This window comes from Myotis myotis, unplaced genomic scaffold, assembly GCF_014108235.1.
Source record: "Myotis myotis isolate mMyoMyo1 unplaced genomic scaffold, mMyoMyo1.p scaffold_m19_p_5, whole genome shotgun sequence".
NCBI lineage: Eukaryota > Metazoa > Chordata > Mammalia > Chiroptera > Vespertilionidae > Myotis > Myotis myotis.
The window spans coordinates 26,586,313-26,730,491 of NW_023416357.1; the positions used below are offsets into that span (position 1 = coordinate 26,586,313).

The 144,179-nt window shown below is 42.0% G+C and overlaps 1 protein-coding gene across 12 annotated transcripts; it reads right to left on the reverse strand.

Moving 5' to 3' along the window:
- Positions 1-57,306: 57,306 nt before the first annotated feature.
- ICE1 (interactor of little elongation complex ELL subunit 1) lies at positions 57,307-115,033 on the reverse strand. Of its 12 annotated transcripts, XM_036308010.1 has the most exons (20): positions 114,704-115,031; positions 103,656-103,714; positions 103,063-103,097; positions 100,306-100,324; positions 99,441-99,552; positions 97,243-97,319; positions 96,280-96,317; positions 94,107-94,189; positions 93,867-93,906; positions 93,724-93,780; positions 84,127-84,213; positions 81,364-81,755; positions 74,274-79,007; positions 72,962-73,130; positions 70,996-71,156; positions 67,891-68,081; positions 65,223-65,329; positions 63,425-63,523; positions 62,063-62,288; positions 57,307-61,545 (listed from the first exon to the last, which is right to left on the reverse strand). In XM_036308010.1, exons 1-19 carry the CDS (start codon positions 114,782-114,784, stop codon positions 62,107-62,109), a joined length of 6,723 nt encoding a protein of 2,240 aa, XP_036163903.1. In that variant the 5' UTR covers positions 114,785-115,031; the 3' UTR covers positions 57,307-61,545; positions 62,063-62,106. The 12 variants fall into 12 exon arrangements, with proteins under 12 accessions (XP_036163903.1, XP_036163902.1, XP_036163905.1 ...); XM_036308009.1 differs by having other exon boundaries at positions 57,307-62,288; XM_036308012.1 differs by lacking the exon at positions 84,127-84,213 and having other exon boundaries at positions 57,307-62,288.
- Between the last annotated feature and the right edge of the window lie 29,146 nt (positions 115,034-144,179).

The following is a 144,179-nucleotide window of genomic DNA, read 5'->3' on the forward strand; positions in this document are numbered from 1 at the left end:
GCCCAGGAGGGAGCATGTGACACAGGAGAAAGGTGGTTTACAGATACTGGGAGAGTTTGGAAACTGAGGACAGTGGCTTAATCACAATCCAATCATTGGCTACTACTCAGCATCTATACATACCCTTCTTCCTTTGTGTGAACTTGGGTACACAAATAACTATATTGTCACCTAACAAAACAGAATTATCCATCACACATACCACACACATACACACACAGGTGCTTTGATGGGGTGTCAGTCAATTTTAGTGGACAGAAGTCAGGGACTATGAATTCCCTCCCATGCACCCTGGGAACTCTGTGTGCACCTCTAGTGTGGACTTTAACGCGGTATTTGTTTTGTCTCCCACAGACCTGCCTCCTGAGAAGCCCAAGGGGCCCTGGGGCAGGGTCTGCTGCTATCTCTGCCCCAGTGTCTTGTCCTGGCTCTGGCCAGCTGTTCCATGTGGCAGATCTCCTTCAGGTGGCATCACCAGCCACCCCAGGCACACCTTCCTTTTACAACAAAGCCAATAAAAAGGATGCAGGGCTGAAACCGGTTTGACTCAGTGGATAGAGCAACGGCCTGTGGACTGAAGGGTCCCAGGTTCGATTCCGGTCAAGGGCATGTACCTGGATTTCGGGCACATTCCCAGTAGGAGATGTGCAGGAGGCAGCTGATCGATGTTCCTCTCTCATCGATGTTTCTAACTCTCTATCTCTCTCCCTTCCTCTCTGTAAAAAAATCAATAAAATATATTAAAAAAAATAAGGATGCAGGGCCCAGCCAATGTGGCTCAGCTGGTTGAGCGTTGTTCCATGCACCAGGAGGTCACCAGTTCCATTCCTGGTCAGGGCACATGCCTGGGTTGTGGTCTCAATCCCCAGTGGTGGGCATGTAGGAGGCAGCTGATTGATGTTTCTCTTTCATTGATATTTCTATCTCTCTCTCCCTCTCCCTCTCCCTTCCTCTCTCTGAAATCAATAAAAACTATATATATATATATATATATATCTATCTATATATATATATACATATATATATAGATAGATATAGATATAGATATAGATATAGATATAGATATAGATATAGATATAGATATAGATATAGATATAGATATAGATATAGATATAGATATAGATAAAGGAAGGGGTTTAGGCAGCACAGGGCTCGGGACTGCAATAACTAGAAAAAACAAAGTTTCTAAGATTGTATGCTTAGTGCTCAGAGAGCTGATTTGGTGGAAGTGTCCAGAATCTTTGAGATCTGCACATTAGTCTTTTTGACAGCTGGGAAAGTGCCCTTATCAAGCCCTGCTTCTTCTTTGCTTTTCTGCCTCACCACGGAGGTAGGGCAGATCTCTGTTAGCAAGTGCCCCTAGGCCTAGATGAAAATGTGAGGCAAGGCCACACTCTGGTGTCAGGTTCCACACTCCAGAGCCCTGCCTGCTGTTCCGGCTGCCTGGCTTTTTACTTCCTCTGGCTGCTCCCTGCCCTTGTGCCATGATCTATTCAGCTCCTCTAATCTCCCTGGTGCTGAGGCTGACAGATGCCTGATGAGGCCTCAGAGTCAAAATGAAAATAAAATACATCATCGCCATCCCTGAAAAGATGCAAACCCAAGGCCCAGCTTCACCAGCATCTTTAGCCGCGGTCAGACTGGATGATACAGGGGCTCACACCCCACACCCTCCTCCTCCACAGTGTGTGTGTGTGTGTGTGTGTGTGTGTGTGTGTGTGTGTGTGTGTGTGTTGGTGCATCTGGCACCTCAGGAAAGCCTGATAGGAGGTCCCTGATCTTTGTCATGGGTGCACTAAGCGATGATTCTTGGGGCACTAGTCTGCACCGCAGCACCAGGCCCATCAACAGTCCCTGAGGGTGCCCCATGGAATGTGTGGCTGAGACTCATGCATTTCCTTTCAGAAAATGCCGACTTTCCACATCCTCCAGGGCCAGGAGTGTATAATATTTCCACGCTCTCTGGCTACTTAGGAGAGGACAACAGAAGAGGGGAAAACCCTGCACAAAATGTATTCCCACAGCCCAGGAGAACTGGCAATTGTCTTGAAATAGAAAACACTGGAATGCTCAGTTTTCATTGTCATCACACAGATTTATATGTGTAAGATCCAGAATTAAATTTCCCCGTAATCAGAAAACATTATTCAAAAAGACCACTGGGCCCCTAGGTGGCCCTATGGAGCCATTTGCATATCTGTTAAACACAGCAGCAAAGAGCAAAACAGAATGAAAAAGTTCAATGAAAAATTATTTCTGTTTTTCAAGAATGTTGGATAAATATGTAACATGCACAAAATATCTGCCAGTATTGACCACCCACCATGCCCCTGAGGAGCAAGGTGACATCACAGCCCACAGAAAAATAAAAAATACAAAGCTGCTGGAGAAGTATCAACCATTTTAATGAGATGATGCCTGAAGGTGCCAATTTAACACAAGCAGTTGCAGAAGGTGAAGTTACTTTTCACACTGAGTAGCTTGACTTTAAATCATGTGGCTGTTTTCTAAATTAATTTTGCCCATTTTCAATTTCTAGTGTTCTTATAGACAAAAAGTGAAGTCTCTATTTATAGGTGGGGTTCCTAACAGAAAATCTTTGCAAATAGTTAAATGATGCAGGTTTATATCAATATTTTCAAATCTTAAAATGGAAACCAGATCATTACAATAATTGTTAAATATTTTCTGCAATTCAGAAGTCAAAGAAAAGCTTTTGGAAGTTCATTTTGATGAAGGTAAAAATTATTGTTCATATTCTTGTATATACATTAAAATTCAACACTGACCCTCAATTTATTTATTTTGTGCAATGATTTAAATTTTGAGGGAGTAAAACATCATGATGAAAGCAAACTTGTATTGAAATAATGATCTGTGAATCAGGAAGAGGGATCGCATAAGACACCAAATCTCCTGACACCTTTATCTTTTTTTAATATATATATATATTATTGATTTTTTACAGAGAGGAAGGGAGAGGAATAGAGAGTTAGAAACATCGATGAGAGAGAAACATCGATCAGCTGCCTCCTGCACAGCCCCTACTGGGGATGTGCCGGCAACCAAGGTACATGCCCTTGACCGGAATCGAACCTGGGACCCTTCAGTCCGCAGGCCGATGCTCTATCCACTGAGCCAAACCAGTCAGGGCCTGACACCTTTATCTTACTGGTAGATCCCCACCTCCAGAACTGTGAGAAGTAAATGTCTACTGTTTATAAGCCCCCCAGTCTATGGTATTCTGTTATAGCAGCCCAAATGAACTAAGACAAAGCATATTAATTTTCTATTATTCCTGCAATAAATTAGCACAAATTTAGTGACTTATCACAGATTTATTATCTTACAGTTCTGAGGGTCAGAAGTCTGAGATGGGTCTCCATGAGTGAATAATCAAATTGTCAGAACTTAAGTCAGAGTTATGTTCCTTCCTGGAGGTTCTAGGGGAGATTGCATTTTCTTGCTTTAAGAAGCCACCTGCATTTCTTGGCTCCCAGCCCCATTTTCTGTCTTCAAAGCCAGTGATGACCAATAGAATCTTCCTCACATGACACGGCTCCAAGGCTGACCCTTCTTCCTGCATCACCAACACTTAAGGATCTTTGTGATAAACACTGGGCCCAGGGTAATCCAAGATAATCTCTCTTGTTAAGGTCAGCTAATTAGCAACCTTAATTCTAGCTGCACTTTAACTCCCCTTTGCCAAGTAACATAACATATTCACAAATTCCACAGATTAGGACATGAACATCTTTGGGGGCCATTCTTCTGCCCACCATATGGACATAGAAGTCAAATAAGGGATAGCACTGTGAGAGTGTTGACTGGGAGGGACATGGGCTGTGGGGGTGGTAGAAAAAATATTCTAAATCTTCATCTGTGGGAGTGTTTATACAGGCATGTTAATTTTAAAGAATCACCAAGGTCAAACTGTACATATAAGATTTACACACTCTATATCTGACATATGTCTATAAACAGTTTTCAAAAAAAGAGATATGTGCCTTTGAAGCACTGCAGTCATAAATCCCAGTGACCTGGAAAAAGACTGAATGTTTTGAGGTCCACTGAACAAAATTGGAAAATTCTAAATCCAAGTATTCAGTAATATAAGGCAAGAAAACCTCAGCTTTTGAAATTTTTTTAAATGCAAATTTAAATGATCAAAAACAAAACTAGCAGAAAAAAAGGACAATGAAATTTAGTCCCAAAGAGGAATTAAGCAACTCAACAAATTAAAACATGAGCATTTATATGGTGTTCAAAATATAATTTTGAAGTTTTATGGGGGCCGGCTGGTTTGCCCTGAAGGGGGTCCTGAATCAGGGTGGGGGTTCCCTTAAGGAATGGAGCAGCCTGGGTGAGGGGCCTGTGGTGGTTTGCAGGCCGGCCAAGTCTCCATGGGGTGAGGGTCCCCACTGGGGGGGCATGGCCAGCCTGGGTGAGGGACTGAGGGCTGTTTTCAAGCTGGCCACAGCCCCTTCAGGGTGAGGGTCCCCACTGGGGTTCCTGGCCAGCCTGGGTGAGGGGCTGAGGGCTGTTTGCAGGCTGGCCATGGCCCCGGGCAACCCAAGCTCCCAGACCCTCCTTGAACAGAGGCCACAGCAGCTGGAAGCAGGTATCTGGGATTTATTTATCTTCCATAATTGAAACTTTGTAGCCTTGAGTGGAGCCCACAGCCAGCCAGGGCAGGTGGGAAGCTTGGCTTCCTCCATCACCAGGGCAACCCAAGCCTGTTCACTCCAGCTCCATGGCTGCTGCCATCTTGGTTGGGTTTATTTGCATACTCGCTCCTGATTGGCTTGTAGGCATGGCTTGTGAGTGTAGCAGAGGTATGGTCAATTTGCATGTTTCTCTTTTATTATATAAAATTACTCATTTATTTCAGTCCTTTGTATTCAGCATGTCTCTATCAAAATAAACCTACCTTTCTATGAAAATAGAAACTCTTGTTTTCTCACCACCCACATAAACTTAAACCTTGTTTATTTGGCCTGTGTTATCCTTTGAGTTTGACATGCCTGACCTACAGGAAAGAATGGGCTAGGGGAGAAACTGGGATGTGATGCTATCTCTTGGTGGAAATCAAAAAATAACTTGCATTGAGTCCTGAGGTTGAGAACAACCTTTAGAGTTGCCCAAAATTGAGACATCCCTTTGCCCTGGAATCCAGGTCACCACAGAATGGGTGTGACCTTGGGCAGGGCAGCTCTCCCTGGGAGATGCCATTTAGTAGCACATGCAGCACCTTCCATTCCAGAAGGTGGCTCCAGGCACTGTCACAGCATCCACCACAGTCATGCAGGGCTGACCGTGCACAGGTTATGTGCCCAGCACAAGACACAGTTCTGGTGACAGAGAAGTTTGTTTTTCTCATCCACATACAGGCATCTCTAAGTAACTAGTGGCAGCCCTATTTCCATTTACAAAGAAGATAGCAGAAGCAACTGACTGCACTGTCCACCCAGGTGCAGTCAAGCTTCTTCCCTCCTTGAGCCTCTTTGGTGGGACTAACAGAACCTCGGCTTTGTATGTATTCTGATGGGCTGAGAAAGAGCTTCAGGTAGCATGGTCCAGAATCTAGTTCCCCCCAAAAAAGATGGAAAGTCTTCAGCTTGCTTGTGTCTCTCTAAGCTCTGCCTTCCTCCACTCTGGGTACTTTACAGAGATTGTGGGTGAAATGCACAAGACATCCACCTCCCTGATAGACAGTGGCTAAGAGCCAAGGCAGGCCTGCAAATTAGCATGGGCCACAGTTCCTGGTCATAACAACTTCTGCTTTTCCACCATTCACCTGCCTCTTGCACAATAACAGTGTCCGGCTGGCTATAATACAGTTCCATCATGTTATAATCACATTTAAAGCCAGCAATTTACCAAAGTGCCATTTAACAAAATGCTGTGCACACAAAAATGAAGAAATGATGAATTATCGTCACAAAGGAAAACCATCAAATCTCCAGAATAGCCTGTGCTGTAAAAGCTGCTCTCTACCGCATATGCTTCATCTGCTGATTCATTCTCCTTTCAAAACCTGTTCTTTCAGAACATTTTTGTGTAAAAGAAAAGAAAGCCCAATTTTCCAAAGCAAATATGGTAATTTGGTAAATATTGTTTTCCAAAACTCAGCACTATAAATCCCATTTATCGATCACAAGCAATCAAAACCTTTCACATTTTTGAGAGTTATGCTTCCAACCCTAAAACTCTGTCTAGCTTTTACTTACAGATCATTTCTTTTTAAGCCAAAGTTGCCAATCATCATGGATTATTTGGATCAGAATTTAAGGAAGAGTTTTACATCAGAAAGAGCAGCCAGGAAAGCATTCGGTAGGCTGCAAGCTACTTTAATATGAGGTATTGGTGTTACTCTCTTGTTAGCAGGAATAACGATGGTGAGGCCACCACCAAAAAGGTGGAAGGGGAGATAAGAAAGTCTACAAGCATGGCACAGCACCTTTCACATCCATTGCACTCTATAATGTTCACTTATGTCCATTTAAGTTCATTGAAATAAAGTGAATAGGTTTAACACTCGAGGTTCCCATACAAGATGCCCTGACCCAGCCAGGGGAGAGGATAGAACCCTGGGATGTCCTCCCCTGCCCATGGGGCTCTCCAGCTCCCAGGAACTAGAATTGTAGGTCTGAGGCTCCTGATTTAAAGTGAAAAGAATCCCCCACTCCTGTACACAAAACAAGTCTGACTGTTGCTTTGCTAGCCCCAGATGAAGACAGTGCTATAGCCCTGGGGAGTGACCTGTGAAACTGGCAGAATTCATGGCATAAGGATTCAAAGTTGCAAGACCTCACCACACACGAGGTACTTTCCCTTCCACCATGGACAGCTCCTGCTTGACCCTGGACCAGTGGTTCTCAACCTTCCTAATGCCGCAACCCTTTAATACAGTTCCTCATGTTGTGGTGACCCCCAACCATAAAATTATTTTCGTTGCTACCTCATAACTGTAATTTTGCTACTGTTATGAATCATGAAGTAAATATCTGACATGCAGGATGTATTTTCATTGTTACAAATTGAACATAATTAAAGCATAGTGATTAATCACAAAAACAATATGTTTTTTCCGATATGTGTTTTCCGATGGTCTTAGGCGACCCCTGTGAAAGGGTCGTTCGACCCCCAAAGGGGTCATGACCCACAGGTTGAGAACCGCTGCCCTGGACCCTGATCAAACTCTGCTGAAGCTCAGATGTAAAGATTCCCCCACCCACCTCCTTTGTCAATGCTAAAGAACATACTTGATAAAAGGCACCCACCAACTCTTAGCAATAATAAATCTCAATAACTCTTTTTTAATTGAATTTATTGGGAAAGCCTAATATGGAAATTGTTCCCTCAGGAGTTCAACCAGGAGACCGGGAGTTCTATTGCTCGCTATGATGTGTGCTGACCACCAGGGAGTGGCGCGGAATGAAGGAAGGCCCCGGCCAGCAGCCGGAAGGCCCCAATCGGCCCTGGTCACTGGCCAGGACTAGGAACCCTACCTGTGCACGAATTTTGTGCACCAGGCCTCCAGTTGGTTAATAAAATTATATAGGTTTCAAGTGTGCAATTCTATAACACATCATCTATATATTGTGTGTTCATCACCCAAATTCAAGTCTCTTTCTGCCACCATTTATCCTCCCTTTACCCTCTTTAACTCCCCCTCCTGCCTTTCCCTCTGGTAATTACCATACTATTGTCTCTGTCTATACAGTTTACTTCTGTGTTGTTTTAATCCCTCCATCCTTTTCACCCAGCCCTCTGACAGCTGTCAGTCTGTTCTCTGTATCAATGAGTCTGTTTCTATTTTATTTAGTTATTTATTTTGTTTATTAAATTCCACATATAAGTGAAACCATATGGTAGTTGTCTTTCTCTGACTGGCTTATTTCACTAGCATAATACTCTTCAGGTCCATCCATGCTGTCTTGAAAAGTAAGAGTTTGTTATTTTTATGGCCCAGTATTTTTTCATTGTGTAAATGTATCACATCTTTTTACTCACTCATCTACTAATAAACACATGGGCTGCTTCAAAATTTTGGCTATTGTAAATAATGCTGCAATAAACATAATGCCTAACCCTTCTTTCTCCTTTGTTATAAAACCTATAGATGTACTTCCTCTTCCACCATGGACAGCTCCCATCTTTCTCGTTTATTTCTTCTCCCTAAATTTGCTTGGCATAGCTTCCATGGACCCCCTTCTTATACAAGCTCGCTTTGGGCTAAAGGGAGATTCTTAGTCCAGTGAGAACACTGTGCCTTACAATTCTGCTCAAACTCCATCGGTCAGCCTATGATGATATACAACGCACAGGAAAAACTAAAGAATGGCAGTCTTATCACTGGTTCACTCACTAAGATAAATCCAATACAATTACATTTCAATTAAGATCCCCTTTGGAATATGCTATAATAGGTTTGTGTATATGTATAATAAATTTCATACATATACCTACATATATGTAGAAATATACACAGTGATTGTCTAAATCCCATTCAAATAAATAAGCAAACCAGAGGTGACTGCTCTCACAGAGGCCCTGAACCATTATCCAGTCCACTGACTTTCCTTATCAAAGCTGTTCCATGCCCTGAGAGTCAGCTTTGGGACATTATGCATAAGCAGTGGTTCACTCTCAGCCAGGAATTTAAGTTGCTGTGCAGATTCTCTGAGGTGAATCCTTGAGAAATGTCCAAGAGGTGTTATAAGAAGAGATGTTGGTTCCTCATGACATCTGGGCCTTGGAAACCCCACATGGGTCCTGGAGGTCCTGAGGGAGCTGCCTGCCCAGGGAGCACAGGGAACCAGGTGCCCTTTCTGCACCTGCCACAGCCCAGCCTGTGGCTACTTTCAGAGCCAGCCGGTGCACCCACATCCACATGTGGAGGATGTTGAGAGAGACCATGCCTCAGGCCACCAGTCTTTGGATGTCCCACCAGTCAGGGCTGTGCCAGACGTCCGGGAGCATGGCAGACATGTCCACTGTGGTGCTCCAGCGGGAAAGGACTTGAGTCAAACATGAGGCCATGGGACCCAGAAATAAGCTCCCATTTGTTTTAAATGAGGACCACAGATAGGATGCCTTGCCTTCACCCTTCAGGCTAAAGGCAAATGTTTACTTTATTTCTACAAAACACTATACTTCAATCTTGTGATGTATAGGCTTGGCTAGATCACTAATCTCATCTCACCCTGAAATACCACAAACCTGTGCAGCGGCACATACACACTGCCAGGGAGGCCTCTTCAAGCCTCTGGGACTGGTGCCTTTTGGGAATGACTGCTGATCTGATGGTGCTCTCATGGGGCGACAGGAAGTTCCTCTCTCCCTCGAAGGCAGGACATCTGCTGCGAAGGTCTCAGGCTCACTGAACCCCAGGAGTGGGGATGTGCTGGAATGCTAGCCCTCAGGGGCACAGCATCCACAAAACGTCTGCCCTCACTTTTTCTGCTTGTGTCCAAAGCAGCACAAGGACACTTAGGGTTGTAAACTTCATAAAACACCTGGCTTCCATGTGCCACACAGGATGCAAAGTCAAAAATATTCATATAGCTGCAGTACTCTGTGGGCGGGAGTTGTGGGGAGGAAAGGACTGCCTCTGAAGAATAGAGGCTCCCAGAAGGTTGTGTGTGATTCCCGCAGGGTGGTTTCCCAAAATGTAACCAGACATATAACATCATGCCCATAAGACTGTATGCATTCAGTCACATATAAATGCAACTCATTGTTTAAGGTTCCATTGTCATTATCTATCATTGGAGGCTGCTTAAACTAATACAAAGAAAGCCTGGAAGCTCCTTTTGCACACTGTAGGAATAGAAATGGTGATGTTAGGAGGTGTTTCTAACAGTGCAGTTCCATACTGAAGAGTCAGAGACTCGTGGAGGTAGGTGATGAAACGTGCCTTTGCTTTTCATTTAGTTCAGGGTTAGCTGGGATGGAGACTGACAGATCTCAGCTGTAAAGCCCCCAATAAGCAAGGGTCAGCTACACTCAGCTTTCAGACAACCTACCAGCACCTCTTTCTCAAGGAAAAAAAAAATGCGCCTTAGAAAAGAATGCACATTTCAAGGACCACCAAACACATTGCCACGCCAGCTGCCACGGTGAGTCACACGGATGCCTGGGGCACAGTCATTAACCTTCCTGGGTCTGAGAGATGAGCCAAGATGCTGACGGCAGCTGTAAAGAAGGAGTCTTATGATTTCGGTAATGGACCCAGTTAAATGTCAAGGGAGACATTTGGCAACATCATGAAAAGATCTGTGAGGAGAATCACTGGTAGCTGAGAGCATTGAGCATAGCATGGATTAATAGCTGCTGGCGATGAATCCCACACATTCCTTTTGAACTCAGTATCACTGATGCCCACAAGAGTTGCTGGCTGGAAGCAAAGGCAAAGAAAGACATTCCTGGTTCATTTCTTAACATGTCCTTCTCCCTTGTTTAAAATACTTGCTGTGTGGGCTCTGACTTTTATTTCATAGTGAGTTCTCAAACACACACACACACACACACACACACACACACACACACACACACACACAAAGACTACACAAAACAACAGTCTTTTAATTAGTGAATTCTTACAGAATGACATGTATGCATGACTGCAGGTATGAATGATCACAAGTTGAATTGTAAGAAATGGAAGAAGAGACCAATTGTTAGTAACAGGAAGCTTCGTTCCAAAAATAAAACTGGCTACAAATAATCTCTCTCCTTGTTTCTGATTTTAAACATAAATTTAGCTCTTATTACAAAATAGCATATGTGGATGGTGTATATACAGATGATTAAATGGAAAACAGTGAAGATGAGCTGTAGCTAAACTCAGGGATGCTCAGTGTTATAATATCATCTTTCTAATGTTTGTTCCAGTAATTATTTTTGCAAACATTCAACTGTATTTTACCTACTGTTTGGTAAAGTTTATTACTTAATATGAAACAAACATGTTTTTAATATTAAGTAGTCTTGTAAAAGAAAATAACTGAAATTGTCCAATAAAACATATTCAGCATCTTATGGACAGATGCTGCAGCCTACAAAAGGGCTACAAAAATAGTATCTGGAACAATGTGTGTCTTTGCCCCCCCCAACTCCTAGCACAAAGCAAAATGCCTTGCACTTGGTAGCAGTCCAATAAATACAACATTACATGTATCAATGAATGAATCACTGAATAATAACTATTTAAATAATAAAAACTTCTAATGGTTTGAGCTTCATTTGCCAGCTCATTTCACGAACAATATATGTGATAAGGTGGGGGACAGACCAGATGGCTCAGACAGCAGAAAATGTGTCCTGAAAACCAGTGTCATTTTTTCACTCTTCAGTAGATCATTTTCAAACAGCCAGTGAGAGTGTTTGGGGAGTTTGTTGGCTAGTGTGGTTTGTTCTTGTGGTTTTTTTCTTGAGTTCCAGCGATGGGCAGTGCCTGGAAGACAGATGCTGCATTCAACCAAGGCTAGTGGTGTGCTGTCTCCAGTGGGATTGGTGCCACTTAGAAAAAGTATCGTAGGCAAATGTGAGGATTGATTTGGTCAAGACAACTGTGTCCTCAAATGCACTTTTGGTTTCCTAAAGGCCTGGAAGCTGAAACTTGGTGTGCACCCTGACCACAGAAGGTCTGGGTGCCCAGACTGAGGATGCCCTCTTCTGTTCCAGGGCATCGAACTGGTTGCTGCCTCCCTCACTTACTGGGACCTTTGGGCAGAGAAGCTACTGTTCTAATTTCTCAACAAGAGAAAGGTTCAGCAAGTAGGAATTTTTTTATCAACAAGGTTGCTTTATCCCATCTAGATTATTCATTACAGTGTTAATGATCTAGATATGATGAAACAAAATGTAAGCTTTAAACTTAAAGTAAAATATAATTCTCCTCATGCAGACATTCCTCAAAAGAGTAGACATATTCCCAATGACTGTGTTATTAGCAAACACTACTGGACCCTAATTATTTTCACAGTAACTTGTGGAACACAAGTGAAAATGTCACTGTTGCCTCTTCCTTCAGGAATCCAACACTGAAGACAGTTTAATTGGCTATTACATTCCTGAAATAAGATGTAAAATGTATAAATAATTATAATCCTCAAAGTATATGCAAGCACTTTAAACGAATTGCCACAATTAGAAGGTCCTGTTCCCAGTGAAGTCACACTGGAGCCCCAGACATTCCCAGCTGCAGCCCATGGTGCCAGAGTGAGGCATCCTGGATAGCTATGTCCAGATGGCTCAGCCCTGATTCCACTGTCTTGTGCACAGTAGGAAAACAGAATTGTTCATTCCCAGACTCCAAGTCCAAATAATTCCTATTGTTTTCAAATCTCTTTTTTGTTAATAATAGGACAGACTGTAAAACCCACTGGATGAGATTGAGGGACTAGTAGATGTACATGTGGAGCCTTGGCCGATGACCTTTGGCTTTCCCTTTGATAGTGACAGAAAACACAGGGGCTCTAACAAGTCTCAGCATCGCTCCAGCCCATCCAGGGGAAGGGCCTTGGAGGATGAATGGGCATCTGGAACTTTTGTGTTTTCTCACCTTTCATTCCTCCCACCCTCAACTAACCTGTTACCAGGTGAGTATTCAATGTTGTTCCAGGAGAATGTGGGAGTTAGAGAAATTAGGTCCTAGGTAAAATTACTCTTAGTTACATAGGGCAATGTGTGTGTGACCCACAAAAGGAAATGAGCCTCTTCATCACTGCCATGCTGCCTCCAACCCCACAGTTACTCCCCACCCCAGCTCATTAAGTGGTTCTTTTCTGCACCTTTGCTCCTTTAGCCTATCATGTACAAAGTTGAGGGAAAGCAAGCATCAGGCTGTGCATCCTCCTGCCCTCCACTGACTTCCCACTCATTCAGAATCAAATTCACATCCACATGCCCCTCAGGAAGTGCCATGGATTCTGCTCAGTAACACTTCCTGGCCTCACTGCTCCCCCTTCGACCACACTCCAAAACTGGCATCAGGTAAAGTTATCACATCTTTGCCTTACCAACTATAAAGCTATGAAATTAACTTAATCTCTCCCAGCTTCCAGAACTATAAAATAAGCTCACTGCATCTGTCCAGCAAGGTTACCAAAACAAAAAAAACAAACAAAAAAAAAGCAGGTAGCACAATAACTAGCCACGTGGCACATTCTCAAAGCAGAGCTTGTAATCAACTTCATTTGCTGAGCTTATCATTCCATTCTAGTTCACATCCCATTCACAGCCTGGAGCAGAGCATCTGGGCTCTATCACATGGGCCCTCCCCCAGCTACAGCTAATTGGACCTAGTCAGCTACCAATCATATTGTGTTCCTTGAGAATTTTAATTAAGCAAACACAGCAACTGAGAGAGTTAGAATGTGGATTGTATTTGTAAAGATCCACCACAACATTCCCAATGGTAAAATCCAGGATTTTATTAATTCAATACAATTCAAATAATCTCCCTATTCTTCAGATAGTTTAAATGGGTTCCTGTTTGCTACAGCTAACCATTGCCAGGTTGAGCTAACACTCAAGGACATCAGTTTCCTCCCTGTCCCTATTTAATAAGAAAGCCACAGGGGAAGAGTGGTGGCATTTCATCTTGTCATGGTCTAACAGTGAGTTGGAATGGATCTGGGCATGGGACCAAACTCTTCTGACCTATAAACCAGACCTTTTGGTGTAGCTAATAGTTGTGTTTAGATAACGAGAAATTTCATTCAACAGACTATTAATTACTTTACTCAGCATGAGTATTGAGAAATTGTTTCATCTTATAAGAATAAATGAATATAAGAAATTTTAGAACTGATCTTATAACTATTAATCATGCCTTTAAATATTCAACTATACATAGTGAAATTCATCCATATTTTAATCTCAAATTTTATTATTTTTTTAGTCTTCAATGAACCAAAAGATTGGTTCATACTCAACATTTGGGGGGAAAATCATTAAATAGGTAATGAATAACAATAATGCCAAAAAACAAATAACAGTAATAAGAACTAACATTATTGAGATCTTATTGTGTGGCACTTTATAGGTTGGGCACAGAGATTAATTTGCACAACTCACACAGCCATTAGTGATGAAGGTGAAATCTGAACCCACACAAACCAAGTATACTAAGTACCATGGTGCCTCAGCCAGGTCCTCTTTACCAGGTTGGTACCCACCTACCAACTGCCATGAATGTTGGCTACTAAGAGCCTCTCACCTAGGAAGTTAAGTCCTCCTATCCCTTGGTCGATAGCCAATGGCTTACTGATAAGAGATACAAAAGACTGTCCCTGCTTCAAAGGGCTAACAACTTGATTGTGTAATTTAGGTCCCACAGCTTCCCTGCCCCAATCTTCACATTTCCCTGAGACCACACCCTGCTCAGCTCTCTCTTTTCCTGTTCTAAATTTCTTTCTCTTTTATAGTTTTTTTACTGAGGAACACTGCCTCTGTGATCATGTGCATTTAATCTCTGTCTCAGACTCTGCTTCTTGGGAGCCTGACCTAAGTTAGTGCCTTGTCCTCAAAGGTAGAATTGTTGCACCTGGAAAGCAAGGGAGAGAAGTAATGTGTACCACCCACCATCACTCCCAACGACCCACTTGGGAGAACTGTATTGCCCATCTCAGCAATTGTTGGCTCAGTCTTAACTTGGAGTCTAGAGGTCATTTCAGGGAGAGGTGGTGACGCTAACAGGACGCAGGATGAGATCTTCTAAATGTGAAGGAAAGGCTATTGCCTGATCACCTGGGTTCCAAATAAGAAAGCATCTACCTTACCCCCAGGGGTAATTTAGCTTGGGCACCATGATCAATACACAAGGTGTTTCTTGGTGTCCCATACACAGTTTAAAAAGTATACATATGTAATACCTTAACGAATAAAGAAATTAAAGATAAAAAATTTGATTTACTAAGAAAAATAAAACGAATTAATTGCTAAATAAAAAAAAGTGACAGGTTAATATAATGAATGGCCTAGTAAGGGTTTGGTCACTAGAGTCTCAGACCCAAAGGGTTGGGTTACCTATCTTAAAAATATCCAGGCAGTTCACCTAAATATCCCAAAGCACTAGTTAACAGGGAGAAAAATTCAGGGCTGGTGGTAGAGGAGTAAACATTTTCAGTGATGGCCTCAGGGACCTCTGTGAAAGTGGTGGGGTTAATTTGCCTTTTTATAAGTTTCTCCAAACTTGTGACCACAGAACCGTGAATGGAGTGACCTTAATGTGGGAAACAAGTGGATTTGAGCATTCCATGGAGTAGTTTGCCGTAAGCAATGTGTGTCACACTCAGATCCCCTTTACCAGGCTGGCACCCGACCCCCCCAGCTGTTGTGTGTGTCAACTGGTAGCTCACAACTACCCTCTTCCCTGGAGAATTGTCCTCTGCTGACTAAAACTGCTTCCTCTGGGAAGTTACACAAGCCCCTTCCAGGGGGGTGGCCCATAATGAATGAGTGATTGATAGACTCAAAAAGTGCAACTCAGCAGTTAGTCTACACTCTAGAGCACCCTTCTGGGATCAGATCACAGCTTGACTTTGATCTCCCTCTTTCCTATCCTGTTTCACTCCCTCCCTTCCAGATTTTCCTACAGAGCTGTCCTCAATAAATCATGAACAAATCCCTGTTTTGAACTCTGCTTTTAAGAAACCCACCTAAGCCACTGGGTGTTAGATTAATCCATGCTTAGTTATCATCATTCCCACAAGAAAAAAAAAAGTAACTTTATATGTTGCAGTTGTTTTTTACAACTCATCTCAAGTTTTTCTGGGCCTAATTCAATTATGAAATATAGCCATGTATGGTACACAAGAGTAAAAGATGTAATGATGTTCTGGGCAACTGAGATGTCAAAATTAAAGTTACCAGCATGATAAAATTGCTTTACCCCCAAAAATCAATATCCGCCTGCACAGAGTACTGAGTCATTATCAATAAATGGCTTCCTAATTACCCAAGAGCCCAAATGGATTGTTTTAATTCATTCATGTTGTCATTTGCTAAAATTCTGTCCTATTTGAGGCATAGGATGATCTTTGGTGCATCTTCTCAAAAGAAAAGTGACTCTTATTTTGAATGAACAAAATTATTTTCTTCATGGTCTCCAGAAACTTGTAATCAAAATTTGAAGAGAAAAAAAAAATTCATTCTATTTTTAAAATAATGTTCCTGTTGTCAACCATAATTATGACAACTTGTCAATTATGTACTTTTTCTCGTGATTTAGACATATGGAAATCTTTGCAGAAAGTCTCCAGTTAATCAGGACATGTGTGTGTTTGTATATGTGTATATAAGTTTTCAAATTATGCAAATCAAAGGTCAGAAGGTTGCATTGGGGTATCCAGGAAATTATCAATGAAATGCAACAATAAATGACAACACAGAGATTTAATATAAGAGAGGAGCTCTTTACAGGGACTCTCTAAGCCCCACCCCTACACCTTAGCAGTTATGAATGTCCTTCAGGTGTTTCTTATTTTTGACTGTATTATAAAGTGGTAAAATGTTTAATGTATAATTCAGTATTGTTGACAATAGGTACAATGCTATATAACAGATATCTAGAATTTACTCATCCTGCTTAGCTGAAATTTTATGACCATTGGTTAGTAACTTCTCAAAGGAATAGGGATGCTTCCCTGATCTTTTAGTTTTCTAAATCCTGAACAGTTTGTAGATGACAGGAATTATCTAATGCCTGAATGTTTGGTAAAATTGCCAGTAAAATTATCTGTCCCTGGTGCATGTTTATATGTACTTTTGAGAATTAATCCAGGGCTTGTATAGATTATTATTTATTTCTTGTATCAATTTTGGTAAATTGTTTTTCAAAAATTATCAATGGCATTAAATTTTCTCTTGAAAATTTACCTTATAATTTTTTTGTTTTGTGCTATCTTTACTTGTATTTCAAGTTTTACTTTCAATATTTTTTTATGTCTGTCTTGTCTTGATTGATTTGGCCAAGATTAGAGTTCAAACATTCTTTGCAAAGCAGCAGCATTCTATGGGCCTCCCTGAAACTGAATTAGAGGTCAGCTGCCTGCTGCCACAGAAGCCAAACACTGGTGAAAAAGGAAACAGGTTTATTCAAGTGTTGGTCACCTGAGAGATGGGGACTCTTGTCACAAAGCCCATCTTAGCATTTCAGTGCAGGCAAGAGTTTTTATAGGGAGGGAGAAAGAAAGCAGAACAAACAGATCAGGAGGAAGGGTTGTGGATGTGCAGGAAGTGTCCTTGCTGGTCTCAGTATGGATCTTTAATGCCAGCATCCTGGAACTGTTTAGTTCCAGCCAAATCCCTGTAGTTGGGAGATCTGCATCAACCGAAGTTGTGCCAAGGCCATTTCTTGTACAAGCAGGAACTAGAACTGCTGATGCCTGCAATATGCTTGTAAGGAAACTGTCAGTATGTGAGCTCCTTTTATCAGTTTGTTAGTACATTTTATTCTAATTCCATTTCATGGTTAGTCAGAGTGGTATAACCTTTTTAATCCCTGTTACATACTTTCTCTAAGGATCAGCATTTATATGTTTCACTAATTTCTTGTTTTTCTTTCATTATTTCTTCCATTCAGTTTGTTTCACTGTTTTTATTCTCTAATTTGAATTTCAAACTTAGCTCATTCATTTTCTATGTCTCTTCTTTTATGATATATGAATTTGAGACAATCAAGTTTCCTATAGGAATTTCTTATGCTGTACCTGAAATTTTTTCATATGTAGCATTTCCATTACAATTTGGTTCCAAATTCTTGAGTTTCATTAAGATTCCTCTTCTGACCAATGAGCTATGCAAAAAAATGATTTAAATAGTTATTTCTAATGCATAGTTATTTTTATATGAGCGGTATTTATTGATTTTGGATTTTTATGTTAATCAGAGAATTAGAGAATGTGTTTTCTATAATATCAAAAAGGTTTTTATATTCTGAAAATGACAGAGTTATTGATCATCACAGCATCAATCTTTAAACACCTTGAAAAATGCAGAGCAATGTCAGAGTTGTCTAAAAGATCAATGGAACTTTGATAGAACAAGTCACATCAGATGGCCCTTAGAGCTATAACAGGACAAAAACAGGGGACGTTAGTCATCATTGAGCACACTAGGAGGATGTCAGATTATACACAAACCATTTTAAAGAGTTATTATTAATGCAGTCCTTTTAGTTAAAGACCAGCTGAGATATTCTAGAATGAAATACTCATTATAATGTGACTCCCACGAAGATAACATTTATCTCAAAATTTAAAAATTTTAGATTCTGTCCAGTGTACAAAATATTCACCAGTTAATTCAGGAAGCACCCTGTTGACCACAGAACCATGCAGTGTGTGAATTGGGCTGTGGATTTTCTGAGCTTCCTGAGCCCTTAGGTCATTATCATGCATTGTCATACAGTGCGCTGCTGTGAACCTGTGGACAGACAAGCCGCTCCTGAGAGGGGGGCACATGCCCAGCTGGGACAGTCTATAATAAAGTGAGGAGGAATCTATACCATTGATCATTTCAGGCCAGTGTAGGGCTGTCTGCGAAAACAGGGCCTATCCTCCCGGAAACTTTGGGGTATTCCTCTCCCATTTTTAGCACAGGTAAGATGCCTCACGGAAGAGAAAAACATTCCCAGATTCTTCCCCAAAACAAATCCAAGAGATATAGTTGACATTACCATAGGGAAGAAAATGAGACCTGAACATGAGTGAGAGGCAAAACCATCTAATCCTTGGAAGGAAAGAGTCAGGCTCAGGTTTACAATGAATGGTGAAGACATTTTTACTCCACAGGCCCAGGCATTCCGGTTAGTCTCCTGGGCACAGCAGCATGCCTCCCTCGCAGAGTCCCTCCTGTGTACCTGGGACCCTCAGCCAGCTATCAAACACTTCCTCTCTATTGTTTATTAAATAGTGGTTCCAAAATGGGATAAAGTTAAAAATTGTAAAATTTGGTTGCACAGGGTAAGTTGTGTCTGGGAAGAAACACTCTCCTAGAAATACCTATATTTTAATTTTTAAATTTAAATTTAATATAAGGGGCTGCCTAAGAGTGCCCAGTGCACTTTCATCTCTGTGCATCAGACCTGGACTTAGTGGAAGCTGGTCTGGTATGAGGAGGACGGACACTGGGTCTGTGCATTTCACCAGCAGGGTCCAATAAAGGAGGACCAGGACGAAAGTGATGCTATCCCTTCTTGATAGCAGATATCTGATGTCATTACAGCCACATTCATCTCTGAAAAGCCCCAGGGACCAGGGAATGATCTGCCCCAGCTACAAGCACACCAGGGACTGCAATCCAGCCTCCTTTCCAGGTCTTCCTGTGGAATTCTACTTTCCTTGGAAGTTTTTTTTTCCTTATTGTGAATGTGTCAGACTCTGTCTTATATGTACAAATCTCAAGACAACTAATGGGATCCATTGCAGTTCAATCAATACCTGACTCATTGTTTGTCCATTGTTTAGAGGGAGGCAGGCAGCTTATATTTTCTACTGGATGATAGCCAGAGCAGTGAGACAGTGTGTTTTAATTTCCCTTCACTCTGAGTTTCCTAGGAGACCGGTCAGATAATGAAGGACTCATTCTGTCAAGCATGTGCCCCCGCACCTGTCTGGCTCGGTTTACTATAAATCACCACTCACACATTGCTCTCGGTCTATGTTTGTTGCAAATGTGTCCTCCATGGTGCCGCTTTGACTACCATGCTCTCTGGACAACTTGGGCTTCCAGCAGTGGCTCTGGCAGAACAGCCACACTGTTCTCCAAATTAAAGAAATGGAGCCAAAAACAAAAGGGTGGGATGAGAGCTGTGATGAAGACTTTGAGTTCCAGGTAGTCATTTTTTTTTTCTATTCACTATCAAAGCAATGACAAACACCACTAATTGCTATTAACTCTCCCATGCCAATCCCAGCCATAGACTACAAAGCTTCTCATCTGAAATGTGTCAGCAAGGATGGGTGTCAGCTTTGCTCAGCAGGAACTGGCAAATGTCTCTGGTGCCAGCTTGACACAACAGATAAATCACCTCCCAAAGGGAGTGAATACTTTGATAGGCTGCCTGGGCCAGGAGATCAAGCTGCCTCTAAACTATCTTCACACCTGAACACCTGTTCTGAGTTCCAAACACCCAGGGCCCCTTTGGAACTGACCCACAGTCCCTTTAAGCACACTTTCCCCAATGCATGTCACTATGCATGACCTCCATGTGCTTCTTTTTTTTTTTCACATTTAGACTTTTCATGTGCTTCTTAAAACTACCACGGGATGCTCAGGCACAAACACCAGACTATATCTCTGTTGTCAGAACGAGGTTATTTGAATAAGTTAGCTTCCCCACTCACGCTACTCATGAGGGTTATCAACAACTACCCAAGCAAAGAGCTTCTTCTCTGATTTTTAGTTCAATTATTCTAGCCATTGTTTAGCACTTCACTTTACTTAAAATAGTCTTTGATTACCAACAATTCTTCCAGAACAGGATATAGTACATTAAAGACATGATTGATCTTTTTTAAAAAATATATTGTTATTGATTTTTTTAGAGAGAGAAGAAAGGAGAGGGAGAGAGAGAAAGAGAAACATGGATGTGAGAGCAGAACATTCATTGGCTGCCTCCTGTACTTCCCCTCCTTCCCCTGGGGATCAAGCCCACATGAAGGGCATGTGCCCTGACTGGGAATTGTACCAGCAACCTTTTGGTACATGGGACGATGCCCTACCAACTGATCCACATTAACCAGGGCAAGATATGATTTATCTTTGAATAGGCACTAGATATCTTTGTTCTGGCAGTCATAGATGCAGGCCAACCTGACGTGAATATAGATTCTTGGATTGGGATTGAAAACCAAACAGATAATGGAATGTTTCTCTTTGTCCTTCTCTTTCCCCAAACTGTGCATTTTTTATGCCCTTCCCTTTCAACCACTTTTTTTGTATTAAATCATCCCTTTTTCCATTTCTACTTAATAATATATTAATAAAAGAATCAAATTCTTAAAAAAGGATGGAAGGAAGGAAGGAAGGAAGGAAGGAAGGAAGGAAGGAAGGAAGGAAGGAAGGAAGGAAAAAGATCATGAGGATTAACCTTCCCACTTGAAGGGTTGAATGTTTAAGATCCCTGAAGGATGGCCAAACCAGTGACCACTTATCTACATGTGGTCTCTCCCAACTGTCCCACTTCTGATCTCATCTTTTTTCCTCCAGTGTCTAATGACCCTTCGTGGTTCTCACCCCCCCTTGGTCCTTGGACACTAGCCTTCCAGTCCTTTCATTCTTCTTGTGAAAATCACTCTCCTGAGCTTTGTTGCTGTCCTTGGCCTGTCACCTGCACAGCTACTGGTAGGATGGAGCCAACGTGCAGCTCTGCCCCTGCCAGAGCCTGATCCTCTCTTTGCCTGGGAACTAGTAATGTTTTCAATCATTGGCATCTCAGAGTTCAGGCTGGAGACCCCTCAGGATACGTCAAAAGAAGTGACCTTGGTTGAAGACCTTCAAGCACCCGTGGTTCTCCAGGTTTCCTCCTGCCTCCCACCCCTATCCCAAGTCACAAGCCACAGGCCCCACTCTCCTGGTCAGCCTAAATGGAAAGCATCTGCCATTCATATGATGAAAACAGAGAACTTCTAGTTTTTTTAGTGTGTGTTGGCTCTGGGATATTGCAGCATGATAAAGAAGGTCACGGTAGGATTTTAGATATTGATTTTTATTTTCTTGCATCTTGAGGTAACTACTGCCAAGAATGATTAGAAATAATAAGGTTAACCCTAACCGGTTTGGCTAAGTGGATAGAGCATCGGCCTGCGGACTGAAGGGTCCCAGGTTCGATTCTGGTCAAGGGCACCAGAAAATAAAAGAAATAATAAGGTTAAACAACCACATAGTAGATATTTTTAATTTATATGTTTAAAAACTCCACTGGATAGTGACAATGAGACAGTGAGTGACCGGTGAAAGAGCAACAAGAACACATTTCTTTGATGTTAAATGGACTTTTCTTTGATGATAGATGGACTTTTCTCTATGGGTTATCTTATTTATCCCCACACCACTAGCAAGATAAGGGTACTAGAATTATTCCAAAATGGCAGGTAAGGAAACAGAAACCTTGAGAGTTTAAGTAATTTTCCCAGGCTGACATGGCCAGGAAGGGACAGAACTGAGACTGAGCCTTCCAAAATCTGGGCTTTGGACAACTGTGCTCTCCCATCTGTCTAGGAGCATGCGGGGACAGCTGGACAGAAGTCTGTGTGTCCAAATTGTCACCCAGCTGGCATTGCTCAGCTCCACCTGCCAGCCAGGGCAGTTACCAGAAAGAAGTATGCAACAATGGAGACCATGAGACAAGTGAAGGGCAGAGTCCACGGGGAGAAAAGTCAGCTAAGTTCACAAGACCTGTTTATCTCCCCACCATGTAAATATTTGCTTATTTACAGTCTTACCAACCAAAATACCCATTCTCCTTCACTTAGCAAAATGAGGCCTTTGTGGTTAAAGACACCCTGATTACACTTAGCTGACCCTGTCTTGCAGGCTGCTGAAAGCAGACTTCACACAGATGGCTTGGCCGGTCTGCCTTCAGCATGGCTCTGTACTTAGCACCAAAAGTCTGAGAGGCAGCCAATGGTGATGACACACCGCCTGGACAGCCCCTGGTTGGTCCTTAAATCCCAGCCATCTGCATGCTCCTCATACATCCAAAAGCACCCTGGAGTAAGCAAGGTGTTGGGACATGGTGGCCTACATCCTATCTTTCCCACATTGTGTCTTCAGAGACAAGGTGAAATATGTGATACTGGATAATGTCACTTCTTACAGAAGGTGTTGCTTCTTAGCATGTGGCTGGCAAGAACAACACAAGGAATTTTAGAGGACACAGTAAGCTTCCCACAGACACTGTCTGGATCTTTGCACAGTAATTACATTAGAAGGATATAAGAAGTACACAATGAAAACATAATAAATGTAGGCACAGCTTGGTGACCTATTTATCCCTTGTGGTGGCAATGCAATAAATTGGGAAATTTCTATCTGGATAGTAGGAGTAAGCTCTGTCCTTGTTAGGAAACCTCAAGTTTTTGGATGTTTGAAACCAAGAATGCCTCTAGATATCCAGTAGGAGATGAAGCGAAAAGTCAGCAGAGCCCAGAGTGTAGTATTTCACTTGCTCACTGCTGGCCCTCTCCTCTATTTTTGCATAAATGGTTTCTGTGATTTGACCATCATAACTTGTCATGGAGGCTACCTTCAGTTCCTCCTCTCTCTTATCTGGATAACTTAGATCAAGTAGAGAACTGTTGCTAATCACCTCATATGTGAACAAGACCCCAAAAAGCCATATTTATATGGGGTTTTGTTTTTTTTCTACAATCTATCCACTAATTTCAGCAAACCAGATGCACCACTTCCTAGGGGAGATCATGTGGGAAGCTCATGACTGTGGTACAGACAATGAGCTCTTTACACAAAACTTCACTGTGCTGGCCACCTCCACACTTTCACTCCTAGAGTTCCAGCTCTCCTAATTGCCCCCAAATCTACTCAACCTTTTGGGGTGTGAATATGCACCAATATTATGTAATCAATCATTAAAATGTACTTGGTCCCAGTTCTGTTGAAGGGAAGATAATCATGTATTTTGCTCTCCATTCTGGTATTTATGTCATTTTAGCTTTCTCATACACAAGAGTGTTATGAGAGTATTACTATAAAGTACCAAAAGAAGACGAACTATCAATGCATTGCAGCTTCCCCCACTGCCCATGTGCTTATGACTCTAGATCGTATCTGACCAGTTTTCACAGATACAAGCACTTTGTACTTTAGATAAACCACAGAGTCTGCGAAGCCTACAGAAATCTAAACTGCTGCAAAAGCCTTGGGAGGCTTCCCAGATTCAGGAAAGGAGAGTGTTGTCTCTGGAGACAGATATGCTCAACATTCAGAGAAGGAGAAAGATTAAGTCTGAATATATACACTTGTTAATTTTTAACTGAAACTAAGTTCTTAAAAGTTGTTATTTGCTCTTGCAGGATTCCTGTTTTCTCAAAACACACACACACAAACACACACACACACACACACACGTCACATCTACACCTCACAACATCTTCAAAGTCCAGTTATAAAGCATTATCCAAGTACAGCACAGATGGAAAAAATATCTCTGAGAACTTCATCAGAGTTCAATTTTTCCCAATGGGTAATGGAGTGCAACTAATCTTCTTAGGAAATTAGTAGAATATAGGAATATTCCTATAGCTACTTTTATAAAAGTTTATAACTTGGATATCTCATTCAGAGTCACAAAGCTCAACCTTAGGGAAGAAACAGCCACCATAACCACAACAAAAGGCATTCTAATACCCATAAAAAGTCATCATTTGCAGACTAGAGTAGCACCAAGGACAGCTCCTCACCTCTATTCTCTCTCCTCAGTAGGGCACCATCTGACTTCCCATCTTCTCATTCATCAGGATTGCACTGAGAAGGTCTCTACAGCTCTCAGTCTCTCCTTTGACCAACCCAGAAGTCTGTCTTCAGTATTCACTTCTCAACTTTAACATGGCAACTTCTCAACTCTACCATGGCAACTTCTCAACTTTAACTTGGCAACACACTGCCCCTTGCAATTCTCTCCCACTGGTTCCCCTTTACTATACTGCTATCATGGATTTCTTAGCTTCTGCCCTCCTTTACTCTTCTATCTTAGTTCTCATTCTTTCAAGTAGTTTCTGCCTTCGAGTAAAACTTTAGATCTGAATATCCTGCCTCGAAGTCTCTTCTAATCATTAGTCCCTAGGCCCAACTTTATACTATTCATCTGCACTGATGTTGTTCAATCATGTCTAACTCAATAGGCTGAATGTTGAACTTAGCATTTCCCCAATTAATTTACCTCCTTCTATTTTCCACTATTTTCAGACTCCTAATTGAAAGAGTTTTCTTAATAACTTCCTCTCTTTTACCAGTTTATTTTTGAAGCTCTTCTTTTAAAGTCTCTTCAGTCTGCATTTTGTTTCTATTTGCACTGCCAAAGTCATTACTTATTCATGGATTTTTGCAATTATATCCTAACTGTCTCTATTCTTTTTCCTCTCCAGTTCACTTTTTTATATTATTGCAAAACTAATCACCATGAAACCCTGCTTTGAACAAGTCGTCTTCTGCTGACAACTATAAATGGCTGCTCATTGCCTAGTTGATAATGTGAAACTCTTTAGCCTGAATTCACATGATATTATCTATGACTTTTCAAACTGTAATATTTTTTTTTATTTCCACATTTAATATAGTGCCTACTGTGGGTCAGATATAGGTCTACATACTGGCCACTTACTATATCATTGAGTTATCACAACAACCTACCAAGTTTGATGCCAATGTTCCATAATGCAGATGAGGGGAATGAGACATAGCAAAGTAAGGAACTTGGGGCAGTCTCATATCTCAGATTCCACAACTTTAGTTTTAACTACAATACATGTCATTATCCATGTCATCAATAGTTTTGTCCTCATGACTAAACATATAGCTCATGTACGTGGTTGAACAAGAGTTCAGTGAATTGAATATATTCAGATTAGCTGAAAATTTTTACTCCAGTTCATATCATCTTTGCAACAATGCTCAAAGCAATAGCGTCCCTAAGCTCATTAAATCACAATGTCAAAATTTACTCCTTTTAAATGCTAATTAAGTTTCCTCAAGTTCCTCACTTCCTATCATTAAAGGTAACTATGTGGTAACAGAAAATAATGAGAACTTCAGTTTTATATTTCCTTTGTTAAATTGGGTACCAGCCAAGGGACAACCCCAGTTTTGGTCTCAATCAACACTAACCATTTTCAGATAATGTAAGAATCAGAGATGGAAACTAGCCTCAGAATTCCAACACAGGAGGCAAAGGTCATTGATGGAATGCTGACTCTCAGATTATTTTCTAAGTTTTTTCTTATTTTAAATGCTAAGAGAGGCATAGTAGAAAGATAAAAGTGGACTCCACATCTTAAGCAAACATACTTTTTCAGAATAGAATACTTATCATTAAGCTGTTCATTGTACTTTTACATTTCTCTGTAATTCAGTGTCTGCTCTTTGGAAGCTATAGATACTTAACTACCTAATGATCTAAGTACAATGTTGACCCAATCATTGCTCTCAATGCTACCCACCAAGGAAATCCTTGAGTGACATGATGACTTGCTTCAATAATGTAAACATGTGTTAGTCACAGACTCTACTCTCAAGTAACTTAACATCTATGCAGACCAGAGACTCTCCCTGACACCAGGGAGATGTTGGCCAGTAATATGAGAGACATCTTGACACTTCCAAGAACATGGCACGGAAGATAACATGAGACATGGTTGGGAAGATCAAAGAGTAGCTTCTGGAAATGCCTTTTTAGGCACGTTAATTAAAAGAAGGATTTAGACATGCAGGTGGAATGGAAGAAGATTGTAGGCAGAAAGAGTGAATCAGATCTCATAAATGGGAACTTATATGGAATGTACAGAATAGCAAACTATTTAATTTGGCCAGAGCAGAAAGGTGAGTAGGAGAGGAGAGGGCAAGGTATCTAGCACCAGAGGCCAAAGTATCTGGAATTTAATAGTCAATATTGCAAAGTGGAGCCTTTTAATCACAAACTAACATGATCAGAAATCTGAGAGAGCTAGGCAGGGGGGCTTATCCCTGATTGATCACCCAACAGATGGCGACCAGTGGCTGGCAGGCCCTATTCGTCCTATCAGGACCAGGCCTTGGGCTGGGATGGGGAAGTGGGTGGCGGCGACCAACCTCCCATGGAGCCAGGGCAGGGGTCTGCGACCTCTCACCAGCTACCTGGGGGCAGGGGTGACAGGGACAGAGGTGCAATGAGAATGTGGGGTGTCTGCCAACCTCACTCTCACTCCTCCTGCTACCCTCCCCTGGGATACCAGGGCTCACGCATTGGGGAAACCCCCATGCTCAGGTGCCGGGCACCTGAGAGGAGCCCACCCCACATCCATGCAGCCTTTTCCGGGTGAGCTGGGCAGCAGCCACTGGGATGCAAGGGCCAGTTGGGCTCCCAGTGGGTTCATGCAGAAGCCAGTCTGTGAGGCCAGCCAGGAGAGAGCATGCTGCCCACCCGGCTTCCAGGCAGTGCCGCTGGGCAGCCCAGAGGCCCATGCCAAGCCCTGGTCCACGGGGTCAGGCCATGGTCACTGCATCTCTGTGTGGGGACTCTGGGGCTGTGACTCAGGCAGAGGGGGAATGGGAGACCAAGAGGCCCAGATGCTTCCCAGAGCCCAGAGGTCAGCTGGGACCTGCCCTTCCACACCAGATACTCACACTTTGATCACCAGCCAGGCCTAGGGACTGCACCTGTGCATGAATTTTGTGCACTGAGCCTCTAGTATATACATAAAGATAAAACAATAAAATGTTAGCAGTTCTCTTTATATACATAATACATATACATATAACATATAGATAGATAGATAGATAGATAGATAGATAGATAGATAGATAGATAGATATAGATAAATCTATAATTATAAAAGCATAATATGTTAATTAGACCAGATGTCCTTCTGGACGAAGCCAGGGCTGTGAGGGAAGCCCGGGTCCTGGGTGCCAGAGGGAAGCCAGTGCTGGCAGCTGGAGGAAGGAAGGCCTACTCTTGCATGAATTTGCCTCTAGTAAGTCTATATAATTTACATTTTGTAGTATGTATTCTAGTATATGCACACACACTTTTGTCTGAAAATAGAATCCTATTTTATTACTAAATTACACATTCATTCCACTTAAACTGTGACCATTTTTGCATTCAGCATCACCTTAGTAATTTAATCTTCTATCACTGTGCCAACCTCCATCTAACCAATAGCATCCACAGCAATAATAACAGCTAACAGTGGTGAAGTTATTGTTCTCAGCCCTTCACACACATCATGTCATGTAAAGCTCAAAGCAACACTATGAAGTTGCAAATGGGGAAGCTAAGGCACAGAGTGGCAAGTTGTCCAATGTTACACAGATAATATCTGTTAGGACCATTGTGATACTGCGGTATAACATTTGACCTTCATCTCCAGTTCCTGGCACTGAGCTCCTAGACCCCTTGTCATTTCAGGAACATCTTTTGCGCCAATAAGGTGACTCTTGGAGGACTCCTAGATAGTTTCAGGATAAGGGCTGGTCACCAGAAGCACCAAAATTTGATTGGAAGCTTGGAACTTTCAGCCCCACTCAGGGAGAGGAGAGGGGCTGCAGGTTGAGTTAATAATTGATCATGCCTACATGATAAAACCTCTATTTAAAAATCCCTACATGACTGGATTCAAGGAGCTTCTGGGTTGATGAATGCATCTCATGCTGGGAGAGTGGTGCACCCAACCCTACAGAGACAGAGCTTCTGTGCTCAGACCCTTGTGGAACTCATCAATGCTCCTCCTCATCTGGCTGTTTATTTGTATCCTCAATTATATTCTTTACTAGAGGCCCAGTGCACGAATTTGTGAACAAGTGGGGTCCAACTGACTGGCCCCGATGGGAGCCCATCAGGTTGGGCTGGCATGGGGAAGGGGCTGCGGGAGGTTGGCTGGCCAGCTCTACCCCTGATCAGGGTGTTGGGGGCCAATCAGGGCCAGGCAGGGAGGTGGGGGCGGGGGCAATTGGGGCCTGGATCAGGCTGGTTGGCTGCCACAGCGCACATCATAGTCACCGGGCATTCCAGGATTCTGGTGGTTCCACTGTTCTGGTTGCTGGGCTTTTATATATATAAATAATAAGTTGATAAATGAAAGTAGTGTTTCCCTGAGTTCTGTGAGATTTTATAACACACTCTCAAACCTGAGAACAGGATGGGGAAACCTTGATTTATAGCAAGTCAGTCAGAATACAGGTGACAAACTGGGACCTATGATTGGTGCCTGAAGTGGGGGCAGTCTTGTGGGACTGAGTCCTTAACCTGTGAGGTCTGTGTTAACTCTGAGGATGCCGGGAGCCAGTCCATGCTTGCTGTTTCAAGGGACCTGGCATATATGGCATACTGTTCTTAATATGTTTGCTCACCTTCTTGGCACTATGTGTTTTAACCAAGGTCTCTGAGAAAGGTTGTTTCCCCAGGTAGGGATTTTCCCCTGAAGTTAGGGAGGGAATAAAATCCCTTAACTAAGCGCCAGGCGGGTAATTAATCACTTTAACTACGAACAATCATGCTTAAGCTACATAATCTTTACTCCCTGGAATGGAGATAAGAAACGCCCTAACCTTTGTAATAGAGATTGATAGGATTGAATCAACTGGTATAAATACAGATGTAATAAGACAGCAAGACACAGAACTTAGAATACAGAACTTAGAATACGGAACCAAGAGAGACGGGACCTAGGCACAGAACCTACACAGAACGTTCTCTAGAGACAGAAGAACTTCGCTGGAGAGAACATGGCAAAAGATCCTGGACAGAAACTGGCCTCAGAACCTAGAGACAGAACCTAGCGAGAGAACATGGCAAAAGATCCTGGACTGAACCTGACTACAGAAATTGGCAAGAGAACCTGACTAGAACCTGGTGACTGAACCTGGCTGGATAACCTGGACAGAACCTGGCTGGAGAACCTAGCGAGGGAACATGGCTACAGAACCTGGCTGGAGGACCTGGAGAACCTAGGAAGAGAACATGGACACATATCCTGGCTGGAGATCCTAAGCAGAACTTCGCTGGAGATCCAGACCAGAACTTGGCTGGAGATCCTGGCTAGAGATCCTGGCTAGACTGCTGATCAGCTGAACGCTGTCTCCGTGTCGTTCCTTCTTCGCCGACTCCGTCCTCACCTATGGGGAACCCCTGGACCTGCTGGGGCAGGACCCCGGCATGAGGAGTTAGTGTTATAATTGAATTAAATTGTAGGTTGGTATCCACAGAAAACTGGAATAATTGCTTGGTGTGGAAAACCTACATATTTGATAGGTTTTCCTACCAAAAATCAAAAAATCATAGCTGTCTCCAATTTTTTTTTTTACTAAAAATGATATAATAAATATCTCTATGGCCAAATATTCATGCATATCTGTGATTGCTGCTCTAGGTTAAAATTTTTATAAGGGCAATTGCTGAGCTTAAGTATATGTTTATGTTAAAGGCTTTTGGTGTTCACTTTCCTAAATTATGCTCCATCCTGTTTTTTAATTTTGTGGGCTGGTGGGAGATGCTGTTATTTCTGCATTTACTAATCCTATTGTGCACCACAGTAACTCCTCCTCAGATAAACAGGAGCTTTCTCCCAGAGACACATGGTTACTTCTCTGCTGGCATTGCATTTATTGGGGTGGCCCTAGCTGACTTCAACATTGTCGCTGATAAGCAAACAGCTCAGGGTGCTTTAATAGAGCTGGGGCACCGTGCCCTCTGAATCCTGAAACTGGCTCTCCACCAAAATGGTGTGCAAATGCACCCGTTTGGAAGCTCCGCTGGCTTGTTGAAAGGACTCACCATCAAGGTCTATCAATGGCTTTATTTGAAAAGAGCCCCTTGCCCCAGCGTGGCTGCAGATGACATATATGAAACCAGATCAATACATGAATGGACAATAAGTCTGTTTTCATTCAAGCTCTGACATGGAGGCACCTTTTCAATTTATGATCCTACTCAGCAACTCTTTTCCTTCATTTCTCATTTACTAGAAGCTTCCAAGTATAATGTGCACAGTGTTGAATTAAATCAATATCTACATTAACATTCTTTCAAAGGCAACAGCCATCAGCCAATAGTCTCACTTCCTGTGACCTTGTTCTACCTGCAGGCTTTGTGTGCGCTTAGCACAATCCTTGTGAGCCCCCCACCAGCACTGGGAAAGTGTCATCTCCCAGATAATACCCAGGTTAATTAACCTTTAGGTGAAAATGCCGGGACACCTGTGACACTCACTTCCTTCTTGCTCATTACGTTCAGCCCGGAAAGCAGCAAGGATCTGCAATAAATGCATTAATTAGGAAAATGATTAAATGCAGTTGTCTTTATTACCTGGGCAGTTAATCTTCTCTGCAAGATGTCTGAAAAGTCATCTCATCAGGGGGCAGTGGCAGCTGCTCAAAGCCCTGGGACCCTCACTCTCTTATTAGAAGATAAACCCAAGCTTCCACAAAGTAATCACCACCAAATAAGGCAGAGGCCCAAAGGGAGTATGGCCACCTCTCTTCTTCATGCCACCCTGCCCAGGGAATCTTATAAAAAGGCATGGACACCTGGGCCTTTGCCACCTTCAGAAAGTACATACCCCACCACCCATATGTGGGGATGCTGTATGACTGCCTAGTAGCTTGTGATGTTTAGATGAAAAAGTTCTATGTGTGATTGAGTGGAAATTAATAAGAATATTCAAGAATTTCAAGAAGGAGCAACATTTCCAAAGAGAAATAAAAAAGTGGTTCATTGACATATCCCTTTATCAAGGAGATGTGATCAAAGCTAAACAGCACTCTGCACCATGTTTCTCACCCTGGACAGGTGCGTGGGAAGCTCATCTATCTGTTCAACCAGGGACATTCACTGGGCTTGAGTGGCTGGAGCACTCACTCCCTCTTCTGTGCTATGGATGATCCTAATGAGACCCTAGGGTGCTCTTCCTCTTTTATTCCCCTTCACACTCCGACTCAGGGATCATCCAGCCTCTGGACTTCCTTTCCACCTCCATGGGCATTATTCACCTCTTACCTACCTCCCAGTGACCTTCCTACAAATCACACCATTATACTCTTCCCAATATCACGTTCATGACCACGTCCTCAGTACCCCCAGAAGGTTGCTTACCACAGTGTTATAGAATCTGATTTAGAAACATATAGTAACTTCTGTAAAGATTTAAGGAAAGAAAACCAGCTGCCCTACAAATTTAATGTGAGGTAATATTAACTAAATGTGTAAGGCTCTCGGGCTGTGACCTGATATAGGACAGAGAAGGGATAAGAGGCAGGAAGCCGCAGCTGTGCTCAGCAAAGGGGCAGGATGCTTCTCAGGAGAGCATGAGCTTCAGTTCAAGGCCAGCAAACATCCTTACAAACCAAACCTCCATCCCCTCTGTGTCCTCTGTCCCACTCCCCAAAGGGCCACTGACTTTCTGACCCCTCATTCTGTTTTCTGTATGCCTTACTGCAAAACGTAACCAAATCTCATAAAAGGTGAAGAAGTCCTAGCATCAGAGATTTTGACATTTTCCACTTTCTAAAGAAAAAATCAAATTATTAGAATTATTACCAAAAGTGATTGAAAACTCCTTTTCCCCAGTCATCTCTAAACATTTGTCATGGGCAGAACCCTCACAGGGTCTGGCTCCTGCCTGCTGTCTCCAATGTATCCCCTATACCCAGGGCTTCTATCCCATGGTGCAGGGTCCAGGCTGAAAAATTATAGCTACAAGTTTTACAAGGAACACTTTAATAAAAGTCCAGCTTATTAAGGCTGGTCTCTCCTTTAATTGATCTGAATAAAAAAGGTACTGACTCACTTAACTATTGTCAGAGGAATTTGCTACTCTACTTGGAGAACAACTTCAAGGTCCCAGAATCCATCATTCAGCTCCTCAAAAACTGAAGTCCAGCTGTGGAGCTGCAGCTGGATGCCAGGCCAGACCTCGAAGCCAGTCTTCTCTTTCTGGTCAGCAGCCCTTTGTGGATGGGACTCTCAGGACCATATCCCTGTGTCCTCTATAAATTCTGTGCTGAGAAAGCCAGTTGGGGCTGAAGCAGCATGAGACTGAGCTTATGTGGAGTGGGGAGTGAGAGGAGGGGGCGAGGAGGTGAGGAAAAAGAGCTGGCAAAGCACCTCTCAGCAGGGAGATGCCCCCAGATGGTCCTAGGCAGCCATCACCCCTCGAGCTGCCCTGCATGGGGGGACTGCTCCCTGCTGGTTCCCTTGCAGCTGCCCAACCATGGCTCAGAGCCATCAACAGGACTTGCTTTTGCACTTGACCTTCACTTTCTTGGTCCTTAAATCTCACTGATCAGACATCCTCTTAGGAAATTTCCACCCTATGACTCACTAGAGTGGGAACGTCCCAGGCACTACCTCACATGGCACTAGGTCAATGAAAGTGCTTTTTTTAAGTGTTAATTTTGAATGCATAGAATGTTCCAAGTGTAGCCTTTGAGTGATGGTGTTGATTCCAGAGGCACTGGAATGGAGCCCCGGCTGAGCCATTGGGCTGTTGTGCCCTAAGCTGGGAGGGAGAGGGGAAACCATTCGGCCCCACTCCAGGTCAGTGTTGTCACCCCTCTCTGCCATCTGGACCCAGGCAGTGCTGCACCACCCCCTGCCGTCTCGGGACCTTGGCTGGATGAGCAACCTGGGCTGTGAAGCATGAAGATGTGCTCCCGTTATCACCCATCTGAGCCAATGTCACCGTGATGCTGTGTGACGCCCCCACATTGGTGCCGCACCATCTGTGCATGTCACCCTCTCTGCGTCTTGCTCCTTAGACTTTAGGGGCATCAGTTTGCAGCAGACTCACCCAAAGCAAGCAGTCCTGCCTCCTGGTATCCGCACCAATGTATTTTGACATCCTAATGACTCTTAACTATGCGTAACCATTTCCAGGAAAGACACCCCACACTTTATAATCACTGGCGGAAACCACCAATTTCGAGAGCTCGCCCCTGGAAAAGGGGCACAAATGAGCTGTAAATTTAATTTGCTGTCACATCTGCCGCAGTTACCGCGGGGCCTCCTGGGCTGGCGACTGCCCGGGACTCATATGTTCTAACGCGTCCTTTTTGTTGTGACTGTTTTGAATTATAATATGCGCTTCCACAGAAACGAATCACCGTTCAAAATTCTGGCCACGGAAGCAATTTTTTCTAGTTAGCTGAACTGAACCACACCACATTCGCGCAAAATGCAGAGGTTCAGAACAAATCGGTTACAAGAGCAGTCACTGTCTGCCGCTGTCAGGTCACGTTCTCTCGTGGGGAGGGCTGGTGGAGCTCTGGGATTCTGACAGGCGTGGCACTGCCGAAATGTTACAGAAAGAGGCTGTCACAGCCCAAGGTGCATGTCGGTTCCAGGGACCCAGGCAATGAACTACTGTCCCCTCCCCGCCACCACCAGCCGCCCCCTTGCCCGCCCCCCTCCCCCCATCTTTGCCAGCACTTGTTGTTTGTTGATTTTTTTATGGTAGCCATTCTAACCAGTGTGAGGTGATATCTCATTGTGGTTTTAATTTGCATTTCTCTAATGATTAGGGACTTGGAGCATTTTTTCATATCTCTTGGCCATTTGTATGTCCTCTTTGGAGAAATGTCCAACCAACTGAGCCACACCAGCCTGGGCTCTCCTTTTTAGTTTTAAATTTAATTGCAAATTGGAAAGTGTAATTCTCCCTTTTCCTTTTTTGAGTAAGAGATTTAAAAGTCCAACCTTCTTGAAAAAGCCTGAAACCCCTGCTCCTGATGTGATGGTCCAGCAAGAGGCTGTGAGTGTCTTGTGTCTGTTGAGTCCACTGAGCACAACTGAAATGATGGTGACACCCTGTGTCCCAACCAAGCAATGCCATCTCTCAGTGACTGCCTTTACAATAGAGACAATGTATTAGTAGGTAATGGTTGGAACTATCCAGCATAAAGTTACTAGTCTCAACTGAATTATGCTGGTAAACAAAGCCCTCTCCAGGCCACTGGGCAGGAATGACACAACAGAGAGAAAGAATGCCTCATTTGATGCAGAAGATAGCCATCCCTCTCTGTACCACTGAGAAAAAACAATTCTGAAAATTCCTCCACTGTGGCTGATGCATCATCAAAATCGTATGGGCTGTGAAGTTTCACTGAGATGGAAACTGCTTCCTTTGCCAATGAACTCAGAGTAATGACTGCTGAACTGCATGAGGAGGAAAAGGAAAGCAGGGTTGGGGGAAGCTGCAAAATGTGAAAGACAAAATCTCCGCAGTCTAAATGTCTCTGAATCTTAAATTAACTGAAGTCAGGCTGAGCAGGAAGACTAGAATTCTGGCATGTTGGCTACCACTTCCCAGCCCCGGGCATGCACAGACATCACCAATTGATAAGTAGACACCTTGCTGAGTCAGAAGCCACTGCCACCATTCTGAAGGTACACATGAGACAAATCCAAGTGGCCATGTCTAAGCTAGACACTGCCCTCTCCATATCTTATCCCTTTCCCAAAAAGAAACATATGAGAGTTAGAGAGAAAAGGATGAGGCAAGACTGGATACCTACTCTATTTTTTTTGGCATGAGTTCCCCACTGGGAATGGAGGTGAGGATGGGCTCAGTAGGTATGTCTACAGAAAAGTTTTCCATCCAGAAGGAGGACTATACATTTGAGTCAAGTGGTCACTTTTGCTTGAGAGTCATTGGTTCTAGCTCAGCTGTCAGGACCAGGGACATTTCAGAGGCAGAGGTTCTGGAATTTACATTTACTTCCATGCCCTTTAAAAATGTTACACAAAACAAATAAGAAATTTGAACTAAGTAGAAATGTAAAAGAAGCTAGGAGCAAATAGGATAAAGAAAACATTCTAGACAGAGTGGTCGAAAGAGCAGTGCATGATGAAACGAGGTAAGTAGAAATAAATATAGACACAACCTTCCATTTACACTTTCACATCACAAAACACTTTGAAAATTATCAACATTATCTCCTAACTATACCTCAGGGACAGAAAGCAGCAGCACTCCTTTTCAGGTGAAGCAATGAGGAAAGGCCCATCCAGTGGTCTAAGCAAGGTCACAGAGCTCATTAGTGGCCAAAGATCATACTTAACCAGTTCTCCCAACTCCTGTTGGCTCTTCAGCTAGTGACAAAAAGACAAAAGCACAAGGAAGACACTACAGTTGAAGTAGAACAGAAGGGGTTAGTGGAATGACTTGGAACAGAATCAACGTTTAAACGTCATAGAAGAAAACAAATTAGAAAGAATCTCTCTCTGAATGGAGGAAGCGAAAGCAATGTTGAGACAGAATAGGGCTTGATTCTGTAAATTAATGACACAGCTCTCTCAGGCTCTGTGGATGTTGGGGAAAATGACTCTGGTGAAAGGAAACAGTTTAGAATGAGTTGGTTGAAAGCATTGAAGCCAAAAGTGAAAAGGAGGTCAGTGAATATGGCAGGTGGTGGATAAACTCACAAATGGAACTCTTTTTATATATATATATATATATATATATATATATATATATATATATATATATTATTGATTTTTTACAGAGAGGAAGGGAGAGAGATAGAGAGTTAGAAACATCGATGAGAGAGAAACATCGATCAGCTGCCTCCTGCACACCCCCCACTGGGGATGTGCCTGCAACCCAGGTACATGCCCTTGACCGGAATCGAACCTGGGACCCTTCAGTCCGCAGGCCGACGCTCTATCCACTGAGCCAAACCGGTTTCGGCAGAAATGGAACTCTTGAAGTCACCATGGGAAACCACCAGGGGAAAAGCCAAGGCAGAGGTGACTTGCATACTAGGACTGATGAACACTTCCTAGTATTCTGGGTTAAAAGAGTCTGCTGGTATGCCTTATTTACCAGTTTGACATTTACCTTCCAAGGGTGTCTTGAGAAAAGAACATGAAAGTTGACCCAAAGATTTCCACATAGAACTATCTGATTGGTGATGACCTGCTACTTCTAGTATCTTTACTTTAGCGGTTTGCATTCAGAAAACATGGGGATTTGTTTTTCTTGGCGAAATCTCAGGAGTAGCTGTTAGTAGCCATTAGTCCCTGTGACCTCACTCACTATTCTCTTCAAAGAGGGCAGAAACCAGAAACAGATTTAAAATGAAAGCTCTTCTAATGAGCAGTGACAGACGTGCAATTTGGGAGTAATGAGCCCTGAGTCTGTAATCAGCTGCTCCGTTAAAAAGTGTCCCCAGATAAGGCAGCCCTCTGAACCTAAATAAACATACTTCCCATCTGGCATGGCTTCTCCTCTCCAGATAACTCTCCTCCACCTGTAAATTCTTGGTGCTTTCATCTGCCCCCTCCTGCCCACCAAGAACCAGACTTAGCCATCTTGAAAATAATGAGTCTACTGAATTTATTTAATCTGACCCAGTGGTTCTCAAGCAAGAGAATATTCTGCCTCCCCAACAACATTTGGCAATATCTGGATACATTCTTTACTCTCATGACTGTAGAGGGGCTGAGTGGTGCTATTAGCATCTGGTGGACAGAGGCCAGGGATGCAGCTCACAGCCCTACAGAGCACAAGATGGCCCCTAGGACAAGAGTCCAGACCAAAATGTCAATAGAGCAGAAGTCAAGAAACCATGACTATTTGAAAGCCATGAATACATCAGAGCTGTCCTTCTGCCCCCCTGAACACAGGAATTAGTTCACATGCAAATCCTGGGTCTGTCTTCTTTCTCACAAACACAGGATTCTAATATCCACGTGTCCAAACAGGGAGATGAGCGGGTCACACCCTGTCGTCGCCTTCATCTCAGGCTGAAGCATCATCTTCAAGTCTAAGATAAGTCAGGCCATAGTTACACAGCAATGTGGGATTGGGTTAGTTCCAGAATGCATGAATACCTTGGAGAGAGACTTGCAAAGAGGTTAACTTCAGCTGAATCTCACATGTCCAAAGCCTGCATACTTACCTGTGTCATTTGCTGCACAACTTTGTAGAAGTCAGTTACCACTGGATGCCTTACCTTGCCCTGATCATCAAAAAGGGATACTAAGAAAATAAAGACCATTCTTTAATACTAGACAAGAGGCCACAAGAAGTGGAGTCTAATGGGAGCCTAGAAGACGATGTGTAATTTTTAAAATCTGTGATAAAAAGAAGAAAGAAATAGGACTTTTAAAAAACAGGCATATCACAATAGCCAAAAGGTGGAGACAACCCAAATATTCATCAACTAATGGAAGAATAAACAAAACGTAGTATATTCATATACTCTGTCCACAAAAAAGAATGAAGTACTGAAAGATGCTGCAACATAGATGAACCTTGAAAATTTTATACTAAGTGAAAGAAAACAGACACAAGGCCATATATAATGTAATTTTTCTTATAAGAATTGTCCACAATATAAAAATCAATTGGGACAGAAATAGCTCAGTAATTGCCAGGACTGGATGGGTGGGGAATATAGAGTGACAGCTAACATGTATAGGATTTTCTTTTGGGGCAATGAGATGTTCTGGAACTAGATAGAGGTAATGGTTTTACAACAATTGTGAATGTACCAAAAGTCACTGAAATGTATACTTAAGCTGTTAAAGTGGTGGACTTTATTTTATATGAATTTTATATCAATGGCAAATAAACATGTTTTGGGAAACTTTACTTGACACAATCTGATTAGATGAGTTCTATTGAATGGGAGGCAAGTTAAGTATGAAAAACCATTCAGGGTCTATTGACTTATGAAGAATAAAGCCAAACGAACAGCAAACATTATCAATATGCCAGGTGTTTGTGGATGGTAAATTAAATAGCTCATTCACCTTGGCATTGCATTGCACAGTTCTGGGACAAGATAAATGAATACATATCATTGAACATAAGTCATTCCCTGGCCATTAGCCAGGCATATTGTTCTGTTGTTATCATTCTTAATCCCAGCCCCCCCCCCCCCCCATGCAGTTCATTTCATTGTGACTTAGAGAGATTTGAGTGTAATCATGGTCAATGCCAGCTTTTGGGACAAGTGGCCACCTAACCATCAGAACTTTAAGACCTTCCACCCCAAGCATATCTCTACTACTAGCATCAATGGGCCCCAAACCCTGGAGTAAAGCCCTGTATCTAGATGGGCCTAGGGAGATGTCACCCGTTATGTCTGCAAGACACTTAGCAAGTGAACAACCTACGGGACCAGTGACCAGCAGCTGAGTTACCTAAACCACAGTCTGCTTCTTACAAATGCTGAGCAAGCCAGGGAGCCCTGAGGTCTTGCACAAACAGAAGACAAGAAGGCAAAGACACAGCCATTCCAAAAAGGGGGTGGTTTTAAACAAAAGAAGGTAAAGATGGGCTAGGAGAGATTTCTAAATAGAAGTGGTAGAACTCTGAAGATCAAATTCTTCGGTACTACCTGTCTGCAAGCCCCACCTTGATCTCAGACTTCATCATCCTATGGAAGGACTTGACCTTTGCCTGCATGCTTTATCATCTCTCCTTCTTTTCTGATGGTGCCAGAAAGGGCATATTTCAGGCTTCCAGAATGTTCCAGCTGCTTGTGAATTCATAGTGTCAGAGTCACTGCAGAGACATGGAACCTGTTCTGACCAAAACATACTTTGCCAAAGAGGACAGGCTTATCCAGACAGTCATATTTTTGGACACTTTCTCCTGTTTATTGCTATAACTCAAAACTCTAGGATGCAGCGATAAATGAGAAACAGCCCCGTAGGCTTAATCCTCCACTTTGCTTCTGTCTCTCAGAGTCAGTAATTCTAAGCTGGCTGGCAAAATAGGTATGCCATGTTTCTAACAGTCCTGTCACATGTTAGACATGGCCATAAGCATTCTCAATGTTTTGTTTTTACTACTTTATTTCTGATGTTATTATTCAACAGTCTTCAAAGCCTACAGATAGTTTCTTCTATGCAGGAGCTGACACATACAGCTCCCCCACCAACCCCCACCAACTCCCACAAATCATGCAAAGAACCAGATCCATAGAGTGGCAAAGAGGAAGCACAGAAAAGCCAAGTGTACCCAGTCTCCAGCCTACTTAAAACTTAACATGCATACCTTATGCTAGTTGTTCCCCATTCACTCTCCCAACACAGGTCCCTGTAACTGTTTCAACAGGCTCCCTGGTAGGCTGGCTTTCCTTTGGGTTCAGCCAATGAGGGGCACCAGAAGGAGACTGGAGGGAAGGCAGAGGGAGAGGTTAGGCTGTCTCTTCTCCATTTCCTAAAATGACTGGGGTCCCTTCTTCACAGTCCCCAGTCCATCTTAGCTCCGATAAAACTGATTCCTGACACTTGCTAAAGACAGTAAGGCTGACTTTACTCAGGGACTACCTATAAGGACTACCACAGTGGGGTTTTTAATGGGGAAAAGCTAGGCTTACTTCTGAGTACGCGAAGGAAAAGTGAAAATCTATAGCCCAGGAGGAATTCTGGCTGATCTAACCTAACAGGATTCTTGCTGAAGACAGGGCAGGGTGATCAGAAACCTAGTCATATATCCAGGGTGAATAGGTATGAAGGATGGGTGATTCTGACTAAACCAACTTAGCAGAATTTTTGCTAAAATTAGGTGATGTGAAGATGGACATGGAAGTCCAAATGTCAGGGTTCAGGGAAGAGAGTCCCAACTAGAGTTTGGTTGAGGAGAGACACTCTGTTGCCTGGGCCCTCTTGGTCTACAATAAGTCTTCTTCCTTTGTCGTTTCCTTTAAACTTGCACTTCTGAAAACATAACTTTCTTTAAGGTCTCCTGAACTATCTGTGTTTGATTTTAGTTTCTGCTTGGATCCAGACTGACACAGTCCTGGAGTCCATTTCTGTGCTGTGTGCATCACCAAAGCATTGTTAGCATCCAACATTATTTACTGTTTTATTTCTGATGTGACCATTCCACAGAAATTGCCTGAAGATCTTCTAACAACAGACAGATCCCTGCATCAAAATGGAGGCATTTGAGAGGTGGGTGTTCCCCCATGATTTACAATATGCTTTCAAAGTCTCTCAAACGAGTGCCTTGTGAATAGAAAAGATTTATCACTGTCATTCCTGCTACTGGAAACAAGCCTGCACCTCACATCAGAGAATTCCAGCTATAGAGAGCAAAGTCAGACAAAATTGAACTCTACAGACAGCTGGAAAGGTCATTCCTCCTCAGCATCAGCAACGGGCACATTCATTCTCTGATGAAAGCTGATTGCCTTGAAAGGCAATTTCTCTGATGTGCACAGCAGTACACACACGTGCATTCTGAGCCCCCTTTTGTCACTGAGAACAATGAAAACACATGAGCTCAATGGATGAAGCGATCCATCTTGTTCTACTGAAAAGAACCCTCGGGAGACACAGGTTAGTTAGATCAGAGCTGGATAAACTAACATTAGATGCTTGCTGTTTTTGTTCACACTCAAAGAGTAAAATAACATCTTTCTTCTTTTAATCTCTTCCTTCATTGACTCCAAAGACCTACAAGAGTTAAACTCAAGTAACTTTTTATTATGGTTGTTCAAAAGCCACCTTTTGGGGGTGCTTGGAACATGCATTTCATAGTCCAATAGCTTGGCGGTGGCCCTGCTCCTCCTTCTCCACCCAACTTTGAAGTGTACTTCTTTAAAACAGGAATTGACAAGGATCAAATGCTTTATCCTGGCTGCCTGGTCATCCCAGGGCCTCCTCCATCCCTGTCAGTCATGTCCCCTTGGGTTGTCTGTCTCATTTTGCTGCAGTTTTTATAACTCAAAGTCAGGCATCTCCTGCTCCTTGATGACAGCTGCAGTGATTGCAAGAATGAGGAGGCACTCAGCCTGCTACAATGCCCAGTGAGAGAATTCAGCCTGGAGAATTCCTGCTGAAAATAACATGATGATGCTTGGAACCCTTCTAAGGTCACTGCATGTTCTTGAAGTAGAATGCAAGGCTGAGGATGCCACCACTAAAGGAAAAAACATCTTTTGTTTAGTGGAAGACAAGTGAATAAGAGACTCATGTTCTCACCTGTAGGCACAGTGGTGGTTTGGCAAGACATATGTCTTTATCCATATGCTGGAGTTTATTCAGTGTTCAAATATACATAATGAATATTCATACAGTAATGAGATGAAAGCACACCAGCTAAGGCCCACCATCCTCATAGACAAGGTGATAGCTCTGGGTCCACAAGTGATAGCCCATGAACAAAATATATTCCATCTCCTGTTTTTGTAAATAAAGTTTTATTGGAACACAGCACTCATATGTGCTCATATATTGTTTGTGGCTGCTTTCCCACTGCAATCGTGGTGGTGAGTCTTATAAAAGAGACTGTATGGCCTGCAAAGTCTAAACTTATGGACTTTCTGGCCCTAAAGAGAATAAGTTTGACAAACCTGGTGATAGATGATAAAGGATAGCAGACCAGTCTTTTCCTACCATGCCTAAAATCCAGTGAAAGCTTTGTCCAGTTCAGGAAACAGTAAAATCATGATCAGAAACTATATTCCTGTCTCAATCCACATTCACCAGTAACTCCGAAAGAGCCCATTTCACTCTGATGACATAAAGCAATGTGATACTCTTAATGAAGGCTGGTGTATTAACCCATTTTTATCTTCTCTTACCTTCCTCTAAACCAGTGGTTCTCAACCTTGGGTGCACATTAGAATCACCTGGGAATCTTTTTGAAATCCTGATTTCTGGGCCTCATCCTCCAGAAATTCTGTTTTTTGTTATGGGGTGGGGCCACAACATTAGTAACAAAGAAACAGAATTTCCGGAAGATGAGGCCCAGAAATCAGGATTTTAAAAAGATTCTCGGGTGATTCTAATGTGCAGCCAAGGTTGAGAACCACTGCTCTAAACTGTTTTGTCTTCTGTTCCGCCCCCTATACCTGATGGAGTCATATGACATTCATGTGAAGTTATCCTGACTTCAATACAACACATGTGAGATGGCCCTTCCAAGAGCCCATATCATAGATTTTCCAAAAGAATTGTCCCAAACAATATGAGTAAGATTCTGTTTCAGAGAGTTTCCAGGTCAACCAAAGTAGGCTAATAATAGTAACTGTTTAAATTAGATTAAACTAGAGGTTAGCACCTGAAACATAGTAAGCTCTATACTTCATAGGCCCCACCATCATCATTGTCATTATCACCATCATCAATACCATCATTTTCTCATCACCACAATCATTACCATCAACACCATCATAACTATGACCATCATCAGCACCATCAACACCACCATTATCATCACCATTATTGTCATTGTCATAATTATCATCAAGACCATCATCACCATCAACATTATCATCACAGTTATCACCATTATTGTTATTCTCAACATCATCATCAACATCATCATCATCATCATCACCTTCACCACCACCAACATCATTTTGGTAGATTGCTTCTGCCTTCTTTTTTTCTTTTTTTTCCAATCTCCCACATTCCTGAGTATTCCACCTGAAGCCTCTGGAATTAAATGTGCTTAACCATGCCCATCACAGAGGCAGTGGTAGTGTGTCCTCCCTCTCAAATCATATGAAGATGGCAGGGATGCATGTCAACTGTCAACAATACACTGCATGAGCCAGGCACATGGCAGACAAGCCTGAACACATGGCTCTGAGCTCAATGGACACAGAGCAGGAGGACCCCAGTCATAGGAGGCAATATGACCAGATGACTGAGATTAAAGATGTTAAGAAATTGACTGCCTGTGAACTTGAAAGTGCAACTAACTGGCGGCCTGCAGGAAACCTTTTTGAGACCCTTTGCCTTGATGTTCTGAATGAAGCTCATTGTGATGCAGGCCTGTTGCATTTATTTATAGTGATGAGATGAGACGCAGGTGAGTTATTTGGCAGCAGGGAATGCTGCTGTTTTTAATCAAAGCAAATAAAAAGGCATTCTCTTTATTGAAAAGATGTATTCTCAAGGCCTTTTACAGACTATAGATGTGTGCACCTTAAGCTTACAGTCCTTTGAAAAGAGAACACACTTGAAAAGCAATCTACATGTTCCTAATTTCATAATAGAATACTTAAATAGTTCTGTCTTTCGGAATCAGAAAAGAAAAGACGGGGGAAGAATAAGCCTGCTGTGACACACAAGCCCCTGGAGGTGATGATGCCAGGAGAATACTGAGTTCAAGGCCACCAAGCCTTAGGCTACTAAGGGGCAATTTTGATTTTACAGTATAAACATGAGAAGTCAAGACAATGACTAAAACAGTAGGACACAAAAGGATGAATAGAAAAGCAGAACCCATGTGTCTGAGGAAGTTATAACTAGATTTATTGCTGTCAGAAAAGACTTCACACCCACAAATAAAGGTGAGTTGGATGCCACCTGCTATCACCCACACAACAATGGATAGTACCATCTAGGCAAGTGGATAATGATGCTTTAAAAACATTCAACAACACATCAACCTCTATAATTGCTGTCAAGGAGAATCCTGAAAAGATAAATGCCCAGAAAATAACCCCATTCCTGGCTGACGCATACCGAGTCAGGGAGAGAGTTGATCTGTTGGGTGTTGTTGCTGAGGAAAAAGATTTGAGTCCTTAAATATTCAGGTTTCATGATTTATGTATAGAAAACATATATTTCTGTGAATTTCTGACATGATTCTTCACTCAACTAGATTAGAAGAAAATAGTGGGTGTCCCAAAAATGTATACACACACTTTGAATAATTATTAAGTCAGTGTTTATGAAAATACCAGAGGCCCATTGCAGGAAGATTTCTACAAGAATAGGGCTTCACTCCCATCTCTGCTGCGCCTACCTCGCCCGTCTCTGCCTCTCCTACCCCACCCTTCTCTGCCACTTCTCTACTGCCCGTCTCTGCTACCTCAGCTCCGTTGCTTGGCTTCCTTCTATGGTGTCTTCAGTCTTTGCTCCCAGCTGGTATATGCAAATTAGCCTCCATCTTTGTTGGCGGTTAATTTGCATATCTCTCTTATTGGCCAATGGTGGGCGTAGCAAAGGTATGGTCAATTTGCATCTTTGTCTATTATTAGATAGGCTATTTTATTTCCAAAAGTGAGCTACCAGCTGTTAAAGTGTGTATACATTTTTGAGACACCCTGTATATAATCATATTTCCAAGTTACTCTTTTTTTAAAAAAATATATATTTTATTGATTTTTTACAGAGAGAAAGAGAGAAGGATAGAGAGTTAGAAACATCGATGAGAGAGAAACATCGATCAGCTGCCTTCTGCACACTCCCCACTGGGGATGTGCCCACAACCAAGGTACATGCCCTTGACCAGAATCGAACCTGGGACCCTTGAGTCTGCAGGCCGACACTCTATCCACTGAGCCAAACCAGTCAGGGCTCCAAGTTACTCTTAATTTTTTTTAAAACTGGTTTATGCTAGTGCAGATGTAACTTTATCTTCCCATTGGTTGTTTTACAGTTCTCAGGAGACTCTTACCACCAAAATACATTACTACTTTAAGGAGGTCTTAATTACAAAAGAAGAATAAGTTAGTCAAGCAGGATGAGCAGTGTGAGGGGCCCTGGGACTTGGGTCTGAGCTGGAGAAGATAAGCACTTATAAGTCTGTACTGGGTTGGAGAATGATTCCCCAAAACTCAAGTCTCCCCTGAAACTCATGACATAATTTTAGTTAAAAAAAAGGGGGGGGGTCTTTTCAGATGTAACTAGTTAAGATGACATCCTTTTGGATTAGGTGAGGTTCTAACCCAATGCCTGGTGTCCTAATAAAAAGAGAAAACAGCGACACACAGGGAAGGAGACTGAGTGAAGACAGAGAAAGGAATGGAGCAATGTGTTTATAAGCCATGGACACCAAGGATTGATGGCCAACACCAGAAGCTGAAAGAGACAGAAAGAACCCCCCCCTGGAGCCTTCTGAGGGAGCATGGCCCTGCAGACACCTTGACTTCAGACTTCCGGTCTCCAGAGCTGTGAGAGAATACATGTCTGTAGTTTTAAACCACCAAGTTTGTAGTACTTTGTTACAGCAGCTCTAATAAATGAGTTATAGGTCCCTTAGCCGTTGGGAGAATGAAAGCCACAAGCCCATCCCCTTTCCCGGAATTTGTGACCACTGAGCATTCACATGCCCTTTGACATCTGTGAAGGGAAGAAATTATTGGAGTAGATGAAACTATGCTTCTCCTAAGTGACCCTGCTAACACATGGAGCTCTGACAGACACTGTTTCCTCCCACCACAGGCCACCTGAGTTCTGTCAGTCATCCGCATGTGATGGCTGCCTTTATTCTTGATCAGACTCATGGAAAACTACTTCGGTTTGATCATCTAACCTGCATTTTTTAATGGTCCTTGCTGGGCCTCAGTTTCTTGGTATATAAAATAAAGAGCCAGGACCATGTTACATTTAGGGACTTCGTGGCTCTATTAGTCGTTTGACTATAAAATTTTCATCAAGACTAAAGCCGGCTTTGTTTCAAATGGGGACAAACAAATGCAAACCATGTGCAGAAGTCATGAGGCCAACTACAATGCCGGGCACAGTGGGGAGGAGGGACAGACATTGGGCCTTCGTCCCCACCCCAGGATTGGTCTCTCCTGTGGAGACCATGGTTCCCACAGCACAGCACAGCAAGCGGCTTCCATCCCAGCCACTGGACTCATCAGTCCTGGTTAGTGCCTGGGGCTGTGAGCACCCACAGCATAGCTTTGGGAATCAGGACCCATGCTCAACATTGCCAAGGATTGTTTCCTTTCTCAACCTGTAAACTTGACCATTAGAGTCCCAGTTCCCCCCTGACTTGGTACTATGCATTACATATATCTTTCAAGTAACCTCCTTAATTTCATAAAGCTTTATAATTTTTTGCTGCCTCCTTTTGTGTCACAAAGGGCCTAAAGAGTTAATTTTTTTATGAAACTAGGAAATCTTTCTCTGGCTTCATCACATTATGTTCTTAGAAATTGCCCACCTCTCATTAAAGCATGCCAGATTGGGGCAGGATAAGAGGTTTTGAGATGTACAGCCTAACCTCAAACTTAATCATCTGTTTTCAGGGTGGAAAAAGAAAAATTTAATTAAGAAAGCAAATGACAGGTCAAAGAAATATAATCAAGCAAGCCAGTCGAACAAAGTCTCACTTACTAACCATTTCCTCCGGAGACACGGCCTGGAGAAGGAGAGTTCGCCCTGAGTTTGAGTTGTAGCCTTTCTCATCATCTATCAGTGCCCATCCCTAACCCTTGGCCTGGCCACTCCTGGGTCCCTCTCCAGCAGGCTTCGTGCAAGAGCTGGGTGTGGAGGAGGATAAGGAGGTGAAGAACAGTTGCTCATTGTACAAAGTGAAGACCTGGCTAGGGAGCTGCCTCTATATGAATAAACAGACACGTGCTCACAGGTGTGTGTGGCCTGGACAGGAAAGAAGGCTGCTACCTCTGTACTTAATGAGTATGATAGCTCACTTAGAGAACATACTCTCTAAAACAAATTTATCTCATGTGCCAAATTTAATCACTTGACACTGTGTTGAGAAAGATTCTGAGGCTGAATCAAAGTCAACAACAACAAAGGGTACCAGTCTAAAAAGTGGTACTGGTTATAGGTTTGAGGTGGGGAGAGCAACAGCTCAGGTGTTTTTTAGTTACCTACCACTGGTCTCATTAATCTGTGTGCAATGACAATTGTTCCATAATTGTGATGGTATGACAGGGTACATGGTTATTTTTTTCTCTTCTTCCTAAAACAACCGGGTAGGTAAGACAATTTAATGGATTGGCTCTGCTCCCGTGTTTTTTATTTTTCCTGGAAAAGTCAGACAGATATAGACATACCAGGTCTATAATGTTTGCATGTCCATTTCCTAAAATCTTTCCAGGACTGTAAATAATGAGCATTCAATAATTAACTAATTCATCTCTGGGCTCATGGTGGGGATTTTAATTTTTGCTTATAAATCTTCAAAGGTTAACAAAAAGTTTTCTACAACGAATCATAGGAACCAAGAATGTGACTTAACTCCTTCAACCTTTAGATAGAAATGTTTTCACACCATCCAACATGAACTACTGTCCTTATTCTATAGCTCTCCCATAAACTCCATGAGACCCTCTGTGCATTACACCTTTGGCATTAAAGCTCCTTTGTGTTGTGAGCTCTTCTCTTGAGGCTGAACGCAGGTGCCTGGGCAGAGGGAGAGAGACTACTTGCTTTATCAGCTTCTAAAGTTTCTGATCTGATCTACAGATACTCTGAACAGTGGCATTCCTCCATCCACTTACACCTTGTATACCTTGGTGCTTAACATTCTTGTAAGAAAAAAAATTAAATGGTATCCCTTGTCTACTATGGTATTTTAAAAAAGTATCACAATGTCTTTGCCACTCCTGCCTTCAAGGTACTGCATCTGTGTCACCTCTCTTTCAGTCAGGTAGGCTGTGACTGCGTCAGCCAATCCATGTGGCGAATATGACACTATGTGACTTCTGGAGCAAGGTCTCAAGTCATGGGCTTTCGTGTGGTCTCTTGGAGAGTCTGCTCTTGGAACCTCCTTCTCAGAACCCAGTCCATGTGTGAGAAACCCAAGCCACATGGCAAGGCCATGTGTGGGCTCTCTGCTCAACCGTCCCAGCAGAGCCCAGCCTTCAAGCCATCCAACCCCATGAGCCAGATGTGAATGAGGAAGATTCCAGATGGTTCCAGTCTCCAGCCTCAGGTCATGCCAGCCAATCCAGTGTTTCCAAGTAAGAACTCAGACCTCCCTTTTGAGCCCCAGACAATTTCATGACCCCTAGGATTTGTGACATAGCAAAATGATTGCTGATTTACACAATTATGCTTGGGGTGGTTTGCTGTGCAGCACTCAATAACCAGAACACCAGTGTGACTTTTGGCTACTTACTCAAACTTGTCCAGAGTCCCACCTCTCAACTTCTTTCTACCCTGACAGCACATTCTCCGTCGGTCCTTAAGTATCTTTTCCATCTCACTGCTCATCCAATATTATATTGGATATTTTTCTCACAATACTATTTTGGTGTATTTATCTCTATTTTTAAAGGATGTCAGGTAAAGGAACAATACAAAGCTCAATCTGTGAATAGTAAAACCTTTTACTATTATGGGACATTTTGACTCTTTTCCATTTGGGGCAATTATGGATGATGCTATCCTAAATATCTTTGGGTGTGATTTTATGCTTGAGTTTGGGATTCATTTTATAGAATAGATTTTCAGAAGTTTAATTACTAGGTTAAAGAGAATTAATGACAAGGCTCTGGAGGCATATTGTCAAATTTATTTTCAAAGAATTATAACCATTTAGAGCAGGGGTCCTCAAACTACGGCCCGCGGGCCACATGCAGCCCGCCGAAAACATTTATCCGGCCCGCCGGGTGTTTTTGCCGCCGCTGTGTGCATAGGAATTTGTTCATAGTTTTTTTTAAACTATAGTCCGGCCCTCCAACGGTCTGAGGGAGAGTGAACTGGCCCCCTGTTTAAAAAGTTTGAGGACCCCTGATTTAGAGTGACACCAATAATATATGAGCATATCTGTATCACTGTACCCTCTCCAGCTAAATTGCATTTTACAATTAAGAGAAATCTAATTTGAAGCATAAAATTCATAGCTTTATTTATCTCGCAAACATATGTAGATGTGGAATGATAACAAAGACAGCTAGAATAATAGGCACATTACAGCTCGGGATAAAAAAACAGGTCAAGTCTGACTTAGAAGAAGAGAGGGAAGCAAAAAGAATGATTGTCAAGTCAGAGAGAGAGAGGTAAGTAGTGATGTGGAGTAATATACTGGAAGGGAAACTCAGAGGCCATGGCAAGGTCAGGGTACATAGGAGGGAGTGAACCAAAAACAGAGAAAAACTCCCAGCAGCTGTGTAGATAGCTGTGCTGAGCAGAACTCTGAGGCTTGGCCAAGCTCACTGAGGGCCGAGTATCGTGAGTTTTAGATGGGGTTTTCAGGAGAGCAGTGAGTGAGAATTAGAATAATGTATTACAGAGACCCAGCCAAGAGTCGTTAAGAGAATAAGAAAAAAACATCTTGATCAGTGGTGTCACCAGGATCCAATTACCACTTTGGTTATCATTCCATAGTTTCCTCAGAGGGTAGCTATAGGTTAGGACACAGGCTTTATAGAAATAGCAGGTAAGAAAAAAATTTACAAAAACATATTTGAAATGAGAGTATATTTGGCCAAATAGATTCAAATATTCTTGCCCTTACTTTCCAAAACAACTAACAATTCATCTTCTTCCAGGTAAATGTAGCTCCTAGAACTAAGACATTTATGAGAATACTTAAAGCATCAATCCAAAGAGTGCTCCTTGAAATCCCACTGCTTAATGGCCGGCATGCTGTGCTGACCTACTTTTTCCCCAGCTACTGAGGCTTTGCCTTTAAAACATCTGGTCTCTGGGAGCTTGTTTGTGGCAGTAGCACATTATGTAAATAAATATCTGCTTAAAGATGCATCCCACGATTGCAACTGATATCATCAGCTGCCCAGTTTTCCGAGAACAATATGAGAAAACCCGCCAATTAAGTCGTCTAAACAAGAAGAGAACAACTGACGGAATCACCAGTGTGGTTGGCTGTCTGCTCTGGACTGGCAGCGAGGACCCATGCAATTCTGCACACGTTACAGATGCTGCTGGACCTGCAGAAACTCTGTCTTCTCCCCAACCTTGTTCAAGTGCTTGGCACTTGCATCTCATATGCAGACAGATTAAAACTCTATGTTCTGCTTGAACAGAAAATGGGCAAAATAAATAGTCTAGTTTGTAGTATAAGTGATATTTATATATGAGCTGTAGGTTGTTCATCACCAAAAATCACTTAAATTTGTACACTGACCTACAACATGCATGGTGATTTCCTGTGTAGTATCCCACTTCATTATCACAATTCTGAAAAAAAAGCTATTATCTCCATTTTTCAAAAGCTCTAGTCCCAGGTAAGTGTAACTGCTTGCCAACAGGTAGGCAGCCAATGCTGAAGAGAGAAGTTATATAACTGCCACATGATGTGAGGACAACTGCAAAGAGGGGTGGGCCTTCGGCCATGTGGAGAAGCTTAGAACTTGCCCAAGAGACTGAGGGGAAGGAACTCCCTGGATATGGAATATCATGAACAAATTCAGGGGATTAAGAGCATGTAGACAGGAAGCATGCCCATCAGGGCTTGCACAGTGCAGGTGGGCGAGGGTGGATGTGGGACGGGGAGGAGACAAGACTGAAGAAACAGGAGCAAATGATGATGGTGGTCTTCCCATGGGCCCTGCCAAAGGGTCAACCCACTGTGACAGGCAAAATTAAGGCCAGTGAACTGTAGAGACAGTGAAATTAATACACTAATGATCAGCAGAGAAAACTGACCCAAGGCTAGGGTGATACTGAAGGCTCCAAGATGAGAGGTGAGGAAGTGGGATAGGCTTTCTAGCCCCACCTGAACTCTCCATCTATGTGTCTTTGAAAAGGAAGAAAAGAGAAGAGACAAAGGGGGTGGCAAGGACAGGAGCACATGAAACTGTCTGGAGGACAGTAGGATGGGGTCCATCATGGTCTGCAGCACGATCATTTAAACTCCTTATGAGGAATCCAGGAATCAACAAGCAGCTCCTACTGCGTTTTTCCTCCTCAAGACTGCCTTTACCTTTCTTCTGCTCTGGAGCCTGTGGCCTCTCTTATTTCAGATACGATAGTCTTTTTTTTTTTCAATTAAAGTTTACCTTCAATATTGTTTTATATAATTTTCGGCATAGTGTACGGCATGGTGGTTAGACAATCATATACTTTACAAAGTGGTGCCCTGGGTATTTCAAATACCCACCTGAAACTGATACCATTACCATTAATCTAGTTATTAACAACAGGAAAGGAACAAAGGGGGAAGGCCAAATATTATAAGCATGTCATTTAGCAGCTTCACCAGGAAGCTAAAGCTTTACACTCTCCAGGGAGTCACCTGCCTCTCCCCTGCAGATTGTTGGAAGAAGGGCCTGGACAGGGAGGAGAATGGATGTATGCCCAGTAAAGTTGGGGTGACATGGGGAAGGTGCTTGCTGTCAGTCACACCTGGGAACAGGTCATTGAACAGAATGGGCGTGGCCACTGCAAGGGCGTGAAATTTGGGATATTTAATCCCCTGAACACAGGAGTTAGTTCTTTTGGCGTGTTGTGCTTGACTCCTAGCTTGAGGGCTCTCTCACTCCTGCTTCCTGGCATTCGTCCACATGGCCCACAACCATTTGGACCCCCCACATATAATGAACTAATGAACTGCAACTAGCCTGATGCTGAACTGGACCCCACGGCAACATGGAATGGAAACTCTGGACACTGGCTCTGCTTTTTGCTTTATTGAAACCCCAGCTACACGTCTTCTATGACTGGAATGGGACTTTGGAAATCCAGGGTTATAATTTCATGCAAATAAAAATCACTCATCCTCTGGTGCGAGTCTCAGAAAATTCTTTTTCTCGAGATATCGTAAGGACTCCACCCCCAGTACCCAGTGGAAAAGAGTATACCCCAATTTTACCGATAACAGAGCCATATGTAGTTATTTCAACATTATTGACCATATTCCCTGTGCTGTTGTTTAGTGGATGTAATTGTCTTAACTATGTGCCAGTGACAGCCCCGTATCATCATCAGATACACTGAGGGTCGCAGGCTGTAGCTGGTGCAGTGCACCCATGTGAGAGCAAGGATGGTGTGACTTTCAGAGGCAGAGGCACTGAAAGGAGCTTCTGAGCTGGGAAGGCAAAGCAAAGGGCCTAATAACTCCTGAGGGACGGGGAGGTGCGAGTGGCCATGAAAATGAGTGGGACCACATGCATGCATTGTGCCAATTGATGGTCATTGGCACCAATAGGAATCCCCAATTTGGGGCACTGCAAGAAAGGAAACTTTATTCAGTACAAAATAGCCCATTGTGAAACAGCATGGCTGAGGTAGCCCTGGGACCAGGCGCCTCTCTGACTAGACAGCTCTGCTCTGCCTTGTGCTGGCCTGCTTTGCTCTTGCTCCAGCAAGACATGGTGTTTCAGCTCCAGCTGGAAAATGCAGTCTTCAGTGGAAAGGGAAAATGTGCTCTTAGAGCCAGAGGGGAGCTGACTTATGTAGACAGAAGTCCCGCCCCTGATCCCTGTTTGCTCTGTTCTCATTCAAGTGAGAACTCCAATTTCTGAGAGAAGCAGTCCAAAAAACACTGTCCTGATAGGTCAGAATAAAGCAGGTCTGATTGGTCAGTGAAGAAGCTGAGGAGGTATAGCTGTGCAGCTTTGATTGGATGGGGAAAAGCCTCCATTCTATTGGTTGAAATAGGATTCCAGGAATGTTATAAGGGCTGGCTCAGATAGCAGAAACAGTGCAGGCAGGCATTTCAGTGAAAAGGTAGTTCAGTGAAGGCTTCTCCCTGAAGAGCAGTTTGCATGAGAGAGCCCTGTGCCCAAATGGCTGCTAGGCTCTGTTTTAAAATTTTGAACCCAGTTAACCACCAAGGGCCCTTCTTAGTAGGTATCTTCTTTCTCAGGTTCCACAGGTGTGACCATGAAGGTGTGGTCCAGACGGGGTGGACAAAATCTCCATACCCCTTCACTCTGGGGGGGGGGGGGGGTTCCAGTCATAATAGAGCTATTAATCTCATAATGACTGTGAGAACCTGACCTTCACCCACCTGTGGAGTTCACACTAGAAGAATAAGAAATTGCCCTCAACAGGTATTGGCACGTTGTTATTAAAATGCCCACAGACCATGAGATGTAGAGATTGCAGTTTAACAATTTTTCAGCTGATTACCATTTTTCATCAAGGAAATAATGAACAGGTCTATCATGAAGAATTATATGATGAGCAATACAGCACCTGTTTCAGGGAATCTGAAATCAGAAATATAAATGCTCCTTTCCCAAAATATGCCAGCCGGAAGACTCCCTCATCAATCACTTCAGGAGTGTTTTTCTCCAAATAAATGACCTTTCACATGGGGCCACCTGCCTCCTCTGAATCAGGATGCTGTTCTGGTGCAGAGGCAAATATGTTGATGTGTTAGTCTGGGTTCTCCAAATTGGGGATTCCTATTGGTGTCAGAGACACAGACCAATAGGACATATATTAGCCAGGGATGTTTGCTTCTGTGTCTTTGAAGAACTCTAATATGATGGGTGGATGAATAGATATAGATACCAATATAGATATAAATATAGGTATCTTGATATAGGCATAGTATGGGTATAGATATAGATACAGCTTAGGTATAGCGATAGAGATAGAAATAGAGATATAGGAAAGAGAGAATACAGGGTATTGTCTGTATTTTCTACAGAAAAAGGTTTTTGGCCCCACCAAAGTTTCTCAGCTGACTCTTAGAAAAATGTTACTTGTAGTATTAGTGTCTTGCTTCATCATTGCTACATAAGACAAAAGACAAGTCCCAGGATGCAAAGAGCCACACAAAGTCATGAAAGAATACAGATGTTCCCCACTTAACCTTCCTCTGAGAGACATGTGTTTAGTCCTGTGTTTGCCACAATAATTCCAGGTAAGTTGCACTGTCATGTTAAAAGGGAAGGAAGAAGTTCTGTGCTGGAAGTCTGTTCCCATGCCCTCTGGAAGCACTACCACCTCTAGCTGACACACCTTCTACTTCCGTGAAAGTTTGCTCTTTAAAACATACGCCAGGAGCACACTTGGCAAAGAGGGCATTGGGGTAATCTGAAATACACCTTGATGTCCTTTACTGTGTTTCCTCTCCTAAAATTGTGTTTCTGTGTATGGGTGTGGAATGACGGGTGTGGGTGGTTTAGGGCTCATGACCAAGGCGCAGGTGCCCCCTACTGGGAAGGTAGGTAAGGTGACTTTAGGCCTCATCTTGGAGTGGCAGAGCTAGGAAACTGACAGCATTTCTGGATGCATTAATTTTCCATTGAAAACACTTGCGTGGGGTTAAAAAAACAAAACAAACAAACAACAATGACACATTTGGATTCAAACATAAGGGTTTGTGAAATCTGACTGAAAAGGATGCCAGGGAAAGGATCAATACAAAGCTCAATCTGTGAATAAAAGCAAACTATTCATGAGATTTTTTTTCTTGAGTTCATTATAAAATGGAGATATATAGCTAAAGACAGCCATTTTTAAAAGCAAGATGAACTGACAGTTTCTGGAACTGTATTTATCTTACTTTAGTTTTTCTAATGCCTGTGTTTCTATATATAAATTAGTCAAGCATTTAAAAATGGCATCCAAATCCAGAAAACTTAAATCTTCATGCAAACAGTCTTTATAAACTGAAGGATGCATTAAAAACATTATTTTGGATGATGGCCAAGATGATTGGAGTTAAATTCCATTCTCTTTTAAAAATACAAACTAGGAAAGGTCAAGAGTGAATGCCTTGCCAATTCTATTTTCTGCTCCACTGCCGATTGAACAAACAGATTTTCAATATGCAAAGGCCAGCCCTCAGTGGCAGGAAATCAGAGAGGGGTGGTGTGAGCATCCTGCATAAACTGCATGCGTCATGCTTCTCCACCTTCCACGAAGGCGGCGCTCCGGTACAGCGTGTGCTCCCTGCTTCCTAAACAAGTCACTGTGAAATTGGCATCCTGAAGGCTGACCTGAAACAAGGGCTCATGACCTTTTTATAACGCACTTCATTATAAAGTGAGGACCAGGGTTGTGCTTGTTTATCTCCAGCATTTCTCCCTCAGCTGAGCCCACATCTCGGGAAGAGATCTGACCCTAGAGCTCCTGCCACAATGGATCCCAACTCTGCTTTTCTAGATGTTTCCACATTAACAAGACTCTGGAGGAAGTAAACACCCTACAAATGGCAGGTTCTCCTCCACCTCAAAACCTCTTTCCTCTTCCCTCAATGTCCCCAGGGTGAAGTAAAAGCAGAAGCTTGAGTCAAACCTTGCCAGGCACAGAATTTTCTTTTCTTTTTTTTTCTTAGAAAGGGAGGCTGGCGTGGGGCAGGAGGGTTGGGGCGGGGGGAGGGGGCGGCGGAGGGAAAGAGAAAGAAAGGATATGAGAGAGAGATGTGCCCTGACTAGGAATTGAATGCCTGATCTTCCGGTGCAAGAACGATGCTCTAACCTACTGAGCCACACTGGCCAGGGGCCAGCTGCTGAATTCTTAATGGGAGCTTCCCGAAATGGCAGTGGGGCTTGGACCATATACTTGGTAGGTACAGGGCTGTCCTAAATGTCCTCCTCACCTTCCCCTTGACCTTCCTTGTGCCCAGGTCAGCTGCAGGAGCTGAAAGGGGGCTCCACTAAACAAAAGAAACTGCAGTAGGCTAAGTGCCTTTTTGTGAAAATTCCATCCTTTCTCCAGAAATATTTTTCCCCAAAAAGGTGAAGCATCAAAAAATATATAGGGATACCAGTCAGGAAGCCTCACTCCCCACAGAAACGCAGAGTATTTACCAATAGTCTTCCTATGAAGAAAGTTTCTGGAGGTTAGATTTGGTTTGTCCAAATGTTTGCAAACCCGACTGTTGTTTTCTATTAAAACAAAGTGAGTTCTTGATCATCTCTCATCTCCTAGTGGTTGATGAGCAGACCAAGGTGGGGCTTCCATACTGCATGGGAAAGGTGCCCTGGGGGAGGGCTCTTGAGGTTGTGGTCTTATCTTTTTTTGTCCATTGCTTTGCTAACATCCAGTCCCCTTTCACTGGTCCACACAATCAAGGTCACCTTACCAGTAAGTGTAGTGCAAAACAAAGCAGTGCAGATGAATGGAAGGTGACTCAGTCACCTCGTAACACAAGGTTACCTCATCATAAACCACATGTACTGCCTCTAAATTCCAACTGAAACACTACTAGGTGCATTTCTCTTAAACAGCTGTCACAAAACTTTAAATGTGATTATTCTTCAAAAATCAGAATAGTTGCTTCATTTGAGGTTTTCCTGCATTTGTATTAGGGTTGGTTTTAAGAATCTGATATTGGCTTGGACTTCAGGGAATCATAAAACAGGCCTGAGTTAGGAGTTCGGTACATGAGTCCCCATTGGATGAAAGTTGGGTAGAGAAAGTGGCCTCAGACCCATAACATGCTACCTGCTGGCCAGCCCTTCACTCCAGAATGTACACCCCATCAGTGGGTGACAGAACCCTGCTGGGCAGGCACACAGCACTCCTGACTCCAGGTCAAGCACCTCTCTCCTCCCTCCCTCCCTCCCTCCTTCCATCATACAGAATCCAGAATCCTGGGACCAGAGCAAAGAGACAGCCCTCCATAGCAGACTAGCTCTCTAGGCTTTTGAGGGGAACTCACTTTGAAAGGCTAAATATGATTCACTTCATATAACCTGAAGTCCTCCCTTCACCATGGCTCCCACCCTAGGGAACAACTTCCAAGCGGAAATGCAGGCACGTAGGACCTGATTTCCACACTGGCAGGGGGAGCAGACTAGGGAGATGAGCACAAGACTCCTCCTGTGTTATTAATCTTGGGGATTATTAGAAGAAATGGGTGAAGAGCAGGTGAGGTCCTGACATTCTGTTACATCAGTACAGTTGAGAGTGGCCATTCCCTCCCTCACCCCCCACAGGATGCCGCGGGCCTGGGATCTCTGGGGGGAAGCTGCTGCCAACAGCTGGAGACAGAGCTGTCCCCGGAGAGAGGGACGAGAGGGAGACGGACATTCCAGTGTGTGACCTGTTTTAATATTTAATTTACTACTTGCATACAACACATGAATAACATGAAAAGATTAATAAAATACATTGGATTATAATTTATACTATTCAAATGAATATGTAATAATACAAATTTACATATAAAAACATGACAATCACAAGAGGCAGTTACTCTGGGTACCAAGGTGTGCTGGGTTCAGGGTGGGCATTTCAACATCCCACTGTTCTCTTAAGTTTGTCAGTTGTACACTCATGATTTAGGGTGAGATTATTTCAGAGCAGCAATTAATAACTATTTGTTAAGAAAAAATATCCTTAAAGACCACCCACACAAAAAATTTAAAACAAAAGGGACCAGGCTCAGTTCAAGATAGAGGAAGGCAGATACCAAGCTATCCTCCACTTGCTCCCAAATTTCCACTGAAATGAACCAAGAAGGGGGACAATTGGGGAGCTTATGTAGGAAGTGGCTGGGAAAGCAGAGCCCAGAGCAGAGGGCAGATGCCAGGCTGAACAGGATGGCAGCAGCTCTTAGGTTCCCCAACTGCTGGGGGGACTCCATACACCGAACTCCCACTTTGGCATTCGTGGGTCTGGGGTGAGGCTATGTCCTTTGAGAACCGCTGGTCTGGGGGCCCACCAGCCAGGTCTCCTCGTCCTGTCCCCATGCACAGAGCCCCTCAGAGGATGCTGGACAGTACCACCCTCTCTGCAGGAGAATCAGAGTTCCACCTGGCCCCAAGGTAAACCCTGGCATGCAAGGGACAGGGAGGCAGGAGAGGCCCAAGCAACGCCTGCCAAGATGCTAACACTGCTCACAAAACCCCAAAGTCCGTAAAAGCAAGCAAATGCTTTCATTTTCATAAAACTGAATTGTAGCATTTCTCAGTGGCGCGTCACCCACAGTTGTCTTTGCTTACATAGAACCATGAAACTGTGCTGAACTGACTGGGATATGACTGGTCTTTAATTCTTAAAAACAAGCACGTCTTAAACATCTCTTCAGGGGCTGGAAAAAGAACTTCCCCTTTGTTTCACAATCAAAACGGACAACAGTGAATTTCCCTAAGCAAGTGTCAGGCGAGTGGAAGAGGAGTGCTTAATTTAATGGTTGTCTTACCTTCAAAACTCCCCCAATTTCTAGAACACTCATCATTGAGCCCTTTCTTGCATCTGTAGTCTTAGGTAAGTTGAACTCACATTTATAAGCTCTAGTCACACTAGACTCTTTACAATGTGGTTCTACATGAGAATGTGTTGGAAATGTTATTTGAAATAAACTGATGTTCAATGTGGACAGGATTTCCTAACTAATTGCTTTTATACCTGACTGATCAGGAGAGTGCTCACATAACCTTCCACCCATTATTACTCACCCACCTGCCACTGCTTCGTTTTGTTTTTAGTCAAAACATTTTGCTTTAGAATCAAAAAATATCCAGGAAAGGATCTGACCGAATAGGCAAAGTTTTTGCCTCTCTTTTTTTTTTGGGGGGGGGGGGGGGGCAGGGGGAGATTGTCTCTCAAATGACATTATCCTTTGTAGTTTCTCTCATTTACTTCTGGAGATAATGGCCCTAGGTGGTAGCACTAACTTCATTCAACACCCACAGTGTGAATTGAAATGTCTCCCTGACAGCAAGGCTCTGTGTAAACTGCACCTAACTAAGCTTGTCCCAGGAAGGCATCCAGTGTTCTGGCCAGCCTAGTTCACGGGAGAGTCTGCAGTGCCCTCTAATGGCCACAGTGCAGCTCTTTCTATCCCTAAGTACAGATCCTGTTCCATGTTCTCTTAACAAAGTAAGCCACTTGACCAAGTTGTCTCAGGGTGGAAAATCACAGCCTGAAGTATCATCTACAGGCCGACTGTGTGCTTGGAATGAAGTCGAGCCATCCCTAGGAATGTGCTTCGTGAAGTTGTCCATAAAGACCACTGGCCACTGGTTATCGCTCTCCCTGTCACTGCCTCACTGGAACAGCTCCTCAGGCTCCTGGGCTGTTACTGCTCCGCTGGCCCGAGAGCCACTGCAGGGCAGCACGCCAGCCTGTGGTGCCCAGAACCTGTGTGCTTTCTGGTGCACAGACTCCTATGCTAGCCTAAAGCCCCACCCAACTCCAGGTTCAAATGTTTATTCACTTTTTAATTTTTTTCAAATAATAAAACCCTACAACAACGTTCTGTCTGAATACCAGAAATTAAATTTATTAACAGCTTAAACTGCTTCACCCTCTGAGGGTGACACAGCACCACAGGCAAGTTCAGGCCTATTTATCATCAGGTCACAACACAGAGCAGATACTGACAAACTCTTAGTTGGTGAAGAACGGCAACAGCAGAAAGTGTCAGGTATTACTTATTCTCCACCAACTAAAAACACATAAAATTGCTGAGGTTAAAAAAAAAAAATGTTTTGAACATTTTTAACAAATTCATCCATTAGGCAAATATTCAAAAAAATAAAAAATGTGTGTGCAGACCTGCTCTTCTCTTCCTGACCTCCCCTTTTACTTTGCATCACTCTAAGCCAACTGCTAAGTGGTAAATGCTGAGGTCACAGCACCCACAGGATGCAAAACCCAACCATCACCTGGTTGGCTCCCACCACCTGACCCTGCAGCTTCAAGCACAAATGGCCAATGCCTGCATTCTTAGATCTGGCAAGGAAACAACCAAGGTACTACTACATCACCACCTCCTGCCCTCTGGGGTTTCCTCCTCTGTCCTCTGGGAAGTTTTCTCCCTTGGTGCACGCTACACACACACACACACAAACACACATACACACACACGGCTTTAAATAGCCTTCACACATTTATCAACTTCCTAACTTCTGCCTGATCTTGTCTGAACTCCATGCCTGCCTGTAAAGGCCCCTGCCCCTTCCACTTGGATGTCTTAAGAGCCCCATGTCCCAAACCAGCATCCAGGATTTGTGATTCCTACCCCTAGGAGCCCAACTCAGTAACCTGAAATCTTGATTCTTACCTGTCCTTACCCCAGTTCAGGAACTTAGCATTGATTTGACCTCCAGAAGACATCTGGTAATCTCTGCCCTACCTCCTGAAGGTCCCTCTGCTTCACCTATTGCCCTTCTCACACCCTTTTACCACAGAACAGCCTGTGAACTGTAATCTCAGGTGACATCTCTGCACAAGCCCAGGGCTGCGTAGGTCCCAGGGACTGGCAGTTACCTGTATAACCGGACAAATGACACTTGTCCCTTAAACAGTGTCTGGCTCAATCAGCCTTTCTGCACACAAAAGGCTCTTTCCCTCGCAGAGCAACACTCACCTGTCCAGGAGATACACTCGTCCCCTACTTTCAAGGCTGGCTGGCTCCCTTCTCTCAGGTCCTGACTCAAGTATTACCTCCTCAGAGGGACCCTCCTTGACCAGCACCTAGGAAGAGCAGATTCTACCCTGCTATTCTATTACAAACCTCCATGTTTTTTTTTCACCAAACTCACCAAAATTTTCAACTGTTGACTTACTAGGGTGACTGCTTAGGGTTTTTCTCTACCACCAGATCACAGGTCTTTGAAAACTTGTTTCTCACTGCCTGTTCACCAGGACCTCCCAGCGAGGAACCGGCAGAGAGCACATGCTCAATAAATACTGGCAGAAAAGTGAACACACCAAACAACAGCTTCCAAAGGGCTACACAGAGTTGTTCATAAATCTGTTTTCTGTTATTATTACTTAAAAAACACAAAGGAGTAAAACACTTATCAAATGTAATTTGTAAAGGGCAGCAACTGTAATTAAACATATCTAGTCGGGAGGCCAATCAACACTTAGGCATCTGTTCTCTGCTAGCACTGAGTATTGTGGAGAACTCACAGCAAAATGCTGGTGCAGCAGCACGTGTCTATGCAGAAGCGGGATCTCCTTCGGAATGGCCATCGTCTTCACTGATCAGAACAATAATGTACATGGCTTACTTTTATTTTTATTATAAAAAAACACATACAAGAGATTTAAGAAATGATGGATATAAGACAAATCAGAACCACGGTGAGTTATTAAACCCATTTTCTCTGTACAAATACTAAAATTCCGAAAGCGGAACATCATCGAATGTGACACACATTATCGCACTGTCCCTATGTACACAGCGAATGGCTCTGGGTGCCTCTGAATCCGTATGTACACGTCTTGACACAGACCCTGCAGTGGACTCGACTTCTCAGTCTCCTTTCCTGGCAGATAGTTAAATAGCTGAAGGGACTTTAGTTTCGGAACGCCTGTGAAGAAAACGCATAAAGGTGAGTTTCGGAGGCTCCCCGTGTTTTCCTCGGATCAGATGCACACTATCCAACGAGAAAAACTTCTCTAGCCCGTTTTCATCTAAGACAGTGGAGAGTTTTCTAGTTCTTTTTTAGCCAACTTAGTTTCTCCTAGTCATTCATTTGAACGCAAAGGCCAGAATTAACTCAGGAACCAAATCAATGTTTTCATATTAAATTCATTATAAAATGCCAGTCAATTTTAAAAAGCGACTAAAAGGGCACTTTCTGCAGCAAAAAGGGCTAAGTTCAAGTTTTTGTTGTTTGACCAAGACACAATAATATAATCCATTTGTCATGTAGTCACAACAGACGTAAGTGATTTAAGTACGTGGTTTAGGGAAACACGGCTGTGTCACTGTGTATTTCTTCTGTCTCCTTGCCACAGCGAGGACAGCCTCTTCGCATTTTCTCTCTTGCGTCTTTTTTGTGAAACCTCAGTTTGTATTCTGAAAGCCGATTAACCTGTTCATACTCAAGATAGGTGAAGGCACTTCTCCAGGAGCAGTGCAGCGGGGCTTAGCCGAATTCCTGCGCACACAATGCACTGACTTCCTCCAGGGAGCGGACCACTGCAGACGGAACACTGTGAGAGGTCTCCTTGCGCCAGGCTTCCAGGATCTTGGATATTTCTGCTGGATTGCTGGGACTCAAGTCACAAAGGGCATATACAGCTGCTAGCTGTATACCCCATGGTATATCTGAAAAGAATTTTCACATCCATCATCACATAAAAACATGTCCGTTATTCAAATTTTTTATGGTGTAACCTACTGAATATTATTCAGAACACTTTCTACCACAATAAAAACTAAATATAAAACAAGATCCACAATAAAAGAATTAATTTAAGACTTGTCTACAAGTGGGAAAAATGAAAAACGCAGCACAGCTCTGAACAGGGTTCCGGTGCTGGCTGTGTGCCGACAGGGGCTAGCCTGTTCCCGGAGGCATGGGCAGTAGAGCTTCCGCCTTCTCATGTCAGCATTAGCTAAGCTTCCCAAAGTAGTTCTGGAAGCATAACACTCCCATGTTTACAAAATGTGGATCCCAGAGCATTCATCAAACAAATGACTCCATTAAATATCCACTGAAGTGTTTATAAGGGGACTTTGGAAATGAAAATCATAATGAAATGAGAAAAAATGAAAAACTATCTCTTGTACCATACTTTCACATACTATATTACAGTAGATGATTATAGCATATAATTATAGATTATAGCTGGGTTACATATTATAGATTATAATTCTCATTTACCATAAGTTCATTTATGAATTATTTAATTAAAATGTATTAAATTTTAGTTAAGGTCTACTTACTGAAATACTTTATTTTAAAAATTTAGGAGTTATTTAATTAAAATTTATTATTAACTATATATTTCAGATTCCTTTTAGTGAGGTGATGTCCAACAGGGCAAAACTGCTATTATTTAAAATAAAAATATAACAAAACCCACACATATAAATGTTAATGCTGAAAAAAAAACAGTACTGCAGCTTTAAAATTACTTCCCCCCTAATCTACAAGGCAATTAGAGCAGCACAGAGTGGGGCTCATAATAACGACTAAAAAAAAAAGTCTAAGAGTAAAACAAATACAGAGATTTAAAACACAATTTTAATAAGCAAATAGGTGTGGCACTAAGTAAAGAGCTGAGGCTCTGGTTCATAGTCAATGCTGAACTTGTAGCTAGACTACACTTTTTAAATTATCCTTATCTCCTCTCCTCATCAATCAGGCCTGAGAGGAGCAGAGCATGATGCCCAGACCCAGTGAGCACAAAGCATGGGTTAGTACAAGAAATGCAAGCGCTTCATAAACAGAAGGGTACCTTCATCCTGGGCATGCTGTATGAACATACCGATGACCGAACTAATGTTTTTCACAGCAGAAGGAAACCCTTCTTTCAAACCCAATTGGCCTAAACGACCTGGGGGAAAAAAATAAAACAAAATATAATCTTTGGTTAAATGTTGATTAACTTTTCATAAGAATTTAAAATTTGTTTTCTTTCATAAAATATTATGTACATTAATTTTAGTGATCCTGAAGTTAAAATGGGTACTTATTCTTAAGTGAAAACAAGTTAAACAGGCAAGGATCAAAAATCAGTAAAGCACAATTTGTCTTTCAGGAGTGAGCAAAATGCTTGGTCATTTTTTATTTACATATACAGATAATATACAATGTTTTGCTTTTTCAGTTAAGTTATAATAAATAAGGGAAATTTAGGAGAATGAGTGGTTTCAGTAGGTTCAATGTGAAATGGCTAACTTCTGTTATGTTAAAAGACCAACTCTAAGACTGTGATCCCATCAAACACACACTCAGGTATAACCCTTTGCTGCTATAAAGTAGCTGTGTAACAGGACTCTCATCGCCATGTGAAACAGCAGCTCTCAAGTGTGGTTTTCAGACGCCCTGGAGTCTTCAAGGTCAAAACTATTTTCACAACAATGCTATGAAGGTTATGTGCCTTCCTATCAGAGCTGAGACACAGACTGACAGTGGAAAAGCAATGGCTGGTCAAGGACCCTCAGCCCCAATCAAGGCAGTGGTGTCATGCTACATGGAGGTCACTCTTCATCACCAGAAGCTTGCAGTCAAAAAAAGCCAATGTGCCTTACGAATGTCCTTCAAGAAGCAGTCACAGTCATTCCTATTACATCTAGTCCCCTGGTACACAACCTGTGATGGACGGGAAGTGCCCCTGAAACACTCCCCCTGTACACTAGGCACACTGCTTATCTCCAGAAAAGCACCTGTGCAGATGTTTCATTTGGGAGGGAAACAGGTCTTTTTTATATGAAACACCGAATTTTCACTGAAAAACCGACAAACTACAGCTATTCAAACTGAGGAAGACATTTTCTTAAAAATGAATAAAGTGAGCCTGTCATTGCAAGGAAATTTATTATTGTTCATAATTTTAGAAAAACTTCCACCAGCCATCCTGAGCTGGGGGGTCATTTCTGATAGTTCTGCAGAGCCTAGAGAGCAGCTTGTCAGAGATGAGGCAAAGAGGAAAAAGAATAGGTAAATTTTAAAAATAAAGATCTGTGATTTGAGGGAGGAGTAAAACCAAATGTCCACTGAGGTCTTTCCTTAGGTCTGATATTAAAGAGTCTACATCTCATTTAAACAATGATTTTAATTTCTGTATATTCAGATTGGAGTAAAACAACACAAAACTAGTTCGCAATTATGGAAGTACATAAAATGATCCTTATTGGGCAAGTATGAAAAAAATAGGGGTGTAAAAAACAGGAGATAGTCTTATTTTAGGAACCAAAAGAGACTATAGTATAATTTATAGTAATTTATGTATCCTGGTGTATATATATGTAAGTATGTATATGTATATAGATTAATATTAGTATCTGAGAAGCAAGAATTCAATTATAAATAAAATGTACTCACATTAACCTTAATCTCTGACAAAGATGGATAAAAACACTAATATATAAAGAAAGAGTGAGTAAAGAGATTGAATTAAGTGCAAAAGTATCTACTCTAAAAGCTACAAAATTAGTTATTATGATGAAGTTTCAGTGAACATATATTATTATACACTTATTACCTCACCATGAATATGGTCAAGAAAAAATTTAATCCGAGAGACAACTCACCGATCAGCCTTAGTATCGATGCTATAATAATGTCAGGAATATATGCAATGTTAGCATGTCCTTTTCTGTATTTTATCCACTTATCCATTACAGGCCACAGCTCCTTACTATAAAGTAATAACAATACACATATGTATGAGAGTATGCATTATCTTAAAAATGGTCTGTAAGAACCCAGCCAGTGATGCTATGTGGTTGAGCATCAACCCATGAACCAGGAGGTCACAGTTTGATTCCTGATCCCCAGTAGGTGGCAAAGAGGAGGCAACCGATCAATGACATTTCTCTCTCATGTTTCTATCTCTCTATCCCTCTCCCTTCCTCTCTGAAATCAATAAAAAAATATATATATATTTTTTTAAAAATGATCTGTAAAAGGTAGATAATTGGTGAACAAGAGGAACTACTGAAGATGTTACTTTTTAGGTTAAAATGAGGACACTAGAAGCTCACAAACTATCCCACTATCAGGATAAATGTGCACACACTGGCTTAAAAGAGGTTATAAACACCCATTTTACATCTTTATTCTCTGTTTTAACCCTTTTTACAAGATTTTGCATAGAGAAGCTGAACAATGTTCCCAAGTCACAGAACAAGAAGGGAGAAACTGGATTTTCACTTAAACCTTCCAGACGTGTTAACACAGCTCCTGTGTTTCAAATGTCAATAGTTTCTATGGGAAGAGATAGGTTAATAGGCTGTTTTGTAAAAAGAACTAAAACAATGGAAATTAAAAAAAAAAAAAAACACTAGCTGAATTTAGGAAAATTTCTAATCTCAGAAAACAGTGCCAATTCCTCTCTTTCTCTTTTCAAAAAAATGTGTTTACATCTTACATAGCATTTATAGTACTAGGAAAGCTAAATGCAGACACCAAAAGGGAAATGTAAACCAAAAGCATCCCAAATAACACATTCTTAGATAATTATTACTCTTCTAATTTTGGGCTTTCTTTCCACGCACTTCTACATGTGCATGTAAGTTAAAAACAGGGGGAAGTGACTACAGTGCTTAGGAATCAGGGTCTGAAGTCACTCAGGCAGAGATCCTGATATTCAACACTGTGTCTTCACCACTTGCGGGAGGACCTTGAACAAATACCTGTTTGGCATCATCCCTGGTGGTATCCTTTGTCAAGTCACTGGGGGACAGAGGAGCCACCTGCCTTCTGGGCTTTCATTCCCATGAAGTCAGGAAGATGAGGCCCAGGTAGGTACTCACACATCATTACACAGAAATAAGGCACTGGATAGACTTCTGTCATTTTCTTAATAAGACTATGAAATACTTCCATGTCAATGTATAAAAATCCATTTATAGCTACTACAGCTACTTTAATATGGCTGTATCTCATTAAATAATTTAATTCCCCACTGCTGACATTTAAATATATAATCTTTCCCTTGGTTAAGGAGGAAAAAAAAATGAGTGAGAGAACAAATTTCCAAAGAATAAATTCCTCCAGTATCTCAAGGATATGGACTATTAATCCTTTGGTGAATCCATTTCAATGTCATAAACTCCTTCAAATCAGCCTTTCTCAGTCAGGGTTCCAAGAAAATTAAGAATTATTACATAACAGAAATTTGACTATTCTTCTCCATTCTTCCAAAGATGGTATATAGCGAGTGCCAGAATTCTAGATGCACAAGAAAAGGTAATTCCTTACTTATTTCTCTCCTGAAACCCCAGGTGAGATGAACTGCTAACCTGGAATTTTGAATATTTCTGTTCCATGTGGGGTTCTCCAGAGTATTTGTGTATTAAAATAATGGTCACTATGTTCCATTCTACAAATATTTGTTGAGCATATCCCTTACATGGGCACCATCCTACATGCTGGAGCGTGCCAGTGAACCAAAGGGTCTCTGCCATGTGTCATTTCTCCTTGGGAGAGACAGGAATAACAGACTATAATGAAAAGTAGTGACAGGTACTTGCACAAAAAAATAAGCAAGGAGATATGATAGTGATACAAGTACTTTAAGGGTAGTTTTATTAACTCTTACCCAAATCAAAACGTCACTTGTAAATGCTGCAGCCACCTTAAATAGTAAAAATTATTCAAACCATAATTCAGCAATCATTCAACAGATTAGCTTATTAACAGTAGTCGGCAAACTGCAGCTCGGCAAACCGCGGCTCGCGAGCCACATGCGGCTCTTTGGCCCCTTGAGTGTGGCTCTTCCACAAAATACCAAGTGCGGGCGCGCACCTACAGTGCGATTGAAACTTTGTGGCCCATGCGCAGAAGTCGGTATTTTGTGGAAGAGCCGGAAATTGAGGCCTAAATGGAAAAAGCTGGAATAAAGTTTAGTCAAATAAGTATTTTAGAATGAAGCACACAGGCTATTAATATCATGGCATTATATACTAATAAATAGAGTAAGCAGTATTGCTATAGAAAAAAATTAGAAAACCAGTCAGCAATGTAATAAAATAATAACTGTGTATTCCAGCTAACACAAAGAGTTTAAAAAGAGGGAAGGAACCTCTAGAGCCTTCCTTCATTCCGTGCCGCCCCTGGTGGTCAGTGCACGTCATAGCGAGCGATCGAACTCCTGGTCTCCCGGTCTAACTCTCGAGTGGAAACTGTGCATATTAGCCTTTTACATATATATAAGAATTACTCAATTTTATTGTAAGTTACAAAAGAGCCCTGTACCTTATAATGTTATCATGTGTCCAAATCCATTTCTGATGGCAACAGAGCAGATCAATGGCAAATATGTATTCCCAAGTGTTATCACTTAGGTCTTCACCAAATTTTTCACTGGACTGAAATTCTGTTTTTGGACATAACTGTATGGTCAAAAGCAGCTTAGAAACCATGAAGCCAACATCTGCAGGAGCATTCTAGCAAACAAAAACATAAAATTTAGAGTTCAAGTAAAACAACACATCTTATAAGTAGCCTAAAAGAGTAAAACAAGTGTCAATTAACCATTTAGTTTTAAAAGACATCTTCTGAAAGTTGTATTTTGAATAAGGAACTAGGTTTATCTCAGTTATGGCACATGTCCTAAAATAATGCTAGAATGGTAGTTGGTAGGCCAGATAAAAAGCTCTAAGCAGGATGCAGAATCCAGACAGGTAGAAAAGAGACTAGATGCAATCCAGACCGTAATGCAAATTTTCATTAACTCTAATCAGAGATTTAAAGTTATTATAATAAAAGCATTTAAGCTTTAAATACTATAAATTCTGTCATTTTTCTGACTCTAGTTTCCTTCTTCCAGAAATTCACAAAATTGAATCAGATAGTACTAGCCACTATTTCACACCTGTGCATGGTTTTTAATATTTATCCAAGTTTTTGCATGCATTGGTAGTCTAAATGCTCCTTTTTGTTGCTGAGTGGTAATCCGTTATCTATTATCTAGGTATAGCACAGTTTATCCATGCACCCTATAGCTTTAGACTATAGTTAACTAGAGGCCTGGTGCACCAAATTCATGCACTTCGGGGGGGGGGGGGGGGAGTCCCTCAGCCTGGCCTGCGCTCTCTCGCAGTCTGGGAGCCCTTGGGGATGTCTGACTACCAGCTTAGGCCCGCTTCCCGCTGGGAGTCGGACATCCTTAATGCTGCTGTGGAGGTGTGAGAGGCTCCTGCCACCGCCGCTGTGCTCACCAGCCATGAGCCTGGCTTCTGGCTGAACGGCGCTCCCCCTGGGGAGCATTGAGCATCTGCCCCCCGGAGGTCAGTGCATGTCATAGTGATTGGTCGACTGTCTGCCCCGTGGTGGTCAGTGCACATCATAGCAACTGGTCAATCGGTCGACTATCTGCCCCCTGGTAGTCAGTGCACATCATAGCAAGTGGTTGAGTGGTCTTAGCATATCATTAGCATACTACACTTTGATTGGTTGAACGGATGACCAGACACTTAGCATATTAGGCTTTCATTACATAGGATGATGCTATGGGCATCTGTACACAAGTGTTTGTGTAGACATAAATTTGACTTCTCTTGGGTAAATACCATAGCGGATTTATAATTGTTTTCTTGAGTAATTTTTTTTTACTAGGGTTTATTATGAAAAATGAACAGAGCACTTTCAATCTTTTATTTCTGAAAAAGTCTGGGATTATCTGGCTCTATAAAGATAAGGCAAAGTACAAGTGGAACCTACACATGATTTTTGTATAGTACATTCTTAATCATCTTCTCAACCTCTTTTATGATCATTGAAAACAACAGGTTTAATCAAGTGTTCCACTCCTAAAACCAATTTTGGTCAGTTTTATTTTGCTAAGAAATCATTCTAGTTTTCCAAATCTGTTGCTCTCGATTGTAAGTGGTAGTCTTCTTGGTCATTATCCTATAAATGTAGATACATCTTTATCCTCAGCCAAATTCTTGGATATTTTTGGCTTTTCTCTTTTTTTCATTAATCTGAACTGAGTTATCAGTCTTATTTGTATTTTTAAAGACAATGCTTTCCTTTTATGTGTTTTTTGTTTTCTACTTGATTACTTGTATTACCTTAAACTATATTTTTTCTAGATTCTGTCACAGACTTAATTTTTAAGATGATAACCAGCCAACTTTATTTATTTGCTTAATAATAAAGACATTTAAACTGCTTTAATGAATACAGGTTTTCCAAAACCAGAGAACTTTGTTATGAAAAATTTCCTTTTCAATGACATTTGAAAGACAGTGAATTTACTGTTGAGTTTCTATTTGTTCCCAATTTGTCCAGGGCTGTTTAAATTTCCAAGTCGCTTTTATGGAATTTTTCTGAAATCTTTGAATTAATTATGTCCAATTTTATTGATTACCAGAGAATTGTGTATGTAGAATCTTTACTTTTTAAATATTAAAGTTTTCATGTGGCCCAAATCATGACTAGTTTTAAAAATGCCACATTTACAAAATATGAAAAAATGCAAATTCTTCATTCAAGTTTACCTTTTATATTATTGAATTTCACTATGTCTCTACTGATTTTTGTCTATCAGATCTGTTGAAATCTGTAAGAGAATTTGGAAGTCTTGTACTTTAATAGTATTTTCCCCACAAGTATTCCTCATATTTTATAGCTTTGACTTTATATTTGTATTTAATCTGATACAGGGTAAATACATTTACTAAAATTCTATCTTCTTTATAAATAATGTCTTTTCTTATCAAATCATCTCATCTGGCTTCATCCCAAATGGCCAAAGGAGAAGGCTCCTTTACACAAGTGGAGGTTGACACAGGAGCCAAGTGGCCCTATAGGCAGCCTGGGAGAGTGGCCTTTTTCTTTGCTCTTTTTAAGAAAATAGAATCTAATAAATATTAATATCAAAAACTACTAAAACACCAACCTAGATACTATATTATAAAGAAAATAATAAAGTAATAGAAATTCCATCAACTAGAAAAAAATATAGAATATAAGATTCAGAAAAATCTTAACAGGAAAAAGTTGAGATAATTTTTTCATCTTTCTTAGTACATACTGTAGAAATAAATTATTTATAGCTCTCCTTGGAGCCCTTACACATATGCATAATCTCATCAGTCATAAATTAGTGCACAAAATAAACTGTTAAATTAACACAATACACAGGTCTACAATTCTTCCCAAAGGGTCACATACATACTTAATGAACAACATTAAAAAAAAAAAAAAAAGCTTAGGCTAAAATGACATTTTAAAGGATCTAAGGCACAGAATATATTATCTCTAAAAGGACTATCAGCTAATAGAAAACCAAACAACAACATTTATGTGAGATCTACAAAGTATGATATTACAAGAAGTAAAAATAAACCTCACCTTTTCCCAGTTGAGATAAGCTCTTAAACAGTTCAGAACCTCTCCTTTAGCACGTTGCCTGGCAACTAGCTGCATTGCCTTATTAATCACTGATTGAGAGATAAATATATCATGCCACATATTTGCAATGAACAAAGTCAATTTTTCTGACTCTGGAAAATCTGTAAAAAATAAAATAAGATAATAAACCTTATGACTGATCAAATGAATAAATAACTAAGAGTAAATGTTAGTAATTTCACTTGAACCTTGCAAGGCCTCATACCCACTGGGGCCCAGCCTCAGTTATTTAAAAATCTGCTTCTCTCTTCTTTTTCCCCCATCCCCTTGGCAAACTTTCTTTAAATTTGAAATATAATACATGGATATATATACCACTGTTGAAAAGAGAAATAAACTCTAAAACATGAAGACAAGGCAATCACCCTTTCTCCAGCCTGCCCCAGTCCCAGAGCCCTTCTAATTGGCTAGTGTCATTTCAGGCTATTTTTTGTATGCATTTACAAGAGAACACCCCTGTAGAACACAAAAAGCAACTGGTGTTGAAAATATTTATTTTTAAATTATGGATGATAATCCTTTGTTGTAAATAACTTTTTCCACACTGTGGCTTGTCCTTTGTTCAATTAACTTAAGTGAGGTACTGCTAAAATATAATAATATACACTCTTTTAAAGCAGACAGTTAGATGAATTTTGATAAATGAATACATCCATGTAACCTTCACCAGTCAATATATAGAACATTGCCATCATGCCAAATTCCCAGGGTTTGAGCCTTTCCAATGAATCACTTCACCTCAAAACCAGACAACACAGATCTGCTTGCTGTCACTTTAAATGTTTGCCTAATTTACATGGAGCACATGTACCCTTTCTGTCTGACTTCCTCTCAGTATAATGTTTCTGGGATTCATCCACCCTGTTTTATGCATCAGTAGCCCACTCCTTTTTTCAGGGGGAGTAGTATGCCACTGCTCATAATCATGCTTGCTTTTCATCACCTACTGACGGACATCTGTTTCCAGTTATGGGATATTATAAGTGAAGGCACTGTGAATATCTGTGTACTGGTTCATGCAAAGATATGTCTCTATTTCTGTTGGGTAAGTACCTAAGAGTGACGTTTCTAGGTCATATGATAAACTAATGATTTAATTTTATAAGAAACTATCAAAAGTGTTTTGCAATTTGGTTGCAGCCAGTTCAACATGAAGATTTTTATTCTGTTTGATGTGAAGCCACATCTTTTTGATTCTCTGTTCTACTTGTGAACAGCCTCATTCACAATTCTAGAAGTGATGGATACATTCAATTATCCTGATTTGTAAGCCCAGAAACATTATGGTAATAAAAAATTATAAGTCTTTGCAATTTAGATAAGACTTTCTAATATATTACATTGCATTTGTATATCATTTTACTATTTAAAAATGTCTCCACTGATGATATGATATAATGAAGAATGACTCCTAATCTGATCATCAGTAGAGATTGAAGAAATAGTAGTAAAGGGAAAAGAGAATCAAAGGACAGTCCTCCTTTCCTCTTCTCTGATATTCTTCATGAGCTTATGAATCCATCTCATATTCCTGTCCTTTCCAGCTGATGACACAGTAATGTACTTTACCATTGACTTTAAATCATTCCCTTATCTTGTGTCAACTAGATCTGATTCTAAAGTAGCTGCACAAGGAATGAAACAAATACACAGTAATGAGAGACCCTGTATTCTATATAAGTGAAATGCTGATTTAAGTAAGTTCAAGTCACAGGAATTCTCCTACTGAAAACCAGGGATAGACAGGTATACCTAAGGCTCTACATGCCCTCTGGTAAATGTATAAATCATTACACAATTTTTAAAAAATACACAGCAGTTGCTCAGCTAAAAATATAGAACCAAATATAATGAGGTAAACACACAATGTATTTTCAATACAAAAAAAGCCGTCATGTGAACATACCTTCCTTAAGTAAGCTGTAGCAGAACAAGCGAGCTCTTTCCAAGTCTCCAAGTTGCCGACAAATACCCACATACACTCTACAGAGTGCATGAATGTAATTGTGCTCCAGAGATATCTTCTGAAGTTTTAGTTCTGAGAGAATAGAGTGAAGCAAGCACTCCGCTAAATGCTGAGGTGGAGAAAAAAAAAAAATTAAAAGGCAATGTACGATATTTATCTTTAGCCTATGAAAGAAAAGCTAAGTTGCAAAATTTAGCAACTACTGGAAAAATAACACACAGGCACTATCAGAAGGTAGAAGAGGGTATTAAACCAGTAACGACCTGCTTAGCAGGTAAGCCAAGGGCTCTGGGGGATGGATAAGTTCACACCTGTCAGCTGCCTGTGGTCAGCAGTGCTACAGGTGCTAGAAGCAAATCTGAGCACACCTGGCTGCCTGTTGTCACTCCCACCAATTATAGTGTCTTGGTGTTTGCTACAATTTGTGTGTGTGCATGTATTAAGCCCAATCTATCCTATTCCCTTCTTGTTTTCTCAACTCCACTGCACTCTACACATTTATCCTGTTCAGATCTTTAAATATGAAGTAACATTTTCTTGCTCAGTAAGAAAAGCATTAAGTAATTTGACATAGCTATTTGAAAATAAGCATCTTTTCAAAATTATTTAGTGTTCTGTATGCTTTCTGGAAGTAAACAATCTAAGAAAAATATTTATACCATTATGAATCGGAGACTGTGCAGATAACCAATAACGTATGAGTGCATGGTACTGGAAGTCATCCACACAAGGTGTCAATATGGGTATTTAGAAAATATAAGCCTGTGACAGTCCTAATAAACTGTAGATGTGCACAACCCTCATCTTGAAACTGAATACCTGCTGTCTGACTTGCGACATACACTGAGAAGAGGAAACCAAACCCATAGGCTGTCTTTCTGAAAGACTATCAAACTCTCAAATGTGTACATAATACTATTTACAGAAAAAAAGGGCTCTATTATGTGATAAGCATTTGATGCTTTCAAGCAAATAATTTCGAGCCTGTAAACATGTCAGATTCTATGGGACACATGCAATTTTAGTTCTGACAGAATACTTTAAAATTTTAAGTTATTTGATGAACACAAATGACCAAATCTCTAGTGTCTTATCTCAAATGCATAAAATGGTGGCTAGATATACAGTATAGGCCTGTTTGTATGGATAACTGTTCATTTCTGAACTAAAAGCTCTGTTGGGGTCATCTGCCATCTTGACAGCCTGTCCCTGATGAGCAACTCCTAAACTCTCAGATACAGCTGCCACCTACCTTCTTTGTTGTGCTGAAATCATAAACAACTTCTTTCTCTTGATCTCTCATTACAGGCTTTTTGGAGATATTCCCCACATATACATGACTCCGAATGACAGGCAACAGGTCAAAAGAGGACTCTGCAATCTTCTTCAGAGCATCAGCTATGGCTTTATCATGGGACTCCACAGTTTCTTTGGGGTTCAGCGGCAACTGTGAAACCATACTGGCAGCTGGAACAGAACTTGATTCCTCATCTGTCGCTGTGACTTCAACTTGAGGGAGGTTCCTGCGGGGGTGTTTGACTCCTTCTGGAGTGGGGCTCAAGGTTTCTGGTTCCGGGGACCCGCTATCCAGGCGCAGTCTTTTAGCACTCCTCGGTGTACATGATGACAATGTCCTTTTCCCACCTGAATTTTGTTGGGGCCCCAAATCTCTTGATTTATCCTGGTTACAGTCACCACCAGAGCTGCCCCCTGCTTTGACAAAGGCGGTTGACATGGAAGTGATTGCTTTGAAGCCTGTTATAGCACTGACCGGCCCTGGTAAATTCTGACGGTCACCAGGTGGCCCTCGCGTGAGCTGAATATTCCCTTTGAGGATGTTGAGAGTGCGGGCCCTGGCAGATAACTCTGGATACATGGTGTCAAGAATTTTAACAGAATTTTCCTGCGGACCAGTCACAGCAGTGTGGGTTGACGCACAGGGGGGCAGTCTGCCAGGCACAGGAAGAGCATGCTTTGGGGTGGTAGCACAAAACTGCAAAGGAGATGATAATATCCTCTCCCCAGCAGGTACAGCAGATGGAGACATAGATGTGCATGAAGGGGAGGCATGCGCTGGATCTTCCAGCAAAGGAGACATCATGGGTGGCACTGGGATCTCACATGATGGAGAAAGCTGGACAACAGGAGAGGTGGGTGAGGAGGGACTGGAACTTGATATCAGAGGAGAGACTGGGTGTGAAGTCCTTGGAGGCGTGGCAATCAAAGGAGCAAGCAGGGGTGGCAAAGGGGGCCCCACCTCCTGCCGTATTTTACTCAGAGTGTCAGCAGAACAATCTGTAGGGGTAGAGGTGTCAGCATTGGCCAGAATGGTTTGAGTTTGAGGTCTCTGGGTTTTTGTGTTACCTCTGTCCCCTGAAGATGACTGAGAAACGTCACCTGGATTAGTTTCAACTCTGCCTGGTGCTGAAGTCTTTACCAGTTTGTTTGACTGGTCTTTGTTTGAAATCTTTGATCGATTCTTGTTTTTGTCAATTGGCTCCAGTTTTGAGTTATAATATGTGTGATCCGATGCAACAATCTGAGACTCAAAATCATAAATTTCAGAACTAATCCTTACACTAGGTTTCACAGGTCTGTTCCGTAAACGACTTTTATCAAAGTTAGAACTCTGACCACTGCTGGAAATATCCTCTTGGGTGCATGGAAGATTACTCTCACAGGGGGGCTCCTGAAATGGAGAGCCAGGGTGGCTGGTCTCAGGGGATTTCTCCGCAGAAATAACAGAAATGAAGCCAGCTCCCGGCTCTTCTTCATCTGGGGAAGCAGGGATGTCTCCAGGGGTGTCACAGAGGATAACCTGGTCCACATTTGGCATGAGTGGTACCCCACTTATGATGGTCCAGTTGTCCCCCTTTTCAATGACTAGATTTTGGTCCTTATTTATAACTTTGGAAGTTACTGTAGATATCTGACACTGAAATGTCCTTTCTGCCTCCTCACAACCAGCACTGTGCTCAGCTGTCTGCCCGTCTCCTGAATAACAACTCTGGGTTGGGGGCTCTGCTAGTTGTGGCAGGACTTCATCCCCACTGTCCATCAGTCTGGTCACAACTGAGTTATCCTCAGGTCTGTCTTGAGTGTTTTCAATAGATTCCCCATTAGTGGGAGAACTGCCCTTAGCATCCAAACCAGCTGCTGACGGGGATGGATCTGAAGGGTGCAACAAGGAGCTACTTGTTTGCTGAGGTGAGACTTGTTCTTTTATGGGTTCGGTTGTTAGGCTGTCATGTATACTGAAGAGCAGTAAATTACTAGCATCTTTTCCATCTGAGTCCTCACAGTTGGACTGAAGTTCCTGCCCAATCTTGGTGAGCACCTCAGACAACGTTTCCAAAGAACACTGAGTGAGCTGACTCGCGTCCTTTAAAGGACAATCATCTTCCTCTGATTCAATCCACTCTTCACAGGTTTTGAGTGTTTCTTCTTCACAGACTTGCTTTCTGTACTTTTCTCCTGATATTTCATTTTGCTTTAACTCTTTGTTCATTTCTTCATTTAGAGTTTCTTTGCTAGAATATTCAGGAACAGAGTCCCCTGAACTATAATCTTTCAACTGACAACTTTCAAGAAACATAACAACTTCTGACGTAGAAAGTCTATCTATCTCAGAGAGAGTACTGATGTTGAAGTCCTGTAGCGCTGAGGTCAGACAGCCCACCTCTGTGGAAGGCCTTGTCTCGGCAGCACCAGCATCCGCAGTTCCTACATCTCTGGAGGCCTCGGCAGCATCCTGTTGCTGTTTACCCATCACGGCTTCAGGCTCATTTTCACCCTCACTGCAGCTAGGGGCCTCACTCTCCTCCACCTCAGTATCACCACCCGCAACCTCCCGAATGCCTGTGTAACAGTATAGAGGACCAGAAAGGCTACTTTGGGGAACACCAGGTGTTTCTTCATCTTTTCTGCCAATCGCTGGTAAAAAGGCAGTAGTATCTGTAGGGCCCAGACCTTCAGGAGCACAGCCAGGAGTTGGTGATGGCTGCTCCAGAGGCTCCTCCAGGCTTTGCTCTACACTAGGAGAGTCCTTTGAAATGGCCAGGGCTTCACCACCAGATGTGACTGGGTCTCCAGAGGATATTTCTTTAATAGGAAAATCTTCTGACGCTGCCATTTCTGTGGCTGGAGGAAGTTTATCTGCACCCAACCCAGATGAGTCCAAATCTGTGGCATTTTGACATGGACACTGCTCCTGCAGCTCTGCCTGCACGGAGGGTTCCATCATGTTTTGGTTTGAGACTGTGATGTTTTCAGAAAAGAAAGATAACTTACTATTTTTGGAACAATGAGAATTTTCTACTGGTAAAGAACCACCTGAAGAATCAAAATCTAGTTTTCTACAAGAGGTGGAACCTTCTGGTGAAGTCTCTTTTGTAGCAGCCACCTCCTTGATGTTCTGGGCCACCTCCTTGATATTCTGGGTTGTCTCCTCTTTTTCTGCACATCTTGCTATAGATGACACATTATCAACATTTTCTGTTGCTGAGGCAGGCTCATTCCTATGTAGTCTCAAAGGTTCCAATCTAGCACCCTGCATCATTTCAGGCCTGGTTTGCTTGGTTATAACTGACACTTGGTTAGGCAACAATGATGTTGACTCTCTATTTTCTATGGATGGCATTGCCTTTGGTAACTGATTGTTGGTCTCTTGTTGATGTTCTGATTTAGCTATCAGCATTTCTTCACCACCTCTCCTTAACAGATTACTATGGTGCCAAGAAGTGCTTTTAACAAAACCACTCTTGATCAAGCCAGACTGAGCCTCTACCAATGCTGTGAAATCTGACTGACTTGTGAGCTCAGCTCCTGGACCTTGGCTTTCACACTGTCCACCTTTCACGGCTTTCATGAATACTGACTGAGGAAGGGCACACACTTTGGTCATATCTTTCACAACTTTTGTACATTCTACCCCACTGCTACTCTGATCATGAAAATCAGATGCTCCCAATTCAGGGTTCAGAGCATGCAAGTTATCCTCTGGGTCGTTTGCTCCTGAAGAACATTCTGATGGCTCAGACTGCAGACCTGACATGTTTGAAGTTCTAGCTAACTTCTGTTCTGAATGACGTGCTTCAGTAGGGATTACTTCAGAAGGAACATGAGTATCATGACCACCCTTCAACCCAGAGGAAAACTGGGGATTACTGTGGACAGATAATGCTCCCGAGGTAGAAGAGGAAGAAAATTTGGCTTCAACATCAAGCTCTGCTGCATCTATTACATCATCTGCATCTTCTTCAGGTTCAGATGATTCTCCTAAAGCAAACCCTGGCATGTCTTCTCTTTCCTTTTCCAATTCTCTAGAGAGTCCCTGAAGATGATCAGAAACTGATATACAATCTGCTTCACAAGTGGTTTCATTAGTTGGTGTCCACTTAGTAAAGTTTGATTTGGATGATCCAATCATTCTGGATAATGGGGTTTTTCCTTCAGATCTCATGAGTTCACTTAATGGTCTCTTGGCAATGGGAGAATAACACATGTCTGCCTTCCCAAGGGCTGCTTCCTTCCCTTGAGCTATGCCACCAGAGAACTTCTCAACACTCTCAATTCCGGTGGGTTTACAAAGTGTTCCCTCAGCTTGCATCAACATATCTATTTCCCTAACCTCTCCTGGTCTTTTTGCCTCACCTAAAATGTCTCTTTTTCTACTTCTAATGAACTGAGATGACACTGCCCAGTGTTTTTCACGAGCTACGGAGAATGTGGTTGAAGGTTCTCTCAGTGATGCTGTAAATGCCTCAAACCCAACAGTCGTCACTTCATTTACTTTCAATGTGTTTGGAGCTTGGGTGGCTTCATGTGATTTGAGTTTTTCCTCACATGTACCACTTCCTTTATTTTTTCTGGATGAGCCAAAACAATCTTGTGCCTCAGGTGTATCATCTTCTGAAATATACTCAGAACTTCCATGTGGGGCTGAGTCACTATCACTGGAATCTGTATATTCTCCAAAGTAGGTTTCCTTAAAATAAATGAGTTATACTAGTTAGTTAGTTAAATACCAATTCAACCAACTAAAATATCAATTAAATGCATTAAAAAAAAACACAAAGTAAATCCTTCCTGAAGAACCTTTTAGAACACATAGTAGGACAAGTGGTTTACTCTCTGGAATCGCTATAATAGCTATAAGGTGGGAAAGTCTCGATCACAAGTATGGCACTGCTCTGCCCTTTTCTAAAAGAAGCCCACCTCTCCCCAGAGCTACCCTCACTCACACCTTTTCTCCCATAACAGTTTCTTCCAAGTTCCAGTCCACACATGGCCTAGTGTACAATTTGTTCTCCTAACCTCCAAACACTCCTACTTCTCAACTCCTTCCCCATTTTCTGGCCAAAAAGGCTTCTGAGTCTGGCTACACAACCCTCTCTTTTCTTCCACTTCCCAGTCACTCCTCCAGAAATGTCTGACTCCAGCCCAAAGCATCAAATGGGCCATCACTCTGGGTGACTACTCATGGACAACTCTCGCCACACACTTCCTTACAAGTGCTATACCTTGGATGTTGTTATTACCCAGACCTGCTCCACCTCTTGCCCTTCAACAGTGTATGCAGTGACAACTCTCCCTCCCACCCAGCCTATCTCTACCTCTGCTCCAGAAACCCTACTTGACCCTCAACTAGCCCCCTCTTTTGCTAACTGCCTTCACACGTGATCCACCAAGTAAGCATCACACGTGATCCACCAAGTAAGCAAATTTATTGACCACCTGGCCTTCCTGTTCTGTAAGGAAAAAAGCAGTCTGGGGAAGACTAGACACTGCTAACAGAAACACTCCTACTAAAAGAATCCTTTCTTCCCCCGAGCTGGAATACTGTCATCTGGTTTTCCTCCACTGTCTGGGCACTTGTTTTCGATCTTTCTTTCCTCTTCCCCTTTTCTGCTTGGTCGCATATGTATTGACAGTTTCCCAGAGACTCTCTGGGACTCCATCCTGATGCATCTTGAATGCCTGTGTCTCACCCCAGCCTCCCTTCGAGTACCATGCCCAGGGATCTAAAATGCACATTGCATATGTCGACTTGGAAATTCCACACGCACCTAATATCTAACATTTTACACATTACCTCTCCCAAGTAGGGCTTCTTCTTACATTTGTTATTTTCCAACATCCTTGACTCCTCCATCTCTCCTAACCACCAGAAAGAAAATCTCACCAAAGGCTGCTCATACATCCTCATAACATTTTCCAAACCGGTCCCACCTCTTTAACCACAATGCCATTACTGGGTTAAGGTATCAAGAATTAAGGAAACTGCTGATTTACTGATTTCCCTATGTATGATCTTGTCCCTTTCCTGACCATTCCCACCCACTACCCATTCATATAGTGACTAAACCAAACCTTTCAAAAGAAATTTTATCATCAGGTTCACTTCTTTGGATCAATCAAGAATCTCCCACTGCCTTCAGGATAAAATGGAAAGTCCTTAGGACACACACAGCCATTATGGAACTGGTCTGTGTGAATGTTCCGTTCACCCCAGTCCCATATCTCTATCAAATGCCTCACTCCTCTTCAACACTGAGCTATGGTCCGACTTTCCTGAAACAATTTCCATCCTTCCCCCTCCACCCAGCTTCCATTCAGGACCAAGCTCCTGTCTAAGTCCTCTCCAGCAGGGTGCAATTCCCAGCAGTGAAGTACTCTACTGAGGCTGTGTAATTACCTACTCCTTAAGGTCTGACTGCCACACAAGATTCAACCAAGTGGCAACCATCCCACACCCTATGTCACCTCAGCATTCCTGGAGCCTAGCACAATGTCTGGAACACAACAGACAAGCATGTGTCCTGAATGAAGTGACTCAAAATTATTTAACTGCTCCTTAAGCCAAAAAGTACATAAATCTGTTTCATCAAAACTAACTTCCTAAGAAATTAGGATAAACCATTCTGTAAACACACAAAAAGGTGATGAGTTCACAAAATGAATGTGGGAAATTTAGCAACCAAAGTTATTGTATGCTATAAAAATGAATTTACCCATCTCTGAAAAGTCCATGGCTACAAACATGTATTTAATTTATTCACTCCGTATCTGCTAAGTGACAGGCATGAGAGATAAGAACAAACAATAGGAGATTTACAATTTGATTGTGGATAAAGACAAACATTTGACCATAATAGAAAGGGGAAAAAAGCCAGACTTTTTTCAATCAACTACATGTTGATCCTAAGGGCACTGGCAGGCTTTTTAAATTCTCTTATTACTCCCTAATAAAATCTGGTCTGATTACCACAAATGTTCTTTGAGAATGGCTAACATAATAGGATGTGCCCACTTGGTGACTCAAATTCAAAGTGTAAACTCACAGGTGCAAGCGAAGAAGGTAAGGTGCCACGGTGTGCAGACCCCAGAGGGGGTGATGGTACTGGAGACAAAAGAGGAGGGGGAAGTTTGAAGAAGTCAACTGCAGCTTGAAGATCTTCATCAAAAGAGCGATCATGATCAGAAAAGTCAGCACTGTCCTCCTCATTCCTCTGTAGTAAAACCTCGGGATGCTGGTCATCATTATGGTGGGCTGCTGCACTGGGTGTCTCTTTTCCCACATTTTTACACTCAGAAACGTCACCCTCTATCTCCATGGACTGCTCTGCCTGACATGTCTGCACAGCAGAGGTTCTGGGAGGACTGTCTCCTACCCGGGTGGGCACAACATCTTCCCTGGACTCTCCAGATATGGGCTTTTCTTGGACAGGTTTTCCTGTAGGAAAAAAAGTAAATATCAAATATTTACAATATCAGAAAAACTTTTAAAAAATCCCAACTTATTCTAACAGTTCAAAATGTTTGCAATGCCCAAGTAAAACGTATTTTAAAAAACTGATCCCTTCCTGATAACTAGCCTATAAAACCTGAACACACTTCATGTAAGTATGCTTCGCTCACAACAAACAGGATGAGAAGACAGGTAGACGGATGAATGGGATTCCCGTGGCTCCTCCGCAGCAGAGCACAGCAGTGTAACAGGCCCTGGGCCCTGATGACTTGCCCATTCTCTTGGTGAACCTTACGACCAGCAGTACCTGGGAGAAAGTTTTGTGCACGCAGGTTGACAGGGAACACAATTTTCTTTGACAAGTGATCTACAATCCATTGACATCAAGCCTACTCCATCACAATATTTGTACAATGTTCAAATTAAGGAGTCAGATCACATGAATACTTTTTACTCTAAACCACAGAAAAATTACTACAAAAAGCCAATGATTTTTGGGTCTCGATTTTGGTTAAGTGAGTGGTGCTAATTCCTAGTAAAGACCTATGTGTCCTGGAAATCATTAGAAACATCTATTTGTCATACTTTAAAAGCTATAAAAATGTTTTACAGAGGACTCAGGGCTCCTGGGAAAAGTGGTTGATAACAGAGCTGAGGAGTGGAAATACAAGCTGGGCCTGAAACATCTTGCAGTGCCAGAAAATAAAGAGGTACTCAGAATAGGATGGAGTATGCGGAAAGAGCCCAGGAGCCAACCAAAAGACAATCCCAATAACCAAAGCTGGGGCAATCTGAACAATACATAATGACAGTGCTGAAGTATAATGCATAAAATGAACTTAATACCCATGAGACTACAGTGGCAGAAATAAGTGAATTAATAAAGGAAAGCTTTTTCTTACAGAAAAATTTCATTTAATAAATGCAAAAGAAATGAGGGAGATACTATAGACAAAGTAGCCACAATAGCAAATAAGATCCACTGTTGGCTGCTAAAATCAGTGGGCTATAGTTAGAGAGAAACAGAATATTTGCAGAGTGTCAAAGTATCTCCCCAAAGATAATTAACTAATAATAGCTTTACAATGAAGAAACCTGGCAGACACCATTTTAAACAAATAATAAAGGTCCTAACATCCCCAGTGATAATGCATCTTCACAACCTCTCTCCCTGGGTACAGTACCCTAAGCAGAGTGCAATATCACCATTGTGAAGTTCTTGCCATAAATATATGCCTCGATCTAATATGAGAAAACATCAGATAAGCCAAAACTAATAGGTTTTCTACAAAATCATCTGTACTCTCCAAAAAGTAGAAAAAATATGAGAGATAAGGAAAGATGTTTGAACTGTCAGACTGGGGAAGATGAGAAGAATGACGACTAAATGCAACATGGGGTCTTGGAAAAGAAAAATGACATTGGTGGAAAAGCAGGTGAAACTCACATGAGGTTCATTTTTGTTAGTATTATTCTAAGTGTTCTGGCTTTGATTATAAGTTATGGAAAATGTTAAACTTCAGGGAATATGAATGAGAAATAATAAGGGGATTTTCTGACTATTTTTGTAACTTTTCTCATATGAAAACAAAACAAACAATAATATATTTTATAATATAAAATTGCAAAGACATTATGTTTTCCCTTCTACTTGAAAAAGCTAACATTAAGGAACAGACCTAACCCTTAAAATATTTATTTTTAAAGAAAGATTTAATATTACTAAACAAAGAAATGTCCCTTTTAATAACGTATTTAACAACATGAAATCAAGTATTTATAATAAAAATAAAGTAAGACTATTGACTAATACAGAAAACTGAAATGTTGCCTATAACCTTAGGGAATGTGAGTGACCTTCAGAGCCTGAGAAGAAAACCTAAGTGCATGTTTCTACAGACTTACATCTTCACTATCTGTGAATTCATAGCAGCTAATCTAAGAAACTAGCACAACAACAAAAAAGCTAAGCACTTTATTTTTAAAATATATATTTTTTTATTGATTTCAGAGAGGAAGCTAAACTGTTGGTAGGTGGATAGAACTCATGAAATGATTGGAAAAGCTGTGCGTCCTCAGTCTTCTGCACACACCTGCCAAATACACCTCCACTGTGGGTCCAGCCAGCTTCTTTTAATGTTCTCTGATGAAAACTACTACTAAAAATTAAAACCCAAATGCATTTACTGAGATTGGTAAAATGTAGGAAAAGGAATCTGGTATAATTAGGAGTACCCATTCTGGCTAGGTCCATTATTTATTACACTGAGATATTAAAAACTAAAGACACACAATAGCCATGGTAAACATTTCTACTTTCATGTACAATATGTATTTCTGGAAGTTTCTCTCTCACCTGGGACACATCTGCTGCTTTCACCAGGTGCTCTGTTTGCTGTGTTTATACAGAGCCAGAGTTCCTTCAGAAGTAGTTTTACTTTTCCTGGGAAAGAGAATACAGTATTAAAGACATGTTACGTGGCTCAATGTATGCACGGCCAAAAGATAGTCCTGTGAAATCAGGACTTATTAGGAACACAAGAACAAAGTAACTTAAACATCTTCCCCAAATTCAATTACTGCACATAATTCAGTTAGCTACTGACAGAAAGATCTGCAATGCTCTAGACCAAGCATATCAAACTCAAAGGCTAACACAGGCCAAATAAACAAGGTTTAAGTTTAGGTGGGCCACAAAAAAAAAAAAAAAAAAAAAAAAAAGCTTATTTTGATAGAAACATGCTGAATACAAAAGGCTGAAATAATGAGTGATCATTAACATAAGAGAACATTTTAATAAATATTAATATTTTTTCTTAAATATTAACTTACCAGACACTGAATAACTGCACAAATTAATAAGCATAACGCAAATCAACCTATTTTTCTTACTCTCCGAAAGTGAAATATTTCCTGCTGCACACACCAAACAAGTCAGTCCAAGACTAATGACGTGGCAATTGGCTTCTAAAATATTCTCTGCTAGTATTAGTAGAGAGAAATGATGAGCCTGCACATAAGATGGTTAAGGGAAATAAATGCCACACGATTATAGAAATCAGTCATTAGCGAACATTGTAGTTAGTTATTAATAAGTACGTATAACAGATATTGTAAAAATTAAGTTATGAAAAGTTTATTAAAACGTTTCTTGTATACCATTATATTGACTGGGCCGCAAAAATATTTGTTGTCTGCCGCGAGTTTGACATGCTTGTTCTAGACAAATATTGATGGCTGAATACAGGGTTTTGTTTGAGGGAAATGGGATTATATGAGTCAACAGACTAAATCTATCTGTTGTTAATGGCTTTTATTACCTTTATGTATATGTGAAACAAATAAATCTTTGGCCTGTAAGTTTTCTACAGAGAGTGATATGGGATCGGGAAGGAAGCAGATATAATGACCAATATAAGAGATTTGGGCTCCATGTATTCTAGAAAGAACAGAAGAGCAGTATCTCTTCAGATAATGAGGTTAATAGAAAACCCTCAGAGCTGATCAGACTGTAATTAACCTGGGGGCTTCATGGATCATAGAAAAGCCATTAGCAGTCTTAATGGAAAATGAGGGAGACAAAAAGATGTGTGTGTAAACAGATAAACAGAGAGATAATCACACAGAGAAGAATATGCTTTTATGAGCAAAGCAAAAACTTTGGAATTTTTTTATAAGTTTTTAAAAGGGTCTGCCTGGATTCCTAAAATAATTAAGAACCACTGGTTCAAGTTGAAAGGCCAATAGTAATTGTAACTAAGACAGGCCCAATACAATTCATGTAACATTAAGAATATTAATTATGGTTTTAAAGTGAGTTTAACATTAATGAATACACAAATTCCAAAAAAAATTAAAAGGAAAAAATATTCATAAAAGTATTGATAATTTGTAATTAAGTCTGCATAAAAAGACAGCTCACACAAATTAAAATTCAACTAAAAATAAGCTGTATTTCATTTTAGGCCACCTCAAAGTTCTATTACAGTTTCCTTGAACTTAAGTTCTTAAGTTAACCTGAAGCACTTATTAAAAATACTGAAATCTTTAATCCAGTCTAGACCAACCTTTCAAATCTAAATATCTCCAAGAAATCACAAATTTTGAATAGGTCAGCCCTACGGAAGCCGGCAAACTGCATCACACCAAATAATGAGGTTCAGACAGAGGGACCGGGACAGAGTTGGACATTTCCAACTTCCCCTGAGCCAGTCAACTCTGACAGTAACCATGTGTGAGGCACATCCATTTTTGAGTTCCGAATTCTATGATCAAGCAGCTTATCTATGTTGTGATTTAACCTACCCCAAAGCCTGCTTCCAAACAATGTAATCCCCTTTGCTTAAATGACCTGACCAGGATCCCTGCTTATTAGGTATACCCAAAGCAGCAAACAGGGAACCTTAAAAAAAAAGAAAAAAAGTTACTTTTCTTTTCTTATGGAGTCTATTAACCAGAGCTATAGCTATCCTAATCGAGCATTTTTTCATTACTTCTAACCTACAAATAAAAGATTTATCTATTCCAGGCAAGATAAAACAAAACAATCTTCATTGTGGCTTCATTACTTATTTGGGAAAAGAAAACCTCATTAAATTGAACCCGCACACCTTAACCCAATCTTTTAAAGCACTTCCTTTATCAAAATCTAAGGCATCTGTCAGTATTTCCAGACTTTTCTATTCCACTGACATGTCAGTTTCCACATGAATACCACACTTTTTAATCATAATATTTTTATAATTGTTTTAGTATCTGATCAGATTTTTCCTTTTCAAAATTTTATTATTCTGAACATCTACTCTTCCAGATAAAGCTTCACCATCTGCTTTTTCCCCACGTAAAACTCATATGGTATTCTAAGTGAGACCATCCTAGACAATAAAGAGCTAATATGCTAATTAGACCAGAAGGCAGAACAACCTTCCGAATGACCAGTGGGCGAGGCAGGGCCTCGAGGCAGCCAGGGCCTCAAGGCAGCTGGGGCTGCAAAGGCCTACTCTTGCACAAATTTCGTGCATCAGGCCTCTAGTATGTTTACAAATGCATTTGAGGAAAATTCACATCCTTATCCTTTAAGTCTTTCAATCCAGGAACATGATGTTTATTTATGCATTTGGGTCTTCTTTAATGCTCTTCAGGAGTGTTTCATAGTTTTCCTCACAAGAGGCATAGCACACTGCTTTTAGGTCTTTTCCTAAACATCTGATGGTTCTGTTGCCATCTGAGAATGGGTTGTTCCTATTCCATTCCTGTTCTAATAGGTTCATAATGATATGTCGCGTGTTCAATGTTTATATCACCACTTTTCCAAGCTCCTGCACTTGTATTTCCCAGCTGAGACTTTTTGATTTTTTCAGTCATAACTTTGAAATTCTGACAATTTCGACCTCTTTATTAGTATTTACAGCTCCTAGTCTTTTGTGTTTTCTCTGCAGCACTGCCTGAGGCCTCCCATATTCACAAATCAGAGGTAACAAGAAGTAGCCTTGCTTTGTTCCTGACAGTAATGGCTCTTATGTTTCACCTTTCTCAAGTGCAAATGTTTTTTTTTCTATTATTACCTACCAATTTTTTTATGAGGAATGCATGCTGAATTGAGGTCATGTCATTTTCTCTTAACCAACTGTTGCAGTATTTCTCAAAGAAATCCTTAAGTCATAATTTGTCTATATCCTCAGTTACTAGATTTGAGTTCTTAAAATTTTACTTATACTCCTAAGTGACAGCTCTCTCTTGAGGATGCATGTACATGTTATTCTTAACTGTAAGAGAATACTAATATAAGAGAATGAGACAGAAAGCACTGACTATTTTTCTAAATTCTAAAACAAATAAAATGATGAAGACATTAGTTTTCACTGAAGGCTTTACCTCTAAAGCCACCTGGTCTTCTATGGTGTTAGAGCTTTAACTAATTTTTTTAAAAATTTCTTCTGGGTTATTTTTCCATTCAGGTTTGCAACTACTCTGATAACTTCGGTATGTTTTCCTAGAAAACAGTCCACTTCATTAACATGATCAAATCTGAATATAAACTTGTGAATTAGGATTCTCCAATTATAGTTTTATAGCTTTCGCAGTCCTGATGTTATTGGATGTTTGTTCCTTGCTTTCTTGATCAGACTTGCAAAGCTACTGTCCATTTCACCAGCATTACAAAGATCCACCAATTGCTTTGAATGGTTTCAAAGTGTTTAGTTGCTATTTCATTAACTTATGTTTTCATCTGCATCAACTGTTTCCTTCTATTTTCCTGAGATGTCTGCTGTATTTTCCTATCTTCTTAGTCACTCATTTTCTGTTATTCTTGCTTTCTAAAATAATCACTGGAGACCACAAATAATTCCTTTGAATACCATTTGGCAAAATCTCAAAAATTTAGTAAATATTGCCCTACTGTTGTTTCCAAAAGTTGAGTATTTTCATTTTTATCTTCTGTTATGAAAGATTTATGTGCTTTCAGTTACCAAATAGATTTTGAAAGGCTTTTAGGGGGCATGTAAGAGATAGTTTTACTAGTATCTTATTAAACAACAATATTTTAATATCTCATATTAGATATTATTAAATAGTGAGCTTTAAATTATTTAAAAATAGTTTAAAATCTAGGATTTTAAGTCATATCATGTATAACTCATCAATCTTGCAATTATGATTTAAATTATATCTCCTATTTTGTCTGCTTTTCTATTTCTGAGAAACATATTAAAGTCTCCCATGAAAGCAGACTTGGCTACTGCCCTTAGAATTTCCAATCATTTTATTTAACACTAGAGGCCCGATGCACGAAATTTGTGCAAGAGTAGGCCTTCCTTCCCCCGGCAGCAGGCACCAGCTTCTCTCTGGCAACCAGGACCCGGGCTTCCCTCCCTCTGGCTGCCGGCAGGCATCCGGGACCTGGGCTTCCCTGCAGCCCCTGGCAGGCACCTGGGACTCGGGCTTCCCTTGCAGCCCCGGCTTTATCCAGAAGGACATCTGGTCTAATTAGCATATTATGCTTTTATTATCCTAACATATAAAAACCCAGGGTCCGTAACGTCCAAAACGACTGAAGGCTCGACCGACCAGAAGTCAGTCCTGAAGTCAGTGCTGGGTTGCCGTGATGACCCAGCACTGACTGCTGACGGGGCTGTGGATCAGGCCCAGAGAGAGACCTGGAGAGAGAAGCAGGGTCTGATCCGTAGCTTACATAGCAGCTGTTGATCAGCCCTTGCCCTCTTTCTCTCCAGACCTGGCCAGCAGCCACGCCTCTCTCTCTCTGGGCATCCACGGGGGCTGCTGATCAGCCCCGCCTCTCTGATCAGGCCTGGAGATAGGCACGGAGATGCTGACTGGCATAGAAACCAACCAATCAGAACCAAATCTGGATGAAGTGTGAGGAGCCAATGACTGCCTAGGAGGTGAAGCTTTTGATACTTACTGGCATAGAAAGCGACCAATCAGAACCTAATATGGGTGAACTACGAAGACAGAACCTAAGGTGGGGGCTGAGGAGGGGTTTTAAGGGCAACAACTGTTTGGTCTAAGGTGTAAGAAAGCGGTTCAATTTTTTAATGACTAGTTTGGCAGTATAGTGCATATGGCTGGCTATCAGTCCAGATACAGGGATGATGTATTTTTGTCTGCCAAAAGCATCTCCTCTTGGTGAAAAAGGCTTCCTTACCCTCCCCCCGATTTAAGCAATCCTATCCTATATAATCTATCTATACTAATAAAAGGATAATATGCTAATTAGACCGGGTCAACCGGCCATCTTCTAGATGTCCGACTTCCTTCCAAACAAAGTCATGGTGGTGGGGACCGAGGCAGAGGCAGTTAGGGGAGGGCAGTTGGGAGCAAGATCAGGCTGGCTGAGAGGGCCGTAGGGAGCAACCAGGCTGGCAGGGGAGGGCAATTGGGGGCGAGATATCAGGCCAGCGGGGGAGGGCAGATGGGGGCAAGATCAGGCCAGCAGGGGAGACCAATTGGGGGCAAGATCAGGCCAGCAGGGGAGGGCAGTTAGGGATGATCAGGCAGGCAGGCAGAGGCAGTTAGGGGCAATCAGGCAGGCAGGCAGGTGAGCGGTTAGGAGCCAGCAGTCCCAGATTGCGAAAGGGATATCTGACTGCCGGTTTAGTCGGACATCCCCCAAGGGGTCCCCAATTGGAGAGGGTGCAGGCTGGGCTGAGGGAACCCCACTCGTGCACGAATTGAATGCACCGGGCCACTAGTTATAATTTCATGCTCTTTAATCCATGACAACAGTCTCTTCTTGGTAAGCTGTACCTTTAATAAATCTAGATATTTCCTTTTAATCCATGTAAATTCATATCTAGGCTTGAATTATTTTTTGCCTTACATTATAGCTTTCAAGTTAACATTTCTTTGGAATTTTTCTATCCATCTCTATATATTAATCTTTCTACTTCATTTGATTTAAAATGTATTCCCTATAAATGTATTAGAGATGAAGATTATACACAAAAGTCATGTTCAACACTTAGGAGGCCTTTCTAATATAAACATCCAATCTGTGCTCAGCTCTGTATTTCTTAATCACCTTTTTTCCTTTGGCTCTGTTCTCCCTGAAAAAGTCCTAATAGATGACTACTATGCTATCTGGCTTTATCCTCCAGATTCTTGTATTTTCCCTAATACTTTTTATTTCCTTGTTCTTTTGTACCATGTTCTCAGAGACATCCAGACTAAGACTCAGAGACACCTATCCTGTATTTGTCTATTCAACAACTCAGCCTTTCCCGTGGGTATTCCTACAATAACATTATTAATGTTCCAGAACCCCAACTCCAATTTCATAGCAACAGCCTATATATGTGTTCTTGGACTTTCTCTAGGAATACAATTCAATTTTTAACATTTTATGTGGCTTATAATTTCATACTGTTTCCTCAGGAACTAGCTCTTCTTCTTGAGTTTTGGTGCCTTTCTTTCTTGCCCCTGCTTTTTTTCTGTTTTGGATGAAGGTTTTGGCATAACATCTTTGATAACCAGAGTATGTTTCCTCAGCCTACATTTTTAGTACTATACTCACAATAAATGGAGATTTATTTCATAAGCCTATACGATCCCTCCTTCAGAGGGAGGGGGAGGAAGAGTGAACGCAGTTGTGTGGAATTACATGGAATATAGAAATACCTCATTTTTTTGGGACTAGGAACAGCCATAATCACCCAATCTTCACACCCATGGCATAACTAACACTTTAGACAACTGAACTTTGGGCCATAGCCTCTGTACAAACATCAGAAACTATTTCTGAACCCAGAAGATTGCACATTTTTCATCTCTTTTTTTTTTTTTTTTTTTAATATATTTTTATTGATTTCAGAGAGGAAGGGAGAGGGCGAGGAACATCAATGATGAGAATCACTGATGGGCTGCCTCCCGCATGCCCCTCACTGGGGACCGAGCCCGTAACTTGGGCATGTGCCCTTGACCGGAATCGAACCCAGGACCCTTCAGTCCGCAGGCCAACGCTCCATCCACTGAGCCAAACCAGCCAGGGCCATTTTTCATCTCTTAACCAATGATCTGGCAAAATGCTGTTGTCCTGCTCTTTCTCCCTCCCACCTTTGCTTTGAGGAAACTCAGCTTCTGCCATAAAAGCTTGCTTTTTGCGGGCTGCTATTTTCTCTGTAATTTGGGGCTTCATCGCCAATTGAAGCAACTACTTTTTTCCTCATTTCTTTCTTTCACTGGTGCTAAAGTTTTTAACTATAAAGAAGGGCTATATTTTATTTTCTGCCATTTTTACTGAAATTTGAAAGCTAAAAGGGAAAAAAGGCAAATGTGGCACTCAGGCAGCCTTTATTAAAAGTGAAATCAACACCCTTTCTGCTTAACTTATAAATCTTTTTCAGAGAAGTCAAGGATCTACATATATAAAAGCCTTAGTGACTGTTACGACCAGTCAACCAGTCAGTGCTTTGAACATGCACTGACCATCAGGGGGCAGATGCTCATCGCAGGAGCTGATCCCTGGTGGTCAGTGTGCTCCCACAGCCAACCTCCTGCGCCAGCCAGCCTCCCACACCAGCCAACCTCCCACCGTCCTTCCCCCCGGCCAGCCCCGATCAGCCCTGGGCCAGGCCAAGGGACCCCACCCATGTATGAATTTGTGCACCAGGCCTCTAGTTAATAAAGAAAAGCATTAAAGATCATTTAAGAATTATAAATTAAACCCATCAAGGTCCACAGCTTATTATTTAGCAGATTCCTAAAGACTTAATGTACAAAAAAACAATATCCCTACCCTTATAGTAAGGGAAGGTAAAAACAAAACAAAACAATTTTACTTGAGATAGTAGCAATTTCTTTAAGGAAAATAAAAGAATGTAGGGACAGAGAGCAACTATAGAAAAGGAGTGGGAGAGTTCGGTTCATATAGTAAGGCCCAAGAATAGCCGAATCCTAGAGCAAATCTATCAGTCAAAAAGAGATCACATTACATTTTACAGTCCACTGTTACTTGGGAAAGCCAAGTGTTGTCCAACCTTCTACTTCTCTCAGCAACAGCTATTGCTAAGAGTTTCACTTTCCATAGATAAGACCGGGAAGACTAGTGTAAAGCACACAAATTATATATCAGTGACAGTGATAAATCAATGAGCAGGCAACTAAAAGGTGTGACTTGCTAAAGCCTTAAACCACACACATACACACACACACATACACAAAAGATCTCATGCTCTGAATATTAAAAAAAAAAAATTTTTAAGAGAAAAAAGGTAAAGGAGACTTCTAAAGAGACACACTACATTGTACAAAACATCATAAGTGCTTTTAATAATATCCATTTGGGGAAAAAAAACACATTACATGAAACACCATTATTTACACTTTAAATTTATCCCTATCAAAAAAGTGAGAAATGGCAGAGCAGAAACTCGTAACTTCCAATTTAGAAATCAAGAATGAAAACACAAAGAAGGAAAGTAAATAGTCCCACAATGAATAAACAGAAATATTAAAGTGAAAGCCCAAATTTCTCCATTTCCAGGGTCATGCCTCCACGTCTACAAGATTATTCAGGGGTAAAAGGTACACATGCATGTCTGTCATTTCCCTGTGACTTTTGTGACTGCCACTTTACTTTTCCTGGTAACTTCTGGCCTTCCATAAAGTCTTATCTTCCAAAATCACTTATAGGACTTTGATTCAAGTTCCTGTCTGACATTAATCTATGTAAGAAAAGCCTAAGCGACCTTTATGGCGGAACAACCAGAACAACTGGCAGCTATGATGTGCACTGACCACCAGGGGGCAGATGCTCAACACAGGAGCTGCCCCCTAGTGGTCAGTGCGCTCCCACAGAGGAAGCACCACTTAGCCAGAAGCCAGGCTCATGGCTGGGAAGTGCAGAGGCGGTGGCGGGAGCCTCTCCCACCTCCGCAGCAACGCTAAGGAGCAGCAAGCCGAGCAGTAAGGAGCAAGCAGGCGGGCGATAAGGAGTGAGGGATCCCAGATTGCGACAGGGATGTCCAGGGGGCAGGGTGGAGGGGGTGGGCCTAAGCCGGCAGTTGGACATCCCCCGAGGGGTCCCAGACTGCTAGAGGGTGCAGGCCGGCTGAGAGACCCCCTTCCAGTGCATGTATTTCATGCACCCGGCCTCTCGTTTTTATATATTTGGCACCTAAGAAATTAACTCAATAAATTGTAAACTAATGAGAAAACTATACATATTCATTGAAAAGTTGGAAATTACATTTCTAACTAGTTTACATTTCCTAAACAATACTGCTTTTTTATACTTCCTTTCCATGTGTTATTTTATCACATAGTATAGTGATAACACACAGGGATCTAATGAAGACATGAAATAGGATACGGCTTCTTCTTCCATTGAAACATCTACTAAGCCCTGCAACTTGCACAATTATAGGTAAGAGCTGCCTCCCAAAACACTAAATGTAATGCACTGAAATAAAAACAGAACTTGGAATATACTCACTTCTATTTATGCTTCCGGAAGTATCACTTGAAATTTGTGTTCCAACGTTTCTCAACTCTAAAAATAAGCAGGGAAAAACAGTTAAAAGAAGAATTTTGTGTACCAAACATAATTTTTATGTAAGCCATTAACTGAATACTCACCCTTTTCAGCTTTCTGTTTAGAAAATTCATCAAGCCTTTCCTGTGGAAACAAAACACTAACAGTGTTTGAATGTACAGGAGTGCAGCCACTCTAGAAAGGGGCAGCCTGACAGTACCGCTGGCTGTTTCCACCAGGGGCCTCATTCCTGACTCCTGCATGAGCAGGACATTGCATTTTTACAAGGACACTAAGGAGCCCTGAAGCCAGAACGTTAACGTGTGTGTGCTGTTATCTTTTACCTGTGTCTTCTTAAATTCCTTTTCAAGTATTTTCTTTTCATTCCTTAGTTGCTTGAAGTCCTGAGTTTGCTTGACAGCAGCCTCTTTATTTAAAGAGTGCAAGGAAATAAGAAATATAATTTACCAACTTTACAAGTACCATTAATAAAATATTCAAAATCTAATCTACTGAGGTTTTTTCATTTCTTAAACTTTGAAAAAAAAAATTGTGTAAAAGATTCCTATGCCTTCAGCATTTTATTAATCAGGGATAAATGGAGAAAAACTTTTAGCTTAAAAAATTATTTCTATCACCTACAAAACCATAGAATTGGCACAGGCCCTTAGGAACCTTTACAATCCCAGGACAAGCCAACCCAAACCCTCTAGATAGGAAAGTTTCCAACACATGTAACCTTTAAAGAGAAGGAAGCCATGGTCCCCCTCCTTGTTTTTCATCAGCAACATTCAAGGTTTATAGATTATAGAACTGCGGTTTTATCTTAGAATAAAGTTAATATCATTCTCTTTATTTGGGGGAAGGGTCAATCTTCTCTATGCTTACTATATTGTTACTCCTCTCTGGAATTTCCTTCAATAAGCTAATATCATGACTGCTAATACCTTTATTATGATCTACAGTTGACCCTTGAACAAACCTGGGGTTAGGGGCGCCGACCACCAAGTGTTTGAAAATCCACATATAACTTTTGAATCCCCCAAAAAGTAACTACTAATAGGCTACTGTTGATCAGGGGCATTAACAATATCATGAACAGTCACTTAACACACATTTTGGATGTTATGTGTAATATATACTGTATTCTTACAATAAAGTAAGCTAGAGAAAAGAAAATGTTATTAAGAAAATCATATAAAAAAGAAAATACAATTTATAGTATTTATTGAAAAAAAATCCACGTGTAAATAGACCCACACAGTTAAAACTTGAGTTGTTCAAGGATCAACTGTACTGTTAAGGCATATTTATAGCTGTTCTCTGAATCTTCAGCCAATTATTCATTTCTGTTTTTGGTTTTGAAGCACTGTATCATCCAAGCATACTTTAGGAATCTGAATAGTACTAAATATGTTCATTCACAATTGCTATGAAAAAATGCCATAAGACACCAGAATAATAATGCTGTCCCGATTCCTTTTAATAAGCCTAAGTATTTCTTTTTCGCTGCTACTTCATAACTGTTAATTCTGCTACTGTTATGAATCATAATGTAAATATCTGATATGCAGGATGTATTTTCATTGTTACAAATTGAACATAATTAAAGCATAGTGATTAATCACAAAAACAATATGTAATTATAGATGTGTTTTCTGATGGTCTTAGGTGACTCCTGTGAAAGGGTCGTTCGACTCCCAAAGGGGTCGCAACCCACAGGTTGAAAACCGCTGCTCTAAGTGAAAAATTCACCATTCTCTGAAGCAGAGCACTGCAAGTATGATGAAATATCAAAGAGCAGGGTCAGTAAGCACAGCAGGAATGAGAAAAACATGTACCAGGGATGGGTCTGGCAGAGTCCTGCTGGTCTTTACTGGATGTTATTTCCACATCCCAACCACTCAATGATGGGAGAAGAAAACAGAAGGAAAGATCTTGCATTCAATTCCTGAAAGGGTTAATAGCTGCTCCATAAGGACTGACCAGATCCTCCTAGGGGCCCCTCTGTACTCTGCCTACCCAGTGTGGACTAGAAGCCCCTAAGCAGACAATGGGGTGTGGGGAAGATCAAGGACAAAGTGACAATCCCCAAAGTAGGGAATTTCACGGAAATCCCTCCATGGGTATAGTCATAACTATCTAAATGCATGAAGTTTCTTGGTACTAAAAGTAGTAACTTTCTCTATTAACCATTGATTTCATTAGAAAAAAAAATGAGAAAGCTCTGAGATTCAACTTTCAAAATTAAATCCTTTTATTAATTGTTTTTTTACAGAAAAAGTATAGGCTGCTACTACTTTCAATGGAACAACATTTTAAGGATTTGCCACATTCATTTTCATGCTACTATCTGGTAAATGAAAAGGAATACAGCATCCAGATTCTTCCTAATGGTATCCTTAAAGCAATCACCCAGGGATATGCCATCAAAACCACGACTACTCAACTACTTACTCCAGTACTCCAACATCTTACAGTTACCAGTAAGTAGCTAGATAACAATAGTGCCAATACCTTCTAGCTTCTTCACCTTGGCTTCCAGTTTCTTCTTCCTAAAAATAAAAATTTTACATGTTAAAATGGTAAAAAAAATATACATTAGTTTGTGGTGCATTTATTTTTCATTACTGATGTTTATATAACAAAGTAAATGTCAGTCACAATGAGCATCACACATCAACCATTAAAATTACCAGCAATTGTTCCAACGGTAGAACAAGAAAAATATTATGCCATTTAGTATGTAATAGTTGTAAAATGAACTAAAGAAAAGTGTACTTCTCTCGCTGAACTGCAGTGGCTTCAACTAAGAATCAAGCTGATAGTCTGGATAGTCTCCTAGATTCAGTGCAGCCTCTAACTAGGCAATGCTACTTTCAAGAGCACGGATGGCGGGAGTACTCACAACACCACTATTAAGAGAGGCCGTCGCTGGAGATGTGCACTTGTTTTTGGATGGATTTGAGTCAGAGAAGAGAGGTGCTCTCTGAGTTTCTGCTACATCAATTAAACTACTATTTGTGTAGTTTACAAGTTGGTTGAATAATGTGAATATAGGATTAAAATTTCAAAATAATCAACTGGATGCTTCTCAACAGCCCTTTTTATGGATGGCAACAAAGACATCCATTCTGTATGGTAGCTGTTAAAAGTACTGGTACAAAGAAAGGAGTAAATAGTATTTTCACACAGCACAGAGATACACAAGCATGCATGCCATATAAATATTAACATGTTTACAGAGTTTTCTCTTTGTATAGTCCTTTGACTTGTGATGGTTTATTTAACCTTCCTTCTAACCTTTCAAGGTAGTTATAATTTCCACTTTACAGATGTGGACACCAAGGTTGAAAGACATTCAAGATTGCAGTTAATTATGGCCAACAAACCCAAAGACAGAGAAAAGAGACACATAACTGATTTAAGAATTTTTTAAGATGAAAACCCTATTTCCAAAGTAATTTTAAAATTACTTACTGAGCATCAGTTTTCAAGCATTCTTCTTTTATACGAGCATATTCCTGATGAGTTTCCTGATATAACTTTAGAGAACTCTTAAAAAATAGATAGATACTATCAATCTGAAAGTCATGACCATCAGTAATAACTTACTTTGACCTAGAAAAGCTAAATTATTATCATTTACCAATATGAAATTAACTGAACAGATATGTTAGGCAGGAAACAAAGTACAGTTCATTGAACATTGTAAAGGCTATGACTAGATCCTTATTAAACACTAGTGGGCAGGTCCACGGATTCGTGTAAATTGAAAGGAAATTAATTAGTGGAAAGATTTGTGCAGTAACTACAATACTGCAAAAAATTACATCAATATGCAAGCATATAGGCCTAACCAATGGACACGGACAACGGGGAGTGAGGGCATGAGTGGGGGGGGGGGGGGGGTAGGGGATAATGTGGGTATAAGGTCACATATGCAATATCTTAATCAATAAAAAATATATTAAAAAAAATTACATCAAAATAGTATATATAGTATACTATTATAAAATTAAAACACGCATGCAATTGGCACCAGCGAGAGCTTTGTATGTATCGTGCATGGGCGAGTCAATATTTATTTTTAAATTGCCAGTGCGCATCATATGTACTGGCTGGTTGAATTGTCGATGAATAAATCGCGCTGTGGTTTACGCTGAATGTCAACAAAAACAATCAAATTCACAATTGACAATAACAGATTGAAACACATGCATGCAACTGGCACCAGCGAGAGCTTTATGTATATCGCGCATGCGCGAGTCAACATTTATTTTTTTAAATTGCCAGGGTGCATCATATGTACCAATCAGACGGTCAGTCGTCCGTCGGTCGGACATGCGGTAGGTCACTTAGCTTTGTATATTACAATAATATGATTAATAGTCCAATCAAAGCTAAAAAGTGAAAATGAATTAATTTTAAGTCCAAATCTGAAAAGCTAGGAATTCTCTTCTAAGACTCCTTAATATGGACTTCATAATATGGAATTGCTAATATTTTTGTCTCAACCAATTAAAATTCAACAAAACCTAAAGAAATTTTAGAGCTTAATATAAGCCATTATAACCAGTATGCAAAAATATAAAACAAGTCATTATACTTAACAGTAACTGGAGAAAATGTGTTAACACCAATCAATACATATACCCTAAAGGCTACTATATGCCAGCCGACCGGGGGGGGGGGGGGGGGGGGGGGGCGGCGGAAACCACAGGCGGTTGGCTGTGGGAGCACACTGATCACCAGGGGGAAGCTCCTGTTGAGCGTCTGCCCCCTGGTGGTCAGTGCGCATCAAAGCGACTGGTCAACCGGTTGTTCGGTTGACTGGTCATACGGTCCCCTAGGCTTTTATATTTATATCAATCAGAGGTAGACAAAATTCAACATCTTGGTTGTTTTTCTTTAACTTTTATTGAATAGTGAAATATGTAAAATAGAATTTCTCCAGAAATAGGAAAATCAATCACTGTTAAAGTATGTACGACCTCAGATAGGTGCATGGCATTATTAAGATGCCACAATTTGAAGACTGAACAGCACAATAATACTGAGAAGAGCTTAAAGAACAGGTAAAGAAGCCAAGAATCATTCCAGATTGGCCATAATTTGTCTTATACAAATCACCTCACTTTATTGGCTTCAGATATTTCTTATCTGAAAAGCTAGGAATTCTCTTCTAAGACTCCTATAAAGGCTAAGCCAAAATTTATATAGAAAAACAAGCTTATACTATTTTAAATAAACTGTTTTATTATAATTTGATCTTGAAATAGAGAATATGATTTTGCTACTTTTAAGTTTAAATTTTTGTATGTTATTTTACACTTAAAGCAAAAAAAAACGAACAAACAACAAAAACAATGTGAAAAGGCAATCAATGCAGGACACATGGAGCCATAAAAATTCACAACTAGAAGAATCCTCTACTACTGAACCTCTCATAAAGCATAAGAATCTAACACAGATGTACAGATCCAATGATCACTGTAAGGATCAAGCCATAAATCAACTAGTTCAATGTTCACTAAGTGTACTAACACACTTAAGAGTCTTGATTAGTATTGATTTCCTTTGTTAACATAGAAAGTGTCTCGTTTTCCCAATTACAGTGAATTAGCAGCTCTTAATTAATTGAAGATATGGTTTTGGAGGAAAATTATTTTAGGTACCTTTTTCTCTTCTAGCTCAGCTTTTAAAGATCCCAGTTCTTCCTGACATTTCTGCAGAGGAGAAATTTTTTGAAGCATCTGTTCCACTTGATGATGCAGAGTACTATTCTCCCTGAAAATGGACAATGCAATAACATTATACAAAAGAATCTACAGTGAATTATTAAATATATCTATTGGTGACTTTTGATTATTTTCTAAATAGAAACAAAAAGGAATGAAAGAATTTATCTTTTTAAATACATTCTCTATTTATACCAACATGACCCTCACGTTCCTTTTTATTTCTCTAGCATTATAGTCTATTTCTAATAAAAGTATATCAAAAAGGCACTTGAGAAGCAGATACAGCAGATTCTCAATCTGCTGGAGAAAACATTGAAGGGCAATCTGCCAAGTAAGTTGGTTCTTCCAATCTTGAACTAATCACCTTTTATTCAAATTAAATGATAGACAATTTTGTGATTCAGTTAACAACCATGTTTTTTTGCCTCCTTCTAAGTGATAAGTGTAATCAGTTTAGAATATTGCTAAATTTTGGCATAAGTTTATCTAAAATTGTTTCAAATATACAAAATAAATAACTGCATTGAATAGTCCAATTCACATAGACAACAACAATTATATGGCAATAAGCTTCATCTCAATAGTCATTAAAAGTTATTGAAAAGTCAAACTAGGCCATAATTTAATACCTTAATAAGAAATTCACTTGTGAAACATGAATCTTCTTTTATTATGAGTATCAAAGCAACATTCTAAATAACGGGTCAAACATAAATGGCTCTTTTTTCAAATCCATCCATTTAAAAATCTAGACTGAGAAATGTTTCCCCCAAATCAAATATGAAAACAGACAGCTTACCTTCTGGCAAACTGCAACTGTAAAACTTGTTAAAGAAAACTCTGAGAATTTTATCTACTGATACTTGTCTAAAGACAAAACTCACTTAAAAATAACATTTAAATGTATATATAGGTAAGATCATAATTCCTAGAAAACAATATTCAAAGTTCCATATATAACATACATATAACATAGTGAAAATATTTTTACTGAGTTATTCCTATTTATAACATGTACTAAAAGTAAAAATATCCAATTCTCTAAATTAAAAAGGTATCTGATTAAATGATCAATATTAAATTCCAAGAATAAAGTCAATATGAAACCAATGGATAATCCCTCGAATCCTATATATACATCAGAACAACCAAATAACTTGTCTTCCACTTCTCAAATGATCTACAGCAGTGGTTCTCAACCTTCCTAATGCCGCGACCCTTTAATACAGTTCCTCATGTTGTGGTGACCCCCAATTTCATTGTTACAAATTGAACATAATTAAAGCACAGTGATTAATCACAAAAACAATATGTAATTATATATGTGTTTTCCGATGGTCTTAGGTGACCCCTGTGAAAGGGTCGTTCGACCCCTAAAGGGGTCGTGACCCACAGGTTGAGAACCGATGATCTAGAGAATAATTCAATAATTCTATCAAATAAGAATATGTTCTTACTAAAACTATACATAACTATATTCAATGAGTAATGAGGAAAGGGAGAACATAAAATCTAATATTCACTCATTTTTACAATTTACACAATTTGATAACTTCATTCCCCATCTTAAGCTGCCAATAATGTTACAAAGATAGCAAATAATAATTCCTTTAAGTTTCATCTCCTATAAATTCCTAATCATATCACAATATAGCAAATGTTTATTTGTAACTAGTCTGTATCCTCCTCTATTAGAATATAAACTTCTCAAGATTAAGTAATATATTTTATTCAACCTAAATTACTGCAGTCTTTGCAAGAAAAGTTCAAAAAACATCTGCAGAAATAAAGTTGCTCTTCCCTTTAGAAAGAGAAACTAATAAACAACAAAATGGTCAGAATTACAAAAAAAAAAGTAAAAAAGCAAGTTATATAAGAAAGCCATACAAACCCTATAACATTGGTACCTCAAGTTATAGAGCAAATTACTAAATACTTGAGGTACAGCAAATACATATTTTGGGCAAATGCCAAATGTGTTTTTTGGAAAATCTATAATTAGCCCTGGCCAGTGTGGCTCAGTTGGTTGGAGCATCATCCCAGTAGACCAAAAGGTTGGGGGTTCAATTCCTGGTCAGGGCACATATGTAGGTTGTGGGTTCGAGACAGAAGCAGATTACTATATCATGAATGGAAATTCAATAATAATAGAAAGCTTTATCAATTTTTAATAATCTATTCTAACAACTTTTAGAAAAGTGAGTAATTTTCCTGCTTACTTGTGCAATTATCTCTAAAATGTTATACCATTTCTTCCAAAAAGGATGAACACATACTCTTCTAATACTAGAATTGATCGCCTACCTATTTTTCTGCAATAACTGTTTCTGTAGTTTTTATAAGCAAACAAATTACTCTTGCAATAATACACATGTATAGTTAAGTAGACGGATAGTTTCAACAAATAAGGCACAAGAAATTTCAATGACTTATACTTTTTAATGTAAAAAACCAGATATGAAAAGTAAGTCTCAATGTTATACCCTGATTTTATCACTTTAATAACAAATTAGATATGATGGTACCAACACAAACAAATAAGTCCAGGATGTCAGACATAATACCAAATGAAGCAGGCTTCGAGTAACTGCCAAAGGTGACCAGCAGAATCTGTCCCAATATTTAAGCTGAAGCTGTACTTCAGTGACTCCCTGAAAATATACATGTATTTTTGTGAGAGAAATTTTATTTTATGGGAGAAATAATTCAGGGTAAGTGTCATCATCACAAGATGAGAAAGGATCAATTATACACACCATTTTCACCTTGCTAAGAAATTATTTAACCAAAGGCCAAATATAACACAAGTGCCCTACATGGTTGTTGAACAAATGGTGACTATGAGCTCAAGGTATACATTAATCTCTACAAGTCCCAACACTGATAAACACAAGACGGTTGTCTAACATTCTGAATATTCCTACAGGGCCCTTCTTGCAGAAATGCCCAAATATTCTGATATTCAGCTTCACATTATTTCTGAGCCTAAAGAACATATAGCACGTCCTTGGTACAATGAAAAAGACCTACTCTGTCCAGTTCAGTGATTGAGCATCAACCTATGAACCAGATCACAGTTCGATTTCCAGTCAAGGCACATGTTCAGGTTGCAGGTTCAATCCCCATTAGGGGGCGTACAGGGGGCAGCCAATCAATGATTCTCTCTCATCATTGATGTCTCTCTCTCTGTCTCTCCCTCTGCCTTTCTCTCTGAAATACATATACATATATACATATTTACATATATATGTAAATATGTATATATGTAAATATGTATATATAAGAAAAAAGACCTACTCTTAAAAAGCTTATGAAACCTAAGAATATCAAAATCAATGACAACAAAAAATTCTAAAATAAGGAGACCTGCAGTCTTTATCAGGAAACGTATTAACAGTAAAAGACCAACTGTTTACTGTGCCTGTTAGAAATACTCCCTCCTTTAAGTCTGTAAATAGTGCCCTCCAAAAGATAACCATGAAAATCTCACATTTCTTTAAAAAATTATATATAAGTAAATTTAAAAATTCAAAGAAAAAAGCCAATAAAAGGATATCATCACATTTCTTCTGGTACTCTGTTAACAAATTACTGCAACAAAGAAAAGAATTGTTATACTATGTTAAAACTATGTTTCAAAATATGCAAGGCACCTTTCTTCCCCCACAATAAATTTAATTATATATATGCAAACATGTACATATTATCTTAAATTCCTTAAAACACTGTATCGATATATGAGTTTTTCATTTAAAAATCCCTTTGATCTAATTAATATCTTAGTCTATAAATTATGTGACTTCATTAGAATCAAAAAAAAAATTAAATCTCACACCACAGCTATGAAATACTGTGAGGAAATTTGAGGCTCTCTCCTAAAACCAAGAAGGCTTTGAATATATAAGACAGCTTTACAAAAATTGCCAGTTTAGCAATAATCGCTTCCTAAGACATGAACGTTGTTGTAAAGGCCAATAACAGAAGGTGAATGATGAGGACAGGATTTTCGTTATAATCAGCACAACACCATGTAGGCTTCAGAAGATAAACTCCAGTTCGCCTTTCAGGCTCAGGGGTCTAACATCATCTCCCACTTCAGCTTGTCTGTCCAGGTCCATGAAGTTCAGCCAAACACATGAATATACTCACTCTGTATTAATAATTTTTTGCTTCAAGGTGATTAATGCTTCAACATATTCATTTAAATTCTGAAAGAAAAAAAAACACTAGTCAGGTACTTGTTTTTATGTAAATTAATTTAAATATAATTTTAAGGTAGCATGTCATCTATATATATAAAACCCTAATAGGCAAATAGACCGAACAGCGGAACCAAACAAACAGGTAGCAATGACATGCGCTGACCACCGGGGGCGTGCACGGAACATGGCAGGCATCAGCAGTGGCAGGATGGTGGAGCAGGTGCATCAGATCAAGGCGGGGCGCTGGTCGCTGTCACTGGGGCAAGCCTCTGGTGGTTACTGAAAATTCTTTGCTCCCGTGTGCCACGGCCCCCCCACCCCCACCCCTCAGCGCTTGCACCTACTGCCGACACCAGCCCCACTCACATAGGCTGCTGGCGCCCAGCGCCAGCCCCGATGGCTTGGTGCTGTCAGCGGGTGGGAGCGGCGGCTGCCAGCCCTGATCACCCCTCAGGGCTTCACCTCTCCCTGCTCCTGAGGCACAAAAGGGGCCGGCAGCTGCCGCTCGCACCCATTGATGGCGCTAAGCAATCAGGACCAGTGCCGGGCATTGGCAGCGGGTGCAAGCGGCGGCTCCAGTGCCAGCTGCAGGTACGAGAGGGGCCGTCACTGGCAGCAGGTGCGAGAGGCGACTGCCAGCCCCAATCGCCCCTGAGGGCTTCTCCACGCTCCCCTCCCGCTCCTGAGGGACGATCGGGGCAGCAGTTGCTGCTCGCACCCACTGATGGCACCAGCCCCAATTGCTCCATGCCATCAGCGGGTGCGAGCGGGGCGGGCGCCATCAGTGTGTGACAGCAGCGGTGGCAGGAGCGGGGCTGCCAGTAGAGAGGGGACCGGGGGCCATGGTGGGAGGGGCCGAGTGGGGGTGCAGAGGATGGGCCAAGACCTGCCCCGGTGCCCACCGCAACCTCACGGCCCACAGTTCCTTTCAAGGTGCACAAATTCGTGCAGTGGGTCCCTAGTTTATTATAAAGCACAAACATGTTATTTACTGTGTTACATAAACACAGAAATATGTAAATCTATTATTTCCATTGTGTATAACACACAAAAATATGCAGTGTGATCCTAAGCCCACACTGCCTCTCTGTGAATCTTTTACCTGAATGATGGAACTCTAAGAGCAAGTAGTTAGTTGTACAGATGCTCTGACTGTGTGTACTTGATTTCAGTGTGGTGTACTCAGTTTACACTGCAAAACATCAACAAGCTTGGGAATCAGACACCAGATTCCTCTTAGCCAGCTGGTCCTCCCTCATCTAGCAGGAGCTTTGCTTTTGAAAAAAGTCTCCTCCTGGGACACTGAGAACACCTGGAACAGATGGACTGCCAGTGATGGCGAACCTTTTGAGCTCGGCATGTCAGCATTTTGAAAAACCCTAACTTAACTCTGGTGCCGTGTCACACATAGAAATTTTTGATATTTGCAACCATAGTAAAACAAAGACTTATATTTTTGATATTTATTTTATATATTTAAATGCCATTTAACAAAGAAAAATCAACCAAAAAAATGAGTTCGCGTGTCACCTCTGACACACATGTCATAGGTTGGCCTTCACTGGACTAGACCAAGAACAGAGGAACCAGGTACACCTAACACACACTTGCCACCTGCTTCTCCTCCCCATTAAGCTCCCAGACGGTGGCAGCCAATCCTTTTGCTCTCCATGCAGGGACTTGAAACAATTTATCTGAGGAGCTGAGGAACTCTAATCAGCCTGGAGATGAGATAAAGGTACTGACATCAGATATTATTTAGTCAATAAATGGCCTATCCAGACCTACTGCAATGAAACTCAGAAACTTGTAACATGAAAGAGAGACCAAAACAACCCAAAGAAACTTAGACTAAGCAAAAATTAAGAAGAAAACTTCAAAAAAAATAATATGATCTGAGATAAATTATATTAAATTCATGAAACAAGAAATGATCAAGATCTAAGAAATTAAAATAAAAAGCTCTTAAAAAGTAAGACTATAAACACCACTAGCATGGCTAAAATCAAAATGACAGGCAATAACAAGTGTTGGAGAGGATGTAGAGAAATTGGAGCCCTCATACATTGCTGGTAGAGTATGAAATGGTGCAGCTGCTGTGGAAAATAGTTTGGCAATTCCTCAAAATGTTAAACAGAGTTAAGCATGTGATCCAGCAATTACACTCCTAGGTATATATACCCATGAGAATTGGAAACACATGTTCAAGCCAAACTTGTACATTCTTATTTATAGCAGTATTATTCACACTAGCCAGAAAGTAAAAATAAACTCAATATTCATCAACTGATGAATGGATAAACAAAATGTCATACAGTCATACAACGTGGTCATTTGGCAATGAAAAGGAATGAATGATACAGGCTACAATATGGATGAGAGACTTGAAAACATTATGCCAAGTAAAAGAAGCCAGTCACAAAAGGCTAGTTGATGTATGATTCCATTCATATAAAATGTTCATAATAGGCAAATCCAGAGGCAGGAAGTAGATTAGTGGCTGGGGTGGAGGAGGTTAGGGGAGGACAGGGAATGACTGCTAATACAGGGTAGGGCAAGAGTAGGTTTACAGTTGTTCGTATAAAAAATAACACAATAATTAATAAGTAATACAAGAATAAACCCTGTTTCATGTTCTCACAACTGTAAACCTACGTTTGCCCCACCCTGTATTGAAGAGGTTTCTTGGGGAGATACAGGGGTGTGTAGGTAAACCTATTTCACAATTACATAGTGGTGACAAGATCAGATAACTGTGAACATACTAAAAGCCACTGAATTGTACACATTAAAAGGTTTAATTTTATGGCATATGAATTATACCTCAAAAAACTGTTATAATTAATTTAAAACAGGGAAGCAAAATTATAGACTTAATAATAAAGTTGAAAAACTGTCCCCCAAAATAAAGCAAACCACAGACATGGAAAAGAAAAAGAAAAACAATTAGAGTGTCAGTGTAAGAAGTTCACATGCCCAACAATGAGAGTTCTACAGGGAGAATAACAGAAAGATGGAGAGGTAATCAAAGAAATACTAATGTTCAAGAAAAAGATCCCAGAAATGAAGCCAGAAGTTCCCAAACTGAAAGGTCCCAACACACTGATACAAATAGGATCCAAACCATGACACATCAATATAAAATTTCAGAATATCAGAGACAAAGCAAACAGTCTATAGGAATCCTGAGAGAGAAAAACAAAAACAAGTCATATACAAAGAATGTGGAATCGGAATGGCTTCAGACTTCAACAGCAGTCAAGAAATCTGGATACCTAGAAAGCAAGCCTTCAAAATTTTCTGAAAACAAATGAATTCTAAATAAAAGTCTATACAAACTAGCAATCAATAGTGATAGTAAAATAGATATTTTCAAATCTGCAGTCTTCATAAACTTACTTCCCAGACATCCTTGCTCAGGGAGGTACTAAAAGATGTGAACAGGCTTCACCAAAATCATGGACAAACCCATAGAGAACAATGCGGAGCACAGAGCATAATTAAAGACTAGGAAGGCAGCTGAGTACCAGATTAGAGCTGAAGGCTCAGGAGGGAATTTTTCCCCTAATAAGAAAATGATACAATATCTGCTTGAATGAAAGCTTTAAAAGGCAGAGAAGTGCAAGTGAATGTACAGTTGCTTTTCCTCATGCAGTTAAGTTACAATTTTTTGGTAAAAGTGATTCTTTCTCTTTTTCCATTCTGTTTCAAGTTTTTTGCTAATTGATCTCACTTTCCCCACCTTGCTTCCAGATGCCATCTGTAATGTAAAGTGCTAGGCAAGAGACATTCCAGAGACCTCAGACCTAGTGTCACACGCAGCTGGATTCAAATTCCTGTTCCTCTACTTTCTGGCTAAGTGACCTTGGGCAAATTTACTTGACTTCTCCCTGCTTCAGAACCATTTCCAACTGCACAGAGAAGGAGACAAACACTAGGAGGTTACAAAACTGGCTTGCTATCAGGATTAAATAGGATGAGCCAAAGTGTTTAACCCAGCCCGCAGCATAAAGTAAGCACTCCTCAACAATTTTAAGATGAATAAGTTGAATTAAGGATATAGTCATTAACCAGAGGAAACAAGAAAACACAGAAAAGGAAAAGTAATTGTAATTTACTCCAGAGCTTAGCTCTGAATAACATATAGTTAGGTCAACTCCCATAGTGACCTAACTGAAATCATAACTACACTGAGGATGGGGGTAGGGGGAACGGAGAAGGGGTGCTCAGGTGTGGTGGGGTACAGGACAGAAAGAGAGCTCAATTCTCACCTTCCAAAGTCAGAAATCAAATGACATGCCTAAAAATGAAAAACAAGTAGCCAACACAAGTCTGTTATTTTAACAATATGAAAGTTTATTATGAAACACACACTGTTCAAGTAATTAAAAGTGCTGTCTCTTGGGAAGGGGAAATTAGGGGAGCTAGGGGGTGGGGGCTGTCTTACCAAATCTTACACATCTAGCTGTCTCTCTAAACTGTGCTCATATAAAAACAAATAAAATACTAATAAAAACAAAAACCTAAATTCACAAAACATAGCATTATATAAGAGAAACATAACATACTAAATGAATATGACTTCTTGGTTTCCTACAGCATCCTAGTCCCTGACTTATTTTTTCTCCTAAGGCCTGGTTGGGTGGCAGTTCAAAGCTGGTCAGATACAGCAGTGTCCTAATAAAACATTCTATTTTCTTCAATCTGATTCAAATGTCACTGATGGGTGCAGCCAAGGTCTCCAACTAATGAATCTTGGAGTTGTGAACGCTGAGCGGTCTGAATCTAGGTGGGGGGCCCTTGGAGCCCCCTCCTGACCCACATTCACTCTCAGGGGTATGCGCAGAGCCCTATTACCCTGCATCCAAGGAAGGAAGAAAGGTTCAGGCTACTCTTCCTCCTCCAGGAAAAGTGAAGGTGGTTGGTTTCTTTGATTATTGCTTTTCTCCCAGCAGCCCTGCTCTCTTCTGAATTTTTATTCCGGTGTCTATTGGAAGGCTCAGATTTACTCTCAATTCTCTCTCCTCTCCTTCCACAATTGCCAGCTTTTGTTTTTCTCTGCTCTCTGGGTGAGTTTCTCAAGCAATGCTTTATACTTACTCACTGGGCCACTAACAAATCCAAGAGGAACCCATTACTCAGACTTTCCGTTCCCCATTCATTCCTTTTCTATAGTGTACTGTTTTAAGTTTATCTATACAATCTCCTCTGAATGTCACTGTGAATATGCAACAGTGGAGAAAAAGAAATCCTCTCTGTTCTTCCTACCTTCTCTTCGCTTCTTGGGGAAGTAGAATCAAAACAGTGACTGAGCACGGAAGCCGTGAGGAGCAGGCAGCAGGACAGCCCTGGCAAGGAGCAAGCCAGCTGGCCTGGCTGAGGTAGATTACAGAATAATAACACTAAATAAGTAAAACCTATGGGTACACAGCAAGTAAGTAAATAGATAACTTGGGGAAGAGTAAATTATGTGTCACTACTACTCAAACACTATCATTTGGGGTGGGAAAAATTCTTAGTTGTGGGAGCAGTCCAGTCAGTTCACTCTGGATGTTTGGCAGCATTCTGGCCCTACTCACTAGCTGGCCAGAGCACCCCCAAGTTGTGTGTACAAGAAAAGTTCCCACATCGGGCCTGAGACTGCTATCCTTACAAAAACCTGCTTGCAAGGCTGGCCCTTGGCTGGAGTCTGGGAACTTGGAATTTTGGAAGGTTCCCACCCCATCCATTCTGCCTGTTCTTCCATTGCCCTTACCTTTGACTTTTTGTGCCTAATCAATCACAAACTACTTTCTCCCCTCCAAGCCTCTGCACATGAAATGTTCCTATCCAGAATATTTTCCTTACATCTCTTCCCTCTTAATTAGGTACAAATCATTTTTCAGACCTGTCTAGGTTCACTTCCTCTTACAAAGCCTTCAGTTGTCCCTCCTAGATGCTCAACATACCCTGTACATCACCCAACACAGTACTTACTGCATTATGTTTATAGTCTGGTTGCTTTCTCACTCATCTGTAACCTCACCTAGAACACAAGCTCCATGCTCTTCTGCTCCTGACTGTATTCCAATATACCATAGCATCACAGATGCAGTGATGCTCAATAAATGTTTGCTAAATGAATAAATAACAATTCTGTGAGCACTCCTGTAATATAACCATTTACAAATCAATGTCTATGGGGGCATATGTGTGAAGCTCCAAATTATGAAGTTCAACCATTGGCAATTATCAATGGGAGTCCAGCACAAGTTTATGTAAATGACAGGCTCAAATCTATTCTGAAGCTATCTAGTTACATTAACTAAACAGTATAAACATATGCTTCAAATTCTCATCTGGACCCCCAAGAGTTAAAATGTTTGGCTTTGCAATAAATGAAACTGTTAAGAAAAAACGGGGGGAGGAGGGGTGCTTCTCCTTCATAAGGAAAGACTTATGGCAGCTTAACTTAAAACCACTCAATTTAAGACTTCTTTACTTGTGCATAGTATTATCAGAGTAAGGTCCATTTTGGTTTATAACTAACAAAGTTTGACAACCCATGTGGACATTAAACTACAGATCCCTCATGAACCATTGCAATCATTTAGGGTAAGAAAAGAAAGATAAGGTAATATGTGAGACTGCTAAGGTAATATGCATTTTGTAAAAAAATGCATAAAATGTGGTCATCTATACACTTCTGAATCAAGCAGGCACACTATCTATTCAACCACTAAGAAAAAGAGGACAGGGAGGAAATGAAGGGAGATCTCCAATGTAAACAAACAACTGTTCAACTCAGGACAGGAACAGTTTGAGTCCCCATTACAGCTCAGGATGAAGTCGCAGCACTGGGCAAAGGCCTCCTGCAGGGAAGGCGCTTGTAATATACTGTACATTTTCTAAAAGATCCAGAGTTTCAGTGTGTTAGAACTACACAGTGGGATTATCTTCTCTCTGCATGGAACCTCTTAAGTTTCTCTCTTGCATGACTTTGACTGGAACACGGAATGTGCTGTAGTAAAGATGCAGAAACATCTTTCCTAAGGTAGTTACTGACCTCTCGCTGACAAATGCAATTGCCTGTTCTCAATTCTCATGCTTTCCAAAACTGATTTCCTATACACTTCCTATTGAACTATCTTATCTTTATCTGTTTCTCCTTTTCTCACCATTCCATGCTCAACTTTGTCACTACCCAACTACTTTTTCTTCACAGAATGCTCATGATAGCATCTAGTCCACGAAGGTTTTCAAAGTGGTTTTATTTTTCAAGTGACAGAACATACCCCTCCATTCTTCCATTCCCATCTCTCCCCAAATAAAATTCTTACAATGAACCCAGCACCCACCTAACCTAGCCTCTTCTCGACTTTCTTGGATCTATGGTCGGGTGCCCTGGGGGCACTGTGCTTCACAAACAACAAATGTGAAAACAGCTGAAATTCTCCAGTTCTGACGTCATTCCAAAACGTCAGCCCCACATTCCCTATACCTGTGGTGCCTCGGTCTCACTTTCTCCTGCCTCTCAGATTTTAAATCTCTGCGCCTTCTACTCCCTAATTTGAGATCTGTCCATTCTGCAGTTGCTCATAATCAGAACCTCCAGGCCCAGGCTCAGGAAATTTCAATTAATCTGGGCTTTTATTATCACTAGTATGCATTAGTAAAATAATTTACCAGAGCTAGTTGCACCTCCTCCATCCATCCACCCTGAACACCACCACCTGTTATTTTTACTATAAGCACTGCTCTTGTGTGGTAACTATGCAAAACCCTTCACCGCTCCATAATGCTGACAGAAATAACAACAAAATATTAAGGTGGTAACCATTCAAGGTCCTCTATAATCCGCCACGAATCCATTTTTCCATTCGTACTTTGCAATATTAAAGACTTATTCCAGACACTCTAATCACCCTCTTCCCCTAAAAAGGCATTTCAAGCAACAGAAAATCCAAATGCAAAGATGTATCCAGATCTAGGAAAAAGGCCTGCAAACTAAGGCCCTTTGCCTGTTTTTGTAAATATTTTGATGGACCACACCAGCACATTCCTTTAGTACTGCCTGTGGCTGCTTTTACACTCTAATGGCAGAGTTGATAGTCATGAAGACCACCACCCACACCACCAAATATTTATGATCCTGCTCTTTACAGGAAAAGTCTGCAGACACCTGGGTTTAGAGATTTAACATAATTACTCCTATTGCTGTTTTGAGAACCAACAGTGGGAATGTGCCAAGGGTGAAAGGAGGGAGACTCCTTAGGTCCTAAGGCTTAGGAGACTACTGAAATAATATCCAGGCCATAGGTTATAGTGGTTCACCCGTGTGGAGGCAGTGGGGATTGAGAGAAGTGAACAGATAACAAAGGCAGAGCCAACAGGACCAGCTGATAGATTGGAGGCAAGTTTGAGAGAAAGAGAGGAACTAAGAATGACATCTAGTTTCTGGCCTAAGCAACCAGGAGGATACAGTTGCTACATTTAAGCAAGATGGGGACTACTACGCAGCCCATGTGGCCCAGTGGTTGAGCGTCCACCCATGAACCAGGAGGTCAAGGTTCAATCCCATCAAGGCACATGTTTGGGTTACGGACTCCATCCCCAGTAGGGGGTGTGCAGAAGGCAGCTGATTCTCATAATTGATGTTTCTATCTCTCCCCCTCTCCCTTCCTCTCTCTGAAATCAATAAAAACATATTTAAAAAAAAGATGGGATTATGGGTAGACCAGATTTCTGAAGGAAGATCAGATACACAACTGCAAAGAATAATTCACAGCAGTTGCTTTCCTATACAAAAGCCTCCAATGAAACTATTCTTTCAGAGTATAAGTAAAAATCCCAGTAATAGCTACAAGGCATAATCAGGCCCTCCTTTTCGTGACTTCATCAGATTCCCTGACTGCTACAGATTGGGTACCACAAAAAATTAGTATGTTGAAATTTAATCTCCAAGGTCATGGAATTTGGACTTGTGGGCTTTTGTGAGGTGATTAAGTCATGAGGGCAGAGCCCTCATGAATGGAATCATGTCCTTATAAAAGAGACCCCGGAGTACTCTCTTCTCCCTTCTGCCATGCAAGGACACAGGCAGAAAACAGTCATAAACCAGCAATCAGACCTTACCAGCACCAAATCTGCTGGTGCCTTGGTCTTAGACTTCCCAGCCACCAGCACTGTGAGAAATAAATTTGTTACTTATAGGCCAACCAGTCTATGGTACTGTTATAGCAACCCCAAACAGATGAAGACACCAACATTCACTCCACCCCAGATACCTGGTCTCCTTGCTATTCTCCAGTACACTGAGTAAGCTCCTGTGTCACGCCTCCACACCAGATTTTACTACTATCTGGGATGCTTTTCTCCCAAGATATCTACAGAGCTTCTCTCTCACCCCTGCCCCAACCCCGCTCAAGCACAACCTTTCCTGTGAGGCCTTCTCAACACTCCTTAATTACCCCAGCCATTGGTCCCTTCCTCCCCCACTTGTCATCCCCTCTTCTCTGCTTAATTTGTCTCCAATTTATTACCTTCTCATGTAACTTGATTAATGTCTCCTATCCCCACCTCCTAGAATGGAAGCTCCAAGAGAGCAAGGGTATTTGTCTCCCATGCTCCCTCCCCCCTGTAATCACTGCCTGAAACACAGCACGTGATCAATAAATATTTGAATGAACTGGTGCAAAGAATAGATAGAATTTAATGATTCGAGATAATTTCACCCATGTTCCCAGGATTTGAGAGGCAAAAAATTAAACCACGTTGCAAATGCCTTATGTACAACTCAATTCAGTGATTTTATTATTAGTTCTCCAATTCCAGAGTGGCAGTGCAGAACTCCCTTTTCTCCCTCCCCTGCTCTCAACAATTAAAACGTCTGAGATCAGGTCATAGATCACATTCACACACACACACACACACACACACACATACACACACACAAAACTTTCCTTAGTGGCCTATTAGTCCTACGGTCCTTTTTGGTCTCGTTTCATCAGTACTGTATTCTCCCCTCTGCACCGTGCCCACACCACGTTCTGCTCCTCAAAACCACTGTGCTCTTTCTCACTTCATAACCTTTCCACCTGTGAATCCCTCTATTTAGAAAGCTCCTCCCACACCGAGTCTATCTAGCCTGCTGCTTCCCATCAAAATCTCCCCATGTCACCTCCTGAAAAACACCCTGCCTGCCACCTCAGCCAAGAGACAAGCCCACCATTTCAACTCCTCCTTTATTTCCTTTCTGGGACTCAGGACCTTATAAAGCCTTACTTGCACACGTACATCTTACAAATGAGAGCAGATCTGACCCATTTTGTTCACCGCTGTGCGTCCCTCGCACCTACACCACCATAGAAAACAGACGGTGATTTCATCACATCCCGTAGGTGAAGGTGGACAGCTCCACTCCACTGGGAAAGACGCTGACAGTAGGAAGTTAAAAGAGCCACCGACATCCGACAACTAGGAGGGTCCAGCTGGAAGCCAGTGCTTGGGGCGATCCCACTACTTCGCTAGACCTGGAGCCACACACTAGCAACTCCTGTCATCACGGTGCCGGACCGTCCACGCCGCCGTTAGACTTCCAGGACCTGCATGCCATTCGTCGCACAAGAGCCTGCCTCCAGGCAAGAAGTATTTACAGACGGGCCAGAACAAGCAAAAACCTTAACCTTGATCCTATCACTCACCGACCTAAATGTAAGCCCTGGGGAGCCTGAGGCTGGGTAAGCGGTGGAGGGGGCCCTCCAGAACTCGCTTACTCCCCCGCCCCCCACCGCATCCCCGAATATGAATCCAGGGTTCCAATCCCAAATAAAGCAAAGGAAGCCGTTCCCAAAACAACTGCAGCAAAAGAGAAGGGAGAACCGGGGGGGAGAGGGGGTGCAGGGAGAACCGACGGACGGAGGCGGGGTGATGGGGGGTGGGGGCAGGGAAGCTTCCGCCCAGCCCCGCGCGCCCACCGAGCCCCCCCGCGTCCTCGGCTCCGGGAAGGCGCCGCACCTGCTGCAGGGAAGCGCAGCCCTGACACCGCGAGAGATCCGCCGCCCCAGGCGCCGCCGAGTGGGTCTCGCCCGGCATCATGGTGCCGCCGCCGGGCCCGGTGGGCCCGCGCGCCTCAGGGACCCGCGGCCTTGGCCCTGCACTGCTTCTGCTGACGTCGCCGGGGCCGCCGCCTGCCAGGCCGCTTCCCGCCGTGTCCGGGCGGGTCCATCCGTGCACAGAAGTCCCCGTGGAGCGGGCCAAAGGCTCTCCCAGCCAGAGCTGCCCCAGGCACTAGAGAGAAACGCTCCCCGGTGCGGCCCCCGACGCGACGCTGCACGGCCAGGACCCGCCCCGCCCTAGCTCGCCCCGCCCCTCGTCACGGCATGTAGCTGCCTAAGGTAGCGCCTGAGCAAAATAAGGGCCCAGCCCTGCAGATGCGGCGGGGACCACGCCCACAAAGGAAAAGTTAGGGATAGCAGAGGCATCGGAGGTGCCCTCCCTGTACCGTGTACTGGTTCCTATTGTATTGCCGGACTGCTGCGTGACAGACTTCCCATGGGCACCTAAAACATTGAACGAAAGGGGGGGGCGGCCCTTCGATGACGTCATTTAAGGCGCCTCCCACACTGGAAGGACCCCACCTTGCCCGGGTCTGTGTGCGATTTATAACTAGAAGGAGTGGTGCTGTCCGAGTCCGGCCAGGTCCGGGGCAGCGGGGTGACTACAGTTCCCGAAGGTCCGCGCGGCGGGCAGGGCCCGCTCGGTTCCTCCCGCCACGCCGGGTGTGCCGGATCGCCTAGTCGCGGCCTTCGATGCCCTGGGCCCTCTCTTCCCCCAGGAATGTGTTTGTTTGTTTTTTATCTCCGGGCAGCTCCCCCTGCCTGCTGTCCGGCTGTGGTCCATTTACTGTCCAACATCCCGCTCCCCCCTGGGGCTGGTCTCCAGACCCATCCCTGCGACCCCGCCACCGCTCAGGGCGCATAGCCAACCTCTACCCAGTCCCATTGAATACCTCTTGGGAGGGGGCACACACACAGAATCCTCCCCGCTGGCCGCCGTTACTGGATAAATCCCGGCTGGAATCCTTTTGTTTGAACTGCGGTTTCAGTGTCTCCAATCCCTCGTCTCCATCCCTACTGTCAGAACCCAACCTGGCTTCCAGAGTCTATAGTTAGAGTCTAAATTCTCAGCATTCAATGCAAGCATTGCATGTGTGAAGTAGACCTGCAGACTTGACCAGCTTCTTCTCCTAAGAGTCCTTAGTATGGAAATTGCAACTGGAAACTTCCCTCCCAAGAAAGCAGCCCGGATTTCTTCCCTTGCTTGCACATTCGGGCTGACAGCTAGGTTTCCTGTCTTTGACACCTAAGGTCGTCCAGGTCCTGACTGAGAAAGTCCGCTGACGGATCCACTTACCCGAAAGCAGAAAACAAGGGTAGGGTTAAAAGGGAAAGGGGAGCCCGGCTGTGGTGGCTCAGTGGGTGAGCGTGGACCTACCAGGAGCCCTTCTTAGTAGGTGTCTTCTTTCTCAGGGCTCACATGACCCATTGGAGAGAGGGGAGCGGAGGCCCGTGTGGATCCCGATGACTTTACATTTCTGGCTCTGGTCCCAGGAAGTTTCACAGTAACTCTTTTTATTTAAGGTTTCTTAAATTAGTGCTTTTTCTGGAATACCGTAGTGAGGGAAGCACCAGCTTACTGTACAGCTTCATCTCCCTCTACTCTGTCCGCCTACACCCTCTACACACCTACCACTGCCAGAACTCAGGACCACCGCTTCCTTCCTGCCTTTGCACACCTGCCGTTGTCTTCCCTGTGCCTGGGACACCTTCCTCCCAGCTCTACATGTGGTGATCCATATATCCTCGATGCCACAGTTTACCTCCACATCCCCACGTAATGCCTGCCTCCTTTCCCATCCTTGCCCTAATTTTTATGACACTATGTTTTCACTTTGAGTATAGCGATTTTTTTATGTCTGAGAGGCAAGATTTCCTTTTAAATCTGGCAAAGTGCTGTACATAGTAAGTGCTCAACGAATGAATCAAATTTGTTTCAACTAATTGAAAGGTTAAAAAAAGAATAAACACTTGTGTTCAAAAATGAAAGTGCATTTGTTTCTGCTATCTTTCTCAAAATCAGTTCTTAAGACATTTAAAGAAAGTTACAAAAGCCTTGTTTGTGTAATGCAGGGAGGGCCCACTGTATGTAAAGGGATTCACAGTAAGTATTTCAGGCTTTGGGGGCCATACAGGTCTTTGTTACATGTTTCTCTTTGTAATTTTTTAAAGAGCCCTATTAAATGTAAATATTCCTACCTTGCCGGCTACACAAAAACAGGCGTGGTTATAGGAAATGGATGAAACTGATAGGGGTCACCGGTTGAGGAATGCTGCATGTTGCACTGTTTCTCATTCCCACGTGGGCCACTGTTTGGTCACTGTGATGGGAACAAATGTCTGCACTGCAGAAAGTAGTGAAAGGTGGCTTTGGAACCACACATCTGGCATTAAATTAATTCTTAAGTTAGTGATCTATTTGATCTTTTATTTTCATATGAAGGACTAGCTGTAATTTAGGTGAAAAGTGACAAATACAGGGCTGAATCCTTAAGATCTACTATACAGAGAGTAGTTGTTTATTTATGGCATCTTCTACTTTGGGAAACTGAAGAACTTTGTGCTTTTTGTCAAAGTGTCCTAAGACCTGGAGGGAAGTCTAGATTTTGGACTCTGATTTTGGGGCTTCCCTGCACCTCTAGAGTCCATAAAAGTCTCAGTTCTTGCCCCACACCCACATCATCACCTTCCAGATGGTTGGTTGGTAACTTCTTGAAACAAATGATTTAAGCCATAACATAATAGAGAGGTGACTGAATATTTAATTTATTAATATATGCACCCACTGAAATGGCTCCTAGATGTGTAGAAGCCAAGAAGGTTTGTTTTTTTTTATCATAATTCAAAATGGATAGCTCTTTGTTCTTAGCTTTATGAAGAGCTACTCTTTCATTTGATGCACTCACCAAAAAGAAAAATAAGCTACATGTTCTTATTTCTTATAATCCCTCTCCCCCCACCCCCCACCCCCAGAGATGTTTTATAGAGTGGTTTGCAAGGCTAGCAGTCTACCAATTCAGGGATATTATCTGATGATGATTAATTTCCAGACCTGTGAGGCAATGCTACCATGTGCCCACAAGATGTCTATCTTTCCCTGTCTGTAGTTTAGACACAAATTTAATTTCCTGTGTATTTATGCCATATCAGCCCCCTTTATGTATGAATGGAAAGGCCACCTTTGGGGTGTCTCAGGTGGGAGACATTTTGTGGGAACCATCTGCCTCTCACGGTCCACCGAATTGGTGCTGAGCTACTTTGCCCCCGTGTTTCTCACTGCCCTGGGTGGTGCTGGAGTTTTGCTTTGTCCCCCAGAACCAGCATTAGGTCCCGGGCCTTTGCGTACAGCCCTTGCTCTTACCCTCAAAGGGATGCAAAGTCTGGGAGGAGGGCAAACATTGCTTCTTCCTGGAAGATTGACTTTATTCAGGAATCAAAAAAATCCTGATTTTTGTTTAAAACAAGCATAGTTGGAATAGAATGCAAAGCTGACAAGATCGTTAAAGATCTATGGTTGTAAAGGCCTCTCATGAGTGCAGTACCTTCCTCAGGGGAGTGCCGGCTCCCTCTGCCGTGCATGTGTATGGTATTTTGTGAATATCGGGAAGTTGGAACAGCTTGTCACGTGAGAGCTTCTGGGGTCTCCAGGACTTGGAGAAGGGAGGTGGGGCTCAGAGAGGGTGGCAGGAGAGAGGATTCTGTTTGGGGGAGTTGGCGTGCCCGGGCACGTTGCTCCTACCCCAGAGAAGAGTGGGGGAGGGAGGAGAAGTGTGTCTCTTCACCTTAGGCCAGCGAGGAGTCATGGGGTGAATCAGAATTCCACATATGCCTGGAGTGATTGGGGGGAACCTCGGTAAGGCCACAGGGGGTGAGAGATTCTTGGGGCTATGGGAAGAGGGCCACTGGGAGCAAGCCGCAGTTTCACCAGCGTTGGACAAAGGTGGGGGTTTTCTCTGCAGTAGGTACATAGGCTTCTCGATGGGAACTGTCCAGGGACGCGAGAGGACAGCCAGGAGGGAGGACAGAGATTGAGCAGGTTTTCTAGATGCCCAGGGCTGAGGCTGAGCGAAAGCAGGCAGCCTGGAGTAACCTGTTGTTACTACATCCACCATCAAAACAACTGCAGAGATGCCACAGCTGGAAAGGCCTGCCTTGGCCCTGTCCTGTAATCCTGCACAAGCGGCAGATCCTGTCCGCTGCTCACCAAAATCTGTGTCACTTTTTCCCTAGAGTTCCCCGGGCTCCCTTGCTACTGATAGGAGATTAAGTTCCACTGGTCGAATGTCAGCATCAAGGAGTCTCATTGGTGAGGTCGCTACTCACTTCCATCCACCTCCCCTCCACAGCAGTCATGCGATCTCAGACTGCGGGCTCCTCGAGGTGCTGTAAGGAGCCCCCCACTGCAGGGAGCTGCTGCTTCTGCTTTGCGGCTGCTCCTGCTCAGCCCCTGCCCTTGGCCACCTACTGTGAGTGGCATCTGGCTGTGCACAGGGGTGACACAGTGGAGAAGAGAGGCATTCAGGGTCATAGTGCCAGGTGCATGTTTTGCAACGGGAGATGGAGAGGCTGTCTCCATTCCAAGTACAACAAGGAAAAGTGAGAGTTTATAGCTGAGGAGCAGGATGGGGCATTTGTAAGAGGATAAGGGGGATTCTGGTTAAACCAAACTAACCGGATTTAGAGGAGAGGTGGTTACTCTCACGGGAATTTCATCTCCCGTCCCCACTTCAACCCCAGAAGATCTGCTATTGGAGACCCTCCAAGGTATCATCTAAAGCAAGGATTTCATTCCCCCCAAAAGTCTGGAGACATCTTTCTCAGAGCCATGGCTCAGCCATAGTTGAAGGGAAGGCCTGCCCCAGAGGGGCTCAGCTCTGGGAAATGCACCAGGGCATTTCCGAAGCAGAGGCATATATATGATCACCCACTGTTACCACTGCAGGCTGATAGAGCGGTGTCCGCACAGGGTGACAGCAACAAGGCAGGCCGCCAGGAAGGACCGGTGGTGAGAGACACAGCACAGGTGCCTCCAAGCCCAGTCCTGCCTGGAGGCTGACTCTTCAGATGCAGTCCTTTCAGGCAAGTCTGAAGAAAGAGGTCCCTGAGGGGCATGGTGCGAGGAAGGCAGTGCTCCTTTTGCAATGGGCTTCCTGTTCCACTCTGTGGAAGGAAGGGCACTGTGGGAAGCAGCATCCCCAGCCCCCAGGGGGCTGTCCTGCCTGCTGGGACTCCCCTGCCCCCAGCCCCGAGCCAACCTCCCAGCCAGACATGGAGGAAACCTAAATGCATATCACTAATGAAAGATGCCAATCTGAAAAGGCTACATAATGTATGATTCCAGCTATATAACATTCTGCAGAGGCAAAACTACAGAGACAGTAAAAAGATAATGTATGTCAGGGATTAGGGGAGAGGGGGGATAAATAGAGGAAGCACAGAGGATTTTTTTTAGGACAGTGAAACAACTCTGTCTGATACTTTAATGGTGGACACTTGTTATCATACATCAGTCCAAACTATACAATGTACAGCACCAAGATTGAACCACAGTGTAAACTACAGACTGGGGGTATTTATGATGTATCAATGCAGGCTCATCAGTTGTAACAAATATACAACCTGGTGAGGAATGTTGATAGTAGGGAGGTTATGCCCTTGTGGAAGCAGGAAGTATATGGGAAACCTCTAGCCAGTGGTTCTCAACCTTCTGGCCCTTTAAATACAGTTCCTCATGTTGTGACCCAACCATAAAATTATATTCGTTGCTACTTCATAACTGTAATGTTTCTACTGTAATCAATCGTAATGTAAATATCTGATATGCAGGATGGTCTTAGGTGACCCCTGTGAAAGGGTTGTTCGACCGCCGGAGGGGTCGCGACCCACAGGTTGAGAACTGCTGCTCTATACTTTCCACTCTATTTTTCTGTGAACCTAAAAGTGTTCTAAAAAAATAAAATAAAACCTATTAACAACAAAACCCCAAGAACAGAAAGTTGCAGGCAGTGGAAATAGCTGCAGAAAGTCCTCACTTGAGGAGTAAATGTGGGAGGTGAAAGCATCAGAAACCAGCTCTACGTCTGGAATTCACTGGGTATCGATTAATTGAGGTGAGGGGGTGGCACAGACCAGATCCTACAGGAGCTTGTAAGCCAGGGAAGAAATGTTTTAGATTGTAAGTGCAAGGGCAGTCATTGAAGACTTTTAAGGACGGAGTGGCACTATCTGATTCACACTAAAACTTTTCGTTACCGCTGTCTTGGAAGTAGGCTGGGAGACTGGGTGTCATTTCCTGAGTTGGGAAAGAATCAGCCTGAGGTAGGAAATCAAGGATGTGTTGCTTCAAAGGCGTGTGTAACTTAGAGAGGTTGTTTACTTCCTTTCTGGATTTCCCAAGGAAGAATCATACAATTACCCGGAAAAGCAATGTTTTGAGTTTCTTACTGACCTTAAGATTCTCAAACTGACCTTAATGATTCTCAAAACGCCCCTATTTCTGAAATTTGAAGGTTCAGATTTTGAGTTGGTTTTAATCTAAGATCATGAGAATATAGCACATTTGGTCATTTATCCAGGAAGAAAATTGTTTCCAAGGAGGAAAAAAAAACCCACACGTTTTTCATTTAAAATACATGTCTAGCAATTGTTTGTAGTTTAGATAAAATTATAGCAAACATCTTTGGCCAGAAATTTTCCTTTGGCCTCTTCCTCAAGCCCTGACATAAAGAAAAATGGTGATAAGCTCTAACGGTGCATTCCAGATACATGGTGGAAGCTCTAAGATTTGTGGACAATCATTCAACATATACTTGAATGGAAAAAAAATAGCTTATTTTAATGTTTTTTATTTTTAAAAATGTAGAAAAGTATGACCCCAAGTGTCTCTCGGATGTTAAATTGTTGTTATATTCTGATTTTCTACTCAAAGAAGAGCAGTTTTATACAGATATTGAGGAAAAAAATTCAAATATCTATTTAAACATGGGTTGAAATCTCTGAAAATTCAGAAGCAAGACCTGAGAAGATTTGTAGAGATATATCACACCCCCATCAAGCTCTGAGGGTATGAATTGCAGTTGTCAAGTCTATCCTTGTTTTCAGGAACTAAGAAATTCAAAGGGTATGTGGAAGGGAAGAGGTATGTGCAAAACTTTAAACAATTGCACTTTTGAGCAGACAAAACTTTTCAGGGTTCTACTGAGGCCGGATAGTTACATTACTTAGAAATGACTCAGCTGTAATCAACAGAGAATCCAACCTTATTTTATTTTAAAAAGTTAAATGTATTTATTGACGAGAGAGAGATTGAGCTGCTGCTCCACCCATTATGCATTTACTGGTTGACTCCTACATGTGCCCTGACCTAGGATTGAACCCACAACCTTGGTGAATCAGGACAGCTTTCCAACTAAGCTACCCAACCTCATTTGGTTTTAAAGGAACATGTTGGCTCTTGTGGGATTCAGGGCTCAGTGGATCTGACCTTGTAACTCTGCTGCAGTGATTGGACAGGCCCCTTTGCACAGTCACATGATGGGTGACAGCCACTCCTTGTTCTGCATTTCTATGGGTTCTCATCCACTAGCGAAGAGAGTTATCTGGTCCTGCTCCTAGCAAACAAAACCCTGCCTCTCTAAGCCAGGTGCCCCTTACCTGAACCAGCCTCTGAGGTTGGGAGAAGCTTAGATCTGGGCTACAGGTCCTCCCCAACAGCCAGGAGCACAGGCAGCACCCATGGGCGGGCTGTATGGGTGAGGGACATACCTACGTGGAATCTGATGCCTCTACTCAAGGTGGCAAACTGGATGCTGGGTGTCCCTCTCACAGAAGTGGCTATTCCTGTGGGCACTGTGACTATACTGCCTACTTGTGGTTCCCGCTTTATGGAAAGTTCGGAGGAGCAACGCTGTGAGTGGCTAATGGCTCCCTTTATGGCAAAGGTGACTGATTATATTAGAGACTTCAACAATAAAATGAATCCAGATTTGAGAGGGTGGTTTTAAAGGAAGATTTTCTTTAATTTGCTCATTCATTAGACGTATTTTATGGGCCACCATTCTCCATGCCAGTCCCTAGGCTCTGCGCTAAGACATGGACGTGGAAGCTCACCAGGTCTCCAGGAGCTCCCTTCTGAGTCAAGTAACTCAGAGAGCTAAGAGTATCTGTTGTTGACGTCATAAAAAAGGAGGAAGGAAGTCCTTAAAATGCCTTGTGGTCAAATATCACTGGGGAATTGACTGAGTTATATACCTGAATACCTATTTTAAGAGCCTTATGTGGATAACATATAAAGACAATGGGTTTGGCCCTATGCAAGCAATCATTTTAAAGGAATGAGCAAGAATGCTTGCTTAGCACTCATCTAGTTCCCTGACCAGCTGACAATGAATCATTCATATTAGGTAGCTATAACCAGGACATGAAAACTTAAGTCATGGCAATTAAACCAAAGTGTAGACAAAACATCAGAGACAAAAACAACAGACTCCTCCAGTGGTAATGACTTTGCAAAGCTTTATCTATGTTTTGGGGGGAAATGACACCACAGGTATGATAAATTCAAATCACATCTAAAGGATCAGATTGCATAAAATTAAAGCAGATAATTTCCCATTGTTTAAACAGGGCTTCATGTGGTGGGTATAGGTGATTGGCAACAGTCGCCTCCTTTCATCTTCTCTCATGTATCTTTTACACATTAGAGAGTGCAGAAAGCTAACACCACTTCACTCACGTGTCTTCATCATTAGAATGATGGACATGGATAAGCTTCTGCCAAGTAGGTGCACTCACAAAAGTATTGGAAGAAAGAAGCAAGCAGGAGGTCATATTTCTGCTGATGTGACTTTTTCCCCACAGAGGTGCTCCTGTGTGGCATCACTAGATGTTTTATGTGTCGAGAATCCTTTGTAGCCATCATGGCTAGAGCTTTTCTAAGAAATCCTCACCTGAGGATATATTTATTGACTTTAGAGAGAGAGGAAAGGAGAGAGAGAGAGAGAGAGAGAGAGAGAGAGAGAGAGAGAGAGAGAGAGAGACATTGATCAGTTGCTTCCCTGACCAGGAATCAAACTGACCCACCCAGGCTGGGTGGCTGGAGCTTCTTTGTACAGCAAGAAAAGAGGTCACTGAAGGCACCCCATGGACACCGTTCTCCTGACACAGCACCTTCATGACACGGCACGGGTCCCCACCCCTGATCTGCTTTGTCCTGCAATGTCCTGGAGTCATCCTTGGAGGCCCAGCCTGGAACCACTTTTCTAACCCAGGGTCCAACAATTCTGTGGACTCTCTGTTTTAAAGGCTGTTTTACTTAAAATGGTTGAAATTGTTCTTATTTCTTACAATGTGGAGGCCGTTGGCCAAGTGGGCCAATAGAGCCCTGTGTGCTCTGTGACACGACATTTTTTTTAATTTGTGATTGTCACACTGTTCGGGGTGTGGGAAGTGCTACTGGCATCAAGTAGGTCAAGCCTAGGGCCTATGTGGAACGTCCTGTAACACACAGCACAGTCCCTCACCAGGCAGAGCTGTCAGCATTGAATAGCCACATTGTCAAGGCTGGGAACCCCTGGTCTCACGCCTTACACAACAATGGGAAGCTAAAGAGACTGGGTTATTTCGGTTATTTATAAAGGTGTTTCTCTCTCAATCATACCTCACTGTTCAACCCAATGAAAATAAAGAGCGAAAGTCACCTGGTTTCAAAGCATCTATAGAATTCAACATTTTTAAAAATCACTTAGCAATCTTTGTTAGACATTCACATGTGGTAATAGATCAGGCAGAATTATATTCCTCCCAAAATAAAGCACTAGAGAGTGGGAGAAGATTTATTGGGCTTTAAGGAATGAAGGGAAAATTATGTTATCAAGTGACAGATCGGAATTAATCAAAGATTAGAAAATGCACACCAGAGCCAGCCTCCTCTGCTGCCTCCTTCCCACAGGAGCAGCAGGCTGGCTGACCTTCTGAATGTCCATGGTCACACATCCCAGAGCTCGAGCATGCTTTGTAGGAAGATGTTTTTTGGAGGATGTCTGGGGCCCAGCACTTGGAGAGAAGTTTACCTAAATTCTCCTCCCTGGAGCCTGTGATGATTTGAAAGTAACAGAAGAGAGTTGCCAAGCCAAGAGGATGATTTCAAAAGGCATGTCAGTGCTGAGGATGGAAACCGTTTGCTCATTGCAAAATGTGGGATAGATACGTGATGAGGAATTCAGAGGGTCAGAACCCTGAAAATCCCCAGGACTGCTGATTCAACACGCTCATTCCACAGACCAGGAACCTGGGGTCCCGGCATAGCCCAGGGTCAGGCCAAATTTGGGATGTACAGTCCTGTGTCTCCACATCTCCCTGTGCCTTTTGCTCCCAGGCCCACTCAGGGAGTGGACAGACAGTCCTGAGAGAAAGCAGCAGGACCTCCCTTGAGCTGCTCAGAGGTGGACCTGACCTTGTACGAGCAGTCCCACATGGAGCCCTTGCTCTTTACCAAAGCTCTCTGCTCCCCAAGGCAGAGCTGAGGACCTGGCAGGCCAGCCAACCCAGTCAACCACTTCATAGACAGAGCACATATATGATAAGGGTTCAGTGTGCTATCTCCCCAAGACCAATTTGTTATTACAGAATTAACAGTGTCTTCACTTAGACACAAGACTATTTAACGATGTACCCTCACACATCATAAATAAGTCAATATCATATCGTATCATATCATATGTAAATTGAGAAAGGTATAGAGAAATAAATAATAAATACCATAGTATGTGTGTATATAATATGTATTTCATTCATTTGTTACTTTGCATAGAGATACATAATGAATATATTCTTTTTTATAAAATTTATCTTTATTGTTGAAAGTATTGCAGATGTCCCCCTTATTTTCCCTCATTGAACCCTTCTGACCCACACTACCTCCTGCCCCAGGCCTTTCCCACACTACTATCTGTATCCATGGGTTATGCATACATGTAAATAAGTTCTTTGGTTAATCTCTTCCCACCTACCCCCACCTTCCCTCTGAGATTTGATAGTCTGTTCCATGCTTCTATGTCTCTGGGTCTATTTTGTTCATCAGTTTATTTTGTTCTTTAGATTCCACATATGAATGAGATCGTGTAATTCTTGGCTTTCTCTGTCTGGCTTATTTCAGTTAGCATAATATTCTCCAGGTCCCTCCATGCTGTCTCAAATGGTAAGAGATCATTCTTTTTTACTGTGCCATAGTATTTCATGGTGTAAATGTACCCCTGCTTTTTTATTCACTCATCTACTGATGCACACTTGGGCTGTTTCTAGATCTTAGCTATTATAAATTGCACTGCTATGAACATAGGGATGCATATATTTATAGAGAACATGAAATATAATATTCTATAAATATGTGTATATTTTATTAATATCTTTTTATTTTTCTAGCTATATGACCATTGTAAATATACTTTTATAACAATTTCTTTACTTAACAATGAATTCTGAACATAAATATGAATGAATCTATACTGATAAGATCATAGTTTTATCTCATGAGTTGCAAAACTTTCCACTTTAGTTGGTTCAACTGTACTGGTACATTTTGGTCAGGGTTTCTCAACCTTTCACTATTGGCATTTGGGCTGTTCGTTCTCTGTGTGTGTGTGTGGGTGGGTGGGGTGGGGGGGTCGAGGGGAGGGGCTGCCCTGTGCCTTGTAGGAGGCTGAGCAGCAATCCTGGCCTCTGCCCACTAGATGACAGCAGTAGCTTCTTCCAGTTGGGACAATCAAAACTCTCCCTAAGGTCAGAACCACTCCAGGTTGAGAATCAGTAATTCATTTCCTTTTGTCTTCTCTCTCTATCTCTCTCTCTTTCTCTCTCATTGTGTTTTTTTTTCTTTTGACTACATTAAACAGAGCTGCCCAAACTTCCTTAGAGCTTTTTGCCCTCCTCTTTCCAAGCATATCCACTATGGACATGCTTAGATGTTCAATTACTGTTACAGAGAAGAGGCATCTCGTCAAGAACTTTGATATAGTTTTGTCAAATTTCGGTCCAAGTATCATTTTTTTAAAGTTAAAACACAACTCTCATGCAAATATAAAGCAAGCCTCTGTCCAAGGTTTCCTTGTCTCATTGAGTGAGACAACCAGCAAGATGGTAGGGCAGGTTCAGAAATAAGTGGAGACGGGGCCCAAAAGTACTGCAAAAACACTGGGAAGAGGGTGTTCAGTGGTGCCCACAACGGAGCACTAACCTTTGGGTCGTAAGCCTTTCCAAGGCTACAGGACATCACTCATTTCCACTGACATCAGACAGGAATCACTTGCATTGCTCTCAGTTTCCTGTTAACATAGACTCTCACAGCTTGTGAAGTATCCTCATCAATAGAAAATAATCTGTTAAACCAAGGTGGTTACTTCCAATGATTCAGATAGATATTAAGTGATGGTTGGCCAACACCTTGAAAAGACAGCGTCATCCATTGCCTATGTCTGAGTTCTATTTTTTTTTTCTCTTAACATTGTTATCCTGAAATTTTGTAAAATTTACTCTGTTCGACTGACACACCTCCCATCACCATAACCAGCATGGATGATTCTCACTCATTTTCATTCTATCCTATCAGACAGGTATTTTATTACTTTGTTTCAACTTATTCCACTGCCTATGAGGTCAAATATGTTCTCACATGTTTATTGGCCATTCCTGCCCCAATTTAGTTTGCCTACTCATGCACTTTGCCCATTTTCCTTTGAGGGAATTCAACGTTTTCTCATTCATTTGTAATTCATTTATCCATTTAGAATACTGATCATCTGTCTTTTATAAATGTTAGAAATATTTTTCTCAAGGTCCCTTTGCCTTTTCATTTAGTTTTACTTTATAAGAAAAATTTATATATAATCTAACCTATCAGTATTTTTCTTTATGGTTTCACTTCTGCGATTAAGTTATTTCTTAACCCCAGGATTAAATCTTTATCTATGCTTTCTTCTACTATATTTAGAGGTTATTATTTCTCACATAAATTTGTTTTCCATTTAAAGTTCATTTTAAAATAAGAGGAGAGTTAAAAATATAACACCCCCCTCCCCAACAAAAAAAGAGCTAGCCAGTTTTCTTGACTCTATTTGTTGAATAATTCATCTTTGTAAGTCCTTTGGCTCAGATGTGAAGTCCCTGTACAGGAGAGAATGTTTCTGGACTGCCTGTTCTATTCTCTTGATCTTCCTCTTGTCTTGGCCCCAGGCCATAAAATATAAATCACTGTTGATATGTAATACACTTTATCTGGCTGACCAGATCTCATTTAAAAAGTCACAGCTTTTTTGTGCAACTGGTTGAGAGTCTATTTATGTAGCATTTAAATAAGTGAAAAGGTGTTCATTTTTTTAGGACAGTGACTTTTCATTTTCTTATCAGGTCAAGTGTTTCCCATTCAAAAGTTATTTTCCTTTCTTACTGAGCATTTTGAAGCCATGAAATTTCCCTCTATGTAGTGAAGCCACTTGTCTTAAATATTCTTACCAGACCTCCTTTTCCTGTGCCTGGAGTGTCTGGGAATGTTTTAGGCCCAAGGTCATAGGGGAATATTCAAGTGTTGGCCAAAAGCACCTGCCACACTCATGAGGGTGCAGGCTCTCATATGCTCAGGACACAGCATGGCCGGATTGCTGTGGAGAGTGGGCAGACCTTCATTTATTTGTTGAGTGTTTTTCTTGTTCTTGTTATTGTTTGTTATTAAACTCTGAACCAGTCTTTTAAAACTGGGTTCCTCGAGTCCTGTGAGATTTATTAGAATGGAGGAAAGATCTTTTTGGAACAGCAGTGTTGGGAAATGCCCAGTTAAGTCTTGTTAAGCAAGTCTCCCGGTAGCAGAACTTCTCCAGGCCGTCAACCTGCTACTATCCTGTGACTCTCCAAGAATGTGATGGTTACTAGACCTTCTCCAGGAAACAACAACGAACAGCCAGTGAACACCAGCTTTCTAAGCCCTGCAGCCAGGAAAGACTATTTTCCTGATACTATTATTTTTCAAGCAAAATTATGAAAAGGACAAAACATCTCCAAAAGCAAAAATGAAGACAGCTATAATCTAATCTAATAAAAGGGTGATATGTAAATCAACTGTCACTCCATCAAAAAGATGGCGGTGCCCATAGCGTCCTGCACCCCAGCTGCAGAGGGAGGAAGGGAGTCTGGGCAGGCAGCACCCCCCGCAGCCCAGTGGACACAACACAGGGGGGCCTCTGCATGTGAACTGCAAAGGAAACACCTTTTCAGACCACTCATTGGCTAAGCTCCCTGTATGCTGCCACTCGCAGTGTTCTTGGTAACTTGGGCAATAAGAATCCAAGAAGGTGATGTAGGGTTTTTCCATCACACTCCTGGAGGAAAAAACTAAGGTCCTCTGCTGGAGGGGCTAAGAAATGTCATATCCTGCCCTAGCTGGTTTGGCTCAGTGTTTAGAGCCTCGGCCTGCTGCCCACAGGGTCCAGGTTCAATTCTGATCAAGGGCATGTATTTAGGTTGCAGGCTCCCCCCTGGCCAGGGCCCAGGTCAGGGTTCACATAGGAGGCAACCAATTGAAGTGTCCCTCTCACATGGATGTTTCTCTCTGTCTTTCCCTCTCTCTTCCAAGCTCTCTAAAAATCAATGGAAACATATCCTCAGGATAAAAAAAAGAAAGAAAGGATAAAAAAAGGAAGAAAGAAAGAAATGTCATATATTATGAAAGAGAAATCTTGGAAATGCCTAAAGAAAGTTGCCGTCTTTTCGTGGTGAAGGGACTGGAGTCTGTGTTGATGAAAACACCTTGGCGGCTGTGGTGGCCGGCAGTGGCAGCAGCAGCGGGGTGATGGGGCTGGCACCTTCCCTGGTCAGCTCGGTCACCTCCCACAGAGGCCAGACTGTGGGGAGCAGGCCTAAGCCGTTAGTAGGACATCCCTTGATGGCTCCAAGTCTGTGAGAGGGGGCAGGCTGGGTTGAGGAACCCCCTCCCCCAGTGCACGAATTTTGTGCACCAGGCCTCTAGTTAAATATAATCATTGACAACAGGAACATGATCTACTCTGCCTTAGATGGTGCTTTCTATTTTTCCAATGGAATTTTAGGCATTTTTCTCAGCAGTCCTCACCATTCCCAGAAGAGGAATGGAGGATCAGCATTATTGACCCATTTTGCTGAGAATTTTGGTGTCTGGGGCTGTGGGATGGTGGAGCCTACTTAGGAAATCTGCATCTATTGATTGCATAACAGATTTTGTTAGCTTTCCTTTGCTGTGTAAAAGTTACCGAGAACTTAGTGGTGTAAACCAACAGCCATGCATTACCGCACGGACCTCCAGGTCAGAAGGCCAGGCACAGTGAGGCCGCATTCTCAGCTCAGGGTCTCACACAGTGAAACTGTGGTGTTGGCCAGTGTTTCTTCCTATCTGGAGACTCAAGAAGAGAATCTGCTTTCAACTTAGGCAGGTTGTTGGTGGAATTCATTTCTTTTCATGGTTGTAAGACTGAGAATCTTAGGCGCTGGAGGTTGTTCACATTCCTTACCATGTGGTCCCCTCATCTTCAAAGTCAGGAACAGGGAACCTCCCTCATGTTGAATTTTCCTTATGCTTCAAATCTCTTTCTGTAGGAAGTTCCCCATCCCTTTAGCGTCTCACCTAATTAGGTCAGGTTCACCCAGAACAATCTATCTTGAGGCCAACTTATTTTGAACCTATTTTCATCGGCAAGACTCAATCTCAGCAGCACTTAGGTTAGTGTAATTGAATAACTGGGGGATGATTTATGCATACCATGGCCTCTGGGGGAGCAGGGTCATCTTAGAACTCTGCTTCCCACAGGCACTCGTGTTGGGTTGCACTGGCTTTAGAAATTTCTGTGCTGCTAAGATGGCCCATGTGTGCTGGTGGAAATAAAAAATAAATCAGAAGAGATTTGATCTTAGTTAGTAAAATGCACGAGAACCCCAAAGACATCCCAAAGATGCTGACAACCAGGCAAAATTCTTCCCATGTCTGGGACAATTGCTTTCCTTACTGTGGTCTGTGATGGAAAGAATCTGCATGGTGTCTCCATGGTTGCCTTTTAACGAATATTTCAAAGAGAGTCCATTCTAAGCTTCATTGTTGTCCATGGTTGTTACAATGCTCACATTTGGGGCAATGTAATAACTAACTATCATGGCACGATGTTCTTTATGAGATGTTAATATAAATACATTGTTTGCCCTTGATGATAAATTGAAAGGAACTACCAACGCGAGACCCCCAGACTGAAACCTTTTAATGTGACTGCCACATCGTTGCACTCCAAGCCGTGGTTTCCCCAGCTCCACCTGACCTCACTTTCTGAGTTCCTGATTACAAGTCTATAAAAGTCACTCTGTAAAGTTTTCAGTGAAATCTACCAGGTGAAAAAAATTACCCAAACTAGACTCCCTGGCTATGGGTTGGTTGCAGCTCCTCACTTTCAGCCAGTGTTGGGGAGAGAGGGGAACCCGAGGAAGATGCTAAAGGGCCATCCCGCTTTATCTCAGCACCAAACTCCTCTCTGCAGGAACCACCCATTTTCCCTGTGACTGGAGAAAGCTGCCACTAGGCACCAAGCTGGGTTCCTTTGGGGCTAGAGAGACAAGCCCCACTGCATGGCTCCCTCTGCGTCAGGGCTGTCACCAAGGACACCAGTCTCCAGCCATTCTCTCTAAGCTCTGATGTCATAGATTCAACACCCTGAGACTGGGAGCTGGGCTCATTTTCTCAAGCAGGCCACACTAGTATCATTAAGCTGCCTGGTTTTAATTTTCAGCCACTTCCCAACTGTCTACTTAGGCATGTTGAAAGCCAAACTCATTCATTCTTTCCACCATTTCCTGGTGATTGGAGCAGTTTAATGATTGTCTTGTGAGGAGGAGAAAGGGATGCAGATCAGGAACAACTGGAGAGTGATGAGAGAGAAGAATTGTAAGTTGGAAGAGAAACGCCAGCTCATAAATGTGTAATTGAAAACATCATACTTGTACAATTACCATGTTAGGGCTTGCTTTAAGAGGGACTCTAAATTGATCATACTGCTGAGAGTCCACTGTGAGAAATAAAATTGTAGAATATCTGGGGGGCATTCCAGTTCTTCTCAACAACTTTATCCAACAGTTCAGTGTGTGGGAAAGAACATGGGGGTGGTTTTAAGGGGCTTCAGGGGTCCCCTTGCCCTTCAGTACATGTGCCAGCCCTGTAATGACAGGCTGTTCAGGCCGGAGCTCACTGACCAGAACCTGTAGAAATGCTCCGGTGTCCTCTGAGAGTGAGAAAGCAGACACTTTGCTAGTCCACCTCAAATGCGATATCTCATCCTGTTGACAGCTGCAGATTTTAGAGAATCGGTGGTGGCTTTGAGGTCAGCTATTTCGGACATGTCCCTGTTTGTTTTAGCCTTCAACAAGCCCACGAAGATTGCCGGGGTTCTTGTTCCGGCATTAAGAAGGGTTCAGCAATCTGGAGAAGGGGCTGTGTGTAACGTAAATAAAGAGCCCAGAGACAAAGCATAATTTTGAAAGGCATTTGGGGGTCAGAGGAGCCTAGCTTAAGAAACTAAGATCTCCTCACCTCAGGACCCCACGCTTTTTATTAACACAAATTGTCCTGAGGCGAGGTGGAGATATACACTTCAAAGGGTCAGGTTTCATATACAGAGTCCATTGTCAGATTGGAAGAATCCCCTACAGCTGTTCAGGTGTTTGGCCAGTAGGAGGCAATAACATGTAGATTAAGATGCCCCGAGCTGTCTGGCAGTAAACAATCAATTTAATGCATCCTTTTTAGGTTTGGGGAAATGCCCTTCAGCCACTCCAGATGATTCAGCCCTGCTGTCATTCTGGAATTGGCTTCTGGCAGAAGATGTCCCAGGAGCTTCACAAACATGTCTTTCCTACTCTACCTGAGCATTCCTGAAATCTTGCCCTTCAGTCAGTAGCTCTGCCCTCCTGAGACCTCGCTTGAGAGGCAGCTATGGGTCTCTCATGTCCTCAGAGCTCAAATGCAATGGCAGAATGTTTCTGTGGACTTCCCCTCCTCTGGCCCCCCTTTCTGGCCAGGCCACTTCTTCTCCCCAGATCACTGGGAGAAGATCCACTCCCAGAATTTCTGCTTTTTCCCTTTCCCCACTAATATCTAATATCTAGTCTCCTCACAGGTGCCTGAGGAATGACTTCAAAACCTAAATACTATCATGCTATGTCCCTGCTCAAACACCTCCAAAAACTTCCCATTTTACTTAAAGTAAAATTCATATTACGATGACCTGTAGACTTGCATTTGCAGATGCTGCCTCTTCTTACTCTTGGCCACCAAGAGCACTTCTCTCCTTCTGTTCACAGAATATGCCACATCCCTTCCCACCTGCAGGTCTCCGCAGGCCCTGGCCCCCCAGCTGGAGCACGCCCTTCCAGGAAGTTCCCCATCCCTTTAGCAGCTCACCTAATTAGGTCAGGTCTCTGTTCAAATGCCTGTGAGGCTTCCCTCCACCACAGGTGGTGAGTCTGGTGGGGCAGGAGTCCCAAAGGCAAGAAGGGGCCTCTGTGTGGGCGTGGGGTAGTCCTTCAAATTTTTGAAAATTAATGAATGAATAACTTCCCTAATATCTCAAAAGGCTTAACCATTTAAGCCAAGAGCTAAGACAGGTTCTCACTCATAAGTTCAGTTCATTTCAATACCTGCGGGCTTGCCTATTCCCCTCTCTTCACTTCCTGATGCATTTTGTTTAACAGAAAAGAGCATGTTACTCTTGTTCCTTGGCGAGGGTGACATATATGGAGACACGTCACAGCAGAAATGTTGAGGGTAGTGGACCAAATTACTCTGTGTGGAAGCAGCTTGACTAGCGTTTGTGAAACAGAAGAGGTAGCATAAGATTCTGCAAGGTGCCACATTGTCATGTGGATAAAATTCTCAACGTAAGACCATGAGGGTGGTTGACAGTCGCACCTTCTGCCAAAGAAGCACCACTGTGATGAGCAGCGACCACAGCTGTAGAAGGGGTGGGTCCTCTGTGTTCACACCGCGTTTCTGGATCAGCCTCCCCAGTGGAGGAAGCACATTCAGCCTTTTCTCCACTCACCTGATGTCAATTACTTTCTTGCCAGGGAAGTGGTGGTCAGCCTGCCTGATATCCAGGAGTTTCAACTCTCCAAACTATCCATCTGCTTTCCTGCTGTGACTTTGTTTCCTGGCATCCATGTTTATGGGCAAAGATTATGCCACCATTTCACATCCTGGTCTTTCTCCCTCCCCAGCATCAGGCAAGATCCTTCTCAGTAGCAGGCATTTAACAAGTCGATGCATGCCTTCTATAATGGGAAATGAGCGACCTCCTTCCTGGTTGAGTAACCAATGCTCAGCTGGGCTTTGGCCTTGCTCTGGTTCTCCTGAACCCCATTCTCAGGACTGTGGGGAGCAGGGAAATAAGACAAGGGAGGTCAGATTCCAAACAAGCTACAGAACTAACCTTATGTAATTCAACATGATTTCCCGGGATCTGTGTGAGGAGTGAATGCATCTCTGGTGTCCATAGATGGAAGGAGAAAGGAAGAAAGTGCAGCAAGAGACTTTAAAACCGTTTCCCAGGCTTGACTTGTTTGGCTCAGTGGATAGAGCATCGGCCTGTGGACCAAAGGGTCCCAGGTTAGATTCCAGTCAAGGGCATGTACCTTGGTTGTGGGCACATCCCCAGTGGGGGGTGTGCAGGAGGCAGCTGATCAATATTTCTCTCTCACCGATGTTTCTAACTCTCTATCCTTCTCTCTTCCTCTCTGTAAAAAATCAATAAGAATATATTTTTTAAAAAATAAAACCATTTCCCAGAGAGCAAACTCTGCATCCAACTCCCAGCAAGTCTGTCCTGCCCACAAGGGAAATAGTGGCAGTTGCAGTGCATTCACACAGAGAAGAAGGCTCTTCCTTTCCTTGTCTGCATTAGCCATTTTTCATCGCTTGTGGAGGCTGCAACTGCTGCCACAACAGGTCGTGCTGGAGATGATACAGCCGGCTGAGCTTTGTGTTGAATAAATGTTGGCAACCGCATCATCTTTAAATTGATATTAATGTCAGGGTTGCTTTTTATAGTTTTCCTGGAGATTTTAGCAACAATAAGACCAAGGCAAGCATCATGGTACCTCAACCCAAATCAAGCTTGCATTTTTCTGATGTGTATTTAATTTGGTTTTGGCATGCAGTTTCTGTTTTTCTTGGGTTTTACATCATTTATGATGTTGCATGGATACACTCTAACAAAACATCATCTATAATCAACTGAGGCTCACAGAAGAAAGAAATGTGTGCCAATTCCAACTAATCTGAGCCTTTATGGGAATAGCTGTTTGCTATGAATGATTGGCCAAACATCTGTGTCAACACTTTGGGAGCTGGAGATAGAGGGGTTGTTCATCACCACATTCACAGTATTTCTAGCTCCATAGAGGGGGAAATGCTCTTACAAACAAGTGTCTCAACTAAGTTCCTCTGAAGTGAAATCTACTCTCTTAAGTCATTATAATAATTAAAGATGGATATTTGAATGGTATATGTGTACGTACGTTGGGTAAAACGTTTTGCCTTGCTTCATACTAAACTATCTAATGAAGTGACCTCCAGTCACTCTTGTGGGGCCATTTTAGGAAGAAAGCCATATTGTTTCCCCCATTATACAGAGGCATCTGGTCCCATCCACCCCTCTAATCCAGGCATCACTCAGCAATTTCTGGACTGAGAAAAGGCATACATATTCTTCAAGGGCGGCTGGTGTGATTAAGGATGACAGGAAACCTCAATAATTGAGTCCATTGTACAACATTTCACACAAGCATCAACATCTGTCCTAAATTGTTTCACATATCCTGGCAGTTCTCAGAGCTTGTTGTGGGGAATGCATTTCTCCTGGTGATTACCAACACTCAGCTGTCTGACAACTCCGCCTCCTCAAGCACCCATTTACCACTGAGGTGTGGTGGGGAGGGTGGGCCATGCCTCAGGCCAGGAAGCTCTTTTCTGCACTACAGCACCACCTCTTGGTGCAGATTGTTCTCTGCTGGTCTCCATTCTGTTCCTTTGTGACATCTGCCTACAGAGGGGGCATCACTTGAAGGAAGGATAGAATGAGATCCGCACACGTCGGCAGCCAGACAATTTTCTCAGATTTGAAAACAGACATGGATGGCACTGCTGAAGAAACAGGACACTGTTGTAGCCTAGAACTCCATGCAAATGGGGCTTTCCTATCCTAACTGAAAGGACCATTGATGTCCGTCTGGTCAGCAGCTGCCTCTGTTTTATCAGCTGCATCCTCTGTGGGCATGCAGACTCCCCCAAGCCCTCAGAGGGGGCCAACGCAAAACCTCTGAGTCATCAGATCAACTCCCTTAAATTCCTTGAGTTTAATAAAATGAAGTTTTAAATAAAATGGATTTTTCTACTTAAATGTCTGCCCCTGTTGCATCTGGCTCCTTTCTAAGCCCCTGGACTGGGGTACAGAGAGCAGGCAATGGGGAGGAGGGCCATCTGAGACAGTCTCAGACCCAGTGGGTCCTTTGAATTAATTATACCAGCGGGATGGAATCCAGCTGCAGACTTGATCCCACTCTGGACAAGCGGTTTCATCTTTTTGTTTCCCTGAGTCTGCCCTTTTGCTTTGTAAAAGTTCACCTATGAGGAAAGTTATCATGCACCAAAACCAAGTTAAACAGCCTAAATACATACATCCAGGTAAAGTCTTTCCAAGCAGCTGTCACTTGGGAGAGAGGGCTTCCCGTGGCTGAAGTCATTATGTGTCCCAGTGGGTTTGCTCTCTCTCCCTCAGCCTCAGACAGCTGTTAGCCTGGCCCTCTGCATTTCCCCCACTAGTGCTCATTAAAAAACCTCAGATTGTTCTGGTTTTGGCAAACTTAACCAGGAAGCCAGGTATTACTTTTACTGAGAAGCCTAAAAGAGGAGAGATGACTTTTTTAAATTTCATTTTTTTATTTTTTTATTTCAAAGTTGGTGATTCTGGAGGCCAGGAGACACCGTGTGTCGCAGTGAGTAAGCCCGACCTCTCTCCTGAATGGCTGTCCATAATACTACCAGTGCTCCCGGGCCCAGCATTCCTACCTTGGAATTTGAATGCTAAGCAGAAGTTCCACTCAGTGCATCTTCCTGGAAGCCAATCTATGTATCAGCACCCAATTTGCAAGGGACAGAAATGTAACTGGAGAGGATGCTCAGATGCTCAAATAGGTTTCATTAAGGTGGAGATATTTAATGCTTTTTCACAATAATTTTATCCCACCTTTCCCCAATTCGTGGGATTCCTCCCCTCAGTTGTATTTGTGACTTCACTGCAGTGAGGACAGGCTGCCTCAATGATATGTTGTAAAGAGTTGGGGTGACTGTTGAACTAAATCCTCTCATTAGCCTAAGCACCCACTACCCCCTTTCTTAGTTCACAGAAAATTAGAGCCTCAGGCCCCTGCATCCACCGTCCTGCTACTTCCTTAGGCCTTGCTTTGGAAATAGTATGTGTATTGCTAACAGATTGGTGGGCACAAGCAAACACAATATTCTTTCTTGTCAAACATGTGGGTTAGCCACAACATGTAGACAGAATCCAACTGACTCTTATCAATGAGCTGATATGACCCCATAATATTTGGACTGAAAGGGAACTTTTCATTATAGCTTACTTTGTTAAAAGTTTACTCATTTGAGTGTAAAATGAGAAATAACTTACTTTGGGAGAATACATGTAAACCTTGGGACTTTGGAGCAAGCCCAGGGTAGGACAGCTATAGAAAGTGACACAGTGCTAACCCAGGGTCATTAAGTCAGTTTTGATAAAGTAGATTTATCTCCCTATATTGTGCTTGGACTATTGTCATGGTTTAGCACTTCCTGAAAAAATTTTGCTTTGGGTATATTCATGCTTAGATGCCCTGGAATGTGTCTTTGACTGATAAGAATGGCTCTTTGGAGCAGTTGTCCTGGGTTTTACTTTACTCCAGGATTTTTTTTTATGACACTGTTATCATTCAAGTACTCAGAGAGGTGTACACCTCAGTTTGGCACTTTTCTTTGCAACAAGTTGCTTTTGAGTAAATCTAAACCAGGACCCTACTCACCTGTATGAGAACTCTGAAACCATGTGCAGGGGCAGGGGGACAATGAGATCACACATCTCATCAAAGCCACTGTGACTTTTCTGTGTCTTACTCAACAACACAATGGATCCAACACTGGCACAAAGATAAAAGGGGAAGTTGAGTTCTTTGGGAGAACACACAGCCCTTGTATTATTTACTGGACTTATTTAATTGCATGAAAGAACCGAATTTTACAGGCATTGCTTTCCAGCTTTTGAATACATTTTTGGATGTCCTGAACAAGGTGATTTGAGTCATTAATAAACTATCATAATTTATTCTATTTCCTTCTAAAATATCCACTCTTTATTGAATCAATTATATGTATTATTAGAGTGATTGATAACCAAGTTACAGAATTTACATGCTGTATCATTTTAGTTTGAATATTCAGTTTAGTTTTGCTATAAACAGATATAAAAGTTTTAAGTTTGTTGTCTAAATGTTTCAGTTGTATATTTTTCTTGAGATATTGTTCTTAAATTTTAGTTCTAAAGGATTGGGAAAACATGCTTTCTATAATACCTTAATGATTTTCTAACCATCCATAAAGAAATAGAAAAGATGGGTAAAATGAACTAAATAGTTGATGACACTTCCTTGCTTTGAGTTTTCAATCTAGAGTCTAGATTGAAAAAAAATTATCAGGAGGGAATGAAGAAAGGAAGAGAGGAGAGAACACTAGACTATCAACTGATTTCACAATGAATGATTTAATGACAATTGAAATAGCTGAGAAGGAGAAGGTGTGGGTGTTCTTGGATTATGCACATGGGGGATTGAGCTGGTTTGAAGGCAGGTCCCTCTTCTTTGAGGAGCATATTTAAGCTGGTCGCAAAGGTGTGAGAGGAATCAACAGGGATAAGGTGTTGAGGTGAGCATCCCAGGACAGGGAATGGCTTTCATTATAGTTGTGTCCTGATGTCATAACAACTCATTTAGGAATTAGCTGGGATCCAGCCATTTCCTCAAGCCCTCATGCCACCATCCTTTGTACATGCTGTAATGATGCCATGGTCCTAGTTAATGCTGTGTGTTCCCTGGTTTCCCAGTGTGCTTTAGCTGTTTTCCCCTGGGCTCCCATAGCCCACGGACATGGCCAAATCTCAACCACACACCATATGCAGCACATGCCTTGCTTCCCTGTCTTCATCTGTTTATGTCTGTCTCTATTCTTCCAGGCTGGGCTGCGATGGCTCCTCCACCATTGTGTCCCCTGCATCTACTACTGAGTTTAGCACATAATAGGTCAACTAATGAATGGAAGGAATACCCACCAGAGTGTCAACTCATTAAATCTCAAGGACTCTTGGGGTGAAGAAAAGATGTGAACTTGTCCACACCTCTCCTCCACAAAAACCTTGTCATGATGAGGACTCAACATCTCACTAATCCTTTGACATAACCAAATATTTTTAAACTCACTTATTTTACCAACAATTTCTTTTTATAAACTACCTATCTGAAAATGAAACATGCCTCACTGCCTTTGAACAAAAGTGGTCTATTTCCTTCTCTGTTGCTTCTTGTTCCTCCCAAGGGCGCTGTCTTCTTTTTATTTTGCTAGCGTTCATAGAGTCTTCCCTGCTTCCTTTCCTCTTTTCCCTGACTCTAGGAATGCTCACCATCAACTCACATAGCCTGTCCCTACAATCAGAATACATATTTCTTTTTTTCTTTCTCTTTAACACAGCCATCTCCTGCTCCCCTCCCATCTCTACAAACACTCACATACCTTTTCCCTCCACTCAAATTCTCTCTCACATTCTTCAACCAGAACTTCCCCATAGCAGCTGGACAAGGCCGGCTCACAGTTGGGGAGATTAGGTCACTGTGGCTTGTCTATACAGCTGTGTTTCTGGCAGGGCCCTGGAACCACTAAGCCCATCCCTCATGGTGAAGCCAATAGTTTAGTCTCGGATCCACTTTCCAGGCATGTCCATCCTCCTAGAAACATGACACATTCATAATAAACACCAGTCACCTAGCCCTGTAACCCAGTACCCACTTCCTGCAGGTTCCAGAGCCCCGCCAGGACCCTGGATTCATTGAGAGATCCTCCCAGCTGGTGGTAGGCGTGGCTGCTAAGACCACCATGGTTGTGGTAGTGAGATCTGGGAACAGGGGGTTTATCTGTGTGAGGTGGGGCTATTCTTGGGATGATGAGGGTAGTGGCTGCTACTTTGGGGTGGAGGAGACTGGCATTATGGCCTCATGCTGGACACTTCTTATGTGGTACTGGACACACCTAATTTGAAATTTGTGGGTGGAACAGGAGCTATAGATTGGTTCTAAACCAGAAGAATGTCAAAAGCATGCCAGAGGGAAATTGGGGATTAAGTAATAGGGAGGGAAATGGGCTAGCCCATGATTGGGCTCTCAGTTCGTCTGTGGTCACCAATAGTCATGGTTGGCAGAGGTCTACTTGAATGCAAGGCCAAAGTTGTCAAAATAATGACTCTGCTTGAACACAGACCACACAATCATGGGATGTCAGAGCAGGACGTGACTTTAAAGCTTGTTTAAGGTTCATAAGGTCAGACCAGTTGCCTAAGGTCATAAACATTTTAGACCAGTCTCCAAGTCTCCCTCCCTCCAGTGGCCTTTTCACTATTTTACTTTTAATGCCACAGTGCAGACACCAAATGTTAATCAAGTAGGTGATTCTGGTTGTTACTCTAAATACTTCGCTGTATTACCCATGAAACCCTGTCAAGGATATAACATGGTTTTGTAGTTGGAAATTTTACATTCTGGCATCACTTAGAAGAAAACATAACTCATTTTGCAACACCTGAGGAAAGCGAGCAGGAAATCCACAGACCGAGATTGTGTCTGTGCAGATGTGAACTAGATGGTCTGCCCACCCTCCCCGGCCTCCTCCTCCTCCTTTTTCTCTTCTCACCAGCTTAGAAGCTGCCCTGTTCTTTTATGAGCCTGTCTCCATGGCCCTCTTGATGAATATAGACATGGAAACCTGATCCATGTCAGGACATGCTGAGTCTCTTCCCCTGGATTTTTGAACAGGAATTCCCGGATGTTGTAAACTAAACCATGTAAGCCAAGGGCACCGTGGTGTCATGTTTCCTGCCATTTTGAGAAGAGGTCTGTGGTCACAATGCCCCGCTGAGAGGTCCTAAAACTGAGAAAGCCTGACAGTGTCTGCATCTGTAGTTCAGATGCCCCAGGTGCTTTTGAATCCTGTGTGATGGTTGTTCAATCCTTCCTTGGATTTTGTCAACCAATTAATTAACATTCTGCTGATGCTAATTAAAGCCAGGTTTCTGTTTCTTGCCACCAAAGGATTTCTATTTAATTGGTAGCTTTCCATTCTAGATTATAAGTCTTATTAAAGAAAATTCTCTATATAGCATTAAAGTAAATTAGCTACATGTCAATAGCTGTTTGAGGCATAAAAATGCACATCCCAGGGATGAACAAAGTAAAAAGTGAGCTTGGAATATCTTATTATGTCAGAGAGTAAGGAAATATTTTTTAAAAATATATATTTTTATTGATTTCAGAGAAGAAGGGAGAGAGAGAGTTGGAAACAACAATGATGAGAAAGAATCACTGATCAGTGGCTTCCTGCATCCCCCCTACTGGGGATTGAGCCCACAACCCGAACATGTGCCCTTGCCTGGAATCAAACCCGGGACCTTTCAGTCCGCAGGCTGATGCTCTATCCACTGAGCCAAAACAGCTAGGGCAGTAAGGAAATATTTAAAACAAACAAACAAAATAAGGAGGAGAAGGAGGGGGAGAAGGGGAAGAGGGGGAGGAGGGGGAGGAGGGGGAGGAGGGAAGGAGGGGAAGGAGGGGAAGGAGGGGAAGGAGGGGGAGGAGGGGGAGGAGGAAGAGGCTTGTCACAGAACACAGGAGCCACTGGAAGGAGCTCCCTACTAGCCAGATATGGTACAATTTTCATTCCAATATAATTAGGGATGATGATAAATTATTGCAAAAAAATTCCCATTCCCAGGTCTATGTCAATAATAAATAGATCTATGAAATGAATGGGGTGGGGAGCTCTTGCTTGCAGCAGAATGCCAGGTAGGGCGAGCAAGTGCAGAGGGTGTGCTGGGAAAACTAGTAACTGTGGAGTGGAAGTCTTGGACCACATCATGATGGGGAAACCAGAATCTGCCACAGCAATGACGGCAGACTAACGCCCTGTGCTCTGCATGATGTAAAGTAATGTGTAATGTGTAATAGTCCTCACACAGTGCAGAGACTAAATCTAGCTGAGCAAACATGCTGAGAACACGTTCCACTGAGACAGGAAGGACGGGATTTCAGGTGAAACAGATGTGATCACTGAATGCAAGAAACGATCCCAGACTGCATCCTTTACTGGAGGGGAAATGCCACAGGGGACATTTTTGGATTAATTGTCAAAATTGGACAATAGATAGTGAAATAGATAAAAGGATTGTCTCACTATTAAATTCACTACAGCGGGTAACTGTACTATTTGTTTTGGGGAGTAAGGAGGCGTAAAGTATTCAAGCTGTTCTCAAATGGTACACAAAATTATAAATATATATATATATATAATGTGTGTGTGTGTGTGTGTGTGTGTGTGTGTGTGTGTACACAGAATGAGACACAGAGAGAAAACAAATGAGAGCAGGCTCAGTTTCAGGTTTTGTTATTTGAATTCAGTGTTGGCACCACAGGCTGGGCTGCTCACTTTTCTGCTTTGCCTTAGGTGACTTTTTCCTTTCCAAGGAAGTTTGTTTCAATTACCCCCAGGGAGCAGAGGCTGAAAAATGCCCAGCTGAGTACCAACAATAAGGCTTGGCTCTTGAGCTGCAGCCTTAGAAAAAACTGTAAATAAACAAAATGCAGGGAATTACATTTGATCTGGAAAAGGGTTAGTGAAATATTCCAGGGTGTTGGAAACAAAAACTCTTTGAGGTTCCACAGGGCCCCGGGAGTGATTTAGAGGATGCAATACTGCCCAATATTAGCTGACATCCATTGGAAGGAAACCACAGGTAAAAACTAAAGCCCCCCAATGTAGGAGGAAGACATTAAAAAAAACTCAGTGTCTTAGACCCGAAGACTTCAGTAACCCTCATTTCTAAGTGAACAATAACAGGATCAACATATATCTGAAAGTCCTTGAGCTCCTGGAGACTCATTGGTGCTGCTGACGCCTGCATTCCTTTAATCGCTGCAACATCTAGAGCTCAGAGGGCTATGCAATCGCCACATGGCCAAGCTAAAGGAACACCGTCAATGGTTCTCAGAGTAGGGAGGCCAAGCAACAAGCATCAGCGTCACCTGGGAATTGAACAATGCAGATGATCAGGCCCTGCCCAGAGCTGCCAAACCAGAACTCTGAGTGTGTTTTCGCAGGCCCTTGGCTGATCCTGACACCCACTACAGTGTGAGAGCCAGTGTTTCATCTCATTTCTCAGTTTTTATTTTCATTGGAATGTCAATTGCTTGAGGAGGAAGATTTTAATCCAGCTCTATCACTCTGAATAACTTTGAGTAGATCAAGTCAAATTGTTGGGCCTTGTTGTAAATTCAGGAAATTTGATCACAAGACTTACTTTTTATTTCTCCTATTTTGTTATTTTGTTTTTTTTTTTTCAAAATTACATCAAGCTGGATTTATCTATTTTAACGGGGTTCTCAGCCTTGCTGCCAAATGACATGTCAGAATTTATTTCTTTATTGGTCTCTCAATGCACAAGAACTCATGGAGCGGGTTGGATTGTTTGTGGAAGGACACGTGGGAAGAGGCTGACACAGAGGGAACCCCCAGGTCCCCTTCCCGCCCAGGGTCTGGGGGGGGCCTGTGCTTGGAGAGAGGGGCTCTCTGGCTAGGAGCAGCACTTGTATTTCATGGCCTGGTGTGCAGTGATACTCAGTAAACACACTGTGATGAGTGAACCAGTGCACTAATGATAAAGGGCCATTATCCTGCTTCCATGGGAAAAGCAACATTTATGCTAAAACTTAAGCTATAAACCAGAAATATCGCCATAGGCATTTTTCAGAGCTCCTGGTCTTTCTATAAATACTCTGCTTTCTCCCCAAGGTCACAGCCCACAGGGAATGACATAAGGACAGTGAAGCATGGTGAAGTGGGACAGGTGCAATCTTCAGAAGCTCATATGCCAGTTGCTCAGTTCCCTGCCACGTCCATCATCAGGCATTCATTTCTACAGAACTTGGATGCAGACATCAAGGAAAAGGCTTTGGAAGGTCTA

Bases quoted from the DNA above. Each gene is read 5' to 3' on its own strand.
- ICE1 (XM_036308010.1), bottom strand. From the start codon at position 114,784: ATGATGCCGGGCGAGACCCACTCGGCGGCGCCTGGGGCGGCGGATCTC. The intron at 93,907-94,106 runs GTAAAAGATAAC...TTGTTTCCACAG, and splicing joins AGGAATTTAAGAAGACACAG to GAAAGGCTTGATGAATTTTC. The intron at 79,008-81,363 runs GTGAGTTTACAC...ATTTATTTTAAG, and splicing joins TACCTTCTTCGCTTGCACCT to GAAACCTACTTTGGAGAATA.